Below are 112,485 nucleotides of genomic sequence, written 5' to 3'. Positions count from 1 at the left end.
CTCAGCCTGGGGAGGAAGGCAGAAGTTCAAACCCACCACCACTTCACTTGCAGGCACTAATTGCCCCGGGGCTTAGGTCAAAGGTTATTACAGGATTAAAATTGTCAGTGGAAATAAAAGCAGGGCCTCGACTCCTGAATTAGCTAATTGCTCCTCTCCTCTGCTGGCTTTGCCCTGGCTTCATTTCTAATAGACGTGCTCTGTGGGCTGGCAGTTCCCTCTGCCCGACAAAGCCACTATTTTCACCTCTCTCCTTGCTAACCTGAACCCTCATTACACTTGGGCCCCTCCTCAGACTGTCTGGAGGTTCAGAAAGCAAGTGTCCTAATGCATTAGAGATCGGCGACAAGAAGGGAGTTGAAGCAACTTGGATGAGTTGACTTCTGTCCTTGAAATAATCACAATATTACAGGAGCACTATGCTCTTTCTTTCTTTTTTTTCTTTTTTTTTTTTTTTGAGGTGTTGTCTCGCACTGTCGCCTGGGCTGGAGTGCAGTGGCACAATCTCGGCTCACTGCAACCTCGGCTCATTGCAACCTCCACTCACTGCAACCTCCACCTCCCGGGTTCAAGCAATTATCCTGCCTCAGCCTCCCAAGTAGCTGGAATTACAGGCACCCACCATCACACCCAGATAATTTTTGTATTTTTAGAAGAGATGGAGTTTCACTATGTTGGCCAGGCTGATCTCAAACCCCTGACCTCATGAACTGCCCGCCTCGGCCTCCCAAAGTGCTGGGATTACAGGCGTGAGCCACCACGCCCGGCCTACATGAGCACTGTGTTCTAGGCACTGTGCAAAGCTAGGTTCCAGCTTTGTGGGTTTCTTTGAGTCTCTTTTTAACCCTCACTAAGTCTTGACACTCTCCACTAAATTAAACCAGGGCCCTAGAAGAAAGAGCTGATCCCAGGTCAGGGTTGGGAAATGTACAACACATTGAGACAACGTGGGACGTCTTTTCACACCAGAAAGCAAAGAAGCCATCAAAGCACAAAGGCAATGATGATAAAAAGACACAAGAGCCACTGGCAGGAGTCCTCACTGGCCAAAAATTGAAAAATTTGACCTTCAAAAAGAACAGTAACTACTATGGATTGAAACCCATTAAATAAGTTTAAAAATCTGGCTGGATGCGTTCGCTCATGTCTGTAATCCCAGCACTTTGGGAAGCCGAGACAGGTGGATCACTTGAGGTCAGGAGTTCAAGACCAGCCTGGCCAACATGAGGAAACCCCGTCTCTACTAAAAATACAAAAATTAGCTGACTATGGTGGCAGGCACCTGTATCCCAGCTACTCGGGAGGCTGAGGCACAAGAATCGCTTGAACCTGGGAGGTGGAAGTTTCAGTGAGCGGAGATCATGACACTGCACTCCAGGCTGGGCGACAGAGCAAGATTCAGTCTCAAAAAAATAAAAATAAGTTTAAAATCCAAAAGTTCATAGTGAGACTTAATGCACTCCTCATCTTTGGAGAGTGCTAGTTAACTAATGTTCTGAAACTGGTAAATAAAGAGAAAGAATCAGGCATTTGTCCTGTCTTTCCTGTATGAATTGTATCTTGGGGTAACTGAATAGTTGATGGAAAGAAAGATCTTGTTTTTTTTTTTTTTTTTTTTTTTTTTGAGACGGAATCTCACTCTGTCGCCCAGGCTGGAGTGCAGTGGCACAATCTCGGCTCACTGCAAGCTCTGCCTTCTGGGTTCAAGCCATTCTCCTGCCTCAACCTCCCGAGTAGCTGGGACTACAGGTGCCCACCACCACGCCCAGCTAATTTTTTGTATTTTTAGTAGAGATGGGGTTTCACCGTGTGAGCCAGGATGGTCTCGATCTCCTGACCTCGTGATCCGCCCTCCTCGGCCTCCCAAAGTGCTGGGATTACAGGCGTGAGCCACTGCGCCTGGCAGAAAGTTCTTGTTTTTAGGACAATCCCAGTAAATAGACAGTGAAGAGATAATAGAATTTGAAAATTGCCATTTTGCCATCCTCTTGTAATAATGGATTTAGGCCAAAGTTTTTCAGCTTTGGCACAATTGGTATCTGGGGCCAGACAATTCTTTGTGGTTGAGGCTGCGCTGTGCCCTGCAGGATGTTCGGCAGCGTCCCTGGACTCTCTCCACTAGATGCCAGTGGCAGTCCCCCGGCTCCCAGTTGTGACAACTGGGGAGTTGGAGACAACCAACGTTGTCTCCACGCACTGCCGAAATGGCCCTGGGGAACAAAATCGCCCCAGGTGAGAACCACTGATCCGGGCCACAGTCCTTAGTGGCTGCATAGATCATCAGAACCAAGGTGCTGTGGAACTGAGCCACGCCTGAGTCTGAGGCAGCCCACGAGATGCTCAAGGAAGCTGTGGTACCCACCACCACACATCTCCATCAGCCCTGGCCCGAGCATCCCCAGTAGACCAGAAACCCAAAGCAATTCCCCGGTAACATTTCCCCAACCCTTTATTTTTTTCTAACAAAGTTGCCACTCCTACATCGAAATGATAAGTCCTCCCCAGTTCCTTTTCTGTTTATTTCCCACGGGCTATGTTCTCTCTTAACCACGTATTTGCACACATTGCTGCTGCTCCCTAGAAAGTCTCATCCCCATTTTATTCCTGCCAATTCTGCCTCATTCTTCAGGTCTTTGATGTCTCTTCCTCCAGGAAGCCTTCTCTGACTCCCCCTTTGTACCCTCCTTGCTCATTGTTGCACTTATCCCAAGTTATGGTCATTGTTAACTGTCTCCTCAACAAGACTTGTAGGAGCAGAGATTGTACCAGATTCATTTTTTTATCTCCAAGGAACCCAGTATAGAATAGGCACTTAGAAAATGTTCAAGTAGGCCAGGCATGGTGGCTCACGCCTGTAATCCCAGCACTTTGGGAGGCCGAGATGGGCGGATTACCTGAGGTCAGGAGTTCAAGACCAGCCTCACCAACACGGTGAAACCCTGTCTCTACTAAAAATACAAAAATTAGCTGGATGTGGTGACATGCGCCTGTAAGCCCAGCTACTTGGGAGGCTGAGGCAGGAGAATCGCTTGAACCCGGGAGATGGAGGTTGCAGTGAGCCAAGATGGTGCCACTGCACTCCAGCCTGGGTGACAGAGGAAGACTCCATCTCAAAAAAAAATAAGAAAAGAAAAGAAAGAAAATGTTGTAGCCAGGTGCGGTGGCTCATGCCTGTAATCCCAGCACTTTGGGAGGCCAAGGCGGGTGGATCACCTGAGATCAGGAGTTCGAGACCAGCCTGACCAACATGGAGAAACCCTGTCTCTACTAAAAATATAAAATTAGCTGGGTGTGGTGGCGCATGCCTATAATCCCAGCTACTCCGGAGGCTGAGGCAGGAGAATCGCTTGAACCCGGGAGGCAGAGGTTGTGGTGAGCCAAGGTCGCGCCATTGCACTCCAGCCTGGGCGACAAGAGCGAAACTCCAACTCAAAAAACAAAAGAAAATGTTGCAAGTAGGAAGGAAGGAGGGAAGAGAGGGGAGGCCTGAGTTGGTGTAAGCATCTGGATGAGCGTCAGAGTGTGAGCACACAAATGAGGACTAGGAACACAACAGCCTTGACCATCTGATCTCCTTCCCTTCCTGCCTCCAGCTCCCAAGCTCCACTTGCACCCCCAAGCTCCTGTCATGCCACATTTCTGTAAACCTTCATACAACTTTACTTCTCTCCACCTTTACACGTGCTGTTCCTTTGGCCTGGGCTGCTCTTCCCTCTTTCTCTTTGCAGTTAAAGCTCTATTCAGCCTCCCTAAGTCTCCTGACCCCCAGCTCTCACCCCCTTCCCAGGTAGTCATCACCTCCTCTGTGCATCCAAAGCTTTAGGTTCTGCCTCTCCACCTTCCTCTCTTGCTGCCTCAAAGTCCACCTGTTTCCAGCACTCAGCTGTGAGCTCCCCAAGGGCTACCTCTTGACATACCCACGAGGGACTGTACTGAGGCACCTCTGTGCTCCCAGGGCCCAGGAGAATGTTTTCTAGGTTGATGCTGTGCGTCTATGCGTGCAGGTAGACCATCGAATCACGGATTAGACTAGACTGGGCTCTTCACAATTTTTTACTCATGAACTGCCTTAAATAATTTTGAAAATCATATATTTTTAGTAGAATCCATCTCATACTCAATTAAGTTCATCTAAATCAAATAAATATTCATGGAGAATGAATACATGAGCAGTGATGAGTGAGAGAAAATAAGATTCACACCCAAGTTTTAAAAAAGTGAATGTGGATTTATAGTAGCCAGTAATCTTTTAGCACAAGTTAAGTGAAAATATTCCCCCCACAAGTCAGAATAAATGTTCAAGATAATATAAAACACAAACTTCAGCTGGGCGCGGTGGCTCATGTCTATAATCCCAGCACTTTGGGAGGTCGAGGCCGCAGGTCACCTGAGGTCAGGAGTTTCAGACCAGCCTGACCAACATGGCAAAACCCTGCCTGTACTAAAAATACAAAAATTAGCCGAGTGCACTGATGCATGCCTGTCAACCCAGCTACTTGAGAAGCTAAGGAGGGGGAATCGCTTGAACCGGGGAGGCAGAGGACGCATTGAACAGAGATTGCACCACTGCACCACTGCACTCCAGCCTGGGCGATAGAGCAAGGCTCCGTCAAAAAAAAAATAAAAAATAAAAAACGCAAACTTCCCGCCAAGACAGGATCATATTTACTCAAAAATGACCAGTAGACAGCAAGTTTGGAACATTTTACCTCCTTCTCTTTAGAATTGGGCAAAATACAGAGATATAAAGCAAGGAAGGATGGATAAGAAAATGCTCCGGGCATTCCTCGTTCTCAGCATGCTGTCTCCAAATCTTAAACATTGTGATTCTGAGATGATTTTGTTGGTCAGCAGGTAGGTAGGTAGGTAGGTAGGTAGGTGGATGGACAAATAGATTGACAGACGACGGATGGATGAGAGAGTCAGAGAGAGAGAGACAGCATGGAATGTAGCCATGAGTTTGTGTCCCTGAATGAGTTATCCCTACTGCCAATATTTCTCATGCTATCATAATACCCTCCCTTAGTAGTGAATACTGAATGCATTCCAGGACAATATTTGGGGAATGAAAGACACGCGGTAACTCAAGAAAAACTGTCAATATTCCCCCCATCTGACTGTACAATATACCTGAATTCAGAGTAGCTCAACATGGGCCAAAACAGGGGCCGCATTTTGCCCTGAGCCCTTACCACGAATGCATGGCACCAGGATTCAAGGGAGTTCCCCACACTGAGATGGGCCCTGTATTCCATAGTCTGGAGTTTTCTACACACCAGGGAACACACACAATGAAATGCGGGGCCAGTAAGAGGTGTACCTTTCCGTTGTAAAGTGCAGAAGAGTATTGTGCAAAGTGGGTGGGAAGAGGAAACACAGCCAGTGAGAGGGGCGTTCTGCAGCAGATGGGTTAGGAAAGAGCTCTTGGAATATGTACATGGATTCCCTAAGATGACAGTATCCATGTGCCTCTTGGCCTGGGACTAGAACACATCCTTGTATGGCCATACTGTACAAAGAAGGCGGGAGCATGAGTGTAAAAGAAGGGGGCAGAACAGTGGTTCTCAAACTGTGGCCCCAGACCAGCAACATCAGTATCTCTTGAGAACTTGCTAGAAATGCAAATTCTCGGGTCTACCCTAGATATTTAAGCAGAAGCTGTAGGGGTGGGCCCCAGCAATCTGTGTGTTCACGAGCTCTCCCGGGAACTGAGGCACAGTTGAGTGAGAACCTCTGGTATAGACCTCTCTTTCTTTTGTGATCACCCCTTCTTCTGGTAACAACACTTCCACATTCTTGGGGAAGCCACCCCCTCCCACTTTCAGACCTTATACTTGGGTAGAATTGGCTTATCCCTTCCCCAGCCCAGCTCCAGGGACTGGCCCCTGTCCTAAGCCTGGACAATTAAACTATTCTGTCTCCCTGATCACAGTGACTGATGTAAGAGTACGCAAGAGAGAGGGTTAAGCCAATCAGAGTCCACCCAGGGACTTTTACTGGAGCCTCTGGGAAAGATATGTTCTTAAGTTACTAGTTCTCTTTCTGCCGAAGTTATTAGTAAGCCTAGAACAGCAGGGAAAGCCTTCCTGAGGATAAAGCCAACACAGCAGAAAGCAGGGAGAGGAGAGTGAGCACCTGGATCCAGCTTTGCCTGAAGCCAGAGGGCTGTGCACTTTTCTGTTACATAAACCAATAAATGTCCTTATTGGTTTAAGTCGGTTTTCATGTGTTTCTGTCACTTGCAGCTAAAAGAATCCCGAATAGCACAGGAACAGGAGTGAAGGTGCAGAAGGGGAGGAGAAGCAGGTTCTAGAACCTGATAGACATGGTTTCAAATCCCAGCTTCACCACTTAATAACTGTGACCTTGAGCAAGTCACCTTGCCTCTCTGGTCTTCCGTCCTTATGTAAGACAGGAGTCACACCAACTCTTGGGCATGGGGGTTGCCGGGGGGGCGCTGTTCTGTGTCATAACAGTCATGCGCAGGATTTGGGGAGTCACACAGATGGCCTTAAGCAAGTGACCTCCCTTCTGTTGGCCAGTTTCCTCATCGGTAGGGAGCAGATTAAAAATAAGTATCCAGGAGGATTGTGGTAGGAATTAAGTGAGAGAATTGGGGGAAGGCTCCCATAAAGCTGGTACTGGAAAGAGACTGAGGTCTGTGACAGTCTTTTTAAATCGGCTGCACCTCCAACCCACCCCAGAGGGTGGGTGACACGGGGCCTGCAGCTGCAGGGCGGTCAGCCTGGGAGACTGGAAGAGCAGGGCAGAAATTCTAGCAAGTGCTAATTGGGTCGTGAAGCTGCCCCAGGGAGGGGAGGGAATGCCTGATTAATGGCTGCTTGCTCTGCAGGGGGTCACACACCGGGGCTACCTGCCGCCTTCCCTCCTTGCCAGAGCTGGAAACCTCAGCCAGGAAGCCAGGCCGTCTTGGGACAGCAAGGGCGAGCCTTGCCGCCATCTGGTCCCCAGTTCGGCGGCCTAATGTTTGTAACAGACCTGCAAGCTAATTGCATGGTTGGGGAGCAGCCTTCACATCTTTAGCACCTAATTCACTATTGTTCTTTGGAAGCCCCAATCCTGCTGCTGGGGAGGGAGGGTTCTGCCCCATTTATGGGGCTTTCAAGCCCCGGGCCATCCCAGCCTCGCCTTGTTAGGCTCCAGCTGGGCAGGCAGGCAGGAGGGCATCCCCTCAATGTCCTTCAGACAGCCTGGGGCTGTGCCTCCCCACACCTGCGGCTCACCTGGCTGGCGTTGGTGGTACACTCCCAAAACACAGCCTCTCCCACTTGTCATGGGAAAGGCCCTCCCCACCCACCCTGGTAGGGCCACTTGCTTCTCTGGCCCTCAGCTTTGGAACTTTATTCCCCACTCCACCCCCAGCAAAGGCAGGGATGGAGAGGAATGCTGGGAAGGTGAAGAGTGGAAACAGGGAGATGTGGGTTCAAATCTCAGCCCAGTCACTTTCTACCGTGGAACCTGGGCCAATTACATTCCTCTACAGGCCTCAGTTTTCCCATCTACAAAATGCACATCCTAACATCTATCTTGCCAGGTTCTTGTGTCAATCAAATGAGATCAGAGTAACAGCTAAGAGAGCAAGAGCTGGCCAAGTGCGGTGGCTCACGCCTGTAATCCCAGCACTTTGGGAGGCCGAGGCAGGCGGATCATGAGGTCAAGAGATGGAGGCCATCCTGGCCAACATGATGAAACCCCGTGTTTACTAAAAATACAAAAATTAGCCCGGCGTGATGGCGGCCACCTGTAGTCCCAGCTACTCGGGAGGCTGAGGCTGGAGAATCGCTTGAACCCGGGAGGCGGAGGTTGCAGTGAGCCGAGATCATGCCACTGCACTCCAGCTTGGCAACAGAGTGAGACCCTGTCTAAAAAAAAAAAAAAAAAAAGAAAGAAAGAAAGAAAGAAAGAAAAGAAAAGAGAGCAAGAGCTTACTCTGCCCCAGGAACCGTGCACTAGAAGCTGGAGGTGTTTACATCAAGGGGGGCATAGAGCAGGAGGGCAAGGGGTGGCCACAGGGAGAGAAGACTCTGGGTCCAAACAATGCACAGGATGGGGGAGGTGGGGAGAGCACCCTTGCAAACAATGCACAGGGTCGGGGAGGTGGAGAGAGCGCCCTTGTCCCCAAATCCACTTCTGTCCCAGATTCAGGGGCCCTTCCTGCCATACTTGCCTGCCTGCCAAGGCTCAATCTTCACTCACAGCCTGCACCATTATAGGGCTGGTGGGGCGGATAGTGAGGGCCCCTCCCCACTGCCCTGCCCCTCCCCACTGCCCTCCCCCTCCCCACTGCCCTCCCCCTCCCCACTGCCCTCCCCTTCCCCACTGCCCTCTGCTGCAAATTTGGGAAGGATGAGAAGAAGGGCCTGGCTGGCCGCTGAAGGGGCCCCCGACTCACCCCACCCACTGTCATTCCTATGAATTGGTCATCTAATGGGCTCTATCATTAACTCACTGGAGGACCTGGAGGAAGTCGCTTCCTCTCTCTGGGTCTCGGCTCCCTCCTCTCTAAAGCAATGAGATGGAGAGAGAAGCATGAGAGGATAAACCCCCCTGCCTGGGTCCTCTCCCCTCTTCTGGGGCAGGAATCGTCCCCAGGTGTTTGCTCTGCTCTCTCTGGAGCATTACATTAGCCCCACAAGGTAGAATCGACTGGGATGATGAGAGACGCCACTCACAGAAAAGACGTGCCTTACCCAAGGTCACGCAGCTGGCAAAGTGGCCACGTCAAAGGCAAACTGAAGTGCTCCAGGTCCCATGTCTCTGCGGCCCCTATGACAGAAACGTCGTGGGGAGGGTGTGGAGGGTGGGAGAAGGGCTGCCATCGGCACCTGGGAATGTGGTCTACGCCTGCCTCTGCCCTCTGGTGGGTTGGGAAATGATGGATGCCAAGGCAGAATCAGGGGGTCAAGGGAAAAAGACTGGAACCTGGACAGATGCCAAGAGCTCCAAGCATCTGGACTTGGGTCAAGTTATAGCTCTAGAGACAGAAGGGCCTGGGTTCAAACCCCAGCTCCTCTATTTATTAGCTGTGTTGACTTCAAGCAAGTGACTCTACCTATCTGAGCCTGCTCTATAAAGTGGGGTTAAAAATGCCCACCTCAAAGGCTGGTGGGGTGGGCCCAGTAGGACTGTGCTTGGTACACAGTAAGGTTCCAAAAGTCATAGCTGTTATCCCTGGGGTTCCTACCCAGCTGGACTATGGCAACCCTCACTAGCCTCCTGCCTCAAGCAAGCGTGCCTAAGGAGACAGCATCTGTGGCTGGGAAAAGTGCCCCCCAGTCCACTGTGCTTATCATCAACATACTCATAGCTCAGGAAATGTCCAGAAAGTTCTGTCTAGAGGAAACAAAAGCTGGGCCCACATCTTCCAACATCAGGGACGCTAAAAGGCAGGACAAGGAAAGAACGCTGGTCCCACTGCCCCCAGGGATGGAGCAAAGGCAAGGTCTTTGGTACAGGAGGTGCAAGCAGCCTGCAGACCCAGGACAGAGGCCTGGGCTGTGCTGGGGCCAGGGGTGCATCAAAGCCAGGGGCAGGAGGCAGCATCGGGTCAGAGTGAGAGCCCAGGCTCTGGCGCTGGGCAGCCGGGTTAAGTGCTGCCCATCCTCCACACGGTAACCAGAGCAATCCCTCTAGGTGTAAGGCACATCACATGTGGCTCCTCATCTCACTCCAAATAAAAGCTCAGGTCGTGATCTGCCCCCTCCAATTCTCCCCCCAACCCCACCCACTCTGTTCCAGCCGTTCTGGCCCCTCTTCATCCCACGACAGCCCTCCAGGCTGTGGTACTCTCTGTGGAACACTCTTCCCTTGCTTCCTTCCTGCTCAAAAATCCCCCATCCAGAAGCCTCCCCTGACTACCCCATCTAAAATAGCATCCTCTATCCCCTCACCATGTTTTATTTTTTTCTTATGATTTGCCACTCCCTGCTGTTATATTTTGTATCTGTTTTATTACTGACCTTCCCTAATAGAATGGAAGCCCCATGAGGACCAGGGCTCTGTGCAGTTCACTGCTGTATCTCCAGCCCCTGGGACAGTGTCAGGCACAGAGTAAAGTCAATAAATACTTTTTGGATGAATGAGCAGATGACTGATTGCATTCTGGCTCCACAATTTTCTAGCAACACCCATCTCTTAGGGTTATTGTTTCCATTAAATAAAATAATACAGGAAGAGTGAACACAGCTGACATGTAACAGGTGCTCCATCGATGACAACCTGAATCACTGTGATTATCAGCCAGAGTCTCAGGCTGTCGTCTGTTCACTGTGAAGCCTAGGGCAAGCTGATACTCTCTTGGAGTCTCTGTCCAGTGTGGAAGCAGGGGTGCCCACCTCCCACGCAGGGATACCCACCTCCCACACAGAGTTGTCTGATGGATACCCAGGGAGCGCCCCTACTGAAGCCTCCAGCAGGGGTTCCGACAATGGTAGGCACTCTCCAAGTGGCAGCCGTCGCCATCCTGGAGAAGCTAAGATTTGGACACAGGTTCAACCACTTTCTTATTCTGTGATCTTGGAGAAGTGGCTTACTGTTATTGAGACTCAGTCTCCTCATCTATAAAATGGGGATAATAAAGGCATCCTGAGAACACCATGAGATGCGCAGCTAAAGAGCTTCACAAAACTCTACAGAAATGTGCTGTGATGGACAGGAGGGCAAGCCACAGACATGCGGGACAGGGCCCAGGGGTGAAGGGATGAGGTTTCGTGACGCAGAGAGCGAGGGCAAGACCAAGAGCTGCGCTCGGAAGAAGTGGAATGCCAACTCCAGCCAGGAACCTGCAGAGAAGGCACTCCTACCCCTCCCCACTGCCTCTGCCCCCACCTCTCCTTAGGGTCTCATGGGGACCTCTCCTGACCAGCCCTGGGGGGTAGTTTTCAAGGGAGGCAGGTGACAGCCACAGGACCCCAGCAGCAGAGGTGCCTTCTGCCTCAGGCTACCTCCTGCCCCACCAGGAATACATGGTTTGCCCCACAAAGACACTTAGGTTGGAGGCCATGGGGAGGGGAAGAAACAGAAACAGTCCCCCACTTGAAGCCTGACTGCTCACACAGCCCAAATCTCAGGGCAGAGGACTCAATAATCTTCAATCTGCCTCAATCCCGAGATTAACCTGGCCTCTCCCTGACATCCTGGGACAGGCCCTGGGAAATAAGACGTTGAAGGATGGGTACTTGGAAGGTAACATCACCAGATTCCTCAAGCTCCAGCCCATGGGAGTTTGAGGACAGACACGCCAGGTCCCAAACTGATCTAGATCCTCCCACCATATTCCCTGGTTCAACCTGTGCCTGGCAAAACACTGATGTGGAAGACACAAGTGACTCAATTAATCCCTAGACTGCAAGCTCTGACAGGCATGATTTCTTGTCTGTTTTATTCTTTGATGAATTTCCAGTACCTAGAAGAGTGCCTGGCGCTTAGTAAGTGCCTAAGAAATATATATTGAATGGATAAATCCATCAAGAAATGAGCAAATGAAGCAATGAATCAATGAATTACTAGAAGTGAAGTTCCCTGAGGGCTGGGATTTTCTTCCATGTTCTTGGATAAATCCCCAGGGTCGAGAATCGAGCCTTGGCACATGAGAGGTACGAGTAAATGCATATGAACAAATGACTGAAGAGGCCACTGAATCAATGACCCATTAGAATGGAATCTCCCGGAAAGCAAGGATTTCCATCTGTTCTAAGGCTGCCTTCTCAGCGCCTGGTGCATAGTAATGTTGAATTCAAAGAATGAATGAATGAATGAATGAATGAATGAATGAATGTGCAAGGCCCTAGCTCTCAGTGCAAAGACCACAGACCAACCAGAAAGCATGAGACACAGAGGCCACCCTGCCCCCGCCCTGCCACCAGCCACCAGCCACCACTCGCCTCATGGTTTTTTAAATAATTTGTCTGTTGTTTTTAATTGTTGAGGCAGTAATACTTGGTTCATGAAACTGCAATATACAGAGAGGTGAAATAAATAGCTTATATATATATAATATATATAATATAGCTGGTTTTAAAATATTCCCTTATCATTGGTGTACTAGGTCACGTGAGTCACGGAAGGTCGATAGCAGCATCCTCCAGAACTGCGAGCAAGGCAGGGTCACCATGATTGGACGAGGCGTCTGTCGTCGGGAGGTCGAGGCGCGGAGAATTCCCAGGGGCACGCCTTCCCTGCGCGGTGTCTCGGGGCAGCTTGCAGCGGACAATAAATAAATGACTGCAAACCAGAGAGCGATTTTTGTTGGAGTTTGGGGCAGGAACAGAGGATTGGGAAAGTTAGGGGGAGTTTGTTGGTGGGCGGAGTACTACTTTCTCTTTGTTTTTCTTTTTTTTTGTTTTTTTTTTTTTTCCTTTCAGAACCTTTGGGAAAAAGGACTTTGGTTTCTCAAAGTGTTGGTTTCCTCATTCAAGTCCTCCTCTGGGGACGAGTTTAGAGTTGTCTGTTCCTAGAGAGAGACAAGCACCTGTGGGTTGACTACAGTCCCTTTGCGTGAGTCTTTTGTCATCGGGGGTTTCAAGTCAACAATAAAATCCTTATCACCCCTCCCCCCAAGAGTTTTGGTTCAGTTTTTGTCTTCTTTTAAACACAATGTACAAAAATAGAGCTTCTTCCTTATTTTTCATGTAAAAATATTCCTCTGATGCAGTTTTCTGGGAGTGTGAGTGTGGCCAGGGCGACCTGAGGGGCCGCGGCGGGGTGGCCTAGGCAGGGTGTGTGGGCCGGATCCGACGGGACCTCTTGGTCACCGTCGTGTACTTGAAGGGCTTCTGAAGCTCCGGCTGCCCCTTGGGGTAGCGCTTCATGAAATGCACGTCCTGCTGGTTCTCCCGGGTCTTGGGGCCCTTCCGCGGCCGCCCCTTCTTGGTGAAGCCCACGTACCAGCCGGAGTACTTAGCCGACATCAGGGCCGTGTAGTTGTTCTCCAGAACCTTCTCGATGAACACACACTCCTTGCTGGTGCCATCGGGCTGCAGGGGAGAGAGGGGGAGTGTTCAAGAAAAAAATGACTCAGTTATGCTTGCCAAAGCACAGCGAGGAAGGTTTTATTCAGGACCATTGCGATTGTTGTAGGGACAACTGTAATGAAGTTTTGCAGTGGGGGAGAGAGATTGAGCTTAACTCTGAATATGGCACAGGCAGGTGGGGGTTTATAGCCAAGGAGCAGAGTGGAAAATGACTAAGAGGAAACATCGAGGGTGTAGGGGATTCTGGCTAAAGCCACCTAACAGAGACTTTGCTGAGGACAGGCCAGGGTGACCAGACATCACCTGAGGGATGGAGGAGGATGAGGACCCTGATCATATATCAAGAGTGGGGGATCCTTGCTAAACTGACTTAGCAGGGCTCTTGCTAAAACTGGATTTTACAAAGAAGTGCACAGATGGGCATAAGAGAAGGTTCAGGAGCCTGACTCTAGTTTGGCCGAGTGAAGACTCTTTGTTAGGAGGAGAGAGAGGAGACAGCAGGTACAAGGGGCATGGGCAGGAGGCTGTGGCTGGGGCAGCATAGGACAGAGAGCCTTCACTTCCTGGATCTGTGGAGTAAACTTTTGTTACTGGCCCCTGCATCTTTCCCCCACCCTCCAATTAGGTAACAGACTCCCATTGTCATTCAGAAATCTATTCCTTCCCCACTCTCCACCCAGATAGCCCAATGGCTCCACTTCATCCCTACCAGAGCAAGACATCCAGACACTATTTTCCCTGTGGCTTCAGTGATTGGCTCACAGGTGAGCAAGTGACCCAAGCCATCCAATCAGTGTTCCTTGAGACCTTTTCTAGGCAACCCCAAACATAGGTGGATTTAAACCAGAGGAGTTTGTAAGGCTGAAGCAGAGGCAGCCACTTTATCACCATGAGGGGAGATCCTGTCTGACAGTGAAGCCAGCACAGATGAAGCAAAGTCAAGGAGGAGAGAAGGACAGAAACTACGTCCTGGTCACATCATTTGGGCTCTAGATCCAGCCACGTCTGAAGCTCACATTACCTCACGGTTATGTGGGCCAATGATGGTTCGTTTCCTTTAAAACAGGTGATACTGTGTTCTATCGCTTACAACAGAAATGAGTCCTGATAGATTTGCATAAAACCTGACATTAAATCAGCTACTCAGCTGTAACTCAACTCCACTGTGATCTAGTTAAATACAAATTACATGTCATGTGGGATGTGGTGCATTTTAATACTTGGTATGAAGAAAGGTGGGGCCTCCAAAAATAAGAGATTTCGCATGGCCAAACTCCAAACTGTGCCGTCGGTTGTGGGATCTCAGGCTCCTGGGCCGATGTGTGAACTCCCTTGGGAGCCTGGGTCTGCTGGACAAGGAGCACTAGATTTGGAGTCAGAAAACAAACGACCTCTAACACTTCCCTTGTGTAACCTCAGGCCAGTCAGTCCCACTCTGTAAACCTCAAATTCCTCACCTACCTAATGGGAACAATGACTCCTGCATCATAGAGACACTGTAGGAGTGATGCTTATAAATGAATCTGACACACAGTAGGAGCTTGCTAGATTATTCCTGAACGGCAGCTGTTCCCGACAGGGCTGGCGTGCCTTCCTTGGATCTGATCTGGACAGGGGGTGGTGAGGAGGCAGGGTGTTAGTCTCCTCTCTGAGACAGCCGAATTGCTCGATGGGGAAGAGTGGGAAACACAAAGTTGGAAGGCCTGAATTAGCAGCACTTGAGTTTCCAACTAACATCTCCAAATTTAGGCCGGGCCCACTCCTCGTTACGGACGGATGCCCAGCCAAGCTGGAAGCCCAGCGGTCTGGCTGTGTGTGGAGACTGAGGTGCGAGTTCCAGCCTTTTGTTTGAAGTGGAAAACAGGCTGGAGCTTCCAGGAACGTTCACCTTTGAGCAGAGGGCAAGCTTGGGCCCTCCAGACAAAGTGCTGAACTTTGCAGAAAGGGACAGGCAGGGTAAGAAAACACTCTCTGGAAGATGAGATCTTTCGAGGAGGCTGCAGAACAGGCATGGGCAGACCTGGGACACACACGTGGGACCCAGAGGACAGTATGGGTGGCGTGAGCAGCGAAGGTCTACTGTGAGGAAAGCCAGGGTAAGTGTGCAAGGCAGGTGGAGAGGAGTGGTCCCTGGGCTCTGGGTACCCCATGGAAAATTCTGGAAGCTGTGTGTGCAACCTGAATCCAGGTTCTTTGCCTGGTCTCAACCAAATAGTTGGAGCAAACAGAACAAAGGCTACACCATGATGCTCCCCCATCCTAGAATACCTGCCACTGCCTGGAAAATGGCTTTCATCCCTCCAGGCTCAGCTCAAAAACTGCCTCCTCTGGGAAGCCTTCCAGGACTTCCCTTTATCTCCCTGGACAATTCTTCTTCCTCATTCAAGACTCCATTCAAGCGTCAAGCCTTAATGGGCTCACATACTCCATCTTCTGAACCCCATTTCTCCTCCCCATGCCCCAACAGAGAAATTCCATATCTGCCTGCCTCCGCATTAGCCCAAGTGCCTGCTGAGGTCAGGGCTGCTTCTCAGTTCTCTTGTTGCTGAGCACAGGTCTTAGCTCAAGACAGGGGTGCCCCGAGCATTTGGGGTTGAACGCATTTTCATTAGGATGGAAACGGTGGGATGACACATGAAAGGGGTTTCCTCCTGAAGAAAACAGACTCTCCCTCCTGGATCTGTTATAAATGTCCCAGAGACAAGCAGAAGCTATGAGAGGTCCCTCCTGAGACACACTGATTAGGGAGACAAAGCAAGCTGAGCCCTAGAAATTGTCTCGCACACTTGGTCTCCCTACTCAGTCATTAACCATTTATTGATTGCCAACTACAGGCCAAACATTGCTACTTCCATTACTGCATTTCATCCTCTTCTTCAGCTCTGCTTGGTAGAAGAAAGCAGAGCTCAGAAGCAAATCGGCCTTGCCCAGGGTCATGGAGATTCTAAGTGGCAGAGCTGGGATTTGAACCTGCCCTAGCCACTGCAGCTCACTTCTCCTCTGCCCAGTTCCAAAGAGGTCCACAAGGGGGAAAGGTGAGGAGCAGGTGCTGCCCATCAAAACATCTCGCCTCCCCCAGGCCCACATAGCCACCATTGGCACAAAGCGAGGTTTTGGATGTACAAGGAGCTACCCAGTGCCAGTCACGCGGGCTCAATGCATGTCTGGGTTTACTTAAAAGGGCTGAAGAGCTAGGCTTTGGGCTGAAATTCACGAATCTTGGGAACCAGCCCTGGGGCTATGATGATCACAAGTTCCCCTGCGTGACCTCAGGCAAAAATGGATAAGAAGCTAACAGCAGGCTACATCCGGGCTTGACGCTTGCCTCTGCTCCTGGCTACCTCTATGACCCTGCTCACCACAGCAGAGACTCCAAAAACAAAAACACCTGTGCTTGGGCCCGACCCCCGGAAACTCTGACTTAATTGGTTCAGGCAAGGCAGAAGCATCAGTATGTAGAGAGTAAGTGAATATTCCATCCCAGAACCCTGATGATGTAGCAGAATTTGATCTCTTTCCTACTACCACCTCCAACCTCTTGCTTCCCAAACTGGAGCCCTAGTCCTTCCATTTGATCTGAAGACGGAATCCTGATGACCTCATCTGGCCCCTAGATCCAGTCTTACCTGAAACTAGAACTACCCCCTGGACTGTTGGTTTTTGTTGTTGTTGTTTGCTATATAAGCCCCGTATTCCCTTTTTGCTTAAGGCATTTTAGGTTAAGTTTCAGCCATTTGCAACCAAAGCCATCTTAACAAAGATGTGCTGGTGGGCAGAGCACTCCCCTGCCCTGAAAAGGTCTGTGGCTCTATGTTGCCCCAAAAAGGACTCATCAGTGATCGCAATAGGTGGTGGCAGATGAGAAAAATACAATCTGGGTTGCGTCTCCAGAGATGGGGAAAAAAATGCCTAGCACATCATGCTAGACACTCAACAACTGTTTACAAAATGAAAGGAAGCGCCACCTCCTGGGCCAGGTGACATGGGTTCCAGAGGGTAGCAAGGAGAAGGGGGGCCGCCTGAACATGCAGGGGCTGGGGACACAGCTTTGGCATCTGATTGGTACAATGCAGCAGAAAGAGTAACTCCAGCAAGGGCCTGCAACCTCTGGAAAGCTCTGTCAAGGGCTCAATGCAGGTACCCTTGCTGTGGCCAGAGATGTGCAGGGTTGGCACACAGATGGCCCAAGGAAGCTGCCCCATTGAGCCACTCCAAAGGAGTTGGCACTGGAGCTGAGACCAGGCGTTCCCACAGGTGAAGAAGTGACCTCGTGACCTGGCTCCAAAGGGGAAAGGGACTAACACTTAGCAAGTGCCTACCTGCTTACTAAGTGCCCAGATTATCATTCCCATTTTACAGATGACGACGCTGAGGCTCAGCAAGGCCAGGGCGCTTAGACTCCCTTGGGTTGATGTGAATAATTCAGGCTGTAGCTTAAGAGTCAATCCACAGACAGCAGGAACCATGTTTCTATTTCTTTGGTGCCCCCGGAGCCCTTTGGCCAGGTACACAGAACTCAGATGAATGGATGCAGAATCCGCCCTCAGGGAGTTCCCAGTGTGACAGAGGATGCAGGCACAAAGACAAACAGTGACAACCCAGGTTAGCAGACAGGCAACAGAGGGCTGTGCGAGGGACTGTGGGGCTCCGGGGTGGGTGGGCTGACAGAGGGGTCAGGGAATGACCAGCCAGGACTCAGGGCAAGTGGACAGAGGGAAGGGCAGTCCCGGCAGAGGGCACAGCATGGACAGTGCCCGAAGGCCCCGTCCATGGAACAGCGGTGCTCAGTGCCACGCATCTGGAGCATAAGGAATCCATGTGCCCGGGGAGGCTCCCCAGGGCCTTCGGTGTCCCATAGCAAGGTGGGAGGACCCATGGATGGGTTTGGAGCTGGGTGGGGGTGGAGGGCAGGTCATGTGCCGCCCTCCAATGCCGTATGTGCTGTAGAAAGCCGAAGGTGGGCAGCGGGGAAAGGCCTGGAGATGCAGAAGCCACACGCCAGGCGGCTGGGGCAACGATTTCCGGGATGGTAGGAGGCCAGAACAGAGGCGGTGGCAGGGGTTAGGGCAGGAGGGGACACCCAGGGCCTAAGGTACGACTGGGCAGGGAGGCTGTGGAGAGGACCGCAGCCCAGGAGCCAGATTCCCGCCTCGGGGGCCAGAGAGCGAGGGGGCGCTGGGCGGGGCAGAGGTCAAGCCTGGACAGGTGGATTTGGTGGCGTCCTCGAGTCCCCCGGGTGGGCCCAGAAGACAGGAGGCTGGCAAGGGTTGGGGTCGGGCGTGGAGGCCTGGGCGGGAGCGGGGGAGGCGCCGGGGGCCGGGGCCGGGCCTCCCTCCGCTGCGCCAGGGTGCGCCGCGCCAGCTGAACCGTCACCAATATTAATGACGGGAGAGAGGGCGAGGGGGCAGGAAATCGGAGCCGGCTCCTGTGGAAGCGGTGACTCAGCGGCTCGCCCGCGGGCGGGAGGCGGCCGGCGGCGGGGTGGGGGGGCGGCCCGAGGGGACGGGGCTGCTCTTTTGACCCCCGCGCAGCCCTCCTGGGGTCAAGATGCCGGGAACAGCACGCAGACGGCGAGGGCGGGCCGCGGCGTGGGCACGGGCACTGGCGGGTGCCGCTGGCCCCTGCTGGGGGAGAAAGAAAAACGAGCCGAAAACTCAAAGCAGGTTGGGCCTGGGAGGCGGCCCAGGCGGGCAGGAGAACAAAGCGCCTGACGCGGGGCTGGGCCGCGCCGCCACAGGAAACGACCGGCCAGGCCAGGGGGACCGGCCAGGCTAGGGGGACCCGGCGCCCGCGCCCCAGTCCGTGGCCCCGGCCCCGGCCCCGACCCCCCTCGCCGGCCGGCCAGCCTCGCAACGGCGGAAAGTGAATCACTAATTAAAACCACTCCTCGGCATCCCGGAGCCGCGCTCTGCGGATTACTATTATTTTGCTCTTTGAGAAGCCTCAGTTGGTGTGGGCAGTGCGGCTGGAATCTTTTCCTTCCAAACCGGGCTTTGAATCCCGCCGAGCTGTAGTGTGGGACCTGGGACAAGTGCCCGGGCGTGGCCAAGCCTCGGCTTCCTCATCTGTGGAATGGGGATGGTAGCGGTGGCAGCCTCCTGGGATTCACTGGGAGCGTTTCAGTTCAGTGCCGGGCAGAAAGTCAGTGCTCAATTAGCGGAAGCTATTATGACAGTAATTATTAACAAAATAATGCGACAATGCCCTGGCTGGGATCTCTGGCCTGTTACATCCTCCCCAGCCTCTTGGTATGGGGGAAAGGGAGAGGGATAAGACTTGGGGGATTCAAAAAATCAAAAACATGGCTTCAGCAAGACTGAAGTCATCTCCCCCACCCCCAACAAGATGTAATGAACCGCAAATAATCAGCCAGGGCATTGCCCCCAAGCACAAGCCCATCCCCCTTAGAATCCAGGCCTACCCTCCACCCCACTCCACCTGTCCAGGCAAAACCCCCTCAACCCTGGTTGTACAAACTGCATATGGGAGTCAGTCCCTGCAGAGAGAAGGGGACAGAGAACCTGACCCTACCATAGAGCTCCTGTGGATAACACCTTCCATTGGAACACCCAGAGGAAGCCAGTTCATGACTTTTGCAAACAAGCGCACCCAGGAAACGAACAGGGGTGCTGAGAAGCAGCATCATTGGAGACTCAGATCCCCACACACGTGGGTCTCCCCAACCCGAGGGTCCCCCCAACCTGCACCCCCACTCCTGCCCCCACCCTAATTTGTTAAATGCAGCTCTCTTGCCAGTTTCAAAGTAATAAAATCTTTCTGAAATGCTAGAACCAAGAGGCCCAGCGCTGACGAGGCGGCCAGGTTCCAGAGGTCACTGCTGCAGGACGGTAAGCCCCTGGCAATTGTTAAAACGATCGATGCAGCCACAGCCCTTGGCCTGCCGGTTCCTTGCTCCCAGACGTCAGGGACATGTAGCCGGGGTGCCCCAGAGCCCCTCAAGGATTCTCCCACTACCAAGCAAGCCAGAGCTCCACACCCAACAGGAGAGACACAGCCATGGATACCTCAGCCTGGTGAGTTCAAGTGCCCGGGGAAGAGAAGTGGGGGATGGGATGGGGTGAAAGGAAGAGATTACAGTCTCTCTCTCTCTCTCCTGTCTCTCTCTCTCTCTCTCTCTCTCACACACACACACACACACACACACACACACACACACACACGGCCTGTTTTCCATTTGGGACTGACAGTGCCCTGGACACATTGTTCCAGCTCCCAGAGCTGCCAGAGGGGAACCCGAAGTTCCCGGGAATCCCAAACCATCACTCACCTTCCCCACGAGCTTGCCTTTGCGGTTCATGCACAGGTAGAATTCCGTCTCCTTGCCCTTGATCCGGACTTGACTACCGAAGGTGTCTGTCTCCACTAGGAGCTGGGCTTCGAAAGGCAGAAGGAGAACAAGACACATTTTATTACCAGGGGCAATGGCTTGGTCTAAAGGCTCAGTGACATGGTCCCTGGTCCTATCTTTGGTCCCTCACTCCCCCAAAATCAGGCATGGGGAGGCCTAACAAGTCCCACAGGACAGATGCCTAAATAACCACAGAGAAGTCAGAGAAGTAGCTGTCCCCTGCCCCTCAGGCAGGGAGATGGAAGCTGCCTATCACCTGTTCCCTTTCCTCCAGCCTCTCTTGGCTCCACTTGGGATCCAGATGGCTCCAGCCAGAAGGGAGTTCTGCCCCCTGTGGCTGAACACCAGTGTGCCCTTCTACCCATCGTCACCCACCTTCCCTAGCCCCTCAACTCTATTCCACCAAACAGGACAAAGAACCGTGCAAAAAACCCATTTCCCAAAGCAGGACAGACGGCCATACAAAAAGGCCATTCTCCCAAGCAGGACAGGCGGCCATGCAAATAACCCCATCCCCCAAACCCAAAGCAAGACAGACAATCACAAAAATAACCCCATTCCCCAAATCAGGACAGATGCCATACAAATAACCACAGAGAAGTAGCTAAGGGGACCAAGGGGACAGATAGATACAGATGCAGGCATGTGCACGCACACCTCCCCTGCCTTTCAGGACGTCAAGCTATTTCCTCCAAAAGTTAGGTCTGTGGCCCCTTCCTGCAGGGCAAACATCTGGAGCCCCTGCTAGTGCCCCCGGCACCTTTAACCTGCCTATTCATAGCAGGAAGGGCACAGGGAGTGAGGTGCGAGCTCCCTAGGAAAGGGTATGCAGGATATTCCACTGCCGTCCATGGAGGCCACCAAAGCTGAAGGGTAACTAACTCCCAGGAGCCCAGAAATCCCAATCAGGACCGGATCCCCACTGGGATTCCCCCCAGGGTGGGAGACCCCATGCTACACCATCCATGCTCCACAGAGCCTCCCTCAGGATGAGGGGTCCAGAGCTGATCCCCCAAAGCCCTGCCTGAACAAGGACATCAAGCAGGCAAAGAGTGACTGTCCCTTGATTAGGTATGCTGTGTCCAAATCTTTTCCTCTCACTCCACCAGCCCACATTTTTCTCCCCAGTACGCTGCTGCGTGACTTTGGGTAGGCCACGCGCCCTCTCTTAGCTCTCTCTCCTCTCTGGTCTTAAACCGCTGTGCCTGACTCCCCAGTACCAGCTGCTTTATTTGCCTGTGACCGCCCCACTCCCAATTCGTGCACTCTTTTCCCTGACCCCTTGCTTCCTAGCCCCTGCCCCTCCCTCACCCACAAAAGTTTAATTTCAGTGACAAGGGACTTGCTTCTCCATAACAAAAATCATAGCCCCAAATTCCTGAGTACAGTATCCTTGGAGCCACAAAGAGTATACCTCAGTGCCCCTAAAATACACTAGGTATGATTTTAATAAAAAAATTTACAAATATAGACCCTGGTGCCCTGCTGTGAAAATTAAAACCATCTGGAACTTGAGATTTCCAATAATTAATCTAGCCCTCCTTTGACACCACTACTAATTAAAATACGATACCCACCTTTCCAAGAGGGAAAAAAAGAAGAATTTACATAAAATTTAAAGATCTAACAAGAATTTAGTAACTCTAGAAACAGGGGGAGGCACATTCTTCTCTCCACCTCCCCCCAGCCCTAGTCAACACTGACTCAGGGATATTAACCAACGCTGAGATGGCGGTGGGCACAAGCCCTTGATCCTCCTTGTTCCCCTTAAGTCAAACTCCGTCATTTCCTCTGTGAGCTCCCTCCCCAGGGCCAAACATCACAGCAGCTCTGAAACTTGCTTTCTCCATCTCTTCGTAAAGATCAGGCCCCACAGGGGGTGAGGAGTTATGGGGGAATCAGGACAATTTCAGGTGCTTCTGATGAGGGGAAAAGGTGAGAGCTTTGGGGTGCACAAATCTGGATATGAATCCCTGGCCCCAACTGTATGACTGTGGCCCTCAGTTTCTTCTCCTGTAAAATGGGGGTATAATCTTCAATAGTTATTGGGAGGATTATACAAAATGATGCTGTGAAGAGCTTAGCACTCTGTTCTCAGGGAGGGAAAACTCAGTAAATGTTGTTTAAGTTTCCTACAAACTGCAAAAACCAAACTGTTTTCCCAAAAGAAAAGAAAAACGAAAATATAGTGGAAGGATATCGGATGTGTCTGCAAGGGTGGAGGAGCAGCAAAGCTTCCCTCCCCAGGTCTTGCACTATGACCTGAACTTCCCAGCATCCTTGAGGGCTGCAGACATCCCACACTGCAAAATGGACCAGAAAATGCCTGGGGCTGGGGCTCACCGGGTCTAGTTTCATTCTGGCATTGCCGTCCTAGGCTATGTGACCTTGAGTAAGCCATACCCCACTCTGAGCCTCAGTTTCCCTACCTGTGCAAGGGGGAGGGGCTCGACCCTACTCTCCTTCTCCTTGGGATTAGGAAGTGGGGTCTAGCAGAGGGGCAGGGATGGGAGATGCAGGAAGTAGGTAAAGCCACTGAGCTGGGGCCCAGACAACCCCAAGTAGGCCCAAGGGAGAGACTCCCTCTTGGCCCTTCCCAGCACACGCCTGGACCTCTGTCCTCAGAACAGTTCCTGCTATGCTCCCCTTACAGTGCACTGAAGCCATCCATCCTGAGATTGGGTGTCTTTGTCCCCATTTTACAGTGTAGGAAACTTAGGTTCAGAGCAGCACCCAGTAACAGGGACTGACCTCAGGACTGCCTGCCTCTTTCTACTGGGGCCTGGGCTCCAGGGGAGAGGCCCCCAGGTCTGGAGGGACAGGCCTCCCAGCACAACCCCCACCCCTCACCAGCCAGGGCCACCGCAGGAAGCCCTGGCCTTTGCCTGAGCTGTCCAAAGGGCCTGGGGCAGAGGTTGCACCTCCACCCACCACAAGCCTAGCCACCCCCACCCCAGCATGGGGAGGGTCTGCGCCTGGCCGTCACGCCAGGGGAGCCAGAAGTCTGTTCTCTCCCCGACCGCAGCATGCGATGGAGTGACCTAGACTCCACTCAGCACATGACATCATGAGGAGGGAGCCGGGCCAGAATTATGTAAAGTCTTTGGGGAGTAATAGCAGCAGCAGTTCTCAGAGAAAGAGAGAGAGGGAGAGAGAAAATGAGACAGAGAGAGAGAGACAGGAGAAGGAGAAGAGAGAGACACCACCCAGGCCAGGTCCTCAGCATCACGCATCCACTCCCATGACCCAAGCCCCCAGGATGCTGCTCTCAAGAGCTGGAAACCTCATCCGGGCTCAGGCACAGCTCCATTTGTGGGGCCTGCACCAGGCCAGGCGGAGGAGTTGATGACATTATCTCACCCTGCTCATCAGACTTCCTCACTGCCCTGGCCGGGCCACCGTCCCCTCCAGCCTGCACAACTCAACAGCCCCTTCCCCTTGCCACTCTCACCCCCATCCATCTCTCCTCTACACCACAGCCAGAGAAATCCTTTAAAAATATAAATTTGCCAGGCGCTGTGGCTCATGCCTGTAATCCTAGCACTTTGGGAGGCCAAGGCGGGTGGATCACCTGAGGTCAGGAGTTCGACACCAGCCTGGCCAACATGATGAAACCCCATCTCTACTAAAAAAAAAAACCACAAAAATTAGCCGGGCATTGTGGCGCACACCTGTAGTCCCAGCTACTCAGAAGGCTGAGGCAGGAGAATCACTTGAACCCAGGAGGCAGAGTTTGCAGTGAGCCGAGATCATGCCACTGCACTCCAGCCTGGGCGAAAGAGTGAGACTCCATCTCAAAACATACAACAAAAAATATATAAATTTAGTTGTGTCCCTTCTCTGCTAAAGACCTCCTAGGGATCCCCAACCCACATAGAAGAACATGTAAACTCTTCAATGGGACCCGCAAAGGGCACACAGCCTGGACCCTGTGGACCAGCCCTGCCTCCCTTCCTTGCCTCTCCCCTCTAGCACACCAAGCACGCTCCCACCACAGGGCTTTTGCACATGTCGTTCCTCTGCCTGGAGGCTGCTTTGCCCAGAGCTTCCAGAGTGGCTCCTCATCTCCTAGGTTGTGGTGCAAATATTGCCCCTCAGAGAGGCCTTCCCAGACCATGATGTCTAATGCTGGCAGCACCCTCCCCAGTCCAGCCCTACCCCATTCCCCTGCTCCATTTTCCTGAGAGCTCTTCTCCGAAACTCTTATTTTTATTGTCGGTCTCCACCCAGCAGAAAGTAAGCTCCACGAGGACAAGAACCTATCTGTCTTATCACCACTCTGACTTCCAGCGCCTATCCCACGCCCGGCTCAGAGTGAGCGACCAGTAAGCCAGTTTTAATAAGCTCATCAACAGCCTTGTGGTGTGGAGATGACTAACACCATTCACTGGCTAATGAAAATGAAATTCAGGGAGGTGAAGTGGCTTGCCTGAGTCACATGGCTGGGAAGAGCAGGGTAAGGTCTGAGTCCAGCGTCTGATTCCATGGTCAGTGCCCTTCACCACTGTGCGCCTTCCTGGTGCGACTCTCGGTGCCACTTGCAAGAACCATGGGCTCCCACCCACCCATCCCCAGCCTCAGTGACACAGCGAAAGACCTTTTCCCTTCTGGGCCAGATCTAGGTAACCTCTGAGGCCTCTTTCAGTTCTGCCCCTATGGAAAGTATCAGTAACTGACATTTCTTTAGAGCTTATGATGTGCTGGGCATTGTCCTAACTACCTTACATGCATTATCTCATTTAATTCTTACCACCATCCCAGGAGGTTAGAACTATTGTTATTATCCCCAATTTACAGGTGAGAAAACCGAGTCCCACAGTCACACAGTGATGGAGCTGAGATCCAAGCCCAGGCAGTCTGACCCAGAAGTCTTGGGCTTTGCCTGTCTACCCCACCCCTCACTTCTCAGAGGCCCCAGTCCCTTTCCTGGGGAGCGAGTGAGTGAACAGCGAAGGAGGCAGGGGAGGTCTTCTCTTTGACCCCACTTTCTTTGGGCAGAAGTTAGTGGATGGGGATGTCCACCTTCCCTCAGCTCCACTTCCAAATGACTTTGAGGAAGGAGGGAGTCCCCAGGGTCACCCTGAGAAAGATACCTTTGATACCGGGAGATGGGAAACCCTCAGGACCACCCAGGGCTGGGCTGCGACCACAGCCAGAGAGAGGCAAAGAAGGTTTCAGATCTGATGAAGAGGAGAAAAGGCTGCATGAAACAAGAGGAGGAATACAAAATGGGAAGCTCCAGGCCACAGCTGCCCCGGAAGGAAGGCCCACAGAGCCTGTCTCCCCAGGGCTCCGCACAGAGCAGGAGCCCAGAGGCCACCCAGGGCTGGGGCCAAGGAGAGTGGCAGAAAGAAAAATGGCTCAAAGGATCTGCTCCCTTCTCCGGCATCCAGAAAGGAGAGCAGCAAAGGGGGAAAGAGTGCAGGAAGGGAGCTGGAGACAAAACTCTTTCTACAAAAAACTCATGTTGTCTCTCCCCACTTTAATGCCTGCAGCAAAAATGACTAAAGAATGATGATAACAGGCCAGGCGCGGTGGCTCACGCCTGTAATCCCAGCACTTTGGGAGGCCAAGGTGGGTGGATCACAAGATCAGGAATCGAGACCATCCTGGCTAACACGGTGAAACCCTGTCTCTGCTAAAAAAAAAAAAAAAAAAAAAAAAAAAAAAATGATGATAACAGTGAATACTTATCTGAGCATATACCATGTGTCAAGCAATGTTAAGATGTTAAGAGTGTGAACGTGGGGCCGGGCACTCATGCCCGTAACCCCAGCACTTTGGGAGGCCAAGGTGGGCACATCACCTGAGGTCAGGAGTTCGAGAGCAGCCTGACCGACGTGGTGAAACCCTGTCTCTAATAAAAATAAAAAAAATTAGCTGGGTGTGGTGGCACATGCCTGTAATCCCAGCTACTTGGGAGGCTGAGGCAGGAGAATCACTTGAACCTTGGAGGCAGAGGTTGCAATGAGCCGAGATTGCACCACTGCACTCCAGCCTGGGCTATAGGGCGAGACTCCATCTAAAAAAAAAAAAAGTGTGTGAATGTGGAATATCTCATTTGACCATCACAACAGCCCTATGAGGTAGGAACTATTATGCCATTTTACAGATGAAGAAACTGAATCAGTGTAAGTTAATAGAGCAGTTAAATTGCTTGACCAGAGTCTCACAGTAGGACCAGGATTTGAACACAGGCAGAGCAAGGCCAGAGCCAGTTTGAGACAGATGGAGATTCAGACCAAGGTACGCAGGCAGACAGAGGACAGACCTTACGCAGGCTGGTGATGACAGAAAAGGGAAGTGGCATTGACTGACTGATTGATTGGTTGACTAATCCCAGTGTGCTTCCCCAGCCGGGTTTCCCAGAGGGTGATCCGGGGCCTCGCTGTGAAGACTTTGGGTTTGAAGGGTGGGAAACAGCAGGGAAAGACTCAGAGAGGCAGCCAGAGGCCTGGAGAGAGACACAGCACAGAGACAGAGTTGAATCCCACAGATGCAGGGGACAAGACCCAAAGAGGCAGAACCCAAGAGAACAAAGCTGGAGGGTGGGTTTGTTTTCCCCAAGCCTGGGGTAAAGTCCCCAAGACCCGCAAGAGCAGCAGGGGAGCTGGGAGCCAGGGAGGGGCTGGGCCTCCGATCTGGGGCCCTGCGAGGGCTGGACGGTAGCTGGCCAGCCGCAAAGATCCCAGTGCTGACAGAGCTGCTGGCTGCTCTCCAGGCGTCTTCCCCCAGTGAAGAACCATCCTCACTACAGACAGCACTGAGAGGTCACACCGAGTCAGCCCTCCCTCCTTCCCCACTGAAGGCAGACCAGATCTTGAGAGGGGGAGAGAGAGGTGGCAATGGAGGAGAAGGTATCCTTTCTGGAGACGCTTCCCTGTCACTGTAACACACACACCCAGGCACACACACACACTCTGCTGTATATGGTCTTTTCTCAAAGACCTTTCTCCATATGGACACACCAGAAAGTTGGGGGGAAAAACCAATAGGGTTCATCGGGAGCTCTGTTTAACCCTAGCTGTAGCTCTAGCATAGCCGTGTCAGTCAAGGGGTTGGTGAGGTGTGGGTGGTCACTCCTCCCTGGGGACAGAAGTTGTGGGACATGAGCTCAGAGGGGCAGGGGTTTAGGTGGAGATAGGAAGTTCCATTCCCAGCTGGGAGACCTGCTGGGGGAAGCTGGGTCTGATGATCACCCTATCCCCACTGCACAGTGCAAGCCTGGCCGGATAGAAAGGAAGGGTGGTGGGAAAGGAGGGAGGGAACACTGATTTGCCAAGTACCTACTGTGCACTGAGATCTGTGCCAAACAGAAGGAAGCCTCTTTGCCTCAATGCGCCAGGGGGAAGGACACCTGCCACATACCCTGACACACACAGGGCATCACCCATACATTCACTTGCTCAAGCATATACTGAGAGCGTCTTCGTGGTTGGCCCTGTGTACTGGGGATGCAACAGTGAGCAAAACAGACAAAACCTCCACCCTCCAGAAGTTTACACTCTAACACGGGAGACAGATAGTGGGTAACTAAATATATAACAGCAGGTCGGATAGCGACAAGTGCTAGGAAGGGTGGACAGAGCTGGGGACTCTCTGATAAGGAGACAATCGTACAGAAGCCTGGGTGGGTGAGGGAGCGGGCCATGGGGATATCTGGGAGAAGAGCATTCTCAGGACAGCAAATGCAAAGGCCCGCAGACGGACAGTGCTTGGGTGTTCACGGGATGCCCGGAAGGCTGCTGTGGCTGTGGCCATGTAAGCAAGGAGCAGAGGCAGAGCCTGAGGCTGCAGCAGGATCAGGAGCCAGGCACGCCAGGCCTGCAGGCCGATTCAAGGACATGAGTTTTACTCTAAGTGAGATGAGCACCTCTGAGCTGTGCAGGAACATGCTCACATTTTGGGATGCGTGTGGAAAATGGACCGTGGGGGCTCAACTCTGAGACTAGGGGTCCCTGCTACGTCAGCCACTCAACCAGCCCAAAGGACCTCTGGCAACTACCAGAAGGAGGGAAATGGGGACGAGAGGACTCCCTCCCAGCTCCACCACCAACTCAGCAATAGCCCTGAAGCCCCGACCTTCCTCCCTGTGTGAGCCACTGACGGCAGCCCCCGGTTACACTTTGAGTTGCCCTGTACATATTTTATGCATCCTTCTAGCCACATTTAAAGGGGCCCTGCTCTCTGCCAGGCCTTGTGCTGGACATGGAGACATGGCAAAGAGCAAGACAAAGTCACTCCCTCCAAGGAGCTCACACTCTCGCAGGGGCACCAGCCACGTCAACAGATGGTTCCACCGCAGCAGGACCCTTGTTGGGACAAGGGCAAGCACAGGGGCTCTGGGGCTCTGTACCCAGCCTGGGGGCTCAGAGAAGCATCTGCACTGGGGCGTGCTGACTCCCTGTAAAGCTGGAATCACAGACTAACCCCATGCCTGAGCTGGAGGAAGCTGCAAAGTACCAGCTGCACACCCTTTACCCCACCCACATTACAGGTGGGGAAACCGAGGCTCAGGGAGAGAATGGGTGGGCTCACAGTCACGTGGGAAGTTCACAGCCTAGGTTCTTCCTACTCAAAGTCAGCCTCTAGTAAGGAATGGGGGCCCTAGACTGAAGGCTCTTTGATGGCTGGGACGAGGCATGTCACTCACCACAGTAGCCCCCTCCCCTGGTGCTTGGGCTTGGTAATTTACGTTGAATGAATAAGGGACTGAGGGGAGACACACGCAATCAGGGGAGCCAAAGGCCCTCCTCCCTCACTGGGGCAGAGACCTTGCTGCTGGGAATCACGGGAGGACGACTCTTCTACCTGCATCTAACCTGCCAGGTCCCACTGACAGCAGACAGGAGTACCGCTTCTTCCCTCAGGTCCTTTCTGGAAGCCTCTGGAGCCAGTACCTGATGGCAGTTCCTCACCTGAGCCCGCGATGGCACCACCCCCCCCCACACACCCATAGTAAGGAGGTCAGGTGGTGATTATTAGTACTGGTTTAATGATCATATAATCTTTGGGCATAAGATTCTCTCATTTCAATTTCCCTGTTTGTAGAAGAGGAAACAGGATCAGAAAGGCTAACTCAGATCCACGGTCTCCCACTCGAAAGTGGTGGAGCCGAGATTCAAATCCCATTAGATTCCTGAGCTGACAAGCTCAATCCTCCAAATACCATCTCCCTGGCTAGCAGGGCCACTCTAGCTGGCCTGCCCAGGGTTATTCTGGGCACTGTCAGTCTGGAGGCTGGCCTACCGCAAAATGGGGTTTTTTAATCATTTTTTTTTCTCAAACAGAGAAATCTTTTTTTCAAATAAAATCAGGCAGGAATATCCAATCATAAGGTTTCCTAAACTTTAAAAGCAGAGTTGCCCCGGAAACCCCCCGATGCTAGAGTCTCCCTGCGTGTGGGCTCAGCTGGCCCCCTCTCCTTCTGAGGAGTTGGTGCCTTCCCCATCTCGTCACATCCCAGGCTTAGGGACATCCACCTCAAGGGCAGGTGGAGGAGGCCTTCTCCTCCCCACTTGGCAGATAAAGAAGCTAAGCCCAGACATGGAGGCTCTTCCCCAGCCCTGCAAGATGCTCCCTGGCAGAGCTGCAGCTGGAACTCAGTGTCCTGCTTCCTGTTCCAGTGCTGTTCTATGACATGGCAACTGCCTGCAGGACAGAGTGTCCAGCACCAACGGCAAGAAGAGGGGAGGCTGATATTATCCCAGGTGGGCAGGGTGCCCCTCCCCCACAACCTCCCACCTGCCAGGTATTCAACTACCTAAGCCTCCAGCCCTCTGGCCAGCTGTGCTCTCCCTCCAGAACCCAAGGCAAGGCTAAGAAAGTCCCTTATTCCTGGAGCGGCCCACTCTCAGAACCCCTAAAGCTTTTCAGTACTGGGAGAGCTTTAGAGGGCCACCGGGAGACCCTCTTGCAGAATACCAAGGTGCAGAAGCCCCACTGACATCCAAGCAGATTTCACTAAGGGACCACCCACTACTGCGCAGCAGGCCAAGAGCCCTGGGCAGGGCACCCAGCCCCTCGTGCCCACCCACAGAGCCAGCACCTCAGGATTCTGGCCTTTACAGAGGCAAATCTGAGGTTCTGAGTGTCCGTGGGGATTCCAGATTCCAGGTGTTTACGGGGATGTATCCATGGTGTTTGCTGAGACTCTGAGACTGCATGTTATAAAATCTTACGATTCTGACAAAGTGTGTGGTACATCTCAGATTGCATCATTCTCAGTGGGAGCAGGTTCCTGAACTGTCCTGGGTGCTCTGGCAGCCCCTCCCCCTGAGACAAGGCAGGCCCCTAATGCAGATCAGCAGAGCAGGCCCATCCTCCTGCCCTGGCTTGGCCACATAAATCACCCTCCCAATAATATTTGTATTGATTATCTAGATTGGAAGCCTCAATTGGCTCCATTGTCTCACTTCCTCTCCCCGGGCTCACAGATGGGGTCCCTTGGCCTCATCTGTGTTTCTAATGTGGCATTTAAATGGAGCAGCAGCAGCCAGCAAGGCCCTGCACTGCCCTGGGTGTCGGGGGGTCGGAGGAGTACAGAAACATATTCCTTGAGAGAGGATCATAAAATCTTAGAAAGCGTGGTGCTGGCAGAGAAGCCAAGAAGGCCTAGTCCCCAGGTACTGGAAGTGCTGCCCACTGGCCCCGCCCAGGCACTTGTCAGATGCAGCAGCTCAGGCCTCGCCCCCGAGACCCACTGAACCAACATGGGCATTTGGACAGGATCCCTCCGTGGTCACACCCATGTTACACTTAAGAAGCATGGCCGGGCGCGGCCATGCTCACACCTGTAATCCCAGCACTTTGGGAGGCCAAGGCGGGTGGATCACCTGAGGTCAAGAGTTCAAGACCACCCTGGCCAACATGGCGAAACCCCGTCTCTATTAAAAATACAAAAATTAGCCAGGCGTGGTGGTGGGCGCCTGTAATCCCAGCTTCTCGGGAGGCTGAGGCAGGAGAATCGCTTGAACCCAGGAGGCAGAGGTTGCAGTGAGCCGAGATCATGCCACTGCACCACTCCAGCCTGGGCAACAGAGCAAGACACTGTCTCAAAAAAAAAAAAAAAAAGAAAAGAAAAAGAAGAAGCACTGCGTTAGCCCAACCATTGTGCAGAGGAGAAACCAAGGCCCAGAGAAGGCAAAGTGCTTGTCTGAGGTCACACAGCAGGAAAGATTCCCTGAGTTCCCAGTTCAGGCAGAGGGAATGAGAGGGCAAGTGACTTCTGGGGTGAGGGGCCGGCCATTTCCAGGCTCCCCTCCCTCTCGAGCTCCCGCCTCCTGTCTCAGGGCGTGGACAGATGGTTCAGACCAGAGTCTGACCCCCCTGTACTCTCCCAGCCTGGAGGGGCCAATGAGAGCTCTGGGACTCCCCAGAAGGGCACCTCCTCCTGCCACGGCCAGCCAGCTGCCCCTTCTGGCAGCCACTGGACAGCAGATCCGAGGGAAAACCACCACCTGGGTCAGCCTAGCACAGCCAGGCGTCTGTGGAGGGGGCCACGAGGGATGGGAGGCCCCATAGAGGCAGCCAGCAGAGGGCCTGGGAGAGGTGGGGAGGAGGGAAGCTGTGGTCCGAAGGAGGGAGACAGAGCTGGTGGGGAGGGGGACAGAGAGGTGGACAAAAACAAAACGGGGAACGGGGAAAAGCTGCGAAAGGAAGAAGGGGAAAGAGAGTGGGAGGGGAACGGAGGCGGTAAAGAGTGATGCCTGGGAGAAGGGAGGCAGCTGGCCCGGAGGTGCACAAGCCCAGCATGGCTCAGCCCTGCCCAGCCTGGCCTGGCCTGGCCCAGCCCCCAGTGACGGTGCAGCTGCCACGCTTGGGCCCTACCATGAGGTCAGTCCTGCCCCGGGGCTGAGGGAAAATAAATGGTGTCCAAGATAAAAGGTCCAAGAAATTATTTGTCTTGTTGTCACGTCCTGACTGCAACGGGCAGGGTTGGCAGGCAGGCGGGGCATCGTCCCAAAAACGCTCAGGCTGGCAGGTTTGGCCCCACACACAGGACCACGGCCCCAGATCCCCAGGCCCAAGGCTGGGGCCTGGGCCATCTCCTAGAACCTGGGCCTGAGAAGGCAGGAATGGGTGGGGGCAGGTGCTTTCCCAGTGAGTGGCAAGGACCAGGAGGCCTCGCAGCAGTCTCCGCTTTTCCGGCCTGGCAATTTTAAATAAATAATCTGCGTGGTATTTGCTCAGTGTCTGTCTAGGCCAGAGGCCCTCCAAGCTCTGGGAAGGCGGAGCGCTGCCTGTTTCACTCACTGCTGAGCACCTTTGTGGACCAGGGGCTTGGGATGTCTCACTCCTCCCAGCCATTGCAGAGGCAGCATAGGCAGGGGAGCGGGGTGAGTTCCCAAGTACTCCAGGAGGGTTGGGCAGTTCCAGGGTCAAGGGCAGGTCAACAGGACCATGGCCCAAGGTGTTAATGAGTGCCACATATCACAGGTGCACAGGCTCAAGCTCAAAGCACCCATATGCACACGCGCACATAACACACACACTAGGCTGATTTTCACCACCAGCAGCTTCCTAAAAGCATCACCTCGAGGCTCCTGCCCCTTGAAGTGGCTGAACCTGGGGCTGGTGAGTGGTGGCATGGGAACAGCCACCTGCTTTAGGCCATCCCAGGCAAGCCACTGATACCACAGCAAATGCGACTTATGGGGCATTTACCGGCCAAAGAACTTTTCATTCACATCTTCAGTTAGTACTCCTGACAATGCTCTCAAGGATTCACTATTGCATCCCCATTTTATAGATCAGGAAACAGACCCAGAAAGGGTCAGTGCCAGGTCCAAGATCACACAGCCAGGAGCAGCAAGGCTGGCATTTGAACTTGAGGTCTCTGAGGCCAGGAAGGACATGTACACGGGTACACGGAGTAGGAGGAGAGGGTTGGCACATACCATACTTGTCCCCATCCTCGCCGCGGGCACTGATCCTGCGGCCCAGGACCTGGATGTGTTTCCCACTGGTCCGGCTGTAGAGCTGGTACAGCCGCAGCTGCTTACGGCTCACATCGTCCCGAGCCCGCGTCTGGTTCTCCACGTGGATGCGGAAGTCCACGTTCTCCTCGGCAACCAGCACCTGGGCAGGGAAAAGGACACAGTAAGCCACCCCAGATGTCCCAGGCCCACTGCATGCAGGAGCCAGCCACGTCCACCACAAAGACCAAGGGCTTCTCTACACCGGCTCTGAGCCAGGCCGTGGCACACACTGATAACCACCCCCTCACTACCCCCATTCAAAGACAAGGCAACCGGGGCTCTGAGAGGCGAGGCAAGTTGCCCAAGGTGGCCCAGCCAGAAAGTGGCAAAGCTAAGAATCAGGCCTAGGTCTATGCGACAACAAAGCTTCTCTTTCCACCACAGCCACATATTAAAGCAAGAACGATTCTCGGTAAAATGGTGGGGCAGAGCTCCTACCCTGATTCCATCCCAGGGTAGCTGTGAGGACTAAGTGAGCAAACGGGAAGAAAAGTACTCCAATCCACGTGGAGATGGGTGAGGAACGAGAGGGGATGGAACGCTGGGTCCATGGGGAAAGAAGGAGGCCTGGAAAGCCTCATCCAGGGAACCAACAGGCCAAGTCCGCTGTGACTTCTCCCCCTGCAGCTGATGCTGGGGTCTCCTCCCCACACCCCAAGTGTCCTCATGCTGGCTCCCACACCAAGCATTTGCCCACATCCTGAGCTCCTCTAGGAGAAGCCTTTGTTTTGCATCTGCCACCAAAACTTCAGTTCCCTTGAGGCTTAGCTTGTGCCTGTCCACATCCTCCAGGAAGCCTTCCCTGGTTATACCAACACATATCGTGCTCATCTTCCTTCCCTTCTCATTGGGACAACTTGCACCTGCCTCCTCACTGGCCTTCTGCTTCCACTCTCGCCCCCTGGTAGTCTCTCTTCTACCAAACCCAATCCCCTCTCCACACTCTCCGGGGCTTCCCATCACACTTCAGTGAAGGATTCCTCCAAGGCCTCAAGGCCCTACAAGGTGAGCCCCTGACTGCTTTCCCACCTTCCTCTCCCACCACTCCCTCCCCACCAGCCACGCTGGCCACTGGCCACCTTGGCATGGCTCTGGGCATTCCAAAATCAAAACACACTCCTGCCCCAGGGCCTTTGCACTTCTTCTTCCCTCTGCTTTGATGCTCTTTCTCAGATCCTTACATTCTAACCCCTTGAGCTCACTCGGGTCTCTGCTCAAATGTCACCTCCTCAAGCAGGCCTTCCTGGACCCCTTTCTGAAGCCACCTCCAGCTCTGACACTCTCCCTCCCCTCAACCATGCTTTGCGCTTCTTTCCAGCACTTATCTGGGTTTTGTCTTTTGGCCCCAGTAGACTGGCAGCACCATCAAAAAAAAAAAAAAAAGGGAGAGAAAGCTGGAGCAGTGTCTCTCATTTGCCACTATATCCGCAGCACCTAACACGGTAGAAACTCAAACGCTTCTTGAATGGATACATAAACAAATGTTGAAAAGACCTGGAGTCCTGCTGTGCCATTTACCATTGGAGCAGGGTCCCCTACACCCTGCTGGTTGTATGCATGTCCTATCCCATGTCAACCACAAGGCTGAGCCATTCCTGAAGCCCAGACAGCATTCTGGGTTTGTTCCCTGTGTGCCCACAAAGTCTATCACAATGCTAGGCACAAGGGACCCCCATTCCCACGCTGGCACGCCCCCACTCAGCCCATGGCAGAGCTCTTGGGACCCTGGCTGCCCAAACATCTGTCTCACCTCTCAGCTGTGAGCTCCCAAGGGCAGGGATGTGTTTCCTTCATTTGCTACAGCAGGATCTCTGTCCCCAAGCTGACCTGCATGTATCTCCCGATCCTGGACTGGGCCCACAGGTATGTCAGCAGGACCACATTGTTGAACCTTCATGATTGTCCTCAGGGTGGAAGCATCATCCCACATTATGGATGAGGAAACTGTCAGCTCCACTGACAAGGCCCCAGAGCAGTAATGCAGAATTAACCCCAGGCCTTGTGACCCTAAAGACTGTGTTTCCTGTGCCCCACCCCTGCGGGCAGCCCCAGGCCACTGCCTTGCGGGGCCCTGCCTGCCCCACCAGTGCTGTCAGGAGCTGGCCCTGGGTTCAAAACCCAGGATGTGCCACTCTCTAGCTAAGGGACCTTATGCAAGTTATTAAACTCTAGTGCCTGTTTCCTCACCTATAAAATAGGGTGATGATAACAGCACCCTCCTCATGAGTGGCTGCAAAGGTTAAACATATAAAGCAATATATTAAGTGCTCAGAGCAGTGCCTGGCTCAGTAGGGGTAACTAGTGATAGAACACAAGGGAACCCTTTATGGGGCCCTAGGTGAAGCCCTGCAAACCAGATTTATATCTGGGAAGATGCTATTGCTTTTGATAGTCCTGACAACCTTGCACCATGAGAACGCTTATCACCCTCATTGAATGGATGGAGACACTAAGGCCCAGAAAAGTTAAGTCCATTGCTCCAAACCACACAGCCCAGTGAGGCAGGGCCTGGCCTGCTGGCCCACCATGTGTGCCTCCTCTTCACTTCCCCCAGCCCTCAGCAGCCACACACAGTCACCACTCACAGCCCGGGTCTGATACCTGGGTCCCGCCTCCTTCCACATCCTGCTGCTCAGGGACAGAAGAACTCCAGTGCTCCTGAGGCCCACACCTGGTGGGCATTTGTCCGGAAGACTCCCCACCCATGGCCTTTGACCTTCCTGGAATGACTTCCGGAGGTGGCTGGCCCTGTCCCCTCCCCCAAGGGCAGGCCTCTGGCGTCCCCTCCCTGTCCTTCTACTCTCCTCCTGCTCACAGGAGACCTTATCGACCAGAGGTCAAACCAATCTCCTTCCCCCAGGTCCCCAAGGGGAGCTGCCCTGCCCCAGAAGCCGGCCTCCCATTAATGATTTTCTCCCTGGCCCACTGGACAGAGGCAGTGTGGGTGACCCAGGGTCAGCAGGGGCTATCGGGTGGCACTTCCCCAGGATGCGGGAGGGAACAATCCATCTTGCCCAGCTCCCACCATTGAAGCCCCATTCTGTGGCCAGATCAGCCCCCAGGGAGGTGGCGGGGGTGGCCTCTGGTGGCCTCTGGCTCGGAAACAAGGTCTGTTCTCCTGGAAAGGCAGGAAGCACCCCGGGCTTCCCAGGCAAGACCTCTGGAGGGTGTGACACGTCCTACCCCGAAGCCTTTCCTAGCCCCACCTCCCAGGCTGGGTGAGGGCCCCCGAACACTCTACTGCAATGGCTTATTGTCCCAAGTCCAGTGTGACTGGTTCATCCCTGAATCTCACCTCTGCCCTCAGAAGGCAACCAGCAAACGCATGCCAAAAGGCGGCGGCCAAAAGTGAGGGAAATCTGGAGGCCAACATCAGCCCTCCCACTTACCAACCAGAGTGCCCCACAGAGGGATGTGTTAAGGCAACTGACTACCCAGCATTCCCCTGTTCCAGACACTCTGCTAAGAAGACCCCTAGGCTGGTCGCAGTGGCTCAGCACTTTGGAAGGCCGAGGTGGGCGGATCGCTTGAGGCCAGGAGTTCAAGACCAGCTTGAGGCCAGGAGTTCAAGACCATCTTAACATACTGAAACCCTGTCTCTACTGAAAATACAAAAATTAGCCAGGTGTGGTGGTGCATGCCTGTAATCCCAGCTACTCAGGAGGCTGAGGCCGGAGAATCACTTGAAACTGGGAGGCAGAGGTTGCCATGAGCCGAGATTGCACCACTGCACTCCAGCCTGGGTGATAGAGTGAGAATCTGTCTGAAATAAATAAATAAATGAATAAATAAGTAAATATAATTTTTATAAAAAAGAAGAAGAAGAAGAAGAAAATGACCCCCAGACATGGCACCTCAGCGACCCGTGGAGGTGAGCACCAGTTAAAGCCCATTTCAAGGTCTGCTGCCAGAGCACATGCATAGCGGGGCTGCCTCGGGAACATCCACTTCTCCTGTCCTACTAGCTGCGTGGCAGGTCACTTGGCTCGGTGCCCTGCAAGGGGGGCCTATCTTCAAGGTCTTCCCAGAACAGTCAATTTTGCTGTCGGCCTGGCTAACACCCCTCCAGGCATCCAATGATCAGGGGTGTTGAAAAGCTGCGGTTTGAAGAAAATCAAATTGCTGCAACTCTTTTTTCTTTTTTGAGACTGAGTCTCACTCTGTCACCCAGACTGGAGTGCAGTGGCGCGATCTCGGCTCACTGCAACCTCCGCCTCCCCGGTTCAAGTGATTCTCGTGCCTCAGCCTCCCCGAGTAGCTGGGATTACAGGTGCCCACCACCACACCGGCTAATTTTTGTATTTTTGGTAGAGACAGGGTTGGCCAGGCTGGTCTTGAACTCCTGACCTCAGGTGATCTGCCCACCTCGGCCTCCCAAAGTGCTGGGATTACAGGTGTGAGCCACCGCGCCCAGTCTGCTGCAACTCTCGAAAGGAGAGAAGGGTTGGTGCATAAAGGAAGTCTTCTACGGAAACAAGGTGCCTTTTGTCACTCCACCTTTCCTGCCACGCCATGCACATGGATTATCTTTTGGGTGGAAGCAGCTTTTCTCACAGCATGGTGGCCTAGGGTCCCCTTCAGCCTAAGATCCCAACTGTCCCCAGCCCCTGCTTCCCCTGCCTTGAGGGCTTCAGTTCTGGTAGAAATCTTCACTCTACCAATGCAGCAACTACACAGAGGCAACGAGGCCCCAAGAGGCTCAAATCCCTCCCCCAAGCCTTCCAAGGTCCCCCGGCCCTGGGGACAATCATGGGGCTCAGTGGCACAGAGCCCACCCACCTTCTGCCTTCGGTCTCATCCTCTCCCGGTGCAGCTCTTAACACAAAATGTGATGCCATGTCCCTGCCCAGGCTCCCTATTACCCAGGACAACAGCCAAGTGTCATCCTTACAATTGAGCCCTGTCTACCTTGCAAGCTTCCCCTCTTAGGCACCTTGGTAAGAACCTTCCACGTGATGAAAAGAGGTTGAGGTGAGCCCCCAGCCTAGTACCAGCTTCCAGAGATCAACCAAGGTACCACCTCACACCAGAGCATCCAGCAGCCTCCATCACTCCCTCTGGCTTGAAGATTTTAGCCTCTCCAGCCCACTCATGGCTGAAAAGCATGTTTGGGATTTTCCTCTTTCTTCCTGGCCCCCATTTCCACCTTCCACAAATGTGCGTCACATCACACATCACCTATGTACACACACCACACACGCAACACTCACACAGGAACCAGCACTGGCTGACCTTAGCTGTCACCTGGCTTCACCCCCAGTCAACCCACTTATTCGACTTCTTTAGCTCTCAGTTTTCCCATCAGCAAAATGGGGACTGTTGATAATATTTATCTCAGAAAAAGATTATATTAGTAACAATCATTACTCTTTTTTCTTTTTTTTTTTTTTTTTTTTTTGAGACGGAGTCTTGCTCTGTCGCCCAGGCCGGACTACGGACTGCAGTGGCGCAATCTCGGCTCACTGCAAGCTCCGCTTCCCGGGTTCACGCCATTCTCCTGCCTCAGCCTCCCGAGTAGCTGGGACTACAGGCGCCCGCCACCGCGCCCGGCTAATTTTTTGTATTTTTAGTAGAGACGGGGTTTCACCTTGTTAGCCAGGATGGTCTCGATCTCCTGACCTCATGATCCACCCGCCTCGGCCTCCCAAAGTGCTGGGATTACAGGCGTGAGCCACCGCGCCCGGCCCTCTTTTTTCTTTAGTTTAGTTTTGTTTCTTAATCAGGCATTGTGTGTTGAGCACTTCCTCTGTGCTAGGAATCTCTTGAGGGATGTCTTCCTATGTAATGCCCAGAACAAACCCTATGAGTTGGTACAATTTTTTTTTTTTTTTTTTTGAGACACAGTCTTACTCTGTTGCCCAGGCTGGAGTGCAATGGCGTGATCTTGGCTCACTGCAATCTCCGCCACCTGGGTTCATGTGATTCTCCCGCCTCAGCCTCTGGAGTAGCTGGGATTACAGGCGCCTGCCACCGCGCCCAGTGAATTTTTATAGTTTTTAGTAGAGACGGGATTTCACCATCTTGGCCAGGCTGGTCTTGAACTCCTGACCTCATGATCCACCCGCCTCGGCCTCCCAAAGTGCTGGGATTACAGGCGTGAGCCACCGCGCTCAGCCTGGTACGATTATTATTCCCATTTTACAGAGAGGGAAACTGAGGCTCAGAGAGGTTACATCACTTGTTCTATGTCACAGAATTGGTGAGAAATCAAGATGCAAATCCAGCCCAGGCTCTCTCCTGCTTTGCCCTCGCCTGCCACTGTTCTCCCTCCTCTTCCTCACCCACCTCCTTTCTACTTTTCCAGGACGACAACTGGTTCAGGCCACAGGCCATAGTTTGGGGGTAAGGAGGTTGGAATATTGTCCACAAAAAGCTGGGGCCCTTGAGCTTTCTGCCCCCACCCAAGAGACAGGGATGCAGCCCCACGGCCTCTCCCGCCCAGGCCTCATCCTCTGATCCTTGAGGCTTCATGAAACCCATGCTCCTGTCTCCAGGCAACCTGCCCAGAAAGGGAGGGTCTCCCTGGTCCCAGGAGGGGCAGCCCCCAGACTTCCAGCCACATTCCACACCACCTGGCTCCTCCAGCAGCAGCAGCATCGGGCCAGCCAAGGCTTTCAGAGCTTCTCCAAACTCTGGATTCAAACTGGAGACCTTCACTCCTCTCCAGTGGGGGTTCCCGATAAAGTCAGCCACTCTCTCCACCTGAAAACGCAGCTCCCCTAACTCTTCCTGGACTCTGGCCCAAGGGACGCTCTCTGGATTACTGTCATTGAGAGTGAAGCTCACGTTGGCTCCCACTGGCTGGGCACTTGCCCCCATGCCAGGGCCCATGTCCGCTCCTCACACAACCTGAGCAGCTGAAACTATTACTATCCCTGTGTTCCAGGTGACAAAGGAAGACACAGAGAGGCCACGGGACTGGCCCAAATTGAACAGAAACTGAAAGAGCCACGATCTGAACCCATCTCTGGATCTGAAGCCCATGAGTTTCCCATGGATGGAAAGGGGAGGAGGAAGGCCGGGCCCACCCTGAATCTGAGTGTGGCTCTGATGGGTGCCCCCACCTCCTCAACCCCGGGCTTCTGGCCTCTTTCCTGTGACACTCCGCACACCAACTCAGCCAGGACAGACAGTGACGCCGCAAAGGGCCCTTCCCCACCCCCCAGACTGTCCATTATGCTCCCAGGGCTATCAATGTATTGATTGGCAGGGTTGAGCCATCAGCAGGGGAGGGGGGCACTGCAGGATGGGGGGTTGGGCCCGAGGGTCGGCCTCCCTCTCCCCATACATCAGCCTTCATGGTACAGATCATCAATATGGGCACCGCTGCTGCAGGCAGCCAACCCTGGAGCCGTAAAGACCCATGGCCTGTTCTCTCTCTCCCTTTCCTCTTCCCACTGATCCCTGTTTCAATTCCAGCTCCCTAAAGCCCCTGGGTAGGGAGAATGGCCATCCATGCCCATGAGGTAACAAGCCCTTTATTCCAGCATTCAAAGCCCACCACGGTCTTTTCCATCATCCCCATTCCTGGGAATGGATGCGCCAGCCACCCCAGTCAGCTTGGAGCTCTGTGAGTCCACCAGGCTGATCCCTGCTTCCAGTAGCACCGTTCCATATGCCTGCAAGGCTCTTCCATATATGCGCATAGACACATGCACGCACGCAGAGGCTCACAGTGTCCTCTTCACCCGGTTTGCTCTTATTTCAAGGTCTACGTGAAACATCTACCCAGGCCAGACCCTCTTGCCCCAGAGTCTGGTTCAAGGCCTGTCAGCAGAGTACCTGCTGCACCCTTGAGCTCTTGCTCCCCAGCACATACTCCCAGTTTCTCTCAAGTTTCCAATGGCTGGGATAGGTGCTGGCCCTCTCTGTGCCCCAGCCCCTGGCACAGATGAGTGGGTGGGGGGATTCAGTCTGGATCCCGGTCCCCAGAGAACCTCTCCCTCAAACCTCCACTCACTGACCCAACATTCCTCCAGCATGCCAGGTCTGTGCCAGGTGCCATGGTGCCTGCAGCAGGGGTCAGACCTCCCTTTGACTTCCAGGAACCCGTGGGCTGGTGGACAATCCGGCCTTGAGACACCCCAGAGTTGAATGCAGATACGCAGCTCACATTTACTTAACACTTATCATGAGCCAGGCGCTATGCCAAGTGCCTCCCCCGGGCAGGGGGAACTCACCCTTTCAGCAACCCCAGGAGGGAGGTTCTGTCCTGATGCCTACAGGAATGATAAGCCACAGAGAGGCCAGTCAATCACTCGGTCACACGGCCAACTGAAGCGTGCTGGGCCCAGAACCCACCCATCCCTGTGAGCCCCGCAGAGCGCCCTGGATCAAAGACAGTGGCCAAGCGCTATGCGATTCCAAGGCAGAAGGTGGGATGGGGATCGGGGGAAACAGAGCTTCTCGAAGTACGTGCCATCTCTTCATGGGGAACACTTGGAAGGAAAAGCCTTGGATACCTTCTTCATTCCCCTCAAAACCAGTCCAGGGCCAGGTATGCAGCAAGCGTCCCATAAATGTTTGTGGATTGTTGATGACGAGCAACACTATATTTGAGTGCCTACTACATAGCTAGTCATCAATTACTCCTACCAACAGGCCAGGGGAGTGGGATGAGCATCCTTATTTTGCCCATGGGGAGGAAGTGGAGACTCAGAGAGGTTAAGGGCCTCGCCCAAGGCCACACAGTCTTGAGTGGTAGAGTGGCAATTAAATCCAGACCTAAGTCCAAAGCCTGTGCTCCCAACTCAGACTGGAGGAGGCCTGATGTCACTGATCCAAGGAACACGTCCTTTCTAGCTTTCCCTAGCACCCCACAGCATGTTACGTACCTAACACAGACAATATAATTGATTGAACAATTACTTTTACTAAATTACTCATCGAGTGTTTTGCCATTGTGCTAGCTACTCTGTGTGCAATATCCCACTTAGTTCTCACAATAACCCTTAAGAAGTAGGTATTTCTCTTTTTTTTTTTTTTTCCCAGATGGAGCGTCGCTCTTGCCCAGGCTGGAGTGCAGTGGCGTGATCTTGGCTCACCGCAACCTCCGTCTCCCAGGTTCAAGCGATTCTCCTGTCTCAGCTTTCTGAGTAGCTGGGATCACAGGCACCCACTATGCCCGGCTAATTTTTTCTATTTTTAGTAGGGGCGGGGTTTCACCATGTTGGCCAGGCTGGTCTCAAACTCCTGACCTCAAGTGATCTGCCTGTATCGGCCTCCCAAAGTGCTGGGATTATAGGCGTGAGCCACCACGCCCGGCCAGAAGTAGGTATTTCTCATGATCCCATTTTACAGATGGGGAAACTGAGGTGCAGAAAATTGAAGGTTAAGGAATATTTGCAGAGCAGCTGCCAAGAAGCACAGCCAGGATTCAACCTAGGTTTCCCCTACGCCAAAGCCTATGCATTCAAGCATCACAGAAGCCACTGACCTCGCCTCACTGATACCCAGGCGGGTAAATCAAAGCTCAGAGAGAGAGGTCAGTGAGCCCAGGACAGAGCCAGGATTGGAACCCAGGTATTCAGGGATTCCACTCTGTGGCCCACAGGGGGCTTGTCTTTGGCCCCATCCTTGGCACAACAGCATTTTGAATGGCCTGAGGCCTTTTGCCACTGAGACGTCAGAGCAAACACACTGCTAGCAAGCCGGACCAAAGCCCACGGGGCCTCCTGACCTGCTGCAGTTTCAGAATAAATCCCCATGCTCAGGCCCACAGTGCTGACAGCAGGCCCAAGCCCCTTCTAAGGCCAGCCCTCCCCTCCATGCACTGCCATGGGGTCTTATGAGTTAGAGAAGAGCCAACACAGCAAAAGCTAGGAGCATACAGAGGTTCCTCAGAGCAGCCCTTACCCACAGAAAGGAGAAATCAACACCTCCCCTCCCACAGTGACGACAAGGCAGCAGCCCTGGGGAAGGACTCTATATCTGATGGGGGCGGGCAGGGGGCAAGGGAACCCTCCTAGAGTAAGAGGCATAGGAGCAGGGTCTGGACTACAAACAAGAGTTTGGGTGATGCACTGTCCCTCCACAACTACCTGAGGCAGTAGGGATGATTTCTTTGGTTGTTTTTTCCCATTGTACACATGCAGAAGCTGAGACCCAGGGGAGTTAAGTAACTTGCCCGAGGTCACACAGCAAAGAGAAAGCAGAGCCACACTCCAGAGCCCTCATACAAGTAAGCTTGAGTCCTAGAGCCGGACAGACACAGAGCTGAATCCAGCTCTGCCTCTCTCTTGCTATGTGACCAAACGCAGGTTACTTTATGCACCGGTGCCTCTCTTGTTCTTCCTCTGTAGAATTCCCTAGTTCCAGGCTGGTTGTGAGGCTTGACCTGGATAATGTGCAAAAGCACATGGCTGGCCAGGCGCAGTGGCTCATGCCAGTAATCCCAGCACTTTGGGAGGCCGAGGCAAGCAGATCACGAGGTCAGGAGACCGAGACCATCCTAGCAAACACAGTGAAACCCCATCTCTACTAAAAATACAAAAAATTAGCCGGGCATGGTGGCTCGTGCCTGTAGTCCCAGCTACTCGGGAGGCTGAAGCAGGAGAATGGCGTGAACCCGGCAGGCAGAGCTTACAGTGAACCGAGATCACGCCACTGCACTCCAGCCTGGGCAACAGGGCGAGACTCCATCTCAAAAAAAAAAAAAAAAAAAGCACATGGCGGCCAGGTGCAGTGGCTCATGCCAGTAATCCCAGCACTTTGGGAGTCCGAGGCGGGTGGATCACCTGAGGTCAGGAGTTCAAGACCAGCCTGGCCAACATGGTGAAACTCCATCTCTACTAAAAATACAAAAATTACCCAGACATGGTGGCATGCAGGCTGAGGCAGGAGGACTGCTTGAACCTGGGAGGCAGAGGTTGCAGTTAGCCGAGATCGCACCATTGCACTCCAGCCTGGGCAACAGAGTGAGACTCCAACTCAACAACAGTAACAAAAAAAGCACTTGGCATGTAGTGAGTGCACTATACCTGGTGGTCACTATGAATATTGTTGTTGTTTTTGATGGCTTGATGTGACTGCACCCCAATTTTCCACACCCACAAGTCTCCTGCTAGAGGACTAGGTCAGAACCAAAAGGCCCTGCAGAAAATGGAAGTCTCTTCCCATTACCCCTCTAGTCTCCCTTTGGGGGTCCAGTGCGTCCTTGGAGCTGCCCAGGGCAGGGTGGAGGCTGCATCTGTGACCGATGGGCTGCCCCAAGCCTGCTGACACTGGCCGTGCCAACCACAAGAAATTCTAAAAATCCACCTCCTTATCTCAGAGCGGGTGACACTCCCAAGCTTCAGGAATGCTGATGGGGAGCCCCGCCCCCTCCCCTCCCCCTCCCCCTTCCCCCTCTGCTGGGGATAGGCTGGAAGAGGAGTGCTGAATCCTCTGGGCCCCAGCCCCCAAGTACCCCCCTCTAACTCTGGGACCCTCTCAGATCAACACATTCCAGGAGGATCAGGACCTGCAGACTCCAAGTCAGACACCCTCAAGCCCAGAGACGCCTACCTGGGCTCTCAACATCCCCCTTATACCAGAATCCAAAGAGAATCTCACTGCAGATCCCTAGCATGTCTCTAAGGACTCCATGGGCCCACCAATATTCTTCTGAATAATTTCAGGATTCTTTGAGAAGAAGGTCCATCTGCTATGGTAGAAAGAATACAAGATCTTGAATCCAGCATCTTGGGTCTGAACAAATCCCTTCCTCATTCTGTGCCTCGGTTTCTCCATCTGTGAAACAGAATTATTACCCTCTCTTGGCCTCCCTGTAGAATGGTTGAAAGAAGTGAACCAGCTTCCCAATGTAAGGGACACTTTAGAATTTCTACAAGTACCATCTTTTTCCTTCATGCAAATCACTGCTCCTGGGACTCAGTTTCTTCCCCTGCTAAACGGGAGGAAGATGTATGTGCCTGCCTCACTCCACTTCACAGTGCTGGGAGAGGAGGGGGCAGAATAGACAAGGCTCTGTTCATCTGGCACTTTCTCCCTTTAAACTGGGAGCTCTTGGAGGCCAGGGACTGACTAGACCTTATTCCCAAGGCAGCAAGAAGCAGGCTCCCAGCAAGTATGTGCTGAATGAATACCTGACTGTGGATGGATGGATGATGTTGCTTTAGGAAATTAAAAGGCCAGGTGGATGGCTCACACCTGTAATCCCAGCACTTTGGGAGGCCAAGGCAGGCAGATCACCTGAGGTCAGGAGTTCGAGACCAGCCTGGCCAACATGGTGAAACCCTGTCTCTACTAAAAATACAAAAATTAGCCCAGCATGGTGGTGTGTACCTGTAATCCCAGCTACTTGGGAGGCTGAGGAGAGTGACTTGAACCCAGGAGACAGAGGTTGCAGTTAGCCAAGATCACGCCACTGCACTCCAGCCTGGGTGACAGAGCACAAAAAAAAAAAAAAAAAAAAAAAAGTGCCATCCACTAACAGAGCATCCCATCCTCTTTTTGCACCAAAGGACACTGTCTCCAGCTTCCCCATCCTAACCAGCTTAAAGAAAGGGTCTAAACCTCACTGAGGAGGCTGGGTGTGGGGGTGGTCAGGCCGAGAGGGGGCGTGGAAGGAAACTTCCAAACTTGAACACTTCTTGTGGTGAGAGAGGAAGTGGCGCTGCAGGAGGGACAAGGGGCTAAGGGGCTGGCAGGAGGGACAAGAGGCCAGGGGATGCCCCCCCACCCCGCCGAGCCTGGCCCGCCTCATGCCTGGTCTGTCTGGGGAAGGCCAGGACCTAGCCGAGCCTGGCGGCAGGAACAATGTCAGGCAGGTGCCGGCCGAGCTGCGTGAAAGGCCCAGCCCGGTGTCATTGTCAGAGCTCAGCCAAGTGCAGAAAAGCAATTTACTGGTCACGCCGTTTGCTCCCCACGGAAATTTTTAAAATTCTTCCAATTTGAGCTATCTACGGTGTCCTGAGTCGTGTGGAGAAGGGATGAAGGGATTTTATTAAATTCCCAGCTTCCCACTTCCCAGGGTGGCCAGCGGGTGAGGGCGGGCTCACCACTTTGGGGGTGGGCAGGACAGTGTCTGGCACTGAATGTGCTCATGGAAACGTAGCTGGGGGCAGGGACCCATTCTGAGCCCGGTAGCGATGGACAGGAAGAAAGGAGGGGCCCAGAAACTCCACCGCTAAGACTGGACCAGTCCTGGAAAACACTGCGAGGGGAGGGAAGGGCGTAGGCGCATCCATTTCCCAGCAGCCACAATGTGCCTTCCTGGGTGGATGAGAACTGGCAAAACTACCCCACCCCCCATCATATACCAGTTCAACTCCATGACCAACCATTTCATAAATGATGCAGCTAAGACTCTGGGGATCCACAGAGAGGGAAAGATGGAGCTGGAGCTGGGGTTCAGGCCTAGGCCACTGGATTGCAAAGCCCTGAGCCCTTCCTGCCATGTAGAGAGGCCTCCCTGGCCCCGGCTCACCCTAAAGGAGCTTGAACTGCTACCCGCTAAGTGCAGCCTACCCAAACCTCAGCAGGGAGCAGGCCCCAGATTCCTGGCAGTTAACATCATTTGGCTCCTACCCCTCATTTCAACCATTAAGGCCACCCCACCTTTGCCCCTGTAGTGTGAATGGGGACATAAGCCTGACAACCTTGCCCATAACTCCCAGGATAACATTTCTTTATCTTTAGGGGTCATAGATGTTTTGAAACTCTGTGGGGAGCAGGCAACCCTCTTCCAGACACAGCACATTTGAGCACCATTTTTGTGCAGTGTTTCAGGGACCTCCCCCTCCCACAATCCCATCCTTTGACACTCCAAGGGTACATGGACCATGGGTTAAAAACATCAGTCTTATGGCACTTTGGATGCAGAAAGGCCGGTGGGGACAAGGGGGAAGGTGGAGGTGGTGGGGAGAGGAGGATCCCTCACCTGCTTGAAGGCTGCCTCTTGACCTAACCAGGGCAGACCACCCAGCTCTTTCCCAAGATGCTGGCTCTAGCTCTGGCCAGGAGGTGGAGGTGGGATGCAGAGTCCACACTCCCTCCCTCCAGCTCCCACGGAGAACACAAAGACCACACAGCAGCCCCTCCTGGGCCCTACTTCAAGAAGAACCAACAGCAGCAGGCATCCAGAGGCTTGAGCCACACATCCGCAGGCCTCCCTGCTACTCCTTGCCCATTTCATCCCTCCTGCCCCCAGGCACAGCACTCTGGAAAAGAGCTCTTGCCCAGGTCAGACAAGCAGACCCCCTGGAGTGACCCCAGGGCCTGCCCTCTGCTTGGGGACTCAGCTGCAGACCAGGCAGGCCATGCCTGGCACTGGCCTCCCTCTTTGACACCAGCCGTTCCCCACCCCCACCCCCATCACCACACAGGTCACATCTGCTTTGGCAAACAGCCAGTCTTAAGTTACTGACTCCAGTTATATTGATTCAAGGAGTCACTGGGGACCCCAGCCTGGCCAACAGGAGGAAAGAACCCATCAGTCCGTCCACCCTTCCATCCCCAAGCCCCAATGGATGCCCCCAGCTCAGTGCCTATCAGGAGGGTAACAACCCTCTCCTGGGCGTGGAAGGAAGATAGCAGGCCCACCACCGCCAAACACTGCGAGTGGCTGTTGAGTCGCGCAGTGCTCAAGGCACACAACACTCCTTGAGCCAGAAAACCGGGAGAACCACCAATTTCCTGTGCTCAAGGCTAGCTCTGGGGATCTCCACAATCCAGAAGGCTAAGGTCTAAGAATCTTCTCTAATCCCGGAAAGCCACCTGCCTTCCACCGAGGGGGAAGGGTCAGACAACCCTCTTTTGACCTGTGTCCAGTTCCTCCTGGCCTGGCCCCTTGCAGCACTAGGTGGGTGGGGGCTTGGGGAGCTGACGCTTCCTATTCCCTTTGCCCGCCGCCCCCCGACCCCCACCATGCAGAGGCAGCCCTGGTCTGGTTCTAATCGGGGCTGAAGTCGGCTCCCTTTTTCGCTCTTCTCTCTCCCTCCCCCCAACCCTTTTTCCTTCATTTCTACGGCTTTGGAAGCCAGAGCGTTCCAACTGTCTGCGTGCCAAGACCTTCCCGAGTCTGAAAGCTGCTGAAGTAACAGATCAGATTTTAGCAAGTGCTTTCCAGGCCGAGCGCCAAGCCCTCTTCTGATTCACGGAGAGCGAGCGAACCGGGAGCAGGCGGGGAACCAACGAGGGCTGCACCACCTTAGGCGAGGGAGTGCGGAGCGCGGCCCATCCGGGAGCGGCCTCGCGGGCAGCGGCCACTCGGCCTAGGCGCCCTCGAGCTTCCCCTCGTCCCGGGCATGTGTGTGTGTCTGTGTGTGTGTCTCAGTGCTGCAAGCGCCTTCAAAACCACAGAGTAATTTACAACTGAAGCTTTCTCCCTGGACTCGAAATCCACTCGGCTGAAAGTCTTTTTGTTTGGAAGCGGCGATGTTAAGGGAAGGTTGGCAGAGAAAATCCCTAGGTCCTACCCCTCGCTGGCTGCGGGCAGGGGTCTTAGAGCTGGGTATATTGTTGCGGCTGAGCCCGCCGGCTCTGCGGGATCTCCTCCCAGCCGAGGCCGACAGTGGCCGCGACAGCCAGCGCCTCCTCGGGCCCCGCGGCAGAGCCCCTTGCCCTTGGCCGGTTCCCCGCCGGCGCAGGGCGCACGCGGAGCCGCCCTTCCGCGCCCTGGGAACAGGTGCACTGGGCTCAGCGCCCAGGAGGGGTGGGGCACAGGGAGGGGGCGCGGCCGGGGAAGGGGGGTCGGCGTGTACCGCGAGGCAGGGGCGGGAGGAGGTCAAAGTCAGGAGCCCACGTACCTGTACCTGGAAGCACAGCAGCAGGAAGTGTAAACACCTGCGGGAAACAGATGGAGAAGCGGTCAGTGGGACCTGAGGAAGGGGGCGCACGGACAGACAGACACGCAGTCGAAGAGTCAGGTGAACCGACGGGCGGGCAGACAGAGGTACAGGGCACAGGCATACGGACAGACAGCCAGGCAAGGTGGGCAGCCCCGCGCGCGGGCGCTTACAGGCAAGTGCAGGCGGAGGGCGCTGAATACATCGCTGGGCGGGAGGGAGGCGGCGGCTCCTAGCCCAGCCTGCACATGTCCGCTCCGCGCGGCCGGGACCGGGCGCCTCCGCCGCCGCCGCCGCCGCCGCCGCCGCTGCTGCTGCTCCCTCCTCGCCGGCTGCTGCTGCTGCAGACTCTGCTGCTCCGGGGCGCTCCGCGGCGCGCCCTGCGGCATCAGCGCCCCGCGCGGCTCCTCCCGAGCGCTGCGCCCTCCGGGCTGGCGCAGGGGCTGCGGGGCGGCAGCCGCTGTGCAGGAGGCGCCTGGCCGGTGCGGGGAAGCTCGCTCACTGCTGGCCGGCCGGCCGTCCGGGCGTCCGTGGGAGGCTGGCTGCCCGGCTCAGTCCGGGGACAGCATGCGCGGCGGGTCTGGAAGCCGAGTTGCGCTCTCCGGCCCGGGCGCGGAGCTGCGTGGGGCCAGGGGTCAGCGCTCCGGGGTCGGGGCGCGCGGCTGCAGCGCGAAAGCGTCACGGCCGCTCCGTCTGGGCGCCCGCCGGCTCATGTCTCCTCCTCCGCGTCTCTCCGGCCGTGCGCATCGCCGCCTCCCACCACTGGCGGCGGCCGGGGCGTTTTCTACGCGCGGGCGGCGAGGGGGCGGGGGGCCGGGGGCGGGCCCGGGCCCGAGCCGGCACAATGAGGATGCGGGGCCTGGGGGCTCCCCCCTCGGGGCGCGGCCGGACGGGCGCTCAGCTCGCCTGGGTGCGCCCAGCCCACATCAAAGGCGGCCCTGCCTGCTCGCCTGCCTGCCGCGGCCTCTCGCTGCCTCCTCCTCCTTCTCCTGGCGGCTCGGGGTTGGAGGGGAGGCGCTCAGACTCTCGGAGACGGGACCGGCAGCTCCAAAGGGGCAGGACCCGCGAGACTGAAGCTGGTGAGCGCTGGAAGCCGTCGGAGCTCTGCGCCCGAGCGCAGTGACCGCTCCTCCGCGCAAACGTTGCCCAAATTGGGCAGGCGATGCTCCCCAAGAACGCAGTTAGGTACGGAACGTCCTCACCTGCCCACATTCGCTACTCGCACTCACTCACCAGCGCTCTAGTGGAGAGCCGAGAGGGGCGGGTCAAACCCAGCCCCGGGGCGGCTCCACTGAATGGGGGTCGCTTTTACCCGCCCTGCGATCGTGGAGTTTCCCAGCCACCCTCTTGACTGGCTACCCACTTAAGTGAGCCCCCGTCCTCTTCTTACGTCCCTGCCGCTGCGAAGGGGGCTCCCGGGCATCTCTCCTTCCCACCCCTCGCCCCCTCCGGGGCTCTGGGGTCGGTTCACGGGATCCCAGCTGGACTCTCCCGTAGGCGAGCCAGCTTTGGAAACACACGGCTACCACCAAGCGGCCCCGAGACGTCACTGCAACCCCAGCACGGACGGCTGCACGCCGGGGAGCAGCCAGCAGGACTCTGGTCAGCGACCACGCTGAGGCCCTCTTCCGGCCTCCTCCCAAAACCGGACTAAGACTTGCCTCCGTTTGCATACTAGGCAGCTTCGTTCCTTTAACCAGGGCCCCATTCAGGACACTGGTTCTTACCGCCTCTGCCCCTTCCAGAGGCATAACTCCTGTCCTTCCCACCAACCCCAAAACGTAGGTGTTCTTGTCACGTACCTGCCTCACTGTCTAGAGCTGGTGTCAGCCAAGCTCTGCTTGAGCCTGATGCTAAGGAAAATAGGTCACAGTGAGAAAGACGCTGGAGGACAGGCTCAAGCAAAACTCAGGAATCTGGACTATTTGGTTAAAGCCTCCTTGCGTTGGCAATGGTTGATGGTCCACTGGAGCATAAACTGAGGTAGGACTGTCGAACAGTGCTATTTGCTGAAGCCATGACTATAAAACATTAGTAATTGTTCCAAATATCAGGCCTCCTTGCAAGCTATTTTAAGTTCCCTTTCAAAGCTGAGGCTATTTTAAACAGATAGCCTCTGTTTCAACATCGGACACAAGTGCAGAAAACCTTTTCAAAACCAGGTGCTGAGGGGGAAAATTCCTGCATGAAGCTTTTAAGCTGAATTTACTTAGACATTCTGATTGCCAGAGCTGGACTTGCAGAGTTACTCGTAACTTCCCAAGTTCTGGAGAAAATGAATCGATCCCAAGATAGGATGCAATGACCAACCATAAATAGAAATGGACAGAAATGCTCCCACCGATGACCCGAGTCATTGCCGCCGTCTTTGATCTTGCTTTATAGGAAGATTGACAAACCCAGTCGAGGAGTTTTTGGCTTACCATCTGCTAGTTTGAAGTATCTCCTGGCTAAGAATCATGCTTCCAATTTTCTATATTGTTACTATTTTTTATTACTTGTGAATGGAATGGGTATATAATTATTTATACCCTATCTAAAATGCTTGCAGTATTTTTCAATGCTCAAAGTATATTTGCCAATCTCACCTACCAAACAAATCAGACTGACCAAAAAGTCCAGCCAAGAGAACAGTTCTGAGTAAGAGCATAAACTCAGGAGTCAGAAGTACTGCATTTGAATACTGCCACCAACATTTACTTATAAATTCCAGCAAGCAACGGTTTGAGATTCTGCTTCCTCCTCTACAAAATATGGCTAAGAACAGTAACAACTCTCACAGAGTTGTGAGTACTCAATGAGTGTCTGGCACACAATGAAAACTCCAAACGTTTTAGCTGCTAACTAATAATCCTAATTATTATTCAGGTTACTTTCAGGTTATTTTCACATTTCTTTCTGAACAATTTCATGAAGTAGGGAGGCAGGATCATTTCCAATTTACAGTTGAAGAGGCATCTAGTCAGAATGTCTTTTGACTCCAAATCCATTTTATACTACACATTCTTTTCCCCACCACTCACACCCTCTAGTTTCATGCACCTATTTACCAACATGACCTATTTACCATATGCCTGAATCTTAAATGGGTTCTATCTGGATTTGGCATGTTCATACAACACTTAATATATACCACTATTTTAGTAGTCACTTCTTACTAATTCAATCACAATTTATTGAGATCCTACAGTGTCGAGCCCTCACTGAAAGACAGGCAAGGTCCCTGCACTAAAAAAGCACTTCGTTTCCACTAGGGAAGATGGGCAATAAGCAAATACACCAAGAGATAAATGCTGGCTTGTTACCAGTGTTTTGAGAGAAACCAGTGGGATAGAGAAGCCAGAAGACCTCTTGGTAACATTAAGGCCAAGACCCAAAGACAGTAGATAGCCATGCAAAGGAATATTCCAGGTAAAAGATGCAAAGTGCCTCCAGTGGAAAAAGGCTAGGCGACTGGCAGGGTTAGCCAGGGAGAGTGTGGCAAGAGATGAGGGTGAAAACAGGCAATGTGCTTGACCAGGCCTTCACAGGAAATTAAGTAGCCATCAATGGCTTAAGGGTACCAGTTTTGCAATGCATCAGTTTTAAGTGTACAGTTCAGTTCTGACAAATGTATCTAGGTACAAACACCACCTCTTCTCAGGCAATCTTCCGGCCCCCAATTGCTCGTCCCAAGCAATCATTTATCTGGCACTGGTTTATTTTCGATTTCACATAAATGGAACCACCTATTATGTGCTTGTGTCTGGCTGAGCATGTTTGAGATTGATCCATTGTTGCATTTTGCAGTAGTCAATTTTCATCGTGGGATAGTACTTAATAGTATAGATATGCCACAATTTGTCAATTAAGGGCTTTGAAACAGTCAAAATTCAGTTTGTTAAAAAAGCTTTACCCTGGCTAAGAATGAAGTGGAATGCTGTTACACCATTCCACTTCATTCTTAGTAGCTGGAGTAAGGAGGATGCTAAGCTAGCTGTTACCAGTCCAGGTAAGGGTACCGTAGCTTGGGCTACGCAGCCATGTGCTATTTTGGGGGTCGGAATCAGACACACCTGCATTAAATTCCCAGCTCTAAGCTAATAAACTCAGGCAATTTTCTGAGGGGAGTTAAGAATATATGTTGACAAGTAACACAATGAAATGTAAGCCCTGCAGAGCATCTCGCTGCCTTGCCTACTAACCCTACGCACCTAGAACTTTCGTCTGAAACAGAGTATATATTTAAATCCCTTTGTTCAAGTGTGCAAGTAAACTGAGTACTGCAGTCTTTCCACTTGTTTCCCACTTCTTCCCAGTCTTGACTGAGAAGACTCCTAAGATTCAGGGAATCTGTGGAATACAAATATTGTGGAGACAAAGATGGAAAACATCCAGCCTAAGAACACAGGACAGGACAGGCGCGGTGGCTCAAGTCTGTAATCCCGGCACTTCGGGAGGCCGAGGTGGGCGGATCACGAGGTCAGGAGTTCGAGACAAGCCTAACCAACACAATGAAACCCTGTCTCTACTAAAAATACAAAAATTAGTCAGGTGTGGTGGCACGTGTCTGTAATCCCAGCTACTCAGGAGGCTGAGACAGGCGAATCGCTTGAACCCGGGAGGCAGAGGTTGCACTGAGCCGAGATCATGCCACTGCACTCCAGCCTAGGGGACAGAGTGAGACTGTCTCAAAAAAAAAAAAAAAAAAAGGACAAACAGCCTCAAGCAGCACTATCAGGTAATAAGAAAAGTAGACCCTTAGCACAAATGAGGCTCTAAGCTTTCTCAAAGCCAGCTCCTAGAAGGCGCACAGCATTAAAACTTGGGACCTCTACTGCCAAGTCCATGAGTCAGGGAGTAACTGGCTTTTCATTAAGGAACTGGCTGGAAAGTAGCCTCAGACTTTCTCAAATAACTTTAACCCTGTATTTCCAGAGTCCAGGCCACCTTTAATAGGCTCAGTATATACTTGTTAACTCTCAACTTTTTTTTTTTTTTGGACAATTTCCAAGAAAAGACCCACGCCCTATACAATGCTCATCTCTCCTTGCTCATTAAGCTAGTACTGCCAAGAGCTACACAGCGGGTCATGGTGGCTCATGCCTGTAATCCCAGCCCTTTGGGAAGCTGAGGTGAATGGATCACTTGACGTCAGGAGTTTGAGACCAGCCTGGCCAATATGGTGAAACCCTATCTCTATAAAAAATACAAAAATTAGCCGAGTGTGGTGGCATGCGCCTGTAGTCCCAGCTACTCGGGAGGCTGAGGTGGGAGAATCGCTGGAACCCGGGAGGTGGAGGTTGCAGTGAGCCAAGATCACACCACTGCACTCCAGCCTGGGCAACAGAGTGAGACCATCTCAAAAAAAAAAAAAAAATGTTATCCGTTAAGAAAAAAAAAAAAAGCTGGCCAGGCGCAGTGGCTCACACCTGTAATCCCAGCACTTTGGAAGGCCGAGGCGGGCAGATCACCTGAGGTCAGGAGTTCGAGATCAGCCTGGCCAATATGGTGAGACCCCATCTCTACTAAAAATATAAAAATTAGCCAGGCGTGGTGGCACGTGCCTGTAATTCCAACTACTTGGGAAGCTGAGGCAGAAGGTTACTCACTGTAACCGGAGAGGCGGAGGTTACAGTGAGCCAAAACTGCACCACTGCACTCCAGCCTGGGCAACAGAGCGAGACTCTGTCTCAAAAAACAGAACAAAAATAAAAGATACATAACGATGGTTCGGTTAGCAAGAGACCACCTGTACGATGGGCCCAGACTATAAGGGAGCTGACCACTGTAGCAATTTTAACAGCAGAGTACGATGCATTACTCATGTTCATGATGCTGGTGTAAAGAAACCTGTACATGCAATTATGTACAGCACATACTTGATATTATGAAAATCAATGTTACTGATTTACATATTTATTGCACTTTTTATCAGTGTGATCCTTTAAAAAAAAAGCCTCAGGCAGTTATATGGCAATGTTATAAATGACAGCATCGTCTTATTGCCCCTGAAGACCTTCCAGTGAGACAATATATGATGGATAAGTGACATGATGATCCTGACCCTATGGTAGGCCTAGGCCTAGTTAACAGAAAAGTTGAAAAAAACTTAATAGAAGTGTACAGAATAAGAATGTATTTTTGAGGCTGGGAACGGTGGCTCACGCCTATAATCCCAGCACTACCCAGCGGGTAGATCACCTGAGGTCAGTAGTTCAAGACCAGCCTAGCCAACATGATGAAACCCCTACAAAAATACAAAAAAAAAAAAAAAAAAATAGCCAGGCATGATGGTGGGTGCCTGTAATCCCAGCTACTTGGGAAGCTGAGGCGGGAGAATTGCTTGAACCCAGGAGGCAGAGGTTGCAGTGAGCCAAGATCACAGCATTGCACTCCAGCCCGGGAAAAAGAGAGAGAGAAAAAGTAAGTGTATTTTTGTAGTTTTTTAAGTATTATGAGTCAAAGTTTTAAAAGTTTTACAAAGTTCAGTAAGCTTACATTAATGAAGAAAAACATTTTTATATTTAACATAATTATACTGTGTTTATAGTTTACAGTAGTGTGATGTCCTAGGCTTTTCATTCTCAGCAACTTCCACTTCTGCAAGCTGTATTCATTCCAGTGCCCTACACAGGTATGCCCTTTTCTTTGGTATCTTATTTTTACTGTACCTCTTCTGTTTAGAGACACAAATACTCACTATTGAGGTACAAGTGCCTATAGTATTCAGTACAAATATACTGTACAGGTTTGCAGCCTTGGAGGCGTGGGCTGTACCCTACAGCTTAGGTGTATGGTATAGGCTACACCACCTAAATTCATGTAAGTACACTCTGATATTCACATGATAAAATCGCCTAATGGTGTTTCTCAGCATGTATCCCCATCATTAAGTAATCTGTGACTACATATTAAGTCAAAATCACGTATTTTCTGCAGTGATACACCACTATAAACCTATTATTCTGTATTAGCATATTTTTAAGCTCATCTGCTTTCCCTGCATGGCCTTACTTTTTACTACTGTAACCTATTTTACCTGTTCTCTGGTTGAAACTGAGGGCAGCTCTGTAGTTACATTGACTGTTGACTTATGAAAAGCTTGTCAGCCAACCTGTGCATGGATGCCCTCCTCAGCACTTAGAATTGTTCATTCCCTTGTTTTTCCAAAGGGTCTGGTCTGATCTAATCAACTGGCTAACCTAGAACCCAGTATTAACAAGCAATGTTCCCACCCAGACAGTGGTCTACAAATACCATTATTTCTAAGGGAGCCAAGGTTCTTTGGGGGAAATGGCCCCTCCAGGTCTGAGGAAGAAAATGAGCAAGATGAAACACCCCGTCACACAAGAAATCGAAGAGTGATCAGATTATTGAGACCTGCTATGGTAGGAGCAAGCTTGAAGGGGATTCCCTTGGTCAAAAAGAAAATATCAGCACCAAAAAAACACAGTGGGTTGATATACATACAAATACATGAAAATCTGAATTAAGGATAAATTCACTGATTCCTTTTCACAGGCTGCTAGGTATCAATCCATCACTCTAAAAATTGGCCAAAAAAAAAATCACATTAATATCATTTCCAGCCAGATGTGATGGCTCACACCTGTAATCCTAGCACTTTAGGAAGCTGAGGTGGGAGATCACTTGAGCCCAAGAGTCCAAGACCAGTCTGGGCAACATGGCAAAACCACCGTCTTGACAAAAAAGTTAGTTGGGCATGGTGGCACCAAAAAAAAAAAAAAAAAAGTACTTTCCAGTGAGGCAATCAACATACCATCCTCTCTTGAGTCTTCATTAAAATAAAGGTATAGAAAAACATGGACAGATATGGATAGAGGATAGAGGATACTGAATTAATGAAGGAAACCACAACCCACAGTAAACAATTAGAACACATATATGACACCCAGAAACTGGTTATGAGACAAGATAGTACTGTACCCAAACTTTTCTCCACTCTCCAAAGTGGAGAACTATCCTAGAAGTGAGAAGGGTTAACATCTACAGATCCGATTCAAAATACAACTATCAGCCTAGTTAACAAATGCCAACCTGCTAAATGAAACAGGCTACTAGAAAGTTAAAGGCAAAAACACATAGGATGAAAACCTGTCTGGGCACACTGGCTCACGCCTAATGCCAGCACTTTGGGAGGCTGAGGCGGGCAGATCACTTGAGGTCAAGAGTTCGAGACTGGCCAACATGGCGAAACCATCTATACTAAAATATATGTATATTTTAGTATATCTATATACTATATATTTATATATTTATTTATTTTTATATGTATATACAAACTTAGCCAGGTGTGGTGGCACACACTTGTAATCCCAACTATTTTGGAGGCTGAGACAGGAGACTGCAGTGAGCTCAGATCGCACCACTGCACTCCAGCCTAGGTGACAGACGAGAATAGGTCTCAAAACAAGAAAGAAAAAAAATTCACGATCACTTCAAAATGTTGGAATAAATAAAATGTTGAGTAATGTTTTTTAGATTTCAGATACACGCCCAAAGCAGCAAGCAGTTGGTATATTAAAATCAACACAAAAATTTAAAGACAAAATCAAAGTCTCTTTCCCAAGTTTAAACAAAAAGGAATGAGAAAAACCATCCAAGACAATCAAACCAGACTAAGAATGGATAGAAGTGGGAGATGAAAATCTCCCAAGGAAAACGGCACAGAACTGGAGAACATTCCCTCACCTACTCAAACTACTGGAGTATAAAGCACAACAAAACAATAGAAATCAAATCAGTATATCTGACTCAGATCATGTAATCAGCTTAAGGCAGAACATATAAAGGTGCTAATTAGTCTCTGAATATCCTCATTATCTACGTGATAAATTTTCTCCTATACATCTGTAAGAAGTACTAGGCAACTTGAGCAAATAGTCACTGAAATAATTGCTTTGATTCAGATAAGGAATCCAGGTTGAGGTCAGGTGCAGTTGCTCACACCTATAATCCTAGCACTTTAGGAAGCCGAGGTGGGCAGATCACTTGAGCTCAGGAGTTCGAGACCAGCCTGGCCAACAAGGTGAAACCCCATCTCTACTAAAAATACAAAAATTAGCCGGGCTGGTGGCTCACACCTGTAATCCCAGCTACTTGGGAGGCTGAGGCAGGAGACCTGCTTGAACCCAAGAAGCAGAAGCTGCAATAAGCTGAGATTGTGCCACTGCACTCCAGCCTAGGGGAAAAAACCATACAGGTTGAAAGGCTGCTTTTAAGCTGTTTTAACATGCCACATTTTCTTTGCAAGTGAGGCTAGAATAGGCAGATAGGAGGTCTAATGGAACATTTGGAAACATGTTGCATAGTTATAATAATTGTTAACTATCATCAGGAGGTGGGAACACAGCACTAAATCCTTATGATGAAAAAGTGGTTAGCTCCAGAGAGAATATTGAAGGGGAGGGCAGGGACATTCTCATAGAATTTTACAAGACTATTTGCCATTCCTAACTACATTAATTATTTCTTTGACAAAGTATAAAGCAGTTAAATAAGTCAATAGAAACCGTGCTACTTTATTAAAATACTGAGTTTTATTTCACATGTATATTTTTGTCTCCCCACCATTTCCATGTCTGACCACCGCTACTACTATGTCCTATCATAACATTCCATACATACTTAAAACCAAGCAAAGGGTGGAGTTCCATCTTTAAAAACTAAACAGGCATTTTGGACAACACATTCTTGGCAATAGAACCTGGACAACATTTATCAAACACGGTAGGGAAAGTTCTCACTCTGCATTATAAAAAGGACAGCCAGATATCAACTGTTACAGAAATGAAATAAGACGGAAAATTTTTTAACAAATTGTTTAAACTATTTTCTTAAAGAGACTTCCTCCACTGCCAGAGATCTTGAATAGCCTGGAAAAAAAAAAAAAGAAATGTGGTTAAGGAACCACAACACTTCATAGACATCAATAAATTAAATGTCTCTTTGCATAGTTCAACATCTATTTTTCATTCTACCACCAGAGAGTTAACTCTAGATAAAGATATGACTCCAAGAAAATTTATACTCAGATGTAATTTAATTCCAAACACTTTAATCAGTCATAAAAATGTGAACAATATACTAATAATTATTTAATAGTTTAGCATTATTTACTTAAGGAAATCAACAGAAAGAACAGAGACCCATATGGCCAATGTTACTTCCAACTTCATCTCCCGAGATCAGCTTTAGAGTTGGCCAGATTTGGCAAATAAAGTTACATAAACACCAGAAACTTATTCTGAATTGCCTGTGCATGTGTGCCTGGGCATGTGTACATTTAGAAAAAACTATATGCTGAGGCTAGGCATGGTGGCTCACGCCTGTAATCCCTACACTTTGGGAGACTGAGGCGGGCAGATCACTTCAGCTCAGGAATTTGAGACCAGCCTGGGCAACATGGTGAAACCCTGTCTACTAAAAATGCAAAAATTAGCCAGGCTTGGTGGTGTGCAACTACAGGAGGCCCAGCTACTCAGGAGGCTGAGGTGGGAGGACTGCCTGAGCCCAAGAGGCAGAGGTTGCAGTGAGCCAAGATCACACTACAGATGGGTACCAAAACAAAAAACAAACCAACAAAAAAAACAGCTGGCCAGGCATGGTGGCTCATGCCTGTAATCCCAGCACTTTAAGAGGCCAAGGTGTTGGATCACCTGAGAGGTCAGGAGTTCAAGACCAGCCTGGCCAACATGGCAAGGTGGTTCTGAAGAAAAGTCCAGAAGTTCACCAAGAACTAGAAATGAGATGACTCAGGATTCTCTCAGCTGTCACTGTTTCACAGCCAATGGGTTCTCAGGTACAAGGTAACTGAATACCGAATGCCAATATTAAATATCATAGAAATCTTTCTTTCTGAGATAGACTCTCACTCTGCCACCCAGACTGGAGTGCAGTGGCGCTCACTGCAACCTCTGCCTCCCAGGTTCAAGCGATCCTCCTGCCTCCGCCTCTTGAGTAGGTGGGATTACAGGTACATGCCACCATGCCCAGCTAAATTTAGTATTTTTAGTAGAGACAGAGTTTTGCCATGTTGCCTCCCAAAGTGCTGGGATTATAGGCATGAACTACCACGCCCAGCCAGAGATCTTATCATCAGGTTCAAACAAATATACATTGTCGTTGCTTGCATCATGCATCTCTATGTCAAAAACAGGAAGCATTTAGTTTTGATAATCTCTGTAACAGCAATTCAAGTTCAAGTTATTAAACATTTACTATTTATTCCAGAAATTTCATTCTGACACTTGAGAACACTTTCAATTCTAGAGCAAAAAAATACTTCTGGTAGGCTGGGCAAGGTGGCTCGTGCCTGTAATCCTAGCACTTTGGGAGGAAAAGATGGGAGGACTGCTTGAGGCCAGGAGTTCAAGACCAACCTGGCCAAAAATACTTTTTATAAAAAGAAAATACTTCTTGTAGAAGTGCTGGTTCAGTAATTTAATAGCTACAAGACTTTGTAGCTACAAGCCTTTGTTATAAAGTACAGAAGACTACTGCAACTTAATCATTAAATTTATCATCACTTTCCTTGGCAGTAGTTGAAGAATGCATCTCTTATGCTGCTTAGCTGTTAGTACATGCTGGTTATTTATGTCTGACTTTCCACTATTTTCAATATTAAATAAACAGTTGCATAACGCGGAGTTTCAAAATAATTTATGATTAATCAATGTTTAGTATTCCAAATAAACTCCCAAAACTCACACTTTAAACTTTAGGATTCAAATGTAGAGAAAAAACAGAACAGCAACCAAAGACTGAACCTGATCATCTTATAGCCCATCACTACAACTTTCACAAAGCTAAACTCAAAATTAACCATTATCAGGGTTTTACGAACCCGAAAACTAAAAATTGAAGTGCAATTAAATAATTGAAGTGCAAAATACTATGGCAGAAAAAAAACCAGCTAATTGCCAAATTTTCCTAATTTTTTGAAAAAAGCTGACCACAGGAAACCTAAAGACCATTAAATGCAGCATCCGTTCTCCACACGATACCTAACATCCCTATTTAACCACTTTTACATTGTCCTTACACTTATGAGTCAACTGTAAATAAGAGCAAAAATAAATGCATAATCTTTATGTTGACTAAGACTTTCACATGTACTAACTGTAAAATCTAACAGCTAACTCAAGCTTATGTATCTGGTAGTAGCCACAATTTAGTGTCTTGCTTCCAGATTTCATGTTAGGATGATTTTGGCATAATGTATTTCCCATAAGATCTAGGAAAAAAAAAAAAAAGATCTCTACCAACTCCCAAAAAAGCCAAGACCAGACTGCCCCAAGCAGTCAAATGGAACAGCAAGGAAAACCACAGCAATTTCCTTAACCAACATAGTACCAAAAAAGTAAAACTGAATTCAATAACCAAGAAATAATTTACCAACTATAGGAAATCTGGGAAAAATATACTAAAGTTATCATCTCAGACTGCCAACTGTATTCTTCATGCATTTCATTAAATACATGAGTTTTCAGGTATTTCATTAAATGAAATATTATCTGTGGTTAGGAACTTTTTAAAAAGAGCCAACACTTAAAAAGGGTAAAGGCAGAATCATAATAAATCACAAAAAAACTTGGATTTAATCATGTCCCCAGAAAATCCAGTTACCTCTTGGTCAGTCATCCGGAAGCAATTCTTCACATAATTGATGAATTTGGCTTCCACTTTGGGAAGAGAACCACCCTATTAAGACAAAAGCATTATTACAGGTAAGTAGAGAAATACACCGAGAGAGATACCTTTAGAAAATTCCTCAATAATCTGCATGCTACTACATGGATCAGTTTATTCTTTTTCCCTTCAACTTTCCAAGAATACTCCGTATCTTTTTCAGGGCCAGAAAGCCCTATTGGGCAGCATGGCTAGTATCTCTATTCAAACAGATTTGCCAAAGGGTCAAATCTTCCCTGACAACCTCTCTAGGAACATAAAATATAAGCTACACTTGAGATTCGACAAACAAACATGGCAACTCGGTTGCTTATCTAAATTATCTAACAAGTCGGTTATCACCCAGAACCAAATACAACCCATAACATCCCTTTGGAGAACCATGTCAAGTGACCCAAACTGTTCTTTAAAAACAAACAAACAAAACCCCACAAAACACTTGCTGACCACAAACTGGTTCAGAACAACAATGATCTGGTCATCAGTTAAAGATATATAAAGTTGAATGGGGAAAAAATTACAGTAATTACATTTCACTAATCACTCTTACCATTTCCTTCAAATTATGGATACAGGCAAGAAACTACAATAGGGGAAAAAATTACAGTAATTACACTTCTCTAATCACTCTCACCATTTCCTTCAAATTACGGATATAGGCAAGAAACTACAACAGTATTGGCAAGACCTGTGACTTTGTAACCAAAATTTCAAAACATTACTATTGCAAATATCTTGAAATGTTTGTATTTATCACTACTTTGGAATTTAAAGCATTGAATATATTTGTTTTTACTAAATTTAATTAATACCTTTCCCTCTAAGTATCTTTTATGCATTTTTAAAAGATTGAAAAGGTTTTCAAATGTCCAAGGGACTTTGGCAGAATCAGGTATAGCATTAAGAAACTTAACTGCCTCCAATAACCTAGTAAAATAAACCTCACAATTTCCATTTCAAAATTATTGTCACATACATTCTTAATTGATGCATTCAAATATTTATTGAGCAGCTAAGGAGATACAAAGGCGATTTAAAACATTGTCAGGTGAGGCAAATGCACAAGTAATAGAAAGCAAAGGGCAAGGTTCACTGAATCACAGCAGTCAGAAGAAAGTGCTTTAGGGAACCAAGAGATTGTTTCCAGCCTGAAGAGGCATGGGTGGCAAATCAGAAAAGGGGATTGAGATTAAAATAGAAGACTTCAGTCTGGATTGTTGATGACACTCAGTATGGACTATATTTGTCTCTCCTTTTCCTTTCTCCCCATCTTTGGGCTTAATTTACATGTAGTGCCCAGGACTGTTCAATGCGCCTGCAATTAAACCAAGGAGATAGGACCATATTAAAATGGAGGGGAGGGGCATCTAAAAGATGTCATTTTAGCATTGTATCCAAGGGACAAAAATCAGTGATAACCAGGAAGGCTAAAGGGTTTACAGTGTGACTAAAAGAAATATGTTCCAGTTCTAAAATTCTTTTTCCAGTGGACTTATCACTGTACAAGGAATCTACTGAAGCCACGAAAAATCTATAGATTACAAGAAAAACATGGGGAAATGAGTTGGCAATTTTTCACCACCCCACATTTGCTCTCAATAGTTGGAGTCTAAAAGTATTATTCATAGAATTAAAGCTTCTCTCAAATGTGCTTCCAAGGCATTTAAACCATTTATTCCATATCCTACTCAAATCCCCCAGTCAAGCAGATGAGAGACCTAACCCTCTTCCCACATTTCCATTATTTAAGACAAAAGGAAACTAGATTTAAGCCTATTAGTCATTCACGAAATCTAGCTATTACTACATGTATTAACTGGTGACAACTTGGTGTAAAGGGCAAAGAGAAATGTCTCAATCTGCTGAAAATCACTTCTGACTAGGGTCAATCATGAATATTAACTATAATACCAAGCAACAGCCAGCATCTACTTTTCCAGCTGTTTGTAATTTTAATGAAGTCTCATACGCCCTCTGTTGGTTCTCTAGCATATCTTACAACCAGAATAGGCAAAGGGTTTTCACTGATCTATTTTAACATGGAAGGTCAGAATGTTATCTTGCAACCAGTGCACTACGTTCCTTGCATAATGGAAAATAAGGCATATTTAATTTTGCATATGCAAAAATCACCACAGACACGATTATAAATGTTTTATAAGAAATTTTTGAAAAAATTCATACCACGAACCAGGCAAGTATATTAAACCAAAACAAACAAAAAAACAAGAAACATTCAAGTCTATGCAAACCAGACACGTGCAATTTGAGGGGGGAGACAAAGTTTTTTTAAGATAACTTTACTCACTTTTTCTATACTTGCTTGCATTTTTGCTTTAATGTCTTCTACAGAACTAGGTCCTTTTGGTGTTTTAGGAGTTTTTTCCTGTTTCTTGAAGGATTCTTGTCCCTGAAAAAGAAATGAATTTCCAAAAGGTCATAAGAATAAATACAATTCCTAATTAAAACCCATTCTATCTGGATTTCCTCAAATATTCTCACAAAACTCCCTTATAAAGCTAATTATACAACTGGAATTATCATCAATAAATTCACGCCATATAATTTTGTTCTTAAAATCTTTCCTTTAAGGAAGGAATAAGATGATTAGCTAGGCATGGTGGTGCATGCCTGTAATCCCAGCTACTCAGGAGGCTAAGGCAGGAGGATTGCTTAAGCCCAGCAGCTGGAGGCTGTAGTGAGCTATGATCATACCACTGTACTTCAACCTGGGCAAGAGTAGGCCACCCATCTCTTTAAATAAAAAAAAAAAGAGTAACTTGGGAGTTTGCTTTTATGCACAGTACTAAGTCAGTTCAAAAAAGGAAATCAGGGCAGACAGAGTCTCGTTCACTCAGTGCTCAATGGTGCCCAGGCTGGAGTGCAGTGGCGTGATCTCGGCTCACTACAACCTACACCTCCCAGCCGCCTGCCTTGGCCTCCCAAAGTGCCGAGATTGCAGCCTCTGCCCGGCCGCCACCCCGTCTGGGAAGTGAGGAGTGTCTCTGCCTGGCCGCCCATCGTCTGGAATGTGAGGAGCCCCTCTGCCTGGCTGCCCAGTCTGGAAAGTGAGGAGCGTCTCCGCCCGGCCGCCATCCCATCTAGGAAGTGAGGAGCGCCTCTTCCCAGCCGCCATCACATCTAGGAAGTGAGGAGCGTCTCTGCCCGGCCGCCCATCGTCTGAGATGTGGGGAGCGCCTCTGCCCCGCCGCCCCATCTGGGATGTGAGGAGCGCCTCTGCCCGGCCGAGACCCCGTCTGGGAGGTGAGGAGCGTCTCTGCCTGGCCGCCCCGTCTGAGAAGTGAGGAGACCCTCTGCCTGGCAACCACCCCGTCTGAGAAGTGAGGAGCCCCTCCGCCCGGCAGCTGCCCCGTCTGAGAAGTGAGGAGCCTCTCCGCCCGGCAGCCACCCCATCTGGGAAGTGAGGAGCATCTCCGCCCAGCAGCCACCCCGTCCGGGAGGGAGGTGGGGGGGGGTCAACCCCCCGCCCGGCCAGCCGCCCTATCTGGGAGGGAGGTGGGGGGTCAGCCCCCCCGACCGGCCAGCCGTGCCATCCGGGAGGGAGGTGGGGGGGTCAGCCCCCCACCTGGCCAGCCGTGCCGTCCGGGAGGGAGGTGGGGGGGTCAGCCCCCCGCCCGGCCAGCCGCCCCGTCCGGGAGGTGAGGGTTGCCTCTGCCCGGCCGCCCCTACTGGGAAGTGAGGAGCCCCTCAGCCCGGCCAGCCACCCCGTCCGGGAGATGGGGGGGTCAGCCCCCCCACCCGGCCAGCCGCCCCGTCCGGGAGGGAGGTGGGGGGGTAAGCCCCCCGCCTGGCCGGCCGCCCCGTCCGGGAGGGAGGTGGGGGGGTCAGCCCTCCGCCCGGCCAGCCGCCCCGTCTGGGAGGTGAGGGGCGCCTCTGCCCGGCCGCCCCTACTGGGAAGTGAGGAGCCCCTCTGCCCGGCCAGCCGCCCCGTCCGGGAGGGAGGTGGGGGGGTCAGCCCCCCGCCCGGCCGGCCGCCCTGTCCGGGAGGGAGGTGGGGGGGTCAGCCCCCCGCCTGGCCAGCCGCCCCGTCCGGGAGGGAGGTGGGGGGGGTCAGCCCCCCTGCCCGGCCAGCCGCCCCGTCCGGGAGGTGAGGGGCGCCTCTGCCCAGCCGCCCCTACTGGGAAGTGAGGAGCCCCTCTGCCCGGCCACCACCCCGTCTGGGAGGTGTGCCCAACAGCTCATTGAGAACGGGCCAGGATGACGATGGCAGCTTTGTGGAATAGAAAGGCAGGAAAGGTGGGGAAAAGATTGAGAAATCGGATGGTTGCCGTGTCTGTGTAGAAAGAAGTAGACATGGGAGACTTTTCATTTTGTTCTGCACTAAGAAAAATTCCTCTGCCTTGGGATCCTGTTGATCTGTGACCTTACCCCCAACCCTGTGCTCTCTGAAACATGTGCTGTGTCCACTCAGGGTTAAATGGATTAAGGGCGGTGCAAGATGTGCTTTGTTAAACAGATGCTTGAAGGCAGCATGCTCGTTAAGAGTCATCACCAATCCCTAATCTCAAGTAATCAGGTACACAAACACTGCGGAAGGCCGCAGGGTCCTCTGCCTAGGAAAACCAGAGACCTTTGTTCACTTGTTTATCTGCTGACCTTCCCTCCACTATTGTCCCATGACCCTGCCAAATCCCCCTCTGTGAGAAACACCCAAGAATTATCAATAAAAAAATAAATTAAAAAAAAAATAAAAATAAAAAATAAATAAATAAATAAATAAAATGAAAAAAAAAAAAAAGAACTACCTGAGATTGGGTAATTTATGAAGAAAAGAGGTTTAATTGACTTACAGTGCTGTAGGCTGTATAGGAAGCATGGCTAGGAGGCCACAGGAAATTTACAATCATGGCAGAAGGCAAAGGGGAAGCAAGGCACATCTTACATGGCAGCAGAAGAGAGAGAGCACAAAGGGGGAGGTGCTACACACTTTCAAACAACCAGATCTCATGAGAATTCACTATCAACAGAACAGCAAGAGGGAAATCTACCCCATGATCCAATTACCTCCCACCAGGCCCCTCTTCCAACACGTGGGGATTACAATTTGAGATGAGATGTGGGTGGGGACACAAAGCCAGACCATATCAGGTATTAGGTTGATTCCATGTCTTTGCTATTGTGAATAGTGCTGCAGTGAATATTTGTGTGCATGTATCTTTATGGTAGAATGATTTATATTCCTTTGGGAATGTAATGGGATTGCTGGGTCAAATGGTAGTTCTGTTTTTAGCTCTTTGAGGAATCGCCACTCTGCTTTCCACAATGGTTGAACTAATTTACACTCCCACCAAGAGTGTGTAAGCATTCCCTTTTTTCTGCAACCTTGCCAGCAGCTGTTGTTTTTTGAGTTTTTAATAATAGCTATTCTGACTGGTGTGAGATGGTATCTCATTGTGGTTTCGATTTGCATTTCTCTAATCAGTGATATTGAGCTGTTTTTCATATGCTTTTTGGCCACTTGTATGTCTTTTGAAAAGTGTCTGTTTATGTCCTTTGCCCACTTTTTAGTGGGGTTGTTTGTATGGAGGTTCATCATTAGTTACATTTAGTCAATAGATTATATGTGTTGTAGAATATGAAATTTATTCGTTTAAATTGTAAATAAACTATTTCATCAGGTTAAAAAAAAAAAAAAAAGGAAATCAGAAAATCCCTAAGAATAAAGCAAGAAAGTCACTGTAGTCTGATGCCTGGCGCCCACCCCAGACCATTTTTATGACAATCTCCATAAGTAGAGCACAAGTACTGGGGTTCCTTTAAACTTTTTTTCCTTTAAATTCCATTTTCTGCAGGGAAGTGGGTAGGGTCAGGAATGAGATCAATACACCCTGTCTAGGCCCAAATGTTCTACTTCAAGCTAACATGCAGCCAAGGTTGAGAACTTCTACTCTATGCAGACATACCTTTCAACAAAGATTCCTTACAGGAAACAACTATTGACTTCACAATCACAAAAAATTCAGGCCAGGCGTGGTGGCTCACACACTTTGAGAGGCCCAGGAGGGCGGATCACCTGCAGTCAGGGGTTTGAGACCAGCCTGGCCAACATATAGAGTGAAACCCCATCTCTACTCAAAAATACAAAAATACGCTGGGCCTGGTGGCACGCGCATGTAGTCCCAGCTACTTGGGAAGCTGAGGCAGGAGAATCGCTTGAACCCGGGAAGTGAAGGTTGCAGTAAGCCGAGATCACGCAACTCTAACCCAGACTGAGTGACAAAGTGAGGGTCCATCTCTTTCAAAAAAGTCTATTGGCTCCCCCCGCCCCACCACCTTACATTTAGTATGTTTGTGTGTGTGTGTGTACCTACAACACACAACAAGCTGATTTTTTTTTTTGGAGGCGGAGTCTCGCTCTTTTGCCCAAGCTGGAGTGCAGTGGTGCAATCTCACTGCACTCCACCTCCCAGGTTCAAGCAATTCTCCTGTCTCCACCTCCTGAGTAGGTGGAATTACAGGCACATACCACCATGCCTGGCTAATTTTTGTGTTTTTAGTAAAGACAGGGTTTCACGATGTTGGCCGGGCTAGTCTCAAACTCCTGACCTCAGGTGATCCCACCCACCTTGGCCTCCCTCCCAAAGTGCTGGGATTACAGGAGTGAGCCACTGAGCCTGGCTGCAGCAAGCTGATTTTAACTTTTAAACAGCAATTACAGGGGTTCTATAAAGGCCTATCAAATTTCAGACACACTAGATTCTTCCACAGTAGAATCTTTTTCCCCAACTAGATCAATGAGACCCACGTGTAAATGTAGCCACTTACTTTTGATCTTGGTGTTGATGATGGTTTTGAGTCTTTTCCATTCTGATTTGACTTTTGTGCATTTTTGGCTGGAGTATCTCGTATAGACTGCAATTAGAAATTTATCTTAATCACTGTCCCTGACCCCAACAACAGTGCAAACAAAGCTGTCCAAGCCATGTAAGACAAGCAGCAACCACAGGCTTGGCGTGGTGGCTCATGCCTGTAATCCCAGGACTTTGGGAGGCCGAGGCAGGTGGATCACGAGGTCAGGAGTTCGAGACCAGCCTGGCCGACATGGTGGTCTACTAAAAATGCAAAAATTAGCTGGGTGTGGTGGCATGAGTCTGTAATTCCAGCTACTCAGGAGGCTGAGGCAGGAGAATCGCTTCAACCCGGGAGGCAGAAGTTGCAGTGAGCTGAGATCGCGCCACTGTACTCCAGCCCGGGTGACATTGAGACTCCGTCTCAAAAAAAAAAAAAAAAGGAAGGAAAAAGCAGCAACCACTTGGACAAAAGGTTACACAAGACTAACAAACTGGGTGGAGGGCCACATGGATAAAGAAAACAGACCATTCCCCACTCTTAAGTTTTCTGTAATCCTCCTCAGGACTAATTTTCAGTATGAGATGATCTCCCACACCAGCTTCCCTTAACTACAAAACAAGCAAATAGCACTAAAAAATCACCATTTCTATTGTTAGTTTAACAACCTTGTAGCATTGTATCTACTCACTTTCTTCACTGGCGCTTTTTCTTCAGCTTCCTCATCATCAAAATCATCATCATCATCACTACAAATGAAATGTCAAGACATTAAGCACTTTCAAAATTTGGGAGTAGACACAAGAATTGAAAGCAGGACCTTGAAGTGATTATTTGTGCACCCATGTTTATCGAAGCATTGTTCACAACAGCCAAGAGGTGAAAGCAACCCAAGTGTTAAATGACTAAATGAAAATGTATATGTACACACAATGAAAATCCTCTTGCATGCTACATGACTGAACCTTGAACAAAGTGAAATAAGCCAGCCACAAAAGAACAAACACTGTATGATTCTATTCATTAAGTATCTAAAAGTAGTCAAACTCAAAGAAATAGAAGGTATAATTGTGATCGCTAGGGGCTGGGAAATGAAGTTGCTCAATGAGTAGTTTTGCATAAATACACACTATACCACTGTATAATGTATGTATATTTAAGTAATGTATAGTTCTATTAAACTGTACACTCAGAGTGAATTTGTGTTAAAAAAAAAAATTAAAGACCTAAATAGAAACATTCCATGTTCAGATATTGCCAAGATGGAAACACTCCCCGAATATACAGGTTAAATACAATCGTTAGAAGACTCCCCAAGCTGGTTTCTCTGTAGAAACAGATCCTAAAATTTATAAACAAACCCAAGAACTGGCACAGTGTCTCACACCTATAATCCTAACACTTTGGGAGGCTGAGGTGGGAGGATCGTTTTAGTTCAAGACCAGCCTAGGCAACATAATGAGAACCCTCTCTACAAAAAAAATTTTTAATTAGCAGGCGTGGTGGTGTGCGCCTGTAGTCCTAGCTATTTGAAAAGCTAAGGCAGGAGGATCTGCTTGAGACAGTGAACTGTAACTGTGTAATTCTGCCACTGCACTCCAGCCTGGGTGACAGAGCAAGACCCTATCTCAAAAAACAAAAACAAAAAAGACACTTAAGGGACCCAAAGAGGCCAAATGCAATCTGGAAAGGAAGAAAGCTAGAAAACTCACACTTGATTTCAAAAAATCAGCTATAAGACCTACAAAGGGGCCAAGGCACCGTGGCTCACGCTTGTAATCCCGGCACTTTTTAGGAGGCCGAGACGGCCAGATCACCTGAGGTCAGGAGTTTGAGACCAGCCTGGCTAATGGGGAAACCCAGTCTCTACTAAAAATACAAAAATTAGCCGGGCATGGTGGCGGGCGCCTGTAATCCCAGCTACTCAGGAAGCTGAAGCAGGAGGAACCAGGAGGCGGAGGTTGCAGTGAGCCAAGATCACGCCACTGTGCTACAGCCTGGGTGACAGTGAGACTCATTTCAAAAAAATAAATAAATAAAAACCACAGAGGAACAGTGTTGTACTGTTCTTACATGTTAAGGATAGACACATCAACAGAACAGTCCAGAAACAGTGATTTTTTTGTTTTTTGAGGCGGAGTCTCGCTCTGTCGCCAGGCTGGAGTGCAGTGGTGCAATCTCAGATCACTGCAACCTCTGCCTCCCAGGTTCAAGCGAATTCTCCAGCCTCAGCCTCCTGAGTAGCTGGGACTACAGGCACACGCTACCATGCCCAGCTAAAATTTGTATTTTTAGTAGAGACAGGGTTTCACCAAATTGGCCAGGATAGTCTCAATCTCCTGGTCATGATCCGCCTGCCTCAGCCTCTCAAAGTGCCGGGATTACAGGTGTGAGCCACCACACCCAGCCATAAGTGACTCTTTTAAAGGTTGCCAAGATCATTCAATGGGGAAAAAATAGTTTTTGAACAAATCATGTTGGGGCAACTGCTAATCTACATCCAAAGTCTATATTTAGACCCCTCCATTCACACCATACACATAAGTTTACTCAAAATGGAACAAAGCCCTAAATATAAAGGACAAAACTCAGAATTAAGGGGGCAAATTTTCACAACTTTGAATTTAGCAATGATTTCTTAGGATTGACACCAAAGGCACAAGCAACAAAAGAAATCGGACGTCATAAAAATTAAAAACTTGTTCAAAGGCCACCATCATGAAAGTTAAGTAACAATTCACGGAATGGTGGAAGATAATCTGTAAATCTTGTGTCTGATAAGGGACTTGTTTGCAGAATACATAAAGAATTCTTGGGCCCAGTGCAGTGGCTCACGCCTGTAATCCCAGCACTTGTGGGAGGCCGAGGCGGGCCTGACCTCAGGAGTTCAAGACCAGCCTGGCCAACATGGCGAAACCCGGTCTCTATTTAAAATACAGAAAATTAGCCGGGCGTGGTGGGGGGGGTGCCTGTAATCCCAACTACTTGGGAGAGGCAGAAGAATTGCTTGAACAAGGGAGGAGGAGGTTGCAGTGAGCCAAGATCACATCACTGCACTCAAGCCTGGGCAACAGAGACTTGTCAAAAAAAAAAAAAAAAGAATTCTTGCCAGGCACAGTGGCTCACAGCTGTAATCTCAGCAGTTTGGGAGGCAGAGGGAGGTGGATCACTGAAGACAGGAGTTTAAGAACAGCCTGGCCAACATGGCAAAACCCCTTCTCTACTAAAAATACAAAAATCATATCAAAAAGAAAAAAGAAAAAAGAATTCTTACAACTTAGTAAAGACAAAGAGAAGTAAATGGATTTAAGTGGGCAAAAACATTTCTCCAAAGATATATGGCCAATGAATACATGAAAAGATGCTCATTATTAGTCCACAGGGAGACGCAATCAAACCCACAATCAGCACTTCATACCACCAGGATTAGAGTCAGATAATGGCAAGTGAGGGTGTAGTGAAATCAGTAGGTTGGAGTGAAATCAGAAGCCCCATACACTGCTAGTGGGAATACAATGGGTGAGCCACTCTGCTTTAGGTGTACATCCAAGTAAAATGACATGTCTACAAGCGTTCATAGCAGTCAACAAGTAGAAGCAACTCAAATGCTCACCAACTGATGAATAACCAAACATACCCATACAATGTATTCAACCATATAAATAAATGGAGTACTGATAATGCTATAACATGGATGAAACTTGAAAACACTGTGCTAAGAAAACAGTCACAGAAGTCCATTCGTGCAAAATATGAGGGACAGGAAACCTATAGACAAAGTTCATTCGTGGTTGACTAGAGCTGAAGAGCATGAGGGGTAATACCTATAGAGTACGATTTCTCATTGAGGTGATGAAATGTTCTAAAATTGATTATGGTGATGGCTACACAACTATGCATACTAAAACCACTGAACTGCACACTATTTTTTTTTGAGTTTTACTCTTGTTGCCCAATCTGGAATGCAATGGTGCGATCTCGGCTCACTGCAACCTCCGCCTCCCGGGTTCAAGCAATTCTCCTGCCTCAGCCTCCCCAGCAGCTGGGATTGCAAGCGCCCACCATCACACCCAGCTGTATGTTAGCAGAGACGGGGTTTCACCATATTGGCCAGGCTGGTCTTCAACTCCTGACCTCAGGTGATCTGCCCGCATCGACCACCCAAAGTGCTGGGATTACAGGTGTGAACTGTTAATAGGTAAACAATGGAGGGGAGTAATCAAATCGAGTCACTGGAGGGCAAGTCAGGCAGAAGTCTCTATTAGCAAATACCAAGGGGTTCACGTTTAATTCAACAACTGAACGTACTGGTCTCTAAATCCCAATACAGCAACTTCATGTAAGAAACACCTATCTTTCCAATACCGAAGAAATATTTGCTGTATTTAGAAAAAGTATCATAACTTAAAAAGCTGTCACAAATAGCCCTTCAAGTGGCTTTTTAACAGTGATTTTGTCAGTACAAGTTTCTGGCATTAGAACCCAATCCCTGCAGGTGCCTCCCCTGTGCTAGAAACAAGATGAGAATGCTTTTTTTAAACATTTTTTCTTATTTGTTAAAACAAGTCTATTAAACTACTATCAAAATAGCTATCAAAACTACTATCAAAACAGCTTTACTGGCAGGGTGTGGTGGCTCACACCTGTAATCTCAGCACTCTGGGAGGCTGGGGTGGGCAGATCACCTGAGGTCAGGAGTTCAAGACTAGCCTGACCAACATGGCGAAACCCCATCTCTATTAAAAATACAAAAAATTAGCCTGGCATGCTGGCACATGCCTGTAATCCCAGCTACTTGGGAGGCTGAGGCAGGAGAATCACTTGAACCCGGGAGGCAGAAGTTACAGTGAGCCATGATTGCACCACTGCACTCCAGCCTAGCCAACAATGCACTTCAGCCGGGGCAACAGAGACTGTCTCCAAAAAAAAAAAAAAAAATTCAGCTTTACTTAAGAAATTCCCCAAAAATTAAAAAAGACATTTAAGGGCCACATACTATCAACGTATTACATACATCTATGTATAGTATACATCAGCACTATGCACATTACATAGCCTTTCTTGCTTAAATCAAGAGTCATCTGAGCCCACACCATATACCCATTCCATCCTCAAAAAGGAACCAAATTCCCCTTTGATCTGTGTTCAAAAGGTTAGATTTCTAAGTAACTATAACGAACCTTCATGCACCTCTTTGCATTTTCATTGCCATCTATCTATGCTGGGCCCTTGCCATCTCACCACTGAAGTTTCTATTAATATTTGTTTCCCTCAAGGCATCCTTTACTACTATGCAGACCTTAGTACACTTTCTTCAACTTATATGAAAACTTGCGGCGGTGCATGGTGGCTCACGCCTGTAATCCCAGCACTTTGGAGTTCGAGACCAGCTTGGCCAACATGGTGAAACCCCGTCTCTACTAAAAATACAAAACTTAGCCAGGCGTGGTGGCAAGTGCCTGTAATCCAAGCTACTCTGGAGGCCGAGGCAGGAGAATCACTTGAACCTGGAAGGCAGAGGTTGCAGCGAGCAGAGATCATACCATTGCACACCAGCCTGGGGCACAAGAGCGAGACTTGCCGAAAAAAAAAAAATCCCACAAAAAAAACCAGGTACTGATTTGGACCTTGATATCTACACTTTTCATTCCTATCAATGCCCAACTTAAAGACAAACAAAATTACATTGTGGTTACATCATGAATTTATACCCATTTTTCTGAGATGGGAGTCTCCCTCTGTTGCCCAGGATGGAACACGGTGGCGCATTCTTGGCTTGCTGCAACCTCCACCTCCCAGGTTCAAGCAATTCTCCTGACTCAACCTCCTAAGTAACTGGGACCAATAGGCAGGCACCACGATACCCAGCTAATTTTTGTATTTTTAGTAGATACCGGGTTTCACCATGTTGGCCAGGCTGGTCTTGAACTCCTGACCTCAAGTGATCCACCCACCTCAGCCTCCCAAAGTGCTGGGATTACAGGCGTGAGCCACCATGCCTGGCCTAATTATATCAATTTTTAAAAAAGGAAATCTTCCAAAGCCCCAACAGGGTCAATACTACAATCAGGTCCTACTCCAAAGCCTTTCTGGAAGGGATTGCTTGTCCCCGAGCCTCGGTGAATGCTATTAAACACTTATTTTATAAACTTGTACAAAGGTAACTCAAAATCAGACTAAACCAATCCGAACCATACCATCCCTATTTCTAATTTGTGTTTTTAGCCTGTTTCCCATTCTTCTCTTGGAATGTATTTCAATTCTTACTAACGAGAAATATTCTTAAAAGTGATAACCAAACAAGCTGGGCTTGGTTATGCTCCTGTAACCCCACCTGCTTCATAGTCTGAGAGGGGAGGATAGCTTGTGCCCAGAGATTCAAGTCCAGTCTGAGTAGCATGGTAAAACACCATCTCAAGAAAAAAAGTGGCCGGGCACGGTGGCTCATGCCTGTAATCCCAGCACTTTGGGAGGATGAGGTGACCAGATCGCCCGAGGTTAGGAGTTTGAGAATAGCCTAGCCAACGTGGTGAAACCCCATGTCTATTAAAAATACAAAAATTTGGCTGGGCGCAGTGGTTCACATCTGCAATCCCAGCACTTTGGGAGACCGAGGCAGGTAGATCACGAGGTTAGGAGTTCAAGACCAGCCGGACCAACATACTGAAACCCTGTCTCTACTAAATACAAAAATTAGCAGGGCATGGTGCCCCGAGCCTGCAGTCCCAGCTACCCGGGAGGCTGAGGCAGGACAATCGCTTGAACCCAGGAGGCAGAGGTTGTGGTGAGCCGAGATGGCGCCACCGCACTCCAGCCTGAGCAACTGGAGACTCCATCTCAAAAAAAAAAAAAAAAAAAAAGAAAACAAAAACAGCAACAGTCAAATACTACCTTTAAGTTTGCGTTCATTTATAAGTTTGACATGCAAGTACTTTGAATTTTTATTTTTCTTTTGAGATTGGGTCTTGCTATTTTGACCGGGCTGGCCTCAAGAGATCCTCTCATCTTGGCTGGGTGTTAGGATTACGGGTGTGAACCACTGCGCCTGGTCATACTTTGAATTTTTAAGCTTTCGGCTCTTTCGGCCTTTTTCCTGTTTTCTGCCTTCATCGTCATGCTCAAAGATTTTGAAGAACCACCAGCTTAAAACCTAAACTCCCAATTTGATCTTTCATGCAGGTTCTCTTTTAAAGTGCATGTTCTTATATTTGTTTTCAATAAATGCATATGGACCAACCTCAGAACTGAAGGACAAAGCTGAGAGCCAAATCAAAGTATTCAATGCATTACTGGTACTGGCACACATAAGACCAATTATAAACAGTACTTTATACCAGTGTGCGTATTAACTGTTTGTAACAATAGTTTGATCTAGTTTAATATAAAGTCATCAAATATTGTTTCCAACCATATTTTAAATCCCAAGAAAATCTTAATATCCCTTTTAGAATCTTATTTTTGTCAATAAATATCTACATAAAACCATAAGACAAAATCCTTTTAGGGAATAACAAACCTTGAGTAACAACTTGTAAAATGAATATAGAGCTATTTAATCATATTTTCTTTCAACCCAATCTCATTAACTGCTCACCATAAAACATACCAGGCTTGATGGGTATAACACATCCACTAAATCTTCAGAACAAAGGGACATAATCAAACTTCACAAACACTATAGTCTACCCTTCTGAAGAGTCACAAGTCACAGCATTGTAAAGGCTCACAGACCCAATATCCTTTCAACTCAGCTCATTTAACTTAAACTGACAACAGATGACCACCTGCCCTTTTATTATAAACTATTACATAGGATGGCTTTTTGTAAATGACTTTTATAAAACCCTCATGCATATAACTATGTCAAATTCCTTTTTTTGTCAAGATTCCGGAAGTATATCAAGTTTCTAAAATCATACTTACTCTTCATCATCATCCTCTTCATCATCATCGTCATCATCTTCATCAGCAGCAAGTTTTACTTTTTTCTTTTAAAAGAAAAGATACGTACTCATGAACAAGAGCTGTTCTATCACCAAACTAAAAGCTATAATACAAAACCTATAATAAAATTGCCATCTCTACCTGTGGAACCTTGCTACCACCTCCAGGGGCAGACCGCTTTCCAGATATACTTAAGAGTTTCACATCCTCCTCCTCTTCATCTTCTGACTCTGCATCTTCCTCCACAGCTAAAATACAATTTATTAGACATTATAAAACTCAAGCAGCAAGAAGTCAGAAAAAAAAAGAACACTGATAGTAAATACTCTAAAAACTGAGACTTCTATTCTATTTAAAAAAAAAAAAAAAAAGAGCACATGGGAAAAGGAACTTTTTAACAAAAGTATTTTGAGGCCTAATGTTCACTGCCAGGTTTTAAATGCAAGAAGCCTGGGGAGGGTGGCTCATGCCTGTAATCTCACTTTGGGGAGGCCAAGGCGGACCACTTGAGGCCAAGAGTCCAATCTGGGCAACATACTGAGACCCCATCTGCACATATACAAAAAAAATTAGCCAGGCGTGGAGTGTGCCTGTAGTTCTAGCTATTCCAGAGGCTGAGGTGAACCCAGTAGCAGTTCGAGGATATAGCAAGCTATGATCACATCACTGCACTCCAGCCGTTATAATGAGACTGTCTTTATTAAAAAATAATTTTTAGGCCAGGCACAGTGGCTGACACGTGTAATACTAGCACTTTGAGAGGCCAGGGCGTGCAGATCACGTTAAGGCCAGGAGTTCAAGATCGGCCTGGCCAACATCACGAAACCCCTTCTCTACTATAACTATGAAACGCAACTGGACTTGGTGGTGCACGTCTGTGGCCCCAGCTACTGGGGAGGCTGAGACAGGAGGATCGCTTGAATCCCGGAGAGGTTCCAGTGAGCCAAGATCGTGCCACTGTACTCTAGCCTGGGTGACAGCAAGATTTCCTCTCCCCCCCGCCCCAAAAATTTATTTGTCCTCTCCAATTTCTAGACTCACATTGGAACCTATTAAAAAGACAGTAGTACTATACCCATGCTTTAAGTCCAAACTGGGAACCAAGCAACTGCACTAAAGAGGACAAACTAAGTAGTATAATATATAAAAATAACATACCTACTAAGTGCTGTCCACTAATATGCACTGGCCCTGAACCACACTTCAACCTTAAGACCACTGGTGGTGTTATTTCAAAGCCCCCAAGGGAAACCTAGAAGGGAGAAATTTTTCATCACTAAACATGTGAAGAAAATGAACAATAAACATTACAGGCAAACACATAAGCCAAATCAACAAACCAGTGAACCTGTTTTTCCACCTCTGATAAAAGTAGCAGCAGAAGCCCCCATGTTCAAGAGTTGACCATCGAACTCCAGTGACAGAAGATAAAGAACCACTTTCTATCTCCTTGGCACAACTAAATGACACCAAACCTACCTTAAAACAGAATTAAACCTTGACACAACATCCAAAGTATGTAAGTGCCCTTACCGTTGGCTGTACAGACATTTTCAAAGTTGCCAGTGTTACTTTAATTGGACTGCCTTCGTAATTCATTGCCTCTGCTTCAACAATGTGCAACTCATCCTTTGCACCAGCCCCTAAACTGACCTGTGAACAAAAAAAAAATACTACTTCAACTTTTGAGTTCCACCTATTTTACACCCCCCCACTAAATGTTATATGCAGCCATGCGTCACTTAACCACAGGGCTAGGTTCTGAGAAATGTGTTGTTAGACAATTTCATCTTTGTACAATCATAAGAATGTGCTTATACAAACCTAGATGGTATAGCCTACTACACACACCTAGGCTACAAACCTGTACAGTGTTACTGTACTGAATACTGTAAGCAACCGAAACACAGTATTTGTGCATCTAAGCATAGGAAAGGGCCGGGCTTGGTGGCTCATGCCTGTAATCCCAACACTTAGGGAGGCTGAGGCGGGCAGATCATGAGGTCAGGAGTTTGAGACCAGCCTGGACAACATGGTAACAACCTCGTCTCTACTAAAAACACAAAAATTAGCCAGGTGTGGTGGCACATGCCTGTAATCCCAGCTACTCGGGAGGGTGAGGCAGGGAATTACTTGAACTCGGAAATCAGAGGTTGCAGTGAGCCGAGATTACACCACTGCACTCCAGCCTGGGTGACAGAGCGAGACTGCCTCCAAAGAAAAAAAAAAACAGGAAAGGTATATTAAAAATAAGGTATAATAATCTTATGGGACCACCATTGTATATGCGATCCATCTGTTGACCCAGCAGTTGCAATGAGGCACATGACTGTGATTTTTTTAAAAAACAAGTATAAACCTCTCACTATTACCCTGGAAAACAAATTTGTGCAATGTTGTCCTCAGGTTTTGTGATCTTGGCAAATCAGTTTCTCATATTCAGAAAATTTAAGAAATGCATAAATATGCATACACACAATATAGACCACCTAACATATTTATTGAGCAACTTCTAAGTTGAGCAGAAGGCTAGTCTCTGGTAGACATGAAAGATTATCGATGCCTTTTACAAGGGCTTTGTAATTCAACTGAAGAAAATAAGGCAAGTTGAACAGTGTGACTGGAATTTACATGGTTACCAAATGAGTGGTATAGATGCCAAGTTCTTCAAAGATGTACAGACAGTGAGGTACACACAATACCCAGGTGTAAGAAATAGTATTTTATAAGCAGTCAGCAAAGGAAAAAAAGTCTCAAGCCACATGAATAGAAACTAAAAGGCTGAAATCAAGTAGGGTTAAGTAGTTTATTTTGAAAGTTTAAGTACCGTTCTTAAAGATAACTGGTGCTCATTTTCATCATTATCCACCTTAAAGTGATAATCTTTGTCGGCCTTTAGTTCACAACCTGTAAATGAAGAAAAAAGCAACTCTAACAAGGAGAAAAATAACACTGAAACTTAAGTGTGGGTAACCAAAAAGGTCAGGTCTAACTTTTGAACTAGTTTTTCACTATTTTAGCTACCAGAGGGCAAAGCAGAATGATCAATTCCTAGATTTCTTGAACAGAAACCTCTACAGACACCCATAAAAGACTATAATTCCATTCTCTCATCATACCATATTTCATCTCTAACTACGCTGATAGGTACTGTTATTCTGCATAAACAAGCTCAATGGTTTAGTAAATCTCAACCTGAAGCAATTATCTGAAACCAAATGTAATGTCCAATGTTAAGTTTCCCACTATTTAAAACAGCTGATTTACCTACCTAAATTCCCAAATGGCAATTTCGAAATGAGAACGGTTACAAACATGAATAGCTTACTATTACAAAAGAAAAATGACAAAAGTAAAAGAACCGAAGTTTGCTACAGGGATCAACACTCCACTCTTTAAAGCAACAGAAAGTGACATACGCCTCAAACTATATTCAGAAATTATGTTTAAGACAAGGAGGGTTCTTTCCGATAGTTATCAAAAAGTACTGATATAAATTTACCAGAATTCTCAGCTATCCAAAATAACTAGGAATTAAAGCCTTAATGTTTTGAATACATATGTCTACTCTCACTCCATGAATGGGCAAAATTCTTCAAAACACTGTCAGAATAAAAATTTTAAATGATTCCATTTAACTATCATCTAACCGTTACCAATACATATACATGCTTAAATGTGAACAGACGTTTAATTAACAAATCTCAGCACGGATAATGAACAAGATAAAATTCACGGTAGGATTTGCATTTACTTCAAAGTCTGAATAGTACAAAGATTAGGCTTCTGCAATTAATCCTACTGAGATCAAAAACCCAAGTGGGACTCTCCTTTTTGGGGCAGGACTACCGCAAGTCGAGGGGGGTGGTGCTCCCAAAATTCTGCGAATAGTCTTAGGTCTTGATCTGACTCAAACCGAACACTCTACGTGTTTCTTGTATTTAGAAAAGCAGTTTGGTCAATGCCGCACAAATGGCGGCATGCGAGGACGTCCCCCTAAAACGAAGCCTCATTAATATTCACGAAGCAGCAGCTACGGAGTCAAGCGTCTTGGTTTAGATTTAGTCTCTTATTGCCTTTACTAAGTACAACCTTCGTTAAGTGAGTTTATCTCTGGGCACCAGTATCCTCATCTGCAAAGTGGGGCTAGCTCCACCTACCGCAGTGAGACAGAAAAGGGGCTCAAAAAAATGAGAGCTGCCATCACAGTACATGCTGTAAGCACTGAACAAAGACCTCCAGAACCCTAGTGCTACCAGCCTCTTAACATTTCCCACTTCAACAGAGCCACAGCATCCCTGGCTCACGAGTGGCAACACGCCGGTGAGTCCCGGATGTAGCGCCCACACCCCCCTCCCTCCCCCAACCACGTGGCAACCACGTGCTCCCAGCGGTTGCGGCCTCCTCACGCCGCGCCGCGCCTCCCCACCCCCAGTAACTGGCCGAAGCACGCGAGGTAAGTCTACGTCCGGCAGCTCCAGGCTCTGAGGCCAGAATAACGCCAGGCTGTGCATCTACCCGCTCCAACAAGCAGGCCCATGCTTCCCGGTGAACCCAGCCTCCAGGACCACCAACCCGGGGCCTGGCATCAGAAGCCTATGAACCACCGCCGTTAGAAAATAAACCACGCCTGGAGCTCCGCCACGTATCCCCGGCAAAGGCCGAACTTCCAGGCGGCCGGTTCCACTTTACCTCAGGCCCCGGGCCTCGGACCGCTCACGCCCCAGACGCTTCAGGCCGCTCGTCTCCTCCCCCTTCACGCCACCGGCTCCCCCCGCGGCTCCAATCCCTCCAGGTCCAGGGCTCAGGCAGCTCTTCCCACCCGCTCAGGCCTCCCGTCGGTCTGGCGGTCTCCACCAGACCCGGTTGCAGCCGGATTCCCGCCCCTCACCCCCACCCTCACCGCCACCAGGCCCCGCTCGGCCTCGCTCCAGCTCCCCCCAGCAGTTACCGAAAAGATAGTTCTGGGGCCTCAGGGGGCTCATGTCCATGTCCATCGAATCTTCCATCGGGTGGCGGCACGCACTTAGGTAGGAGAGAAGGCGGACGGAGATAAAAGAACGCTGCTCCAGAGAACAACCGCGCAGGACGGAATCACACCAGGGAAAGGACGCAGGCTCCCCGCGCTTATATATAGACCCTGAAGATCTCGCGAGCGCTTCCCAAGTCCCGCCTCCGCGCGCGTGCTCCGAAGCCCTCCCACCCCCGTACCGTAGCCGTCCTGCGCAAGCGCTTTTCAACCCCACTCCTTTCTACCTCGCCCCCACCTCCTTCCAGGTACTCCGCGGGCTCCCACCGAGCACGCGCACTCGTACACTGGCCCCACCCCTCCGCTGCTGTCGCCTGTGCGCACGCGTGCTTTCCAGTCGTAACGCGCACTCCCCACCTCCAACCCTTCCACGTCCTCTCCCGCTCAAGCGCGCCGGCCTCCCGCCAAGAGTCTGCGCAGCCCACCCTGCAAAATGGCGTCGGCAGCCCTTAGCTGTGTAAGATATGGCGGGTTAGCCGGCTGCGAATGAGCCAGAGAGCACCTCGATTCACCTTTCCCCATCCCCTAGTGCCCTGCAAGCCTCCAAACAGGCGTAATCACTTCAGGAATTTTTTACTTGCCTGAAGGCTTCGGATCGCAGTTAATCGTTACCCCAAAGTTCAGGTGCCAGAGAGAGTGAATTGCGGCTTATTCTTTGTTAGGAAGGAAAGATGTAGTTACCGGCCAGACTTACGGAACTTTGTTTTTCAGCTCTGTCCTTCCTGAGAAAACATCTCCAAAGTCCTTATCTTTACGTAACTTGGGGGCCAAAAGGGGACTGAATCAGTCTCCAAATTAGCAAGGACATCGCCCTAAGAGAGCTCGGAGGGTGGGCCGACTCTGACTTCTTGCCGCTCTTAATCTTTAACATTCCTCCTGAAAGAAAGCGGGTGACTTGTAAGAACTACAGAAGCCTTAATTCGAATATTTGGGAGCGAGCATGGGAATTAACGTTTTAAGCTACACCTTGACAAACTCCGAGGCACCCCAGCACCCCGCGGGCATTGGGGCGTTCTGAAGACCCGTAATCTTTTTTTTTTAAGCCTCAACATATCAAACAAATTTAAGAAGTGAGGAATACAAATGATAGCCTCAGAAAGGAAGACACCCCCACCCCAAGGCATTATTTCTTACAGGAAAATTATAGAGACGATTTCAGTGTCTATCAAGAGAGGAATGAACAGTTAAATTATAACATGTCCATATTATGGGTTAGTTGTGGACACATACTAACGCATAATATGGACATGTTATAATTTAACTGTTCCTTTCTGAGAGCTCCTGTGTCACATAAAGCTTTGAGTCACTTAAATTTGTTATGCCTTTTTTTGTGTGTGTGTGGAGACAGAGTCTCGCTGTGTTGTCCAGGCTGGAGTGCAGTGGCGTGATCTCCGCTGGATGCAACCTCCGCCTCCCGGGCTCCCGAGTAGCGAGGACTACAGGTGCATGCCACCACGCCCGACTAATTTTTGTATTTTAGGAGGGATGGGGTTTCGCTGTGTTCTCCAGGCTGGGCTCAAACTCCTGACCTCGGGTGATCCGCCTGTCTCTGCCTTCCAAAGTGCTGGGATTTCAGGCGTGAGCCACCGCACCCAGCCAGCATTTTTTTTTTTTTTAAACGGGGTCTCGCTCTCTTGCCCAGGCTGCAGTGCAGTGGCAAGATCTCTGACTCACGAGTTCTGCCTCTTGAGTTCCAGCAATTCTCGTGCCTCAGCCTCCCAAGTAGCTGGGATTACAGGTGCCTGCCACCGCGTCCAGCTAATTGTTGTATATTTAGTAGAAACAGGGTTTCGCCATGTTGGCCTCCCAAAGTGCTGGGATTACAGGCGTGAGTCACCACACCCGGCCACTGTTTTATTTTTTATTTTAATTTTTTTTTTTTTTGAAACCGAAGTCCCGCTCTGTCATACAGGCTGGAGTGCAGTGTTATGATCTTGGCTCACTGTGACCTTTGCCTCCTGGGTTCAAGTGATTGTCCTGCCTCAGCCTCCCAAGTAGCTGGGATTACAGGCGCCCCCCACCACGCCTAGCTAATTTTTGTATTTTTAGTAGAGATGGGGTTTCACCATGTTGGCCAGGCTGGACTCGAACTCCTGACCTGAAGTGATCCACCCGCCTCAGCCTCTCAAAGTGCTGGACTTACATGCGTGAGCCATGGCGCCCGGCCTTATCTGAGACTTTAAAAAAAAACAATCCAGCAAAAGGGGAGGAGAAAGGAGAGTGGGAAGGTATATATGAAATAAGATTGACTACATGATGATAATTGTTAAAACTGGGTGATGGGTATATGGTTGTTCATCATAGGATTCCTTCTATTTTTGTTCTTGTTTGAAAATTTCCATGATAAAATGTGTTAAAAAATGAAGATTAAAATAAAACTTGTATTTAAAAAATGGTATATCAGTTTATCCTGTGGAATACTGTGCAACTTCTAAAAAGAATACAGTGGTCCCCTATATATTATATCCTGGAAAGATAGCTATGCCACATGAAGTAAAAAAGCAAAGTTGGAGAACAATATATATATAATACGACCCTGCTTACGTAAACAGTGAATGCCAGGTGCAATGGCTCATGCCTGTAATCCCAGCACTTTGGGAGGCTGAAGCAGGAGGGGTTGGAGTTGAAGACCAGCCTGGGCAACATAGTGAGACCCTGTTTCTACAAACAAACAGAAAAAATTAGCCGGGTGTGGTAGCACATGCCTGTAGTTCCACCTACTCAGGAGGCTGAGGTAGGTGGGAAGATCTTAAGCCTGGAAAGTCAAGGCTGCTGTGAGTCATGTTCACACCACTACTCTCTAGCCTGGGTGACAGAGTGAGAGCCTGTCTCTAAAAAAACCAACCAACCAACCAAAAAAAAGAAAAAAGAAAAGAAGCATTTATATGTACTGTATATATATTTGTAAGTGCCTGCTCTACTTACTGTGCAAATCCATTTCTTAGAATACTCTACAAAACTACTTTCAGACATTAATAATTATATAGGTACAAAGATATTTACTAAAGCTGTCTCTCCCTACTTGGAAAGCTGAGGCAGGAAAATCACTTGAACCCAGGAAATGGAGGTTGCAGTGAGCTGAGATTGAGCCAGTGCACTCCAGCCTGGGTGACAGAGTGAGACTCCATCTCAAAATAGATATATTTATTTCTAATAGTATGAATTACCCAGTTCAAATACCCCTGTCTCTTACAGTTGATTTGCTTGAATAAGGATCAAAACAAGGTCTACACATTACCTTGAGTCATGTTGTCATTTAACATGTTCCTGGCCGGGTGTGGTGACTCACGCCTGTAATCCCAGCACTTTGGGAAGCCGAGGAGGGCGCATCACCTGAGGTCGGGAGTTCAACACCAACCTGACCAACATGGAGAAATCCCGTCTCTACTAAAAATACAAAATTAGCCAGGCGTGGTGGCATGCCTGTAATCTCAGTCTGTAATCTTCTGTAAAGGAGAATGTTTCTTGATCAATTATTTGATTACCCTAAAAAATCGTTTTCGGCCAGGTGCAGTGGATCACACCTGTAATCCCAGCATTTTGGGAGGCCAAGGCAGGTGGATCACCTGAGGTCAGGAGTTTGAAAACAGTCTGACCAACATGATGAAACCCTGTTTCTACTAAATTAAAAAAAAAAAATAGCTGAGTGTGGTGGCATATGTCTGTAATTCCAGCTACTTGGGAGGCTGAGGCAGGAGAATTGCTTGAACCTGGGAGGCGGAGGTTGCATTGAGCCAAGATTGCACCATTGCCCTCCAGCCTGGGCAACAAAAGTGAAAACTCCGTCTCAAAAAATAATAATAATAATTTTCTTTCTAAGATGGGGTCTCACTCTGTCACCCAGCCTGGAGTGCAGTGGGGTGATCTCGGCTCACTTCCGCCTCCCAGGTTCAAGTGATCCTCCCATCTCAGCCTACTAAGTAGCTGGGACTGCAGGCAAAGGCCACTATGCCCAGCTAATTTTTTGTATTTTTGGTAGAGACGATTTCACCATGTTGCTCAGGCTGGTCTTGAACTCCTGAGCTCAAGCAACCCACCCACCTCAGCCTCCCCAAGTGCTGGGATTACAGGTGTGAGCCACCATGCCTGGCCAAAAATAATTTGTACCACCCTGGGCAACAGGGAGACCCCATCTCTACAAAAAATTTTAAAATTCGTTGAGTGTGGTGGCTCACACATATGGTCCCTGCTACTCAGGAAGCTGAGGTGGGAGGATCACTTGAGACAGGGAGGTCGAGGCTGTGGTAAACCGTGATCAAGCCACTGCACTCCAGCTTGGGCAACAGAGAAAGACACTGTCTCAAAAAATAAATAAATAGAAATAATTTGTATAAGAAAAGCAGGAAAATGATTGAGTCTTTCCCTTTATTTCCTTGTTTTCAGAATAAGGTGGAATCCCAAGTGTCTCCAAAGGTGACTAATTTTTTTTAGTATCTTTACCTGCACATGAGTTTTACTACAGCTAATGTTTCAATTTGTTTTAATAATGATTTTTTGGTACTCAAATGGTTCATTGTGGCAATGAGAACTCTTTCAATTTGGCATTGATGTTTTTGTGAAATAATTCCAGCAATATCTGACAGCTTTCTTACATTCTGGTATGATAAAATATTCCTGGTTCAGACGGAGCTTGGTGGATTGTGCCTATAATCCCAGCTAGGTGACTCAGGAAGGAGGATCCCTTAAGGGCAGGGGTACGAGACCAGCCGGGGCAACATAACAAGACCTCATCTCCCTTTATTTTTTTTTGAGACAGAGTCCTGCTCTGTCGCCCAAGACTGGAGCGCAGTGGCACAAACTCGGCTCACTGCAACCTCCGACTTCCGGGTTCAAGAGATTCTCTTGCCTCAGCCTCCCAAGTAGCCGGGATTACAGGCTCCTGCCAGCACTCCTAGCTAATTTTTTTGTATTTTTAGTAGAGACGGGGGTTTTGCCACGTTGGCCAGGCTGGTCTCAAACTCCTGACCTCATGATCTGCCTGCCTTGGCCTCCCAAAATGCTAGGATTACAGGCATGAGCCACCGTGCCCGGCCTAACCTCATCTCTAATAAAATAAAATAAAAATTTCAGGTTCAGGCTGCTCAGCCTATGGAATAGCCATTCTTTATTCCTTTACTTTCCTAATAAACTTGCTTTCAATTAAAAAATAATAATTCCAGGTTCACCTTGTACATTTTCTGCCCCAACATAGATTAAGCCATTTCTTTAAGGACTCTGGTTCCTTTCAGTGGAAAGTGGCATTAGAGACCACATTCTGGTTATGAAAAGCACTCATTGCTATTGCATTGGTTGTTTTTCTAGTGTTTTTCAATGGATAGAGCTAGGAAATACTTTCTTAGATAACAAATAATATACAATACTCTATTCATTGCTTTGCATTTTCTTCTTTCTTTTCTCTCACTTAGCAGCATATTCTAGACACCACTCTATGGCAGCATATAAAGTTTTTTTTCTCACATTCACAGCTGCATTTTCTATTTTACAGCTGCATAGTGTGGATGTACTCTATTTAACCAGTTCCTTATTAATGGACATTTGGGTTGTTTCTAGTCTTGTGCTGTTATAAATTATAGAGCAGGCTAGGAGCAGTGGCTCACGTGTGTAATCCCAGCACTTTGGGAGGCTGAGGCAGGAGGATCATCTGAGGTCAGGAGATCGAGACCAGCCTGGCTAACATGGTGAAACCCCATCTCTACTATACAAAATACAAAAAATTAGCTGGGCGTGGTGGTGGGCGCCTGTAGTCCCAGCTACTTGGGAGGCTGAGGCAGGAGAATGGCGTGAACCCAGGAGGCAGAGCTTGCAGTGAGCCGAGATCGCACCACTGCATTCCAGCCTGGGTGACAGAGCGAGACTCCGTCTCAAAAAATAAAAATTAAAAAAAAAAATAGGTCAGGCTCAGTGGCTCGTGCCTGTAATCCCAGCACTTTGGGAGGCCGAGGCGGGTGGATCACCTGAGGAGTTCGAGACCAGCCTGGCCAACAATGGTGAACTCCATCTCTACTAAAAATACAAAATTAGCTGGGTGTGGTGGCAGACGCCTGTAGTCCCAGCTACTCAGGAGGCTGAGATAGGAGAATCGTTTGAACCCAGGAGGCGAAAACTGCAGTGAGCCGAGATTCGCACCACTGTGCTCCAGCCTGGGCCAGACAGAGTGAGACTCTATCTCAAAAAAAAAAAAAATTAGCTGGGCATGGTGGCAGGCCGCTACTTGGGAGGTTGAGGCATGAGAATCACTTGAACCCAGGAGGCAGAGGTTGCAGTGAGCCAAGATTGCACCACTGCACTCCAGCCTGGGAACGGAGCGAGACTCTGTCTCAAACAAACAAACAAAAAAGACATTATATAAGACACAGATGCCCAGACGCGGTGGCTCACCCCTGTAATCCCAGCACTTTGGGAGGCCGAGGCGGGCAGATCACCTGAGGTCTGGAGTTCGAGACCAGCCTGACCAACATGGAGAAACCCTGTATCTACTAAAAATACAAAATTAGCCAGGCATAGTGGTACATGCCTGTAACTCCAGCTACTTGGGAGGCTGAGTCAGGAGAATTGCTTGAACCTGGGAGGCAGAGGTTTCGGTGAGCCGAGATTGCGCCATTGCACTCCAGCCTGGGCAACAAGAGCAAAACTCCGTCTCAAAAAAAAAAAAAAAAAAAAGACACAGATGGGAGGAAGGGAGTGATGAAGAGAGGTTGATTAATGAGTACAAATATATTTTGATACAAGAAGTAAGACCACTTACTGTTCAATAGATCAGTAGGATGATTATAGTTATCATTAATTGATGGTGCATTCCAAATTAGCTAGAAAAAATAATTTGAATATTCCAACATAAAGAAAAGATAAATATTTCAGGTGATGGATATTCCAATTACCCTGATTTGATTATATGAATGTATCAAATTATCACATGTACCGTCCAAAATATGTACATCAAATTTGTATCAACAAAAAATAAATGAATAAATAAATAGGACACAGATGAACCACCAGATGAAGTACGTGGGGGGAGGTCTGAAAGGGTAGGTCATCAACATAGGAGCTTCTGTCTTCATGGAGATGAAGTGTGCCACTCTCCTGGCCATGGAGGCTTTTACTCAGCTCATCAAGTCTTTTTTTTTTTTTTTTTTTTTTTTTTAGTTTTTTTGCTTGTTTTTGTGAGACGGAGTCTCACTCTGTCGCCCAGGCTGGAGTGCAATGGCACGATCTCCGCTTACTGCAACCTGCACCTCCCAGGTTCAAGCGATTCTCCTGCCTCAGCCTCCAGAGTAGCTGGGATTACAGGCACCCACTACCACGCCCAGCTAATTTTTGTACTTTTAGTAGAGACGGGGTTTCACCATGTTGGTCAGACTGGTCTTGAACTCCTGACCTCAAGCATTCCACCTGCCTCGGCCTCCCAAAGTGCTGGGATTACAGGCATGAGCCACCGTGCCCGGCTTTTTTTTTTTTTCTTTGAGATGGAGTCTCACTCTGTTGCCCAGGCTGGAGTGCAGTGGTGCAATCTCGGCTCACTGCAACCTCTGCCTCCGGGGTTCAAGCGATTCTCCTGCCTCAGCCTCCCAAGTAGCAGGGATTGCAGAGGTGCACCACCACGACGAGCTAATTTTTGTATTTTTATTAGAGACGGGATTTCACCATGTTGGCCAGGCTGGTCTCTAACTCTTGACCTCAGGTGATCCTCCCACCTTAACCTCCCATAGTGCTGGAATTACAGGTGTGAGCTGGGATTACAGGTGTGAGCCACCGCACCGGGCCCATCAAGTGTTGTTCAACAGGTTTTATGAGGCTTTGGCCAGGAGCGGTGGCTCATGCCTGTAACCCGAACACTTTGAGAGGCTCATGTAGGAGGATCACTTGAGCACAGGAGTTCAAGACCAGCCTGGGCATATACTGAGACCCCCATCTCTACAAAAAACCCCTTTATTTTAATTTAAAAAAAAATTTTTTTTTTTTTGAGATGGAGTCTTGCTCTGTTGCCCAAACTGGAATGCAATGGCGCGATCTCAGCTCACTGCAACTTCTGCCTCCCGGGTTCAAGCAATTCTTCCTCAGCCTCCTTAGTAGCTGGGATGACAGGCAGGCACCACTACGCCTGGGTAATTTTTGTATTTTTAATAGAGACAAAGTTTCACCATGTTGGCTAGGCTGGTCTCAAACTCCTGACCTCAAGTGATCCACCCACCTCATCCTCCCAACTTGCTGGGATTACAGGCGTGAGTCACTGTACTGGGTCCCTAAAATTTTTATTAATTTAAAAACATGGCCGGGCGTGGTGGCTCATGCCTGCAATCCCAGCACTTTGGGAGGCTGAGGCGGGCGAATCACCTGAGTTCAGGAGTTCAAGACCGGCCTGCATAACATGGTGAAACCCTGTCTCTACAAAAACACAAAAATTAGCTGGGTATGATGGCGGATACCTGTAATTCCAGCTACTCGGAAGGTTGAAGCAGGAGAATCGCTTGAACCCAGGAAGCAGAGGTTGCAGTGAGCCGAGATCACGCCATTGCACTCCAACCTGGGCAACAGAGCAAGGCTGTCTCAAAACAACAACAACAAGAAATAAAAATAAGAGTTTTTATAAGGCCTAGTCTCCAACCTCACCCACCTCTTCCCAGACGTCAGTCAGTGGAGCTGAAAGTTACAATCCTCTAATCACTTGGTCTTTCTGGTGGCCAGCCCTATCCTGAGGCTATCTAGGGGCCCCACCCTGACCCACCTCATTATTGTAAACTCAAGTGTGGTCAAAAGGGGCTTGGCGGGCAAGGTGGCTCACACCTGTAGTCCCAGCACTTTGAGCTCAGGAGTTAGAGGCCAGCCTAAGGCTGAGGTGGGAGAATCGCTTGAACCCAGGAAGTGGAGGTTGCAGTGAGCCGAGATGGCACCACTGCACTCCAGCCTGGGCAACAGAGCTAGACTCTGTCTCAAAAGAAAAAAAAAAAAGAGACGGAGCACAGTGGCTCACACCTGTAGTCCCAGCACTTTGGGAGACTGAGGTGAATGGATCGTCTGAGGTCAGGAGTTCGAGATCAGCCTGGCCAACATGGTGAGACCCCGTCTCTACTAAAAATACAAAAAATTAGCCAGGTGTGGTGGCATGCCCCTGTAGTCCCAGCTACTCAGGAGGCTGAGGCAGGAGAATCACTTGAACCCAGGAGGCGGAGGTTGCAGTGAGCTGAGATCATGCCACTACACTCCAGCCTGGGTGACAGAGCGAGACTCCATCTCAAAACAAAACAAAACAAAATGCGCATCAGTGAGAGACTGGATAAAGAAAACGTGGCATATACATACCATGGAATACTGTGTAGCCATAAAAAAGGATGAGTTCATGTCCTTTGCAGGGACATGGATGAAGCTGGAAACCATCCTTCTCAGCAAACTAACACAGGAGCAGAAAACCAAACACTGCATGTTCTCACTTATAAGTGGGAGTTGAACAGTGAGAACACATGGACACAGGGAGGGGAACATCACACACTGGGGCCTGTCGGCGGGTGGGGGGCTAGGGGAGGGATAGCATTAGGAGAAATACCTAATGTAGATGGCTGGTTGATGGGTGCAGCAAACCACCATGGCATGTGTATACCTATGTAACAAACCTGCCCGTTCTGCACATGTATCCCAGAACTTAAAGTATAATAATAATAAAAAAAGATAGCTAACACCACTTGTTTCCCAAAAACCTATTGAAATAAAAAATTAAAATAAAATAATTCACAAAAAAGGCTCATTGTGAATTTCAAAATGCACTCCTATCACTCAGAAAATTACAAGGGTTTTAGGAATTTCTCGTGACAGGGTGACAGGAACTGGCACACAGACCAAATATATTTCATATTATACCATATCACCACAAATAAATAATAAGTATGTGAGGTAATGAATTTGTTAATGGTTAGTAACCATTCTACAATGTATGAATATTTTATTTATTTATTTATTTATTATTTTTTTGAGACGGAATCTCGCTGTGTCACCCAGGCTGGAGTGCAGTGGCACGATCTCGGCTCACTGCAAGCTCCGCCTCCCAGGTTCATGCCATTCTCCTACCTCAGCCTCCGGAGTAGCTGGGACTACAGGCGCCCACCACCATGTCCGGCTAATTTTTTATATTTTTAGTAGAGACGGTGTTTCACTGTGTTAGCCAGGATGGTCTTGATCTCCTGACCTCATGATCCGCCCGCCTCAGCCTTCCAAAGTGCTGGGATTACAGGCGTGAGCCACCGCGCCCGGCCTGTATGCATATTTTAAAACATCCTGTTGTACAGTATAAATATATATATATATATGCGTTAATTTGTCAATTTAAAAATAAACAGGAAAAATTAATATTTTCCCCCTAAAAAGCTTCTATGTATATTTGTGGACAATGTTTATATGTAAGCATCTGCTTTGATTTTTCTTGAATAAACATGTAGTGGTGAAAAAGTGGTTCATCTGGAACATCTATGTTAAGATCTTTTCTTTTTTTTTTTCTTTTTTTTTGAGACAAGATCTCTCTCTGTTGCCCAGGCTGGAGTGCTATGGCGTGATCTCTGCTCACTGCAGCCTTGACTTCCCGGGTTTAAGCAAATCCTCCCACCTCAGTCTCCTGAGTAGCCAGGACTACAGGCAGTTGCCACCGCATGCTGCCGATTTTTTGTATTTTTAGTAAAGACAGGGTTTCACTATGTTGCCCAGGCTGGTCTCCAACTCCTGAGCTGAAGCAACCCTACCACCTTGGCCTCCCAAAGTGCTGGGATTATAGGCACCAGCTACCGTGCCTGCCCATATTAAACTCTTTAAGAAATTGCAGAGCCAGGGCCAGGTGTGGTGGCGTGGTGGTGCACACCTGTAAATGCAGCTACTCAGGAGGCTGAGGCTCAAGAATCGCTTGAACCTGTGAGGCAACATAGCAAATCCTGGTCTTTACTAAAAATACAAAAAAAATTAGCCGGGTGTGGTGGCGCATGCCTGTGGTCCCAGCTACTCAGGAGGTTGAGGTGAGAGGATTGTCTGAGCTCTTGCCTGAGCCTGGGAGGTCGAGGCTGCGTGAGCTGAGTTCGCACCAGTGCACTCCCGCCTGGACAACAGAGTGAGACTGTCTCAAAAAAAAAAAAAAAAAAGAAGAGGAAGAAGAAGAAAAAGTAAAGAAATGGCCAACCTGTTTTCCAAAGTTATTGAAGTTACTGTACCATTTTACAGTAAATTGCCATGTGTGATTGTTTTAGTTCCTACACATCCTCATCCTCACTAATACAATTTCATTTCAGATGATCTATTATGTGTGCAGAGGCATCTTATTGAGGTTTTAATTTGCATTTCCCTAATGACTAATGATGGTCAATGTATTTTCATGTGCTTATTTGCTATTCACATATCATCTTTGGTGAAATGTCTGTTTAAATCTTTTGCCTCCTTTTGTTAAATATTTTTTTTTTTTTTTTGAGACAGAGTCTTGCTTTGTCGCCCAGGCTGGAGTGCAGTGGCACGATCTCAGCTCACTGCAACCTCTGCCTCCTGAGTTCAAACGATTCTCCTGCCTCAGTCTCCCGAATAGCTGAGATTACAGGCACGCGCCACCATGCCCATCTAATTTTTATATTTTTTTCTATTTTTAGTAGAGATAGAGTCTTACCATGTTGGTCAGGCTGGTCTCGAACTCCTGACCTCAAGTGATCAATGCCTTTGGCTCAGCCACTCGAGTAGCTGGGGTTACAGGTGCCTGCCGCTGCACCTGGCTAATTTTTGTATTTTTAGTAGAGACAGGGTTTCACCCTGTTGGCCGGGCTGGTCTTGAACTCCTGACCTCAGGTGATCTGCCCTCCTGGATCTCCAAAAGTGCTGGAATTACAGGTGTGAGCCACCACACCTGGCCCTTCATCCCCCATCATTTTTTTTTTTAAGAGACGAGGTCTCACTATGTTGCTCAGGTTGGTCTGGAACTCCCGGCCTGAAGTAATCCTCTCATCTCAGCTTCCTGAGTAGCTGGGCTTAGAGGCTTGAGCCATCTTGCCAGGTTTTTATGCCCATTTTTTAAAGTTGGGTTATTGGTTTCTCATTATTGAGTTTTGGGAGGTTTATATATTCCGGATACAAGTTCTTTATCATCTAGGTGATTTGCAAATATTTTCTCCCAGCCTGTGAATTATCTTTTCATTTCCTTAACAGTGTCTTTTGAAGAGTAGAAGATTTTAATTTTGATGAAATCTCATTTATCAGGTTCTTTCTCATATGGAGCATGCTTTTGATGTAGTGTCTAAAATATCTCGAAATATCTTTCCCTAACCAAAGGACAAAAAATATCCTCTGTTTTGTTTGTTTGTTTGTTTTGAGACAGGGTCTCACGGTCATCGAGGCTGGAGTGTGATCACAGCTCACTGCAGCCTCAAACTCCTGGGCTCAAGTGATCATCCCATCTCAGCATCCCCAGTAGCTAGGACTACAGGTGTGTGCTAGACCACACCTGGCTAATTTTTGTATGTGTTATTGAGACAGGGTTTCTCCATGTTCGCCAGACTGGTCTCCAACTCCTGGGCTCAAGCAATCCTCCTGCCTTGGATTCCCAAAGTGCTGGGATTACAGGCTTGAGCCACCACACTTGGCCTCTCATTTTTTTTTTTTTTTAGAAGTTTTCTTTCTTTCTTTCTTTCTTTTTTCTTTTTCAGACAGAGTTTTGCTCTTGTTGCCCAGACTGGAGTGCAATTGCACCATTTCGGCTCACTGCAACCTCCGCCTCCCGGGTTCAAGTGATTCTCCTGCCTCAGCCTCCCGAGTAGCCGGGATTACAGGCATGCGCCACCACGCCTGGCTAATTTTTTATTTTTAGTAGAGATGGGATTTCTCCATGTTGGTCAGGCTGGTCTCGAACCCTTGACCTCAGGTGATCCGCCTCCTCAGCCTCCCAAAGTGCTGGGATTACAGGCGTGAGCCACCGCGCCTGACAGAAGTTTTTTTCTTTTAGTAGTTTAAAGATGTTGCCCCAATGTCTTCTGGCTTGCTTTATTTTTTTCTTCTAACAAGAAGTCAGCTGTCATTTTTATATTTTTTCCTCTCTATGCAATGTCTTATTCTCTGATTACTTTTAAGATTTTCTCTTTATTCCTGATTTTAAGCAATCTGATTATAATAGGTAGTATATATATTATACAGTAAAATATAATATAGTTTCATGTTTCTTTCGTCTGCGGTTCTTTGATTTTCTTGGATCTGTGGACATATGGTTTCCATTAAATATACAACATTTGAAGCCATTATTTTTTAAAATATTAAAATATTTTCCTGTTCCCTCTTTTACCTCCTCTCCTAAGAGATTCCAGCTCCACATACATTAGGATATTTGATTTGTCCCATAGCTCACTGATACTCTATTTTTTTTCAGTCTTTTTTTCCTCAATGTTTCACTTTTGATAACTACTTTTTTTTTTTTTCCGAGACGGAATCTCGCTCTGTCGCCCAGGCTGGAGTGCAGTGGCGCGATCTCGGCTCACTGCAAGCTCCGCCTCCCGGGTTCACGCCATTCTCCTGCCGCAGCCTCCCCAGTAGCTGGGACTACAGGCACCCGCCACCACGCCCAGCTAATTTTTTGTATTTTTAGTAGAGACGGAGTTTCACCGTGTTAGCCAGGATGGTCTCGATCTACTGACCTCGTAATCCGCCCCCCTCGGCCTCCCAAGTGCTGTGATTACAGGCGTGAGCCACCGCGCCCGGCTCATTTTTGGTAACTTCTATTACTATATCCCTATTGTTCATGAATCTTCTTTTGTTTATTATGTAATTTGCTGTTAATCCCATTCAGTGTATTTCTCATTATCTTTTTTTTTTTTTTTTTTTTTTTTGAGATGGAGTCTCCCTTCGTCGCCCAGGCTGGAGTGCAGTGGCGCGATCTCGGCTCACTGCAAGCTCCGCCTCCCGGGTTCATGCCATTCTCCTGCCTCAGCCTCCCAAGTAACTGGGACTACAGGAGCCCGCCACCACGCCCTGCTAATTTTTTGTATTTTTAGTAGAGACGGGGTTTCACCCTGTGAGCCAGGATGGTCTCGATCTCCTGACCTCGTGATCCACCCACCTCGGCCTCCCAAAGTGCTGGGATTACAGGCATGAGCCACCGCACCCGGACTCTCATTATCTTAAACATACTGTTTATCTCTGAAAGTTCCTTTTTTTGAGACAGAGTCTCACTCTGTTGCCCAGGCTGGAGTGCAGTGGCACGATCACCGCTCATTGTAACCTCCACCTCCTGGGTTCAAGCAATTCTCCCGCCTAGCCTCCCAAGTAGCTGGGACTACAGGCATGCGCCACCCACGCCAGGCTATATCCCTAAAAGTTCTATTTGACTTTTTTTTATTTTTTTTTACATCATTCATGTTTTCCTTTAATGCCTATGTTTTTTTCTACCTTCTTGACCATATGTAATGTAATATCTGTTTATTGTCTTTTTCTGCTAATTTTATCATTTGCGTTCTTTCTTTCCTTTTTTTTTTTTTTTATTTTTTTTTGAGACAGAGTCTTACTCTGTTGCCCAGGCTGGAGTGCAGTGGTGCGATCTCAGCTCACTGCAACCTCCACCTCCTGGGTTCAAGCAATTCTCCTGTCTCAGCTTCCCAAGTAGCTGGGACTACAGGTGCGCACCACTACACCCAGCTAATTTTTTATATTTTTAGTAGACACAGGGTTTCACCATATTGGCCAGGCTGGTCTTGAACTCCTGACCTCGTGATCCAACTGCCTTGGCCTCCCAAAGTGCTGGGATTACAGGCAAGAGCCACCGCGCCCAGCCATCATTTGTGTTATAATTTGTGTTATATCTGAGTGTGTGTGTGTGTGTTTTACCAGAAACCGATGTTTACTATATGAGAAAATAGATATCAAAAAGTAGCACCAAAAGGAAGCATTCTGAAACGAATACTGTGGAGGTAACTGGAAATTCGCATGGAAAACCGACACAACAATTCAGATAGATTAAGAAAACATGAATACACACACACACACACACACACACACAGAGAGAGAGAGAGAGAGAGAGAGGGAGGGAGGGAGAGAGAGAGAATAAGCCAAAGAAAAAGTAGTTGAAAACTAAAGACAACATTTATCCCAAATGTAGAGGATACTTACTAAGGACTGAAGATATTACATAAAAGTAGAAGTTCAGGCCGGGCATGGTGGCTCACGCCTGTAATCCCAGCACTTTAGGAGACCGAGGTGGGCTGATCACATGAGGTCGGGAGTTCGAGACCAGCCTGACCCACATGGAGAAACCCCGTCTCTACTAAAAATATAAAAATTAGCCCGGCGTGGTGGCACATGCCTGTAATCCCAGCTACTCAGGAGGCCGAGACAGGAGAATCGCTTGAACCCAGGAGGCGGAGGTTGCAGTGAGCCAAGATCGTGCCATTGCACTCCAACCTGGGCAACAAGAGGGAAACTGTCTCAAAAAAAAAAAAAAAAAAAAAAGTAAAAGTTCAACAACTTTGAGTAGTTGGAAAGTTAAAATTTTGGACAATACAAAATAACAGCCCACAGCAGCTGATGCCTGTAATCCCAAAACTTTGGGAAGCCAAGTTGGGAGGACTGCCTGGGCTCAGGAGTTCAAGACCAACCTGGGCAACATAGCGAGACCCTGTCTCTACAAAAAATAAAAAAATAGGCTGGGCCCAGTGGCTCATGCCTGTAATCCCAGCACTTAGGGAGGCCGAGGTGGGTGAATCACTTGAGGTCAGGGGTTTGAGACCAGGCTGGCCAACATGGCAAAACCCTGTCTCTGCTAAAACAAAAACAAAAACAAAAACAAAAAACCCCACAAAAATTAGGCATGGTAGCAGGCACCTGTAATCCCAGCTGTTCAGGAGGCTGAAGCAGGAGATTCGCTTGAACCCGGGAGGCAGAGTTTGCAATGCCATTGCACTCCAGCCTGGTCAACAGAGTGAGACTCTCTCTCTCAAAAAAAATAAAAATAAAAATAAAAACAAATAAAATTATCCAGGTGTAGTGGCGCCAGCGGTAGTCCTAGCTATTAGGGACCCTGAGCCAGGAGAATCCCTTAAGGCCAAGATTTAGAGGATGCAGTGAGACATGATGGCACCACTGTACTCCAGCCTGGGCGACAGAGAAAAACCCCAACTCAATAATATAACAACAACAGTGGGAAATACTGGACTAGGGACAATGCCACCAACACAAGAAGCCAAGACCACTAGTGTTCACAATACATCCTCTGCTTCGTTTCACACACGTGGGCAGGGTGCATGTGCCATGAGACGATGTAGGCAGTATTCGGACATGCCGAGTGATCAACCTTGCCAGGAAACAGACGCACACAAAAACAGAGAGGTGCCAACACAAGCCGAATCTATGCGGCTGAGGCTGCAGTAACAGGAGCAGCAAGCAGTGCTGCACTAAACCCACACCTGAACACCCAGGGCCCACAAGGTCTGGACAGGCGCAGTGGGGGCTGTGGTGCTGCCGGCTCAGGGGCTGGTGGTCCAGGAGCCCTCTTCAGGACCCGGAAGCACCTTCCCTGGATCATCAACTCCAGTCTGGGTTCGGGAGATGGCACCTCTGCCGAGCACAGATCCCAGGGGAATTCTGGTCATGGTGAGAACAATCCACTCATCCTTGGATTGCTGAATTTGCAGCTGGAGTTTGAGGAGGAAAACAGGAGAAAGCAAACCTCAACGAGGTTCTGGAAGGTGCAGGCTGACGCACTTTCTGTCTCTTTTGATTGACTGATTTTTATCCTCCTTGTGGGTCATATTTTCCTTCTTTGCGACCAGGTAAGTTTTGATCGGATGCCAGGATGCCAGGTATTGTGAGTTTTACCTTGATGAGTGCTGAATATTTTTTTTTGGGGACGGTATCGCCCTCTATTGCCCAGACTGGAGCACAGTGGCATAGTCTCGGCTCACTGCAACCTCCACCTCCCAGGTTCAAGCGATTCTTCTGCCTCAAGCTCCTGAGTAGTGGGGACTACAGGCACGTGCCACCACGTCTGGCTAATTTTTGTATTTTTAGTAGAGATGGAGTTTCTCCCTGTTGGCCAGGCTGGTCTCAAACTCCTGACCTCAAGTGATCCGCCTACCTCAGCCTCCCAAAGTGCTGGGATTATAGGCGTGAGCCACCGTGCCCGGCCAAATGCTGAATATTCTTGTATTTAAAAAAAATACTGTCTAGCATGGTGGTTCACTCCTGTAATCTCAGCACTTTGGGAGGCCAAGGCAGGGGGATAGCATGAGCCCAGAAGTTCAAGACCAGACTGGGCAATATAGTGAGACCCTGTCTCTACTAAAATTAAAAAAAAAAAAAAATAGCTAGGTGGGGTGGCATGCACCTGGAGTTCTAGCTACCCAGCTACTTGGAGGCTCAGGTAGGAGGATCTCTTGAGTCCAGGAGGTCAAGGCTGCAGTAAGCCGAGATCAAGCCACTGTACTCCAGCCTGGGTGACAGAGCGAGACTCTGTCTTTAAAAAATAAATTAAAAATACTATTGAGTTGGCCAGGTGCAGTGGCTCATGCCTGTAATCCCAGCACTTTGGGAGGCCACGGCAGGTGGATCACCTGAGGTCAGGAGTTCGAGACCAGCCTGACCAACATGGTGAAATACTGTCTCTACCAAAAAATGCAAAAATTAGCCGAGCATATGGTGCATACCTGTAATCTCAGCTACTGGGGCGGCTGAGCCAGGAGAATGGCTTGAACCCAGGAGGCGGAGGTTGCAGTGAGCTGCGATCATGCCACCACACTCCAGCCTGGGTGACAGAGCAAGACTCCATCTCAAAAAATAATAATACTATTGAGTTTTGTTTTGGCACACAGTTAAGATTCTCAGAATGAGTTTGATTCATTGTGAATCTTGCTTTTCGGTTTCATTAGGTGGAATTAAAGCAGCCTGTTATCTAGAGCCAGTTTTCTCACCATTTCTGAGGCAAAAACTCTTGACTACTCTACTGGATGCCCTGGGCAGGATGAGGTTTTCCCACTCTGCCTGAATACCAATGATCCACAGCCCTGTCTGTGTGAGGTCTAGGGATGGTTCTTTTGAGGGGGTTCTTTCTCCAGCTTCAGGTGGTTTCTTTTCTTTTCTTTTCTTTTCTTTTTTTGAGACGGAATTTTTACTCTTGTTGCCCAGGCTGGAGTGCAATGGCTTGATCTCAACTCATCGCAACCTCCGCCTCCCAGGTTCAAGCGATTCTCCTGCCTCAGCGTCCCAAGTAACTGAGATTACAGGTGCCCGCCACCACCCCTGGCTAATTTTTTTGTATTTTTAGTAGAGACAGGGTTTTACCATGTTGGTCAGGCTGGTCTCGAACTCCTGACCTCAGGTAATCCACCCACCTCAGCCTCCCAAAGTGCTGGGATTACAGGCCTGAGCCACCGCGCCCGGCTTCAAGTGGTTTCTGTCACGCGCGTCTGTGTGAAGAGACCACCAAACAGGCTTTGGGTGAGCAATAAAGCTTTTTAATCACCTGGGCGCAGGCAGGCTGAGTTTGAAAAGAGAGTCAGCAAAGGGTGGTGGGATTATCATTAGTTCTTATAGGTTTGGGATAGGCAGTGGAGTTAGGAGAAATTTTTTTGTGGGCAGGGGGCGGATCTTACAAAGTCCATTCTCAAGGGTGGGAAGAATATTACAAAGTACCTTCTTAAGGGCGGGGAATATCACAAAGTACATGATCGCAGGGGCGGGGAGCGTGTATTGTCATAAGGTCAACTGATCAGTGAGGGTGGGGCAGGAACAAAGCACAATGGTGGAAAGGCAAGACCTGGCTGTTTTCACTTCTTTTGTGGATCTTCAGTTGCTTCGGGCCATCTAGATGTATACCTGCAGGTCACAGGGGATGTGATGGCTTAGCTTGGGCTCAGAGGCCTGACAGTCTCTATACAAGCCTTTGCTGATTCATCTTCAGTTGAAGACATGAAGGGAGCCTTCTGCAGCTCTCTGGGTCTCTCTGTGTATAACTCTCTCCTCCCCAGTACTCTGCCCTGCAAACGCTAGCCACCTGGGCCTCCCCAAACTCCCAACGCTACCTCAACTCAGGGAGACGACCAGACTCCACACATCCCGCCTCCCTTTGCTGTGGCCTGGAAACGCTCCTAGAACTCAGCTAGGCAATCATCTGTTTCCTCTCTCAAGCGTGATTGCCCTGTGCTGACTATGTGATGTCTGAAAAGGCTTATTTCATATATTTTGTCAAGTTTTTAGTTGTTTAAAATGGAAGTGTAAATCCAATCGCTGTTATCCATCTTAGTCAAACACATTAGTTTAAGACTGCCGTTTTTTTGTTTTTGTTTTTGAGACTCAGTCTCACTCTGTCGCCCAGGACAGTGATGCAATGTCGGCTCACTGCAACCTCCGCCTCCTGGGTTCAAAGGATTCTCCTGCCTCAGCCTCTTAAGTAGCTGGGATTACAGGCGCCCGCCACCACGCCCGGCTAATTTTCGTTGTGTGTTTTTGTTTTTGTTTTTATTTTTGTTGTTTTGTTTTTTTGTTTTAGTAGAGGCGGGGTTTCACCATGTTGGCCAGGCTGGTTTCGAACTCTTGACCTCAGATGATCTGCTCCCCCCACCTCCCAAAGTGCTGGGATTACAGATGTGAGTCACTGTGCCCAGTAAGACTGTTGCTTTTTAACCTAAGTTTTGAAGTTGCAGTTTCTTCTACAATTTCCCAGTGGGGAATCATAGCGTTGCATGAATACTATGTTCTGGGCACTGTGAAAAGCTAGGTTCCAGCTTTTGGGCGCCATCACGCCCAGCTAGTTTTTTGTATTTTTAGTAGAGACAGAGTTTCACCGTGTTGGTCGGGCTGGTTTCAAACTCCTGACCTCAAGTGATCCACCCACCTGGTGAGATCTGCCTGCCTCTGTTGTTATTTTTAGAAACTAAAGTTTATTTTCCATCAATCTTATTTTCATGTTGCTTAAGAGCCTGTGGGGCTGGGTGCAGTGGCTCATGCCTGTAATCCCAGCACTCTGGGAAGCCGAGGCGGGCGGATCACCTTAGGTCAGGAGTTCAAGACCAGTCTGGCCAACATGGTGAAACCCCGTCTCTACTAAAGATGTGGAAAAATTAGCCAGGCGTGGTGACACGCGTCTGTAATCCCAGCTACTTGGGAGGCCGAGACATGAGAATCACTTGAACCTGGGAGGCAGAGGTCTCAGTGAGCCAAGATTGCACCATTGCACTTCAGTGTGGGTGACAAAGCAAGACTTCATCTCAAAAAAAAAAAAAAAAAAAAAGGCTTGTGGAAGAACAGCTTAAGACCACACATTGGTTGTTCCTACCCGTTTAGTGGCCTGAGCAATGAGAGCTGAAGGTCAGTCTTCCATGGCAGGCTGAGTGTTCCACATCTTCAATAGAGAACTGCTGGATAGACACTGGGTACCTGCATGCCTCCGACCAGTCTGCAACCTCAGGCTAACTAGCAGTGAACTCAGGAGCTGGAGCAGTCCATTCACCCGGAAATCTGAAATTCCTCTGTGGTCTGTGGTCATAGCTTTTTCAGCAGTAGCCTGTTCTTTTTTTTTTTTTTTTTTTTCTTTTCTGTTTTTTTTTTTTTTTTTTTTTGAGACGGAGTCTCGTTCTGTCACCCAGGCTGGAGTGTGGAGTGCAGTGGTGTGATCTTGGCTCACTGCAACCTCTGCCTCCCGGGTTCAAGTGATTCTCCTGCCTCAACCTCCTGAGTAGCTAGGACTACAGGCATGTGCCACCACGCCGGGCTAATTTTTTGTATTGTTAATAGAGACGGGGTTTCATTGCGTTAGCCAGGATGGTCTCAATTTACTGACCTCGTGATCTGCTTGCCTTGGCCTCCTCAAGTGCTGGGATTACAGGCATGAGCTTTTCCATCTCTTCGGGATCTCTGTAGAAGCAGAGATCAGGCATGATCTCTAATGGGTGTTCACAGGAGACAGTGCCAGGCATGTGCAGAACTTCCTGAGCCAGCATTCCCCACATCAGACCCCCGAGTGAGCTCCCTTGTTGCATGGGATGGAAATATCCACACAGCGCAGAGGAGAACCTGTGTTCCACAGAGGTATGGTAGGTAGGTTATCATGAGATGCTGCTGTGAGAGGCCAGTGGCCACCCTGGGATCAGTATCTACCAACAGACGCAGCTCCCAGAAGGCTGCCTGGACCTGGTTAATGAAGGTTCCAGGGGTGAAGTGGCCAGCAATAGGAGTGGCTCCTGTGGCAGCAGCAAAGCTCAGCTCAGCCCGCTGGCCAGGATTCCGGGAGGACATGAGACTGACATCAGAAGGGTTTTAATTTTTTTTTTTTTGGACAGGAAGTAGAATGTATTGGTGAATATTAAGAGGGCGGCAGCACAGTGGAAGCCCTCGTGAGTGCAGGGCCCGCCACTTGTCCAGAAGGCCACGACTGGGGATGTACTTTACCCCACAGCCATCTAGGATGAGCCGCTTCTCAGCCACCATGTCCTCAAATTCATTGGCATTGAACTTGATGAAGCCCCACTTCTTTGAGATGTGGATCTTCTGGCGGCCAGGAAACTTGAACTTGGCCCTGTGCAGGGCTTCTATCACATGCTCCTTGTTCTGCAGCTTGGTACAGATGGACATGATAACTTGGCCAATGTGAACCCTGGCCACAGTGCCCTGGGGCTTTCCAAAGGCACCTCGCATGCCTGTCCGGAGCCTACACTGGGGTAATGCAAAGTCAGAAACATGAACATCCATCTGAAAAGCCTGTCTCCAAGGTCCCGTAGAGCAACCCGTACAATAAACAGGCTGCATATACTACCAAGGAAGCTGCTGTTTGCAGCGATTGCACACTGGGCCCCCATGAGGAAAGGAACTCAGTCGGCTTAATTGGCTGCAGAATCAGAAGGGTTTTCAATGGCAACAATGGTACAAGCTGCCAACAGAATTAGATTCTTCAGATTTAGGATGTAAATGCCGTCACTTTTCTTTTTTGTTTGTTTGTTTTTTTTTGTTTGAGACAGAGTTTTGCTCTTGTTGCCCAGGCTGGAGTGCAATGGCGCGGTCTTGGCTCACTGCAACCTCTGCCTCCTGAGTTCAAGTGATTCTCCTGCCTCAGCCTCCCAAGTAGCTGGGATTACAGGCATGCGCCACCATGCCCAGCTAATTTTGTATTTTTAGTAAAGACAGGGTTTCTCCATGTTGGTCAGGGTGGTCTCGAACTCCCAAGCTCAGGTGATCCACCTGCCTCGATCTCCCAAAGTGCTGGGATTACAGGCGTGAGCCACCACGCCCAACACTTTTCCTTTGTAGATATACTGTTCCAACTGGAACCAGGTTGGTGCCACCTAAGTGGGTTCCTGCTGCAAGAAACTAGAGGATATTCCCCTCCTTCATTTGCAGGACATCGAGGCTCTGGACATTGTGGAAATTTCCCTTTAAGTTAAGATGAGAATCCAGAACGGCGTCGTATGGCCCCCTCTATGGGTAGCATGGAGAACCTACAGAATGTTAAATGGGGTCTTACTGATTATCTCCGGCTCCCAGTTCAGTCTCCAGTCTGAGGAAAATAGCTGACATGTCTCCCTCTTTCTAAAGTGTACCAATCAAGCAGAACCTACTAGAAGTTGCTAACCCATCCTATGGCATATAGTTCATTATGTATCTCCAGACTATAGAGAAGAGCAACCAGGAGAGTCATTGAGGAGACTGATCAGAGGATACAGAGGATTTCTTTGAAAGGAGTTACTGGCCTAGAGGTCAGGGCTATTCCTACCCTGGACCTGAAGTCAAGTCAGAAGTCTCCATTAGCCGCAGTGCTGCCCTGTACTGGAGCAAAAGATGCTGAGAGAGATCTGGAAAAATGTGACCTGTGTCTCCTGGAGTTAAGGGAGTGCAGAGTCCACTTCCCAACTCTTTTTCTTTTTTCTTTTTTGAGAAGAAGTCTCGCTGTGTTGCCCAGGTTGGAGCGCAGTGTCACGATCTCGGCTCACCTGCAACCTCTGCCTCCCGGGTTCTGGCAATTCTCCTGCCTCAGCCTCCCAAGTAGCTGGGACTACAGGTGCCCGTCACCATGCCCGGCTAATTTTTGTTTTTTTAGTAGAGACAGGGTTTCACCATGTTGGCCAGGCTGGTCTTGAACTCCTGGCCTCAAGTGATCCACGCACCTCGGCCTCCCAGAGTGCTGAGATTACAGGCGTGAGCCACCACGCCTGGTCAATGCTTCCCAACTCTTGCCTGGAAAAGTCTGAAGTCCAGAGGCTGGCTAGAGCTACCTGTACTGGCAAAGAAAAGAGAGGACTGTGGTGAGCTTGACTGCACTTCCAGAATTTGGCATATCCAGAAGTAACCAGCTTAGAGAATTCTTAAAAGGACCTTACCAAGAGAAATTTACCTACTTGGTGAGGCAACACTAGGCTACAAAGGCTGATTATTTCCCCCCCAGATTTATTTATTTATTTATTTATTTATTTATTTATTATTTTATTTTGTAGAGACAGGATCTCCCTATGTTGCCCAGGCTGGTCTTAAACTTCTGGCCTCAAAATGATCCTTTCTGCCTCATCCTCTCAAAATGCTGGGATTACAGGTTTGAACCACTGTATTCGGCCTCCAGATTTACATACGTTGCAAAAATAGTACCAGAAGAAATTCCTTATACTTTTTGTCCAGATTCCTCAAATATTAACATTTTACATAGCCATAATACATATATAAAAGCCAGGAAATTAACACTGATACAGCACTATTATCTGATCTATAGACCTAATTCAAATTTTACGAACTGTCCCACTGATCTTCTTTTTCTGGTTCAGGATTCAGTGCAGTATCTCCTCACACATTAAGTTGCATGTCTCCTTAATCTTCTGTAATCTGGAACTGTTCCTCAGTCCTTTGTCTTCCATGACCCTGACACTTGTAAAGATAACTGGCCACTTATCTTGTACAATAGCCCGCATCTGGGGTTTGGCTGAGGTTTCCTCGTGGCTAATTTCAGTTCTTCATTTTTGTTGTGAATATCAGAGAAGGCATGCAATGTCCTGTGTGTATCATGTCAGGAGGCACATGATATTTTTCCCATTTCTGGGGATGTTCACTTTGATCACTTGATAGGGTGATGTCTAGAGGTTTCTCCACTACAAAGTTACTCTTTTCCCTTTGTAATTAATAAGTATTTTGTGGGAAGATCTTTAAGACCAAGTAACTATCCCATTTTCTATATTATTTTACCTACTCATCCTAGCTTCTGTTGAAGTGTTTTTACCTAAAAAAGTGATTAGCATAGTATTTGCCAAACAATGCTTTTCAATGTCTATTTGCTAGTTGAAATTCTACTGTAAGGAAGAGCTTTTCCATCTTATCTCTGTATTTATTTATGTCAGGATGGATTCATGATTCTTACTTTATTCTATGTGTCGTAATGTATTACTCTTAGTATTTACTTTCTTTTTCCTTTCTCTCTCTGTCCTTTTTTTTCTTTTGAGACAGGGTCTTGCTCTGTTGCCCAGGCTCAAGTGCAGTGGCACAATCATGGCTCACTGCAGCCTTGACCTCCCAGGCTCAAGCAATCCTCCCACCTCAGCCTCCAGAGTAGCTGGGACTACAGGTGCGTACCACCACACCGGGCTAATTTTTAAATTTTTTGTAGAGCTAGGGTGTCACTGTGTTGCCCAGGCTGGTATTGAACCATGGGTTCAAGAGATCCTTCCACCTTGGCCTCCCAAGGTGCCAGGATTACAGATGTGAGTCACCAGGCCCAGCCTGTTCTCTTGCTTAAACTGTTTAAGGTTTGGCCATTGGAACCCCTTCAAATGGGCTCCTGTGTCCTTTTGACACAACCCATCATTTTGTGTGTGTGCAGTTCCTATTTTCTGTTGCACATTAATTTTGTACTTTCCCTGCCCTAGCACTGAAATCAGCCATTTCTTCACGGAGATGTAATTCCTTTCATTGGCTAATGGTATTTAGAAATCCAGACCCGGGTGCTAGTTGTGTTCATTGGTTGTAGGATGCACAAACACACACACACAACACACACACACTAGTTGATACCTACAATTGCAAACCAAAATAATAGGTTTCATGCAGCCTTTCCCATTTCTTATTTTAACTGCTTTCTCTGACAAAGAGAAATTTAGCTTTCATTGTCCATAATACATTTATTTTCTCCAATACATGTAAATTAGTTTCAGAGATGCTAATATATATAGCCATGAGAAAAATTACTAAGTATAATACTTATGCTCAATTTATTTATTTTTTTTGGCCTTATAGGACATAGCCAAAAATGCTCTTTTCCAGAGTTACTTAGGGTAGTTATTTTCTTCCTCCATCTCCAGTGTGGTTTGGTATTCATTTTTGCTACAGCTAATTTTTTGTTTTTTTGTTTTTTTTTTTTGAGATGTAGTCTCGCTCTGTTGCCCAGACTGGACTACAGTGGCAAGATCTCGGCTCACTGCAACCTCCGCCTCCCAGATTCAAGCAATTCTCCTGTCTCAGCCTCCCGAGTAGCTGGGGTTACAGGCGCACACCACCATGCCCAGCTAATTTTTTGTATTTTAGTAGAGACAGGGTTTCACCTTGTTGCCCAGGCTGGTCTCGAACTCCTGAGCTCAGGCATTCCACCCGCCTTGGCCTCCCAAAGTGCTAGGATTACAGGCATGAGCCACTGAGCCTGGCCAGTTTATTGTTTTTGTTTGTATTCCATTTGGGGCCCTATCCCATCTTTGCTGATTACATTTTCATTCATTTTTAAGTATGTGAAATATTTACATGGTTTTAAAAGTCAGAAATATACAAAAAGGATGGCTCAGAGTGATATCACTTCCCCTATCCTTTCTACCCTATTCCTGTCTACTGCCTATAAATTACCAATCTCATTTGTTTCTTTTTTTTTTTTTGAGACGGACTCTTGCTCTGTCACCCAGGCTGGAGTGCAGTGGAGCACTCTCGGCTCACTGCAGCCTCCGCCTCCCAGGTTCAAGCGATTCTTGTGCCTCAGCCTCCTGAGTAGCTGGGATTACAGGCGCACACCACCACGACCAGCTAATTTTTGTATTTTTAAGATACAGCCATGTTGGCCAGGCTGGTCTCGAACTCCTGACCTCAGGTGATCTACCCGCTTGGGCCTCCCGAAGTGCTGGGATTACAGGCATGAGCGACTGCAGCCGGCCCAATTATTACAGGAAAGGAGTCCCGATCTAGACCCCAGTAGAGGGTTCTTGGATCGTGCGCCAGGAAAAATTCAGGGAGAGTCCGCGGTGCAAAGTGAAGGCAAATTATTAAGAAAGTAAAGGAATAAGAGAATGGCTACTCCATAGACAGGGGAGCCCCGAGGACTGCAGGTTCCCCATTTTTATGGTTATTTCTTGATGATATGCTAAACAAGGAGTGGATTATTCATGCCTCCCCTGTTTAGACCATATAGGGTAATTTCCTGATGGTGCCATGGCATCTGTAAACTGTCATGAGGCTGGTGGGAGTGTAGCAGTGGGGACGACCAGAGGTCACTCTCGTGGCCTTCTTGGTTTTGGTGGGTTTTAGCCGGCTCCTTCACTGCAACCTGTTTTATCAGCAAGGTCTTTATGACCCGTATTTTGTGCTGACCTCCTATCTCATCCTGTGACTTAAAATGCCTTAACCGCCTGGGAATGCAGCCCAGTAGGTTTCAGCCTCATTTTACCCAGCCCCCATTCAAGATGGAGTTGTTCTGGGTCACACGCCTCTGACACAATCTCATGTTTCTGGATTATTCTTCTTGTTTTCTTTTTTGTACAGTTGAGCTGCAGAGATGAGATTAGGGTAAGATGTGTAAGGAACTCACCTTGGGCACAAAACTGGGGCGGGGTGGGGGTGTCAAAAAATCAGTAGCCAGGATAAATAATATTTTAGTGCAATGTTTTAAAAATCAAAATGAATGCAAAAAAATCCATGATAACAAAATATCAAAAATTTGAATAAATTTCGGTGCTGTGCTGAGCCCTATCGGAACCAGAAGCGAAAGGAAAAGTCGTGCACCTCCCTGTACCTGTTTTTAAGTAGCTTTTTTTTTTCTAGGTGAATCTCATCTTAATTGCAAAACACTTCAGTTACAGCACATTCAACAATGAACCAACAGGAAAGTTGCTGACTTTTGACATGTGAATATATAAAAATCTCCTGCAATTCAGGTAGTCAAGATAATAAGCGCATACAAGGAAAGCAATTCTCGTTTTTCTGAAAATGGTTCTACATTTTATTTTATTTAATTTATTTATTTTGAGACAGAGTCTCGCCCTGTCACCCAGGCTGGAGTGCAATGACACAATCTCAGCTCACTGCAACCTCCGCTTCCTGGGTTCAAGTGATTCTCCTGCCTCAGCCTCCTGAGTAGCTGAGAATACAGGTGCCCACCACCACGCCCAGCTAATTTTTGTATTGTTAGGAAAGACAGAGATTCACCACGTTGGCTAGGCTGGTCTCAAACTCTGGACCTTGTGATCTGCCCGCCTTGGCCTCCCAAAGTGCTAGAATTACAGGCATGAGCCACCGCGCCTGGCCTATTTTATTTATTTATTTATTTGAGATGGAGTCTTGCTCTGTTGCCCAGGCTAGAGTGCAATGGCGGGATCTTGGCTCACTACAACCCCTGCCTCCTGGATTCAAGTGATTCTCCTGCCTCAGCCTCCCGAGTAGCTGGGATTACAGGTGCCCGCTGTCATGCCTGGCTAATTTTTGTATTTTTGTAGAGATGGGGTTTCACCATGTTAGCCAGGCTGGTCTTGATCTCCTGACCTCAGGTGATCTGCCCACCTCGGTCTCCCAAAATGCTGGGATTACAGGCGTGAGCCTCCACGCCCAGCCTGTTCTACATTTTAAAAGGTGACTAGGCATACTTGGAAGTTCAAAGCAGCAGGATGTACCTTGCCGGAAAAGAAGGAGAAAACCCTTTGTCACGTTGTTAGACAAATATATATCAAATATATTCCAATGCCACTGGATAGAGTAAGTTGGATGACTTCTTTGAACTAGGCTAGGGCAGAACGTTGAGTGAAAGGGGGTCCTGGGTGGGGACGCGAATCCAGGAGAAAAGGAGCACCAGATCCTATGCAACGCCAAACACATCAGCTCCACCCTCTGACACAGACGAGGCATACCGCCCCATGTCCCCAGACACGGGATGCATGAAAACAGTCATCCGATAGTTACTGTTCTCAGTGCCTGGTGTTTTCTAGTGGTCTTCATTCAGGCCATGGAGAAAACCTTTTACCACCAAATGCAAACTGTCATTGAACTTAGGGTCATAAAGGATGTTACAGGGAAATTCTTGTAACGATACATAAGGACTCCTATTTACCTAATTAGAGCAATGATTACACAATTGACATTTCTGTTTTCATAAGGGTTTGTTCTCTACACTCCAGTGGTTTAAGAAAAACATTGTCAGCCAGGCGTAGTGGCTGACGCCCGTAATCCCAGCACTTTGGGAGGCCGAAGCGGGTGGATCACCTGAGGTCAGGAGTTCAAGACCATCCTGGCCAACATGGTGAAACCCCGTCTCTACTAAAAATACAAAAATTAGCTGGGCATGGTGGTGGGCGCCTATAATCCCAGCTGCTTGGAAGGTTGGGGCAGGATAATCGTTTGAACCCGGGAGGCAGAGTTTTCGGTGAGCCAAGATCGTGCCATTGCATTCCAGCCTGGGCAACAAGAATGAAACTCAGTCTCAAAAAAAAAAAAAATTGTCTGATTTTGATTTTATTTTACTTTTTTTTTGAGATGGAGTTTCGCTCTTGTTGCCCAAGCTGGAGTGCAATGGTACAATCTTGGCTCACTGCAACCTCTGCCTCCCAGATTCAAGTGATTCTCCTGCCTCAGCCTCCCGAGTAGCTGGGATTACAGGCATGTGCCATCATGCCCGGCTAATTTTGTATTTTTACTAGAGATGGGGTTTCTCCATGTTGGTCAGGCTGGTCTTGAACTCCTGACCTCAGGTGATCAGCCCGCCTCGGCCTCCCAAAGTGCTGGGATTATAGATGTAAGCCACCGCTCCTGGCCCTTTTTTTTTTTTTTTTCTGAGATGGAGCCTTGCTCTGTCACCCAGGCTGGAGTGCAGTGGTGTGATCTTGGCTCACTGCAACTTCCGCATCCTGGGTTCAAGTAATTATCCTGCCCCAGCTTCCCAAGTAGCTGGGAGTATAGATGTGCAACACCATGCCTGGCTAATTTTTATTTTTATTTTTTGTATTTTTAGAAGATACAGGGTTTCACCATGTTGGCCAGGCTGGTCTCAAACCCCTGACCCCGGGTGATCTGCCCGCCTCAGCCTCCCAAAGTGCTGGGATTACAGGTGTGAGCCACCATGCCTGTCCTTCCTTCCTTATTCAAATCTCTTCTTTTCTATACCTTAAAGTAGCTTTTGATGCCTAGTTTTCCCCCAGAATGTTAAAGCAGTTGAGGGAAAAATATAAAAGTCAATGGATTAAAACTCACATCATTTTAAATGCAAATATTTTATTTATACAAAAAATAGCCCCATCTATGGCGTAGCCCATCTCTGAACCAGCCCATGATTCTTCCTCTGTCATCTGGGCATAGGGAAGCTCCCATGAGGCCATAGGTATAAGCTGAGAGAGAAGGATTAGTGCAATGGAGGCAGGTGACATGGGTCTGGGCCCACCCATTCATATAACTTACTTGTGCCCTTTGGGCCTGTCTGAGCCCAATCCTGGGCGTACTGCTTCCACTGTACAGTAGAATGAGGCTGTGCCCACCTAACCTTAGGATTTAGTGGGTCTGACAGTCACTTGATTCCAGCAGTCAGATGCTCGGTCTCTACCAGGACACAGTAGCACTCCAAAAACCCATTTTCTTAAGTGGTTCTCTATTGCAGATAGAATGCCCTTGCTCCAAAACTCTGTTTAGGGGTTTGACAGAAACTTCACATGGTGTGTTTATCACCAATAACCTTATCATGATGGGATCTGTTGGGCCATATGGCCCAGATGGCAGGCCCAGTTATGCTGCAGCCTGGAGCTGCTGCAGAGCCCTTTCTGGCCCTGCCCACTACTCAGACCTGGCATTCTTTCAAGTCACCTGATATCTGATATATGGGTCAGAACAATATTTCTGAGAGCAGAACATCCAAAACTCAAGAGGCTTTTATCAAGCCTTGTGCGTCTTTCTTAGTGTGGGAGTTGCCAGATGCAATAATGCACTTGACCTATCTTCCCACATCCCGCACTGGTACCTGAACAGTTCGCTAGCTTCGCTGGTTTCTGAACCTTTGCAGGGTTTAATTTCTTGCCCTCTGGAGCACATATATCTTGCCAGAGCATCTAAATACTTGCCATTTCCTTGTTGGCTGCCCACTTTCTTGTCCCTAGGAACACCAGGGCCTATTTGTCATTATAAGCGATCCCTGGGAGTCAAGTCTCCCAGTGGCCATTCCAGCCTTGCTGCCCATTAGAGTCATTCCACCACCTTGCCTTTGGTAGTTAAGAACTGCCATCTAGCCCCACAGAACAGCCAATACTGAGCTTCTCGGTGATGCCAATGGCTCCCTCACTAACTCATTTCATATCACTTAATAAAAGCGAGAATCTCTCGGCCCTCCTTTGCCTGCTCATCTGGTAGGTTCTCAGGTCTTACACAATGAGTGTTTTGGCCACTTCCTCAACACTGTGCCCTGACACCTTTCTAGCACGCCCCACCTTTATTTATGTGCACCATCAGTTTTTCCAAGCTTCCAGGAGCCACCACAACTGGGGCTGGTACCAGGAACCCTCAGTAGGGTGCTGAATCCTGAGCCATGGAAGGATCCTTCATATCAACAAGCTCTTCCTTACTGCGTCTTATATTCTCCCTTCATCCCTTAGTATCCATTCCCAGTGGGTACTTTTTTCCCTGTTCTGGGCCCTGCAGCTCTACCATTTTCTTCCCTAGCAGGTCCTATACTTCCTCAGCTAGGCCACGCTGTGACTTGACTTTG

General features: G+C 48.8%; 2 protein-coding genes, 2 non-coding genes and 3 pseudogenes across 11 annotated transcripts, besides 16 other annotated features; 1 reads left to right on the top strand and 6 right to left on the bottom strand.

Annotated features, from left to right (window-relative positions):
* Positions 7,411 to 8,384: an enhancer, noted in NCBI's record as "H3K4me1 hESC enhancer chr5:170888154-170889127 (GRCh37/hg19 assembly coordinates)". NCBI's record gives its function as "activates a minimal SCP1, AML or CMV promoter by ChIP-STARR-seq in primed H9 embryonic stem cells {active_cell/tissue: H9 hESC(primed)}" and the evidence as "EXISTENCE:reporter gene assay evidence [ECO:0000049][PMID:30033119]".
* Positions 11,908 to 49,887, bottom strand: FGF18 (fibroblast growth factor 18). Its single transcript, NM_003862.3, has 5 exons — positions 49,303 to 49,887; positions 49,091 to 49,127; positions 33,261 to 33,441; positions 20,281 to 20,387; positions 11,908 to 12,995 (listed from the first exon to the last, which is right to left on the bottom strand). The coding sequence occupies exons 1-5, from the start codon at positions 49,332 to 49,334 to the stop codon at positions 12,729 to 12,731; spliced, it is 624 nt and encodes a 207-aa protein (NP_003853.1). The 5' UTR covers positions 49,335 to 49,887; the 3' UTR covers positions 11,908 to 12,728.
* Positions 14,834 to 15,335: an enhancer, noted in NCBI's record as "H3K4me1 hESC enhancer chr5:170881203-170881704 (GRCh37/hg19 assembly coordinates)". NCBI's record gives its function as "activates a minimal SCP1, AML or CMV promoter by ChIP-STARR-seq in primed H9 embryonic stem cells {active_cell/tissue: H9 hESC(primed)}" and the evidence as "EXISTENCE:reporter gene assay evidence [ECO:0000049][PMID:30033119]".
* Positions 18,000 to 18,571: an enhancer, noted in NCBI's record as "H3K4me1 hESC enhancer chr5:170877967-170878538 (GRCh37/hg19 assembly coordinates)". NCBI's record gives its function as "activates a minimal SCP1, AML or CMV promoter by ChIP-STARR-seq in naive H9 embryonic stem cells {active_cell/tissue: H9 hESC(naive)}" and the evidence as "EXISTENCE:reporter gene assay evidence [ECO:0000049][PMID:30033119]".
* Positions 23,316 to 23,882: an enhancer, noted in NCBI's record as "H3K4me1 hESC enhancer chr5:170872656-170873222 (GRCh37/hg19 assembly coordinates)". NCBI's record gives its function as "activates a minimal SCP1, AML or CMV promoter by ChIP-STARR-seq in primed H9 embryonic stem cells {active_cell/tissue: H9 hESC(primed)}" and the evidence as "EXISTENCE:reporter gene assay evidence [ECO:0000049][PMID:30033119]".
* Positions 31,840 to 32,348: an enhancer, noted in NCBI's record as "H3K4me1 hESC enhancer chr5:170864190-170864698 (GRCh37/hg19 assembly coordinates)". NCBI's record gives its function as "activates a minimal SCP1, AML or CMV promoter by ChIP-STARR-seq in naive H9 embryonic stem cells {active_cell/tissue: H9 hESC(naive)}" and the evidence as "EXISTENCE:reporter gene assay evidence [ECO:0000049][PMID:30033119]".
* Positions 34,760 to 35,295: an enhancer, noted in NCBI's record as "H3K4me1 hESC enhancer chr5:170861243-170861778 (GRCh37/hg19 assembly coordinates)". NCBI's record gives its function as "activates a minimal SCP1, AML or CMV promoter by ChIP-STARR-seq in primed H9 embryonic stem cells {active_cell/tissue: H9 hESC(primed)}" and the evidence as "EXISTENCE:reporter gene assay evidence [ECO:0000049][PMID:30033119]".
* Positions 49,381 to 49,460: a silencer, noted in NCBI's record as "silent region_16612". NCBI's record gives its function as "represses an Ori minimal core promoter by ATAC-STARR-seq in GM12878 lymphoblastoid cells {active_cell/tissue: GM12878}" and the evidence as "EXISTENCE:reporter gene assay evidence [ECO:0000049][PMID:35858748]".
* Positions 49,521 to 49,570: a silencer, noted in NCBI's record as "silent region_16611". NCBI's record gives its function as "represses an Ori minimal core promoter by ATAC-STARR-seq in GM12878 lymphoblastoid cells {active_cell/tissue: GM12878}" and the evidence as "EXISTENCE:reporter gene assay evidence [ECO:0000049][PMID:35858748]".
* Positions 49,711 to 49,820: a silencer, noted in NCBI's record as "silent region_16610". NCBI's record gives its function as "represses an Ori minimal core promoter by ATAC-STARR-seq in GM12878 lymphoblastoid cells {active_cell/tissue: GM12878}" and the evidence as "EXISTENCE:reporter gene assay evidence [ECO:0000049][PMID:35858748]".
* Positions 49,941 to 50,050: a silencer, noted in NCBI's record as "silent region_16609". NCBI's record gives its function as "represses an Ori minimal core promoter by ATAC-STARR-seq in GM12878 lymphoblastoid cells {active_cell/tissue: GM12878}" and the evidence as "EXISTENCE:reporter gene assay evidence [ECO:0000049][PMID:35858748]".
* NPM1 (nucleophosmin 1) lies at positions 58,634 to 82,418 on the bottom strand. 8 transcript variants are annotated; one of them, NM_001355006.2, is made up of 12 exons: positions 82,300 to 82,418; positions 81,528 to 81,601; positions 79,404 to 79,483; positions 78,110 to 78,229; positions 77,735 to 77,828; positions 76,718 to 76,824; positions 76,556 to 76,620; positions 69,324 to 69,381; positions 68,609 to 68,695; positions 64,131 to 64,232; positions 61,760 to 61,834; positions 58,634 to 59,007 (listed from the first exon to the last, which is right to left on the bottom strand). In NM_001355006.2, the coding sequence occupies exons 2-12, from the start codon at positions 81,583 to 81,585 to the stop codon at positions 58,969 to 58,971; spliced, it is 885 nt and encodes a 294-aa protein (NP_001341935.1). In that variant the 5' UTR covers positions 81,586 to 81,601; positions 82,300 to 82,418; the 3' UTR covers positions 58,634 to 58,968. The 8 variants fall into 8 exon arrangements, 7 of the variants coding, with proteins under 7 accessions (NP_001341935.1, NP_002511.1, NP_954654.1 ...); NM_002520.7 differs by lacking the exon at positions 82,300 to 82,418 and having other exon boundaries at positions 81,528 to 81,685; NR_149149.2 differs by lacking the exons at positions 76,556 to 76,620; positions 82,300 to 82,418 and having other exon boundaries at positions 76,781 to 76,824; positions 81,528 to 81,685.
* Positions 71,722 to 72,443: an enhancer, noted in NCBI's record as "H3K4me1 hESC enhancer chr5:170824095-170824816 (GRCh37/hg19 assembly coordinates)". NCBI's record gives its function as "activates a minimal SCP1, AML or CMV promoter by ChIP-STARR-seq in naive H9 embryonic stem cells {active_cell/tissue: H9 hESC(naive)}" and the evidence as "EXISTENCE:reporter gene assay evidence [ECO:0000049][PMID:30033119]".
* Positions 72,444 to 73,165: an enhancer, noted in NCBI's record as "H3K4me1 hESC enhancer chr5:170823373-170824094 (GRCh37/hg19 assembly coordinates)". NCBI's record gives its function as "activates a minimal SCP1, AML or CMV promoter by ChIP-STARR-seq in primed H9 embryonic stem cells {active_cell/tissue: H9 hESC(primed)}" and the evidence as "EXISTENCE:reporter gene assay evidence [ECO:0000049][PMID:30033119]".
* Positions 75,368 to 75,875: an enhancer, noted in NCBI's record as "H3K4me1 hESC enhancer chr5:170820663-170821170 (GRCh37/hg19 assembly coordinates)". NCBI's record gives its function as "activates a minimal SCP1, AML or CMV promoter by ChIP-STARR-seq in naive H9 embryonic stem cells {active_cell/tissue: H9 hESC(naive)}" and the evidence as "EXISTENCE:reporter gene assay evidence [ECO:0000049][PMID:30033119]".
* Positions 80,965 to 81,024: a silencer, noted in NCBI's record as "silent region_16608". NCBI's record gives its function as "represses an Ori minimal core promoter by ATAC-STARR-seq in GM12878 lymphoblastoid cells {active_cell/tissue: GM12878}" and the evidence as "EXISTENCE:reporter gene assay evidence [ECO:0000049][PMID:35858748]".
* Positions 81,345 to 81,404: a silencer, noted in NCBI's record as "silent region_16607". NCBI's record gives its function as "represses an Ori minimal core promoter by ATAC-STARR-seq in GM12878 lymphoblastoid cells {active_cell/tissue: GM12878}" and the evidence as "EXISTENCE:reporter gene assay evidence [ECO:0000049][PMID:35858748]".
* MIR3912 (microRNA 3912) lies at positions 82,774 to 82,878 on the top strand. Its single transcript, NR_037474.1, has one exon. It is a non-coding gene; the product is annotated as a microRNA 3912 (primary transcript).
* Positions 89,815 to 90,033: a silencer, noted in NCBI's record as "fragment chr5:170806505-170806723 (GRCh37/hg19 assembly coordinates)". NCBI's record gives its function as "represses an EF-1alpha promoter that drives an FKBP-Casp9 reporter gene in an ReSE screen in K562 erythroleukemia cells {active_cell/tissue: K562}" and the evidence as "EXISTENCE:reporter gene assay evidence [ECO:0000049][PMID:32094911]".
* RPSAP71 (ribosomal protein SA pseudogene 71) lies at positions 101,841 to 103,939 on the bottom strand (annotated as a pseudogene).
* RPL10P8 (ribosomal protein L10 pseudogene 8) lies at positions 102,859 to 103,227 on the bottom strand (annotated as a pseudogene).
* SNORA70J (small nucleolar RNA, H/ACA box 70J) lies at positions 103,282 to 103,416 on the bottom strand. Its single transcript, NR_145720.1, has one exon. It is a non-coding gene; the product is annotated as a small nucleolar RNA, H/ACA box 70J (small nucleolar RNA).
* Positions 110,122 to 110,417, bottom strand: RN7SL339P (RNA, 7SL, cytoplasmic 339, pseudogene; annotated as a pseudogene).

The sequence above is a fragment of the Homo sapiens genome, chromosome 5, assembly GCF_000001405.40.
Source record: "Homo sapiens chromosome 5, GRCh38.p14 Primary Assembly".
In the NCBI taxonomy this organism is placed as follows: domain Eukaryota; kingdom Metazoa; phylum Chordata; class Mammalia; order Primates; family Hominidae; genus Homo; species Homo sapiens.
Note: the sequence above shows the minus strand (reverse complement) of the source record. Positions and strands in the feature narration are given on the sequence as shown.

Coding starts and splice junctions, on each gene's coding strand:
- NPM1 (NM_001355006.2), bottom strand. CDS start 81,585: ATGGAAGATTCGATGGACATGGACATGAGCCCCCTGAGGCCCCAGAAC. Junction 68,696..69,323: donor AAAAAGCGCCAGTGAAGAAA/GTGAGTAGATAC, acceptor TTCTAATTGCAG/TCTATACGAGATACTCCAGC. Junction 64,233..68,608: donor CATCAACACCAAGATCAAAA/GTAAGTGGCTAC, acceptor TTTCTTTTTCAG/GGACAAGAATCCTTCAAGAA.
- FGF18 (NM_003862.3), bottom strand. CDS start 49,334: ATGTATTCAGCGCCCTCCGCCTGCACTTGCCT. Junction 49,128..49,302: donor CCCTCCGCCTGCACTTGCCT/GTAAGCGCCCGC, acceptor TGTTTCCCGCAG/GTGTTTACACTTCCTGCTGC. Junction 12,996..20,280: donor AAGGCAAGCTCGTGGGGAAG/GTGAGTGATGGT, acceptor TCTCCCCTGCAG/CCCGATGGCACCAGCAAGGA.